The 144,179-nt window shown below is 37.2% G+C and overlaps 1 long non-coding RNA gene and 1 pseudogene across 1 annotated transcript; both read left to right on the top strand.

Annotated features, from left to right (window-relative positions):
• Positions 1 to 44,725: 44,725 nt before the first annotated feature.
• On the top strand, positions 44,726 to 45,479 carry LOC145715502 (small ribosomal subunit protein eS24 pseudogene; annotated as a pseudogene).
• Positions 45,480 to 80,124: 34,645 nt separating this feature from the next.
• LOC132681197 (uncharacterized) lies at positions 80,125 to 119,738 on the top strand. The gene is made up of 3 exons (XR_009610939.2): positions 80,125 to 80,249; positions 103,461 to 103,781; positions 119,123 to 119,738. It is a non-coding gene; the product is annotated as an uncharacterized LOC132681197 (long non-coding RNA).
• Positions 119,739 to 144,179: the final 24,441 nt, after the last annotated feature.

Below are 144,179 nucleotides of genomic sequence, written 5' to 3'. Positions count from 1 at the left end.
CTTTAAACTTTTTTTTTTTTTTAAGGAGATCTCTATACTCAATGTGGGGCTCAAACTCACAACCCTGAGATCAAAAGTCACCTGCTCTACAGACTTAGACAGCCAGGCACCCCACAAGTTTATAAATCTTAAATAAAGATAGGTTCACAAATGTAAAATAATTCAGAAAAAATAATATATTATTTTTATTAATTGTTTGGAATTTCTCTTTTTTTTTTTTTTTTTTTTTAATTTTTTTTTTAACGTTTATTTTTGAGACAGAGAGAGACAGAGTATGAACAGGGGAGGGGCAGAGAGAGAGAGGGAGACACAGAATCTGAAACAGGCTCCAGGCTCTGAGCTGTCGGCACAGAGCCCGACACGGGGCTCGAACCCACGGACCATGAGATCATGACCTGAGCCGAAGTCGGACGCTTAACCGACCAAGCCACCCAGGCGCCCCAAGAATTTCTCTTTTTTTAAATGTTTATTTATTTGCTTTTGAGACAGAGAGAGAAAGAGAGAGCATGCACAAGTGGAGGAGGGGCAGAGAGAGAGGGAGGCACAGAAGCCAAAGCAGGCTCCAGGCTCTGAGCTAGCAGCACAGAGCCTGACACCGAGTCAGGCTGAACCCATGAACCCTGAGATCATGACGTGAGTGGAAGCTGGATGCTTAACCAACTGAACCACCCAGGTGCCCCATTTGCCTGGAATTTCTATAGTACTTTTTACTCTTCATTTACTTTCTTTAAAATTTTGCATTTCTTTTTTTATTATTATTATTTTGATTTTGAGCGAGAGATAGAGAGCAAGCGGGGGAAGGGCCGAGAGGGAGACAGAATCCCAAACAGGCTTCAAACTGTAAGTGCAGAGCCAGATGCAAAGCTCTGTCTAACCCATGAACCTTGAGACCATGACCTGAGCCAAAATCAAGAGTCGGATGCTTAATCGACCGAGCCACCCAAGCATCCCTATAATTTTCAATTTCTGATTATTGGAAGACTAATCTACAAACTGTCTTCTAGCTGTGTATATATCAACCTTATTCATCTTCCACCACCTCATGCTATCTATATAACCTCTAGCGCTAGGTAGATGAGACACTCACATCACAACTCCAGGCTCCACAGTTTTCCTGGATGAGTCAGCACAGTGAGAAGAAGAATTCCTAAGGCTTTTCCTACATGAGGGAGTGTTGGTAAGAAAAGTTAACTTCACAAATTGACTATGAACCACCCAAATATATTCCCCTAAATACAAATTAAATGATTTCCTCAATTCAATTGCCCCCTCACCAGTTCCCAAAAGTACCCATGACTATCCAATTCCCCCTGTCTTGAGAAGTATAACAGAGAATACAGAGAGAAAATAAAGTGGTCAAATGATTACTTAAATAATTTTAAAATGTTCTACTCTTCTATATTTTTTTATTTAATTTTTTTTAATGTTTATTTATTTTTGAGACAGAGAGAGATAGAGCATGAACGGGGAAAGGTCAGAGAGAGAGGGAGACACAGAATCTGAAACAGGCTCCAGGTTCTGAGCTGTCAGCACAGCACCTCACGCGGGGCTCAAACCCACGAACTGCGAGATCGTGACCTGAGCTGAAGTCGGACGCTTAGCCGACTGAGCCACCCAGGCGCCCCTCCACTATTTTATATTTTAAGGAAGTCTCTTAAAAATTATATATATATATATATATATATATATATATATATATATATATATAAATACATACATATATACTTATGCATGCAGAGGATATCAACATAAAAACTAAAAAGAAATTAAAAACTGGCTGCCTCTGGGGAAAGGAAATGGAGACTAGAGGATGGCAAGTGAAGGAGAAGATTTTCCCTTTCATTGTCTACATTCTTGTAACTGTTAACGCTTGTATTATTATTTTGTTTGTTTTCTTTACTCTGTATATTTATGACTTATTCAACTTATGAGCAAAGAAACAATAATAAAGCTACCTTTTAAAATACAAAAGGAAAATGTAAACTATTAAACCATGTAGAGAACTCTTCGTATCCCTTTTGCTGTTGTTTATATACTAGAAACGATAGTGCTATGATCCGAATTTTTTGTTTCCTCTCCAAATTCATACGTTCAAACCCTAACCTCCAAAGATAATGGCATTAGGAGATGGGGTTTTGGGGAGGTGCTTAGGTCACATGGAGTCCTTATGAATGAAATTAGTGTTCTTATAAAAAATCCCACAGCAATCCCTTGCCCCTTCTACCTTGTGAGGGCACAGGAAGAAGGAACGGGCTCTGAATCAGGAAGGTACCTTCATCAGAATGCAACCATCCTGGTGCCTTGATCTTGGACTCCCCAAGCCCCTGGAACTGTAAGGAATTTCTGTTTATGTTACTCATTCTGTGGTACTTTGTTATAGCAGCCCGAATGAACTAAGAAAGTTAACTTTCTTACTTTGTTAAAGGCTCAAATGTCTAATGTTTTCTCTGTTAAAATTATATTGCACTGCTTTTAAAATAGCTACATTTTACTTATTTGAGAAGTGCTCCCTTCTGCTACCTTTCCTAAAAGAGTTTATATATGGCAGGTGTTATTTCTTCTTTAAATGTTTAATAGGATTCACCAATGAAATTATCTAAGCCTAGAGCTTTCTTTATGGGAAGGTTTTTCACAAAAAAATTCAGTTTCTTCAGTTGAAGGGCTATTCAGATTTTCTTTTTCATTTTTTTTGTCTTTAGAGTAAGTTATATTTTATTATTAAAAAAATTGTAATGTTTATTTTTGAGAGAGAGAAAGAGCAAGCAGGGGAAGGGCAGAGAGAGATGCAGACACAGAATCCAAAGCAGGCTCTTGAGCTGTGAGCACAGAACCTAACATGGGGCTCAAACCCATGAACCTTGAGATCATGACCTGAGCCAAAGTAGGATGCTTAGCTGACTGAGCCACCCAGGCATCCCTTTAAAGAAAGTAATATTTAAAAAAATTTGTCTCTGTCATTTAAATTGTTATGTTTATTGGCATAAAGATATTTACATATTTCTTTAGTATCCATTTACTGTCTTTAAAATCTGTAGTGAGGAAGATGGCGGCGTAGGAGGACGCGGGGCTCACAGCGCGTCCTGCCGATCACTTAGATTCCACCTACACCTGCCTAAAGAACCCAGAAAACCGCCAGAGGATTAGCAGAAGGGAGTCTCCGGAGTCAAGCGCAGACTAGAGGCCCACGGAAGAGGGTAGGAAGGGCGGCGAGGCGGTGCGCGCTCCACGGACTGGCGGGAGGGAGCCGGGGCGGAGGGGCGGCTCGCCGGCCAAGCAGAGCCCCCGAGTCTGGCTGGCAAAAGCGGAGGGGCCGGACAGACTGTGTTCCGACAGCAAGCGCGACTTAGCGTCTGGGAGGTCAGAAGTTAACAGCTCTGCTCGGAAAGCGGGAAGGCTGGAGGACAAAGGGAGGGAGAGCTGCCGAGCCCCCTGACGGCAGAGCTCAGCTTGGCGGGGAACAAAGGCGCCAGCGCCATCTCCCCCGCCCATCCCCCAGCCAAAATCCCAAAGGGAACCAGTTCCTGCCAGGGAACTTGCTCGCGCAGCGCAAACACCCAACTCTGTGCTTCTGCGGAGCCAAACCTCCGGCAGCGGATCTGACTCCCTCCCGCTGCCACAGGGCTCCTCCTGAAGTGGATCACCTAAGGAGAAGCGAGCTAAGCCTGCCCCTCCAGCCCCCGTGCACCTTGCCTACCCACCCCAGCTAATACGCCAGATCCCCAGCAACACAAGCCTGGCAGTGTGCAAGTAGCCCAGACGGGACACGCCACCCCACAGTGAATCCCGCCCCTAGGAGAGGGGAAGAGAAGGCACACACCAGTCTGACTGTGGCCCCAGCAGTGGGCTGGGGGCAGACATCGGGTCGGACTGCGGCCCCGCCCACTAACTCCAGTTATACACCACAGCACAGGGGAAGTGCACTGCAGGTCCTCACCACGCCAGGGACTCTCCAAAATGACCAAACGGAAGAATTCCCCTCAGAAGAATCTCCAGGAAATAACAACAGCTAATGAACTGATCAAAAAGGATTTAAATAATATAACAGAAAGTGAATTTAGAATAATAGTCATAAAATTAATCGCTGGGCTTGAAAACAGTATACAGGACAGCAGAGAATCTCTTGCCACAAAGATCGAGGGACTAAGGAACAGTCACGAGGAGTTGAAAAACGCTTTAAACGAATTGCAAAACAAAATGGAATCCACGATGGCTCGGCTTGAAGAGGCAGAGGAGAGAATAGGTGAACTAGAAGATAAAGTTATGGAGAAAGAGGAAGCTGAAAGAAAGAGAGATAAAAAAATCCAGGAGTATGAGGGGAAAATTAGAGAACCAAGTGATACACTAAAAAAAAATAATACACGCATAATTGGTATCCCAGAGGAGGAAGAGAGAGGGAAGGGTGCTGAAGGGGTACTTGAACAAATTATAGCTGAGAACTTCCCTGAACTGGGGAAGGAAAAAGGCATTGAAATCCAAGAGGCACAGAGAACTCCCTTCAGACGTAACTTGAATCGATCTTCTGCACGACATATCATAGTGAAACTGGCAAAATACAAGGATAAAGAGAAAATTCTGAAAGCAGCAAGGGATAAACGTGCCCTCACATATAAAGGGAGACCTATAAGACTCGTGACTGATCTCTCCTTTGAAACTTGGCAGGCCATAAAGGCTTGGCACGATATCTACAGTGTGCTAAACAGAAAAAATATGCAGCCGAGAATCCTTTATCCAGCAAGTCTGTCATTTAGAATAGAAGGAGAGATAAAGGTCTTCCCAAACAAACAAAAACTGAAGGAATTTGTCACCACGAAACCAGCCCTACAAGAGATCCTAAGGGGGATCCTGTGAGACAAAGTACCAGAGACATCACTACAAGCATAAAACATACAGACATCACAATGACTCTAAACCCATATCTTTCTATAATAACACTGAATGTAAATGGATTAAATGCGCCAACCAAAAGACATAGGGTATCAGAATGGATAAAAAAACAAGACCCATCTATTTGCTGTCTACAAGAGACTCATTTTAGATCTGAGGACACCTTTAGATTGAGAGTGAGGGGATGGAGAACTATTTACCATGCTCCTGGAAGCCAAAAGAAAGCTGGAGTAGCCATACTTATATCAGACAAACTAGACTTTAAATTAAAGTCTGTAACAAGAGATGAAGAAGGGCATTATATAATAATCACAGGGTCTATCCACCAGGAAGAGCTAACTATTATAAATGTCTATGCGCCAAATACCCGAGCCCCCAGATATATAAAACAATTACTCATAAACATAAGCAACCTCATTGATAAGAATGTGGTCATTGCAGGGGACTTTAACACCCCACTTACAGAAATGGATAGATCATCTAGACACACAGTCAATAAAGAAACAAGGGCCCTGAATGATACATTGGATCAGATGGACTTGACAGATATATTTAGAACTCTGCATCCCAAAGCAACAGAATATACTTTCTTCTCGAGTGCACATGGAACATTCTCCAAGATAGATCATATACTGGGTCACAAAACAGCCCTTCATAAGTTTGCAAGAATTGAAATTATACCATGCATACTTTCAGACCACAATGCTATGAAGCTTGAAATCAACCACAGGAAAAAGTCTGGAAAACCTCCAAAAGCATGGAGGTTAAAGAACACCCTACTAACGAATGAGTGGGTCAACCAGGCAATTAGAGAAGAAATTAAAACATATATGGAAACAAACGAAAATGAAAATACAACAATCCAAACGCTCTGGGATGCAGCGAAGGCAGTCCTGAGAGGAAAATACATTGCAATCCAGGCCTATCTCAAGAAACAAGAAAAATCCCAAATACAAAATCTAACAGCACACCTAAAGGAAATAGAAGCAGAACAGCAAAGGCAGCCTAAACCCAGCAGAAGAAGAGAAATAATAAAGATCAGAGCAGAAATAAACAATATAGAATCTAAAAAAACTGTAGAGCAGATCAACGAAACCAAGAGTTGGTTTTTTGAAAAAATAAACAAAATTGACAAACCTCTAGCCAGGCTTCTCAAAAAGAAAAGGGAGATGACCCAAATAGATAAAATCATGAATGAAAATGGAATGATTACAACCAATCCCTCAGAGATACAAACAATTATCAGGGAATAATATGAAAAATTATATGCCAGCAAATTGGACAACCTGGAAGAAATGGGCAAATTTCTAAACACCCACACTCTTCCAAAACTCAGTCAGGAGGAAATAGAAAGCTTGAACAGACCCATAACCAGCGAAGAAATTGAATCGGTTATCAAAAATCTCCCAACAAATAAGAGTCCAGGACCAGATGGCTTCCCAGGGGAGTTCTACCAGACATTTAAAGCAGAGATAATACCTATCCTTCTCAAGCTATTCCAAGAAATAGAAAGGGAAGGAAAACTTCCAGACTCATTCTATGAAGCCAGTATTACTTTGATTCCTAAACCAGACAGAGACCCAGTAAAAAAAGAGAACTACAGGCCAATATCCCTGATGAATATGGATGCAAAAATTCTTAATAAGATACTAGCAAATCGAATTCAACAGCATATAAAAAGAATTATTCACCATGATCAAGTGGGATTCATTCCTGGGATGCAGGGCTGGTTCAACATTCGCAAATCGATCAACGTGATACATCACATTAACAAAAAAAAAGAGAAGAACCATATGATCCTGTCAATCGATGCAGAAAAGGCCTTTGACAAAATCCAGCACCCTTTCTTAATAAAAACCCTTGAGAAAGTCGGGATAGAAGGAACATACTTAAAGATCATAAAGGCCATTTATGAAAAGCCCACAGCTAACATCATCCTCAACGGGGAAAAACTGAGAGCTTTTTCCCTGAGATCAGGAACACGACAGGGATGCCCACTGTCACCGCTGCTGTTTAATATAGTGCTGGAAGTTCTAGCATCAGCAATCAGACAACAAAAGGAAATCAAAGGCATCAAAATTGGCAAAGATGAAGTCAAGCTTTCGCTTTTTGCAGATGACATGATATTATACATGGAAAATCCGATAGACTCCACCAAAAGTCTGCTAGAACTGATACATGAATTCAGCAAAGTTGCAGGATACAAAATCAATGTGCAGAAATCAGTTGCATTCTTATACACTAACAATGAAGCAACAGAAAGACAAATGAAGAAACTGATCCCATTCACAATTGCACCAAGAAGCATAAAATACCTAGGAATAAATCTAACCAAAGATGTAAAAGATCTGTATGCTGAAAACTATAGAAAGCTTATGCAGGTAATTGAAGAAGATATAAAGAAATGGAAAGACATTCCCTGCTCATGGACTGGAAGAATAAATATTGTCAAAATGTCAATACTACCCAAAGCTATCTACACATTCAATGCAATCCCAATCAAAATTGCACCAGCATTCTTCTCGAAACTAGAACAAGCAATCCTAAAATTCATATGGAACCACAAAAGGGCCCGAATAGCCAAAGTAATTTTGAAGAAGAAGACCAAAGCAGGAGGCATCACAATCCCAGACTTTAGCCTCTACTACAAAGCTGTCATCATCAAGACAGCATGGTATTGGCATAAAAACAGACACATAGACCAATGGAATAGAATAGAAACCCCAGAACTAGACCCACAAACGTATGGCCAACTCATCTTTGACAAAGCAGGAAAGAACATCCAATGGAAAAAAGACAGTCTCTTTAACAAATGGTGCTGGGAGAACTGGACAGCAACATGCAGAAGGTTGAAACTAGACCACTTTCTCACACCATTCACAAAAATAAACTCAAAATGGATAAAGGACCTGAATGTGAGACAGGAAACCATCAAAACTTTAGAGGAGAAAGCAGGAAAAGACCTCTCTGACCTCAGCCGTAGCAATCTCTTACTCGGCACATCCCCAAAGGCAAGGGAATTAAAAGCAAAAGTGAATTACTGGGACCTTATGAAGATAAAAAGCTTCTGCACAGCAAAGGAAACAACCAACAAAACTAAAAGGCAACCAACGGAATGGGAAAAGATATTTGCAAATGACACATCGGACAAAGGGCTAGTATCCAAAATCTATAAAGAGCTCATCAAACTCCACACCCGAAAAACAAATAACCCAGTGAAGAAATGGGCAGAAAACATGAATAGACACTTCTCTAAAGAAGACATCCGGATGGCCAACAGGCACATGAAAAGATGTTCAACGTCGCTCCTTATCAGGGAAATACAAATCAAAACCACACTCAGATACCACCTCACGCCAGTCAGAGTGGCCAAAATGAAGAAATCAGGAGACTATAGATGCTGGAGAGGATGTGGAGAAACAGGAACCCTCTTGCACTGTTGGTGGGAATGCAAATTGGTGCAGCCGCTCTGGAAAGCAGTGTGGAGGTTCCTCAGAAAATTAAAAATAGACCTACCCTATGACCCAGCAATAGCACTGCTAGGAATTTATCCAAGGGATACAGGAGTACTGATGCATAGGGGCACCTGTACCCCAATGTTTATAGCGGCACTCTCAACAATAGCCAAATTATGGAAAGAGCCTAAATGTCCATCAACTGATGAATGGATAAAGAAATTGTGGTTTATATACACAATGGAATACTACGTGGCAATGAGAAAAAATGAAATATGGCCTTTTGTAGCAACATGGATGGAACTGGAGAGTGTGATGCTAAGTGAAATAAGCCATACAGAGAAAGACAGATACCATATGGTTTCACTCTTATGTGGATCCTGAGAAACATAACAGAAACCCATGGGGGAGGGGAAGGAAAAAAAAAAAAAAAAGAGGTTAAAGTGGGAGAGAGCCAAAGCATTAGAGACTGTTAAAAACTGAGAACAAACTGAGGGTTGATGGGGGGTGGGAGGGAGGGCAGGGTGGGTGATGGGTATTGAGGAGGGCACCTTTTGGGATGAGCACTGGGTGTTGTATGGAAACCAATTTGACAGTAAATTTCATATATTAAAAAATAAAATAAAAAAAACAAAAAAAAATAAATAAAATAAAATCTGTAGTGATACACCCTTTATTCTTGACACTGAAAACTTGTGTTTTCTCTTTATTTTCTCTTGATCATTCAGCTAGCTGTTTATCACTTTTGTTAATCCTTTCAAAGAGTTTTTTTTGGTTTTTTGTTTGCTGCTTTTTAGCTGGAGTTTTTAACCAATTTATACTTAATATAACTATTATCTGGTGGTATTTAATTTTATGACTTTATTACTTGTTTTCTATTTGTTTTTTTTTCCATCAGTTTTTTTTTTTTTTTTCCTCTGTGTCTACTTACTCAAAATTTTTAGCCTAATTGAATATTAGTTATTTAAGGCAGTAAGACAGCAGGTTTCTATCTAGTTTTTAGTTACCAAGTATGACACCAGCTGGCCAAAAATACCACAAAAATAGGAAGCTTACTTAGTGTCATTAACTCTATCAATTAATTTTTTCCTGTCCCTTCCAGTTTTTATTGCTTTTGGTCATATTCCCATGTCTTCAGATAATTGTTGTTCATATTTTCTCCATATGTATTTTTGTTATCTGTGGAACAGTTGGGATAAATAGGAGCTCTTCTCCCTTTGCCAAGGATGGAACCTAATTTTTAAAAATAATTTATTTATTTTTTAATTTGCATCCAAATTAGTTAGCATGTAGTGCAACAATGATTTCAGGAGTAGATGCCTTATGTCCCTTACCCATTTAGCCCATCCACCATCCCACAACCCCTCCAGTAACCCTCTGTTTGTTCTCCATATTTAAGAGTCTCTTATGTTTTGTCCTTGTCCCTGTTTTTATATTATTTTTGCTTCCCTTCCCTTATGTTCATCTCTTCTGTGTCTTAAAGTCCTCATATGAGTGAAGTCATAGGATATTTGTCTTTCTCTGACTGACTAATTTTGCTTAGCATAATACCCTCTAGTTCCATCCACATGGTTGCAAATGACAAGATTTCATTCTTTTTGATTGCTGAGTAATACTCCATTGTGTGTGTGTGTGTGTGTGTGTGTGTGTGTGTGTGTACACAACATCTTCTTTATCCATTCATCCGTCAGTGGACATTTGGGCTCTTTCCATACTTTGGCTATTGTTGATGGTGCTACTACGAGTATGGGGGTGCATGTGCCTCTTCGAAACAGCATACCTGTATCCCTTGGAAAAATATGTAGTAGTACTATTGCTGGGTCATGGGGTAGTTCTATTTTTAATTTTTTGAGGAACCTCCACACTGTTTTCCAGAGTGGCTGCACAAGCCTGCATTCCCACCAGCAGTGCCAAAGAGATCCTGTTTCTCCACATCCTTGCCAACATCTGTTGTTGCCTGAGTTGTTAATGTTAGCTACTCTGACCAGTGTGAGGTGATATCTTGTTGTGGTTTTGATTTGTATTTCCCGGATGATGAGTGATAGTGAGCATTTTTTCATGTGTCGGTTGGCCATCTGGATGTCTTCTTTGGAATGGAAGTGTCGATTCATGTCTTTTGCCCGTTTCTTCACTAGATGATTTGTTTTTTGGGTGTTGAGTTTGGCAAGTTCTTTATAGATTTTGGATACTAACCCTTTATCTGATATGTCGTTTACAAGTATCTTCTCCCATTCCATGGGTTGCCTTTTAGTTTTGCTGATTGTTTCCTTCACCGTGCAGAAGTTTTTATTTTGATGAGGTCCCAATAGTTCATTTTGGCTTTTGTTTCCCTTGCCTCCAGAGACGTGTTGAGTAAGAAGTTGCTATGGCCAAGGTCAAAGAGGGTTTGCCTGCTTTCTCCTTGAGGATTTGGATGGCTTCCTGTCTTACGTTTAAGTCTTTCATCCATTTTGAGTTTATTTTTGTGTATGGTGTAAGAAAGTGATCCACGTTCATTCTTCTGCATGTCACCATCCAGTTTTCCCAGCACCACTTGCTGACGAGACTGTCCATTGGATAGTCTTTGGATATCCCATTGGATATTCTTTCCTGCTTTGTCAAAAATTCGTGGGCCATACATTTGTGGGTCCATTTCTGTGTTCTCTATTCTGTTCCATTGATCTGAGTGTCTGTTTTGGTGCCAGTACCATGCTGTCTTGATGATTACAGTTCTGTAATACCGCTTGAAGTCCGGGATTGTGATGCTTCCTGCTTTGGTTTTCTTTTTCAAGGTTGCTTTTGCTATTCGGGGTCTTTTCTGGTTCCATACAAATTTTAGGATTGTTTGTTCTAACTCTGTGAAGAATGCTGGTATTATTTTGATAGGTATTGCATTGAATATGTAGATTGCTTTGGGTAGTATTGACATGTTAACAATATTTGTTCTTCCTATCCAGGAGCATGGAATATTTTTCCATTTTTTTGTGTCTTCTTCAATTTCTTTCCTAAGCTTTCTACAGTTTTCAGTGTATAAGTTTTTCACCTCTTTGGTTAGATTTATTCCTAAGTATGTTATGGTTTTGGTGCAGTTGTAAATGGGATAGATTCCTTGATTTCCCTTTCTGTTGCTTCATTATTGGTGTATAGGAATGCAACCGATTTCTGTGCATTGATTTATATCCTGTGACTTTGCTGACTTCGGGGATCAGTTCTAGCCACTTTTTGGTGGAATTTTTTGGGTTTTCCATATAGAGTATCATATCATCTGCAAAGAGTGAAAGTGTGATCTTCTCCTGGCCGATTTGGATGCCTTTTATTTCTTTGTGTTGTATGATTGCTGAGGCTAAGACTTCCAATTCTATGTTGAATAACAGTGGCGAGAGTGGACATCCCTGTCTTGTGGAACCTAATTTTTAAAGCTCTTATCACCTCTGTTACAATCCCCTTCACTTATACAGTGTGATGAATCTCACTATGTTTCTTTAAAGGATCACTGTTAGCCCTGAAATCTAACTATTGGAGGAATCACAAAAAGAAGTTTGCTCAATGATTTTTGTGTGTGTGTGAAGTATTTAGAATGTTGGTAAGAAAATGAATAAGCACTATCTCAAGTGTTTACCTTTGAATAGTGGAATTATAAGGTGATTTTTTTCTCTTTCATGCTTTTTAGAACTTTCCAAATTTCTATAATTGACCTACTCTATAATTGGGATGAAGGTTATTAATTCTTTTTGATTAAGGGAGTAAGATGACACTAACATCTGCTGATCACCTACCATGAGTTGTGTAGTGAACTAGGCACTGTTCCATTTTAAACTTTTATCATTTTTTTAAAACCATAAGAAAATATCTTTTAAATTAACTGTTAAGGTGCAGTTTAGAGGAATATTTATTTTCCATGCTAATGATGTGCTTTGGTGTTTTTCTCATTAGGAGTCTTTCTGTGTCCTCCTCATGTTAAGATTAGTAGATGAATTCTAGAAACACATCAATATCTGGGATGTAGTAAGAGTTGAGAAATACCAATGTTCCTTCATTATACCCACGCATTAAATTTGACCTCTGGCACTCTTAGAAAGAGACAATTTCCCTCATTGTTTTCCTGATATTCTTGAGGTACCTAAATTGTGTAGGGTCTTATCCTTTCTTCTAAGGAGCAATGCCATCTTTTATCTAGCCCCGCTTAATTCACCAGTTTTAATTTTCAATTTTCACTTTTTCAGAATGCTTACGAAGAGTATATTCTATAGTAGAGAAAGGCTGAGCAAAGTATAATCTACTACATGCACAGAATTGGAGGCCATGCAAACTCTTCAGCCCTCAGTTCCTAAGGACCATAAGCAGCTTTTGTGTTCTCACCCTAGGGCTTACCCTCAGTGCTTTCTAGATAAAACTGCCTTGGCTTCCCTCTCCTAATCAGGGATGAGGTGATTGGATTGAGTCATGTTTCACGTGAAGTATTTGGGCCCCTTATCTGAACCAGTCATTACCTCTTGAGGCAGATGTAACTGGGACTGCTGTAATGATCTGACAAAAGACCTATTCCTTCAACATTACCAGTCATTAACTCTCCAAGACAAGATGTGACATGCCACAGCCCTCAGACAGTTCATCCAGTAGGAGTTCCTTCTTGACAAATATAATCCCTTTTCACCTTTGTTCATGACAATTTTATTTCTTTCACAGTGTCAAACTACCAATTTTTCCAAGTCAGCACTCCCTACTTGGACCAGGGACTTTTTTTTCACTTAAAAGGGAGGTCCTACTATCTTTTCACTTTTGATTGTATCTTACTTTAATTGGTCTTTCTTAGAATAGCAATTTTGAGCATATCTATATCTATATGTATATATATATGTATATATATATATATATATATATATAGAGAGAGAGAGAGAGAGAGAGAGAGAGAGCAGCACAGCTGGACTCTAATACCTATAAATGTTTTCTTTCCCATTACTTTTGCTGCAAACTGTACAGTTTGAGGTAAAAAAAAAAAGCCTTTTTTAATCATAGACACTACTTCGTGTTCAGTATGTACAATACATATTTATTCCACAGATGTGATATCACAATGAATCCGGGGTTAGGGGTATTTTCCTGAAAGCAAAAGAAAAGCAGAATACTTGGTATCTAGTCTTCAGTTCTTAACTTTACTTAAGTAACTTTGCCCATGCAGGAAATTCTAAAATAAATTGTCTTGTAAAAAATGGGATCACTGGTTCAAAATACCTCTATCCTTTTCTCTTCAGTGGTTAAACCTACACAAAACTATGAAACTGATGCCACAATTGAGAAGAATTTCTGTTGGGAGACTGTAATTTCCCAGGGAGAGTCTCATTAGCTAGAAGTCGATACAACTATCTGCAACACAGCGCAAAGTTCTGAACATAAGTGAAATGGGACATGGCTCTTTATTTGACTTAAAAGGTAACTAGGCAAATAATACAGATGTACACAGGAAGACTATACTGATAAACTGAAGAAAGATAGATGGCACAGAACTTAATGGCCTCCTAGCAGCAGTCTGGTGTGATAATCTGAAGAATGGTCAAGGAACAGCATTCCAAGTCAAGTTCAGGAACTGGCTGAATGGAATCAGGGAAAGTGGACTATGTCAGATCTAAAAGTGTAGGTTATGGAGTCTTGCACTGGGCTCAGATTCTCTCCAGATAAGCCTTCTCTAAGGTATAGAATATCAAAGTTCAGTGAGACAGTATTTAGCAAGGGTTAGTTTAAGATGAAACAGAAAGAGAAGAAAAACTCTGAAATACAGGAAAGAGTAATAATTTCAATATCTGATTTAAGAAAGAACTCTTGTTCCCTCTTTTTTTTTTTTTTTTTTTTTAAATTTTTTTTTTTTTTAACGTTTATTTATTTTTGAGACAGAGTGAGACAGAGCATGAACGGGGGAGGGGCAGAGAGAGAGGGAGACACAGAATCAGAAGCAGGCTCCAGGCTCTGAGCCATCAGCCCAGAGCCCGACGCGGGGCTCGAACTCACGGACCGTGAGATCGTGACCTGGGCCGAAGTCGGACGTCTAACTGACTGAGCCACCCAGGCGCCCCTCTTGTTCCCTCTTGAAGACAGACAGTCACACTGAGTCTAACAGTAAGATCATCTGCACAGTAGGAGTGCTGAATGGATAAGCTACCTGCAGAACTGAAAGATACCAGGTGCTGAGGTGTGAGGGGTGGGGATGAGGGTCCTCAGAGTGTTGAGGCTAGGAGGAGAAAGACAATCTCCTGCAGGGCAGAGAGAATAAGAAACAATGGACAAAGGGGAGTAAACTCATCAATAATGTTTAAAAATGATCTTTAGGTAACATTCAGCCTTTCAGTTATAGAGCACACCCACATTTTGAGGCTGCAATTACTTTTCTTCTCTTAGAAGTGTAGTTAGATGGGCTCTACTTCTCTGATATATATAATTTTAAAAAATAATAGTCTGGATTATAAACTAGAAAGCTAGTTATTACCATGCAACAGTTTTATGCAATGGGGTATAATTGCTCACTAACTGTTCTATGTTCTCTCATTTTTTGTTTATCTCTTAATTAGATTTTCAGTAACTCAAGGGCTGGATAAATATCACTCACTACTTAAAAGCTTAAACTCTGGAGGTTGATAGAGCTGGTGAGATTCCTATTCTTTCTTATCTGTGTGTCCTTGAGCAAATTATTAACCTCCCTAAGCTTCAGTTTATTCGCATGTAAAATGGGAATAATAAGAAACCTGCCTCATGGAGTTGTATTAAGGAATAAAGTAAATGAAATAACATAAATAAAATATTTCCATTTTGTGACAAATAACACAGCAGTTAAGTGTGCTAATGTTGAAATAAAACATGTCTACTGTCTTTTCTTCTATCATATACCTTTAGGACTGTTGTGGAAGACATGCTGTTAGAATGTATTCTATTTGTCTGTTATCACATTATGTGAAAAGTTCAGGACTGATATTCACTAAATTTGAGGTTATGTTTGGGATACTATGACAGAAACTAAAGATTTGAAAACTCAATAATCCCCCAGGGCAGCTGAAACTAAGGCACAATAAGGAGCCCATGTGACTACTCATCTGGGAGAGGCATGCCACAGGCAACAAGATGCAATAGAGGCAGTAAATAGACAATGGATTCTAAGGGGCAGAGACTCCAAGTGGCAGCTGATTTACAATCACATAGGCAACTCTAAGTATATACCCCAGGGAAAGCAGCAACAGCAAATTTTAGCTGTATGTATATGTATGTATCTATATCCATCAATTCTATACATACACACACACACACACACATATGTATGTATGTGTGTACATATATATATATATATATATATATATATATATAAAATCTCAACATCTTCACATAAAAATGTGAGCATGGGAAAGGCAAGTTACTATGTTAAACAAATGAAAATATTTTCATAACCTGAAATTAATCGCAAATACAAAGCTAACAACTGCATTGGATTACAATTTGTAAAGAAACTACTGGACCCAGCCACTGAACTTCCTCACCATCCTCAATGCTTCCCAAACCTCTGCACCTTCCTCCCTTCTGCCACTTCCTCCAATCCAATCTTAATAAGCAATGTAAAAGCGATGGCAGTTTTTAACTGTGATTAGTATAGCTAATTCATAGAATGAACTGAAAAGAGCCATTTAAGAAAAAAGAAAAGCATATACTACATCTGAAGACATGTAACACTCTATCTATAATGTAGTTTCTAATGTCTGTATATGTATTTATATACAACATATACAAATATAGATGTAATATACATAAATATAGTTACTAGGCAATCACACAAAGTATTTAAGGTAAGTTATATGCATTATTCAAATCTGTCATATATCATATTTCTATTTAATGCATCCAAATGCCCTAATGATTAATGAATGGAAGCAAACTGACAAGCTGCAAACAATGTGTAGAAAATTGGTCACTAAGACTATATTAGGAATCTTCCAGGAATAGAAGTAAACAGAAAACAATTAAGTCTAATTGTTTCTCCATAGCTGTAGTCCATGTTAAATTAAAATGTACCACATAGTTTTTAAACTATTGATTTCAAATTTCTTGGTTTTAAATATGAAGAATTCCTCCTCTAAAGTATTCCTAAAATAAAAAGAATACTTAATAAATAACCGTGATAGAGCTTTGTGTTTTATTACTTTATTTGTGCCATAAATGAAGGATTTCAATCTTTCATTTGGCATCTTTCAGAAGTACTGAATTTACACACACACAAAAAGTTATCATATTTTTCTTTTCTTATGTCATTTCAGAAAGTAAGCAAACTGGTGGTTTTATTAAGCATTTATTAACCTTATAACCATGACTCAGACTATTAAATATATTGCTCGTGTGTACTAAAAAATATTTTTCGAAACGAGGAGGAAATAGGCTCTTGAAAGACAGAGGAAACACAGAATTAAGAAAAATGCATGTTCACTTGCCATAAAGTTTAAGCAGCAGTCTCCATAGAGAGAGAAGAAAAATAAAATATTTTTCTTCCTTAGAGTTTTTAAAAAATTAGTTACTTTGGGCTAACAATGAGAAGCAGAACAGAAAACAGCAGAAATTTGGTTGCTTGATATTGTTGCTATGAGACTGAATTCAACCCAGCATGTGTGGGACCTCACTCTGGCCCCTCAGCTCTACTGTATTTCAAGGCACATGGAGGTGTGCAGTGGGAGAGAGTTCCAATGCCCTGTGATTGAGGACTACAAATGCCAGCATACTGAGATTGCCCATAATTTGGTAAGCAGTAAAGAACAGCTGGAGATTAAGAGGTAAGGGGGAGAGGAAGGTTAGATTTAAAAACATAAATACTTCGGGCGCCTGGGTAGCTCAGTCAGTTAAGCATCTGAGTTCGGCTTAGGTCATGATCTCACCATTTGTGGGTTCAAGCCCCGTGTTGGGCTCAGCACTGGCAATGTGGAGCCTGCTTAGGATTTTCACTCTCTTCTTTCTCTCTGCACCTCCCCCACTCATGCTTTCTCTCTCTCAAAATAAATAAATAAACTTAAAAAAAAGGAACATAAATTCTTAAGGAAAGAACTCAATAATTTACCTAATGTAGAGATCTGATAACTAAAATAATTGAAATGAAGATTTCAAAAGATAGTGTCTAACTCAGGCAAAGACTGTTAATCATATAATGTTTAAGTGGACTTCAAAAATGGGATCTTAACGGATATGTCAGATTCTCTAAGTGCAAGTAAAATCTTATGTAGAGGTGAGTGGGGATGGTGGTAAATCTGATGAGTGGTTTTCAAACATTTTTAATAGTGAGCACTTAAATTTGAAAATAAAAATGAAGCAACAATACACAACACTTCATTAAGACCAATGAAAACAAAGCTGGTTGATGTGGGGACGGGCATGGAGATAATGACACTCAGTACATCTCAGCATGGTCTGGACACTTCTCTGCACAACTTTAAGGCACTACCCAATAAGTAAAGAGGACCTGATTACTTCCCCAGGTCCTCTACATTCCTTTATCAATGATACAACAGCCTGGCCTTTATAATAAGATGCATCCTTAGATTTTTGCCAATCTCCAAATTAATACCACTAAAGTATATAATTATCCCCTCCTTCCCCAATAGGGCATAATTTTATCAGAGTAACCACACATACAATACATAGGAAACTACAGAAAGTCCTAAAATGATAGGCTGGGTAATTCTCAGGCTCACTTGTTACCTACATGACTTGTTTCTGTATATCAACCTTGCATAATGATGTAACTTCAGGTAGAACCTTTTACATAGCCTTTTATATAATCCCATTTTTTTGATTTACTGTTGAATTTAGTATTTCACTCCAAGTGTGCATAAGCATAACAGAAACTAAATACAACCCACAATCTCATTCTCAACATTAGAAATTATTATAGAAACATAGCGAATTATTTTGTGTGGTTTCTGTTTCAATTCTATTATATACTCTTAAGTCATGATGACATTCTTGAATTGATGAAGTATCAGAATTGAAGAAATTAAGGCTGTCCATGATAAAAACACACACAATCAGATAAACAAACATAAAGACTTTCTCTAAGGAATTCAAAATGCTTCACAAATGATTCTTTATCATTCATGTTAATGAAAGGCAGATGATCTTCATTTTAGTTAATGGCTTTAATTTTCCACCCTGCCAAATTTTTTACTGACCCCACTGCTAAATAATTTAAGCCTAAAATCCTCTTTCTCCCTCTGCATCATCCTTTAAGGGAGAGCTAATGAATAATAAAAACACAAAATTGGACAACAGATCTAGAAAGTACAAAAAAAGAAATTCTGAATGGTTCATAACTTGTATAATAAATAGGTGGCTACCCTATTTAATCTTGTAATTCTCTTGTGAGCTAGAATGGGAAGATGCAATTTGCTAATAAGGAAACAGGCAAAGAGAATATATTCACTATGCTAATTCCAAATGATTTATCCAATGTCACCCTGAGCTAAGGTTCAGCATAGAAGTGAGTGATTATTAAGACAATCTAAACAGGACATTGGATTACTAAAGAAGCACATGGATCTCCTTCTCAGAAAATATAAAAATAGGATTGGTACTCATGTTGGCTTTGTACAGAAATAATTTTGTCAAGAGATACAATTATTTTTTTAAAAGGAACAATTATTAACTCTGGAGAAGATAACTTCTTTTCAAATAACATTAGGTATTTCAATTCAAATTAAAAATTTTTATTGTTTTTCCAATTAGATTTAGGGCACTAGGTTGTGCTGGATAGGTGTAGAAGGGCAGCAACACACACATTTTACCTTCAAGGGACTTTAAATCTAGGAAAGAGTATAAAATGTGTCACAAAAGTTATAAAATGCTCACAGCACTGTTAGTGCTACAAGACAGGTGCAAAAAGGAGGAAGTGATTACATGTAGCTTGAAACTTGATAAAAGGGAGGGTAGTACATTGGGGTACAGATAAAACTAGCCTGGGCATAAATTGGTAACTATTGAAGCTTCATCATGGATACATGAAGGTTCATTACATTATTTTGTCCTTTTTTTTGTCCATTTAATTTTTTCATAATAAAAAGTGCTTCTTAAAAAGGGCTTCATGAATAAAGTGGCATTTAAGACAGACCTTGACCAAAGAGCACTATTTTGACAAACCAAGAATTGACGGTAGAAACAGCAAGATCCAGACATATAGTTGGAAAGCCTGGGACTATTTAGATTCACAACTATACTACTTAGTTAGAACATAAAGTAGGGAAATGTGATAAAACTAAAAACTTTTTATTATTTTTTATTTTTTTATTATTATTGTGTTAATGACTATGAATATTAAATTGTGACAATTAAAATTATTACAGCTGTTAATAGCCATTGGTGACTTTAGCATGATTTTTTTTTTGAGAGGGAGGTGTGCAAGTGTGAGGGGCAGAGAGAGAGAAGAGAGAGAGGATCCCAAGAGGGGCAGAGAAAGGAAGAGAGGGAGATTGAGAAGCATGGCTCACCTGAAGTGAGGCTCAAGTTCGCCTGATGCAGGATTCGAACTAGTAAACTGTAAGATCATGACCTGATCTGAAGCTAGATGCTTAATGACCAGGAGCCCAACTTTAGCATGATCTTATTAAATCTTTGATTATGAGAGAAAGAGAAAGACTGGAATGAAGCAGATCTGAGTCCAAATTCCAGTTAGAAAGACATTACAAAGTTCAAAAGAGGCAATCCAGAAAAGAGCAGCAATAGTAGATATGGAATAGAAAGACCAGGGAACAGGGAGAATACTAGGACAACTGCTTGAACTATGAAGAGAAAGAGAGAGGATAGAGAAGGTCAAAGATTTTGTTTCCAGTTTGGGTGCACAGAAGCAGGGGTGGCAAGGGAGGAGCCAAGATGGCAGAACAGCATGGAAGTATTTTTTTGTGACTTGCATCCATGATATACAGCCACATTAACACTAAACCGTCCTGCACATCTAAAAAACGGATTTGAGGATTAACACAACAATCTGCACGATCTGAACCACAGAACTCAGCAGGTACGTGGCATAGAGGGGTGAACCAGGGGAGAGAGAAACTGCGGAGAGCAGAGAACTGTTTTTGCTTGTGGAGAGAGGATGGAGACTGGGGGAGAGTACAGGAAAAGCACCCCCCGGAAAAACAGCTGGAGAGAAAGTGGAAAAGTGGAAAGAGTTGCAGGGACTGAACTAAAAAGGGAGAAAGGAGAAAGGAGAAAGTTTAAATTACATTAAGACTCTATAAACAGGGGGAGTGTGGAGTCTGAAACTCCACAGCTCAATACCTGGTGGTGCTCTGGTGGGAAGGACGAATCCCCAGGAGCAGAGTGAGGTGCAGGTATCCTCAGGCCACCTGCGGAGAGGTGGTTCCCCGGCTGGAAGGACATTTGGTAGAGGCTGTGTGGCAACCTGGTCCCAGAAGACCCCAGAGAACAACCATATTCACTGGTGCTAGAACAAGGTCATTAAGGGTGATGCCTGGTGCCAGATGTGTGTTGTGATTTTCCATAATCCCTGAAACACTACTGCTATACGATCGTGTGAACTTTTTCTGGGGCAGGCTGGCACCCAGCCAGTCTCCACGCATCGGCAGCAGCATGGTCCCATGAACATTCCTAGATGCTGGCACCTGGCCATTGCTCAGTGAGACCCTCCCCAGAGGGTCTAAGCAGGCCAAAGCCATAGTCCCTCAGAAGTGAGGGGTCGGGAAAGACAGATTTACCTGAGATAAAACTCAGGAGGGAGGTGCTGCCTGGCAACCTGACGGCTTGGTCACAGACAGTATAAAAGCCGGGAGTGGACAGAAGCTGGAGACAAAGTACAGGTGTGTGACTGCTGACTGAGGAGAACAGAATTCCAATACTAGAGATTGGGTAGCTGGGTGATGCCATTTTAACTCCTGCCATTATTGTGCATACACACCTACAAGTGCCACAACAATCCACCCCAGTAAGCTAAGCAGTGCCATCTAGGAGAGAATGGAGCCGTTACACTAAGCCCTTCCCAAATGGGCCAATCTCACTCTTCAGGAACACCACAAATCTCTCCGCCTACTTAATTTGTGGACTATAAAGTGCTTCAGAGTTTGACTTCTGGGGGAAGATGATGTAATTTCAATCATTTCAATCATTTCAATCGTTTTGCTGGTCTGTCTATTCAATTTTCTTTTCTTTTTTCTTTTTTGTTTCTTTTCTTTTTCTTGAATCCAAAAGAGAAAATATTTATTTTTATTTTCAATTTTTATTAAAAATATTTTTCTTTAATATTTTTGTACTATGTTCTTTACTTTTGTGTAAATTTTCCAAATTCTATTTTACTTCCATCATTTCATTTTATTCTATTTCATTGCATTCATTTTTTCAAATTTTTAAATGTTTTCCTTTTTTTTCCCTTTTTTTCCCTAATCTATTAAGCTCCTTTCAACAACCAGACCAAAATACACCTAGGATCTAGCATCATTTATTTGATTTGTGTGTGTATGTGTGTGTTATTTCTAATATTTTAATTTTAATATTTTTAACCTTACTAATTCCTTTTCTTCCTTCAAAATGATGAAATGAAGGCATTCACCCCAAAAGAAAGAGCAGGAAGAAACAGCCAGGGACTTAATCAACACAGATACAAGCAAGATGTGTGAACCAGAATTTAGAATCACAATAATAAGAATACTAGCTGGGGTCTAAAATATATTAGAATCCTTTTCTGCAGAGATAAAAGAAGTAAAAGCTAGTCAGGATGAAATAAAAAATGCTATAACTGAACTGCAATCTTGAGTGGATGCCATGGTGGCAAGAATGAATGAGGCAGGGCAGTGAATCAGCAATATAGAGAACAAACTTATGGAGAATAATGAAGCAGAAAGAAAGAGGGAGACTAAGGCAAAAGAGCACGATTTAAGAATTAGAGAAATCAGTGACTCAATAAAAAGGAACATCAGAATCACAGGGGGACCCAGAAGATGAAGAGAGAGAAAAAGGAGTAGAAGGGTTATGTGAGCAAATCATAGCGGAAAACTTTCCTAACCTGGGAAAGACACAGACAGCAAAATCCAAGAAGCACAGAGAACTCCCCTAAGATTCAACAAAAACCAACCATCAACAAGGCATATCATAGTCAAATTCACAAAATACTCAGGCAAAGAGAGAATCACGAAAAGCAACAAGGGTAAAAAAGTTCTTAACCTAGAAGACAAGACAGATGAGGTTTGCAGCAGACCTATCCACAGAAACTTGGCAGGCCAGAAAGGAGTGGCAAGATATATTCAATGTGCTGAATCAGAAAAATATGCAGCCAAGAATTCTTTGTCCAAGAAGGCTGTCATTCAAAACAGAAGAAGAGTTTAAAAGTTTCCCTGACAGGGGTACCTGGGTAGCTCAGTCAGTTGGACGTCTGACTTCAGCTCAGGTCATGATCACATAGTCTGTGAGTTCGAGCCCCACGTCGGGCTCTGTGGTGACAGCTCAGAGCCTGGAGCCTGCTTCAGATTCTGTGTCTCCCTCTCTCTCTGCCCCTCCCCTGCTCATGCTCTGTCTCTCTCTGTCTCAAAAATAAATAAAAACATTAAAAAAAATTTTTTTAAATGTTTCCCAGGCAAACAAAAATTAAAGGAGTTCATGACCACTAAACCAGCTGTGCAAGAAATATTAAGGGGAAATCTCTGAGGGGGAGAAAAGACGAATGAAAGAAAGAAAGAAAGAAAGAAAGAAGAAAGAAAGAAGAAAGAATAAATAAATAAATAAATAAATACAAAAGTAACAAAGACTAGAAAGGACCAGAGAATACCACCAGACATTCCAACTCTGCAAGAAACATAATGGCAATAAATTCATACCTTTTATTTTATTTTATTTTATTTTTTTAATGTTTATTTATTTTTGAGACAGAGAGAGACAGAGAATGAACAGTGGAGGGTCAGAGAGAGAGGGAGACACAGAATCTGAAGCAGGCTCCAGGCTCTGAGCTGTTAGCACAGAGCCCGATGCAGGGCTCGAACTCATGGACCGTGAGATCATGACCTGAGCCGAAGTCAGGCGCTTAACCAACTGAGCCACACAGGCGCCCTTAAATTCATTCCTTTTAGTTCTCACTCAAACATCAATGGACTGAATGCTCCAATCAAAAGACACAGAATAACAGAATGGATAAGAAAACAAAATCCATCTATGTGCTGTTTACAAGAGACTCACTTTAGACCTAAAGACACCATCAGTTTGAAAGTAGGGACAGAGAACCATCTATCATGCTAATGGTCACCAAAAGAAAGCCGGAGTAGCCATACTTATATCAGACAATCTAGACTTCAAAATAACGACAATATCAAGAAATGAAGAAGGGCATTATATCATAATTAAGGGCTTTATCCACGAAGAAGACCTAACAATTGTAAACATTTATGCTTCAAATATGGGTAAACCCAAATATATAAATCAATTAATCACAAACAAAAAGATACTCAGTGATAATAATACCATAATAGTAGGGGACTTCAACACCCCACTTACAACAATGGACAGATCATCTAATCAGAAAATCAACAAGGAAACAATGGCTTTGAATGACACACTGGACCGGATGGACTTAACAGATATATTCAGAACATTTCATCCTAACACAGCAGAATATATATTCTTTTCTAGTGCACATGGAACATTCTCCAGAATAGATCACATACTAGGACACAAATCAGCTCTCAACAAGTACAAAAAGATCGAGACCATACTGTGCATATTTTCAGACCACAACGCTATGAAACTTGAAATCAACCACAAGAAAAAATGTGGAAAGATAACAAATACTTTGAGACTAAAGATTCATCCTATTAAAGAATGAATGGGCTAACCAAGAAGTTAAAGAGGAAATTAAAAAGTACACGGAAGCCAATGAAAATGATAACAAAACAGCTCAAAACCTCTGGGACACAGCAAAGGTGGTCATAAGAGGGAAGTATATAGCAATTCAGGCCTTCCTAAAGAAGGAAGAAGGGTCTCAGATACACAACTGAACCTTACACCTTAAAGAGCTGGAAAAACAATCGCAAGTGAAATCCCAAACCAGCAGAAGATAGGAAATAATAAACATAAGAGCAGAAATCAATGCTATCGAAACCAAAAAAACAGTAGAACAGATCAATGAAATCAGAAGCTGGTTCTTTGAAAGAATTAACAAAATTGATGAAGCACTAGCCAGTTTGATCAAAAAGAAAAAAGGAAACGACCCAAATAAATAAAATCAGGAATGAAAGAGGAGAGATCACAACCAACAAAGCAGAAATAAAGCCAATAACAAGAGAATATTATGAGCAATTATATGCCAATAAAATGGGCAATCTGGAAGAAACAGACAAATTCCTAGAAACATATAAACTACCATAACTGAAACAGGAAGAAACAGAAGATTTGAACAGACCCATAAGCAGTAAAGAAATCTAATTAGTAATCAAAAACCTTCCAAAAAATAAGAGTCCAGGGCCAGATGGCTTTCAGGGGAATTCTACCAAACATTTAAGGAAGAGTTAACACCTATTTCTAACACCTATTTATTGATACTCTTCCAAAAAATAGAAATGGAAGGAAAACTTCCAAACTCTTTCTATGAAGCCAGCATTACCTTCATTCCAAAACCAGAAAAAGACCCCGCTAAAAAGGAGAACTATAGACCAATTTCCCTGATGAACATGGATACAAAAATCCTCAACAAGATATCAGCCAACCGGATCCAACAATATATTAAAAATATCATTCACTACAACCAAGTGGATTTTATACCTGGGATGCAGGGTGGTTCAAAATCTGCAAAACAATCAATGTGATTCATCACATCAATAAAAGAAAGGACAAGAACCACATGATCCTCTCAATAGATGCAGAAAAAGCATTTGATAAAATGGAGCATTTTTTCTTGATAAAAACCCTCAAGAAAGTAGGGATAGAAGGATCATACCTCGAGATCATAAAAGCCATATATGAAAGACCCAACGTTAACAACATTTTCAATGGGGAAAAGTGAGAGCTTTTCCCCTAAGGTCAGGAACAAGGCAGGGATGTTCACACTCGCCACTGTTATTCAACATAGAATTGGAAGTCTTAGCCTCAGCAATCATACAACACAAAGAAATAAAAGGCATCCAAATCGGCCAGGAGAAGATCACACTTTCACTCTTTGCAGATGATATGATACTCTATATGGAAAACCCAAAAAATTCCACCAAAAAATGGCTAGAACTGATCCCCGAAGTCAGCAAAGTCACAGGATATAAATCAATGCACAGAAATCGGTTGCATTCCTATACACCAATAATGAAGCAACAGAAAGGGAAATCAAGGAATCTATCCCATTTACAACTGCACCAAAACCATAACATACTTAGGAATAAATCTAACCAAAGAGGTGAAAAACTTATACACTGAAAACTGTAGAAAGCTTAGGAAAGAAATTGAAGAAGACACAAAAAAATGGAAAAATATTCCATGCTCCTGGATAGGAAGAACAAATATTGTTAACATGTCAATACTACCCAAAGCAATCTACATATTCAATGCAATACCTATCAAAATAATACCAGCATTCTTCACAGAGTTAGAACAAACAATCCTAAAATTTGTATGGAACCAGAAAAGACCCCGAATAGCAAAAGCAACCTTGAAAAAGAAAACCAAAGCAGGAAGCATCACAATCCCGGACTTCAAGCGGTATTACAGAACTGTAATCATCAAGACAGCATGGTGCTGGCACCAAAACAGACACTCAGATCAATGGAACAGAATAGAGAACACAGAAATGGACCCACAAATGTATGGCCCACGAATTTTTGACAAAGCAGGAAAGAATATCCAATGGGATATCCAAAGACTATCCAATGGACAGTCTCGTCAGCAAGTGGTGCTGGGAAAACTGGATGGTGACATGCAGAAGAATGAACGTGGATCACTTTCTTACACCATACACAAAAATAAACTCAAAATGGATGAAAGACTTAAACGTAAGACAGGAAGCCATCCAAATCCTCAAGGAGAAAGCAGGCAAACCCTCTTTGACCTTGGCCATAGCAACTTCTTACTCAACACGTCTCTGGAGGCAAGGGAAACAAAAGCCAAAATGAACTATTGGGACCTCATCAAAATAAAAACTTCTGCACGGTGAAGGAAACAATCAGCAAAACTAAAAGGCAACCCATGGAATGGGAGAAGATACTTGTAAACGACATATCAGATAAAGGGTTAGTATCCAAAATCTATAAAGAACTTGCCAAACTCAACACCCAAAAAACAAATCATCTAGTGAAGAAACGGGCAAAAGACATGAATCGACACTTCCATTCCAAAGAAGACATCCAGATGGCCAACCGACACATGAAAAAATGCTCACTATCACTCATCATCCGGGAAATACAAATCAAAACCACAACAAGATATCACCTCACACTGGTCAGAGTAGCTAACATTAACAACTCAGGCAACAACAGATGTTGGCAAGGATGTGGAGAAACAGGATCTCTTTGGCACTGCTGGTGGGAATGCAGGCTTGTGCAGCCACTCTGGAAAACAGTGTGGAGGTTCCTCAAAAAATTAAAAATAGAACTACCCCATGACCCAGCAATAGTACTACTACATATTTTTCCAAGGGATACAGGTATGCTGTTTCGAAGAGGCACATGCACCCCCATATTCGTAGTAGCACTATCAACAATAGCCAAAGTATGGAAAGAGCCCAAATGCCCACTGACGGATGAATGGATAAAGAAGATGTTGTGTATACACACACACACACACACACACACACACACACACACAATGGAGTATTACTCAGCAATCAAAAAGAATGAAATCTTGTCATTTGCAACTATGTGGATGGAACTAGAGGGTATTATGCTAAGCAAAATTAGTCAGTCAGAGAAAGACAAATATCCCATGACTTCACTCATATGAGGACTTTAAGACACAGAAGAGATGAACATAAGGGAAGGGAAGCAAAAATAATGTAAAAACAGGGACAGGGACAAAACATAAGAGACTCTGAAATATGGAGAACAAACAGAGGGTTACTGGAGGGGTTGTGGGATGGTGGATGGGCTAAATGGGTAAGGGACATAAGGCATCTACTCCTGAAATCATTGTTGCACTACATGCTAACTAATTTGGATGTAAATTAAAAAAATAAAATTAAAAAAAAAGAAAAGAAAAACAGTGAAAGAAGAGAACGTGCATAGCAATACTATTGATAACATCTTGTATTCACCCAAGATTGGCTAACAATAACCAACACCAAATTTAAGTTGTTTAAAACAATAAAAGTTTATTTCTTACTCCTGCAAAAGCACAACATGGATTCCTATTAGCCAGCTCTTCTATCAGCAGCAGTGCAGGAATTCAGATTCCTCCAATTTCTTAAATTCTATCCTGTTCAATGAAAGGATGGAGAAAGCAGATGGAAAATCATGGCAAGGAGGTTTTAGGGGTCAGTCCCAGAAGTGATGTGTGACTACTGCCCGCATATCAGTAGCCAAAATTCAGTCATCCAGCTGCATCAAAATGTAAAGTCCAACTAGTCAGAATCTGTCATTCCTTATGTTTGTATCACACAGTTTTAGAGGGCTTTCTTGTACTTCACTATATAGTGCAGTCTCATGCAAGACAATAAAGTACAGTGGTTAAAAGTATGAGCTCTAGAGTTAATACCACTTGATTTGTTTCTTGGCTTCACTATTTGAAGTACAGGCTGAATTAATTCAACTCTCTGTACCTCTGCTGTAAAATGGTGATAATAACAAAAGCCAACCCATAGGATTGTTACTTAGATTAAATGAGTTTAAATGTAAACTGTTTAAATAGTGCCTGGCATGTGCCTGGCATGTAGTAAGTACTCAGTGAGGATTATCCATTATTATCATATTAGAACAATCATATTAGGACCGTAGCAATTTAGTGACAGTGTGGGCATTAAATAACGTGAAATATAGACAGGCAGCAGCAGAGGCCAGAGGGGAAAACGCCATCGATTTGTCCATTAAGCTATACGAATAATTGCAGAAAATTCCGCTTTGTTACAGTTATTTAGCACCAACCAAATAAGAGGTGAAAAGGGCAGGATTCCCAAATCACAGCAATTTTCAGCTTAGATGTTTAGAACTACAAAATAAATGACCTCTGTGCAAATCAGATGGCATTATAGTCAAGTAAAATCCTAGAAGATTCACATGGGGTCTTATTCCAAAGGTCTCATATTGAGAAAGAATACTTATCAATTTGAGATTCACTTTCCATCCTTCCTTCTCTCTGGACAAAATCTTTTAGTAGGTTATAGTAGAGGACCTGAGTGAGTTTATTTCACCTCAGCAACTGTACTTTATTTATGTACAGTGTAAGCATGAAGATTGCCCAAGGGTATTTACTTTGGAAGGTTCACTTCTCCATCTTTTGTTGCTCTATCCCCACTCCAGTCAAATCATCTTTCCATTTTATCACTTTTGTGGTTTCTTAGTAAATGCCCAAATATCCTTTTAATAAAAAATCCTTTTAAAATTAAACTTTTTGCTTTGACATAATTGTAGATTGGCATGTAGTTATAAGTAATAATATAGAGCACACTTTACCCAGGATATCCCCCAGTAGTAACATGGTACTGTTAAAATTTAGTATGATATTGGGGTGCCTGGGTGGCTCAGTCGGTTAAACGTCCAACTTCAGCTCAGGTCACGATCTCACGGTTCGTGGGTTCAAGCCCCGTGCTGGGCTCTGTGCTGATAGCTTGGAGTCTGGAGCCTGCCTCTGATTCTGTGTCTCCCTCTCTCTCTGCTCCTCCCTTGCTCACACTCTGTCCCTCTCTGTCTCTCAAAAATAAATAAATGTAAAAAAATTTTTTTTAATATATAGTACAGTATATTACAGCATCACCACCAGAATTTTGACATTGATATAGTCAAGATACAGAACATTTCCATCACCACAAAGCTCCCTCTTTTGCCCTTTTACAAGTGCCTTTATCCACACTCATTCCCCTGCTCCTAGAGTCCTAGTAATGACTAATCTGATTTCTATTTTTAGAATTTTTTCATTTCAAGAATATTATGTAAATAAGATCATATAATATGTAAGCTTTTGTCATTGGCCTTTTCTCACTCAGCGTAATTCTCTGGTGATATCTCCCCAGGATATTGTGTCTATCAATAGTTTGTTCCTTTAAAAATTTTTTTTTAATGTTTATTTATTTTTGAGAGAGAGAGAGAAAGACAGAGCATGAGTGGGAGGGAGACACAGAATCCAAAGCAGGGTCCAGGCTCTGAGCTGTCAGCACAGAGCCTGATACGGGGTTTGAACTCATGAACTGTGAGACCATGACCCGAGCTGAAGTCAGACGCTCAACCAACTGAGCCACCCAGGTGCCCCTAGTTTGTTCCTTTTTATTGCTGAGTAGTAGTCCATGATATGGGTATCCAGTTTGTTTTATCATAAACCTGCTGAAGGACACCTGGGTTGCTTCCAGTTTTAAAAAATCAAGAAAATTGGATACAAACAATACATCTCAACCAGCCCTCCAACCTAATATTTAAGACAATGGATCCAACAACAACCAAATAGGCAATGCAGGGAAGACTGAACTAGACAGATTTTTCTTAAAGCCTAACTGTATAGAAAAAAAACACAAATATGAAACCTGTGAAAATATTCTTCAGTGTCAAATTGAACTATTTATTTTTTATGAGAATGAATACCACAGTTTCAAAGAACATTTACCATAAGAAACTTCAGAAAGTTTTTCTGTATATTCCCCCAAATCCAGGAAAATTTAGATTCTATGAATCAGGAAGTAAAAGATGAGGTAAAAGACTTGGATAAAAGAGGGTTGGCTAAAAACCAGATATACTCAATTATACAAAGAAAGATCAGAAAGAAAAAAAACAAAAAAAAATGCATCTGCAGAACTGAAAACACTACCATATGTAATAAATTGAAGATACAGAAAAATATTTTGGCAATGAGGATACTACATTTAGGTAACTCTATTATAATCTAAAAAAGGAACAAAAGGAAATTTTGAAAAAGAAGATCATAGAAATAGAATGCAGAGAACAGAGAGCCCACAAATAAAAGTTAAGTGATACTTTAGACTGAACAGAACAAAGTTTCTGGTCTGAAGAAAGATGGGTCTATAGTGATGGAAGAGGCTCATCTTGTAGGTGGCAAATTAATGAAAAGACATCACTATGAAGAGAGTCTCCTATTTAAATACACCCCCATGACTTTAGGGAATTACAAGTGAAAGAAAAGATCCTCAAAGCATTAGAAAAAAAAAAAAACAGAGTTTCTATCTTAGAATAAGAATTGAGCTTGTCTTAGACAACTTATAACAAACAAAAGTATCTCATAATAAACAGAAGAAAATAGAGCAACATCTACAGTTTTGAGGGGAAAAAAGATTGAGACTCAAGAATTTCAACCAAAAACAAATGTGTCATTTATGTGTAAAGGCAGCAGAAATAAGTCTCAGGTATAGAAGGTTTTAGAACACATACCACTTATGTATTCTTAAATACACTGTAAACACCTATTTTATGTAAATGAGAAACAAAGCAAATAGAAAACTCATTAATGGATTAGTTGTAAACATTGGAGACAATGAAATGTATAATTAAATTAAGAAAAATATTTTTTGAATGATTTCAAAATGAGGCAAAGATCACTTTAAAAAGACCATAGAAAAACATTTAACATTTAATAATAATCTGGATGTTGGGTGCATAGGGTGCTAATTTCTTTGTATTACATATTTTGTTTTATTTTATTTGATACATTAATCATTAAAGAAACATGGATTTATTTATGTAATATGATGGTAATCTTTAATAGAATGATAAAAACAGGTATTACCACATCACTAGAATAAGTAGTTAAATTTCAGTTTTCTTACAACAAAACTAGAAATCTATAGAATTATCCAGGAAGCATAAAAATAAAAATGACAGGGGCGCCTGGGTGGTTCAGTCGGTTAAGTGTCCGACTTCAGCTCAGGTCATGATCTCACGGTTCATGAGTTCGAGCCCCGCGTCGGGCTCTGGGCTGACAGCTCAGAGCCTGGAGCCTGCTTCACATTCTGTGTCTCCCTCTCTCTCTCTGCACCTTCCCTGCTCATGCTGTGTCTCTCTCTGTCTCAAAAGTAAGTAAACATTAAACATAAATAAATAAATAAATAAATAAATAAATAAATAAAAAATAAAAAAATAAAAATGACACATGTTAATATGTGCTAAGTTGTCAGCTATGACAATAACTATCAACAGGTTAAAATTTTCAATTAAAATACATAAATATTCTCAGACTAAGTCAAAATACGAAATCAATTATGTGTTCTTTACAAAGAGACACACTGCCAAACAAAGTAAGAATATTTTAAATTAAAATAAACTATTTCAAGCAAAGTAAAAATAAAAGAGGACAAAAGGGAAAAAGCACATATTATATTGTTAATGCTAATGCTGGTCAGAGTAGAACCCAAGGCAAGGAAAGAGCACTAAGCAGGACAAAGATGATGATTTTTTTTTTAATTTTGTAAAGGTAATTTTATAACATAAATGATTACGTATATAATGTCTCACCAAAAATGTACAGAACAAAAGTATAAAAGTAACAGTAACAATTATACTAGTATTTGAAATATTAAGTTGGCAAAACATCAAAAAGTTTACATGGTATCTGAACAGCATAATTTTTAAGGCCTAATTGTTAGATAAACCAACCTTGGATTGCGAGTAATTTATTCTGCGAGTGTTCTGCAAGACAAGCAAACATTTCTAATTTTAGCTTCATAAATGAGTAATGTCTTGCAATACAAATAGTACATGACGCCAAATGTCACATGCTCACAACTAAGCCAAATGTTTCTTGAAATTTGTTTTTATATAGAAATGCTTTGGATTATAAGCATGTTTCTGCAAGCTCGCAAACCAAGGTTTTACTATATATCTCTTTAACTTAGTACCCCATGAATAGAAGCTAAATCCCAGAACTTTGTAAAAAATGATCATATATTAGACCACAGAGAAAACACTGATAATTTTTTAAAAAGTGAAAATTAAATAGACCTTATTCTTTTATTATAAAGCAATAAAGTGTAAAATTAATAACAAGTTTAAACAAATACTCAAATACTTGAATATATAAAATGCTATGATTACTGGATTAAAAGAATATAAAAATATAATTATGAAACACTTAAAAATACATATATGTATATTATATATTTTATATATATAACTACATATAATATAAACATACATATAAATATGCTGTTCTTTAAGTTTTTCTATGGCTTGAAGATTTTCATAATAAAGTTTAGAAAACTACTTACATTGAGAGAATGACCTAAGTTTGAGTACTCTCTCATTCTGCTCTCTTTGCTTAGAATATGTAAACTTTGGCATTTGTCATGATGAGAACTACTTTCATGGTGGATAGTACCTGGAGAAATTGTGTGTTTTGAGATAGTTTGGAAGATCTTTCCTGTTAGAACCTTGGAGATTTATTTTTAACTAATTTATGCTCACAAGGTATACAAACCTCGAGAGCATGTGGCCATTCGAACCACTTATATACTTTGATACAGTGAGTTATTCATGTGGTTATTTGAAGTCTGGTGGTATAATCCTCTTGTATGAGAGTGTGAGTTAAAAGTCAACATTAAAAAGGCTCATGCAGTTAATTAAGGTTGTATACGATTTGTCACTCAGCACATCATTGCAGACTACCGTGTCATGGAGGAGAGGGATTAAGCAGGAAGAAAAATGCCAGAGCTCTTTTAGATAGAAATTAAATTGTAAACCTTTAGGACTATCCTACTTGGAAGAACATATATCCTTTGGTGGGAATTCAGGATTTAAATGTTATATTCAAAAGATCAGAACAACTTGACTTTTTTATTTTTAGATGTGAGAATAAATGATAAAACTACAGCAGAATTTTAAGAGCGCTCTCTCAATTCAAAATGGCACATTGTTACCACTAGTGATTTAGGTAAATAAATATTTTTCAGGAGGACTTCCAGTCTCATATCTGTTCCTTGAGTTGGTCGGTGTTAAAATCCAGCTCCCAAATATTTTATAACTTTTTCCTTCTTCTCAAATTTATTTTTTAAGTTTATTTATTTATTTTGAGACACAGAGACAGAGACAGACAGAGAGCACAAGCAGGGGAGGAGCAGAGAGAAGGAGAGACAGAAGGCCAAGCAGTCTCCATGCTATCGGTGCAGAAGCCTGATGTGGGGCTCGAACTCATGAACCATGAGACCATGACCTGAGCCGAGATCAAGAGTGAGACACTTAACTGACTGTGCCACCCAGGCACCCCCTTTTATTCAAATTTCTTTAGCAGTTACCACTTCATTTCCTTTTTTCACCTTGCTTTTCTTTTCCTTCTTATGTCAACCAAACAACTTCATTATATAATTAACATTTTTAAGTGGTAGTAAGAGAGTTCAAGAATATCTTTTGAGAATTGAGAAATATGGCCATCTTAAATCTTGTAACCAAAAATCAGTTTTCAAAGACTATATGATTTTAAAAATTTAGTTTACAAGGCTCATTCAGGATTTATTAGGCTTTTACTAATAACACCAAGAAAATGAAAATTAATCATGGACATGTTAAATTTCCCACTTTAAAGTTTTTTTGCTCTGTGCCATTTATCTAATTTCTAAATAAATGTCTAAATTCAATGGTTGAGAACACAGACCCAATGAACCATATCCTTAGAAGTGTTTTCCCTCTAGTTAAGTTCAATAAGCTGTTAAAGTACTACTGCTTCTAGGAATTAACATTTTTTATCCTAACAATTAAAGTAACTTGAGAATAGGATGGTTAACTATATGTGTGTCTACCAAGTTCCTCTCCCAAAATAGAAAAGAAAGAAACTTGTTTGTTAATTCTATCTCAATAATAATTTTTTGAAAATTAAAAAAAAAACCTTTATTAAATGCCTTTTATCAATCTTCACAGATTGGAAAAAGAGAAAAGTGTACTTAGGAAAAGCTGACATTTTTTCCACTATTTGTTTTATGTTTATTAATTTTAATTTTATTATTTTTTAAAATATAATTTATTGTCAAGTTGGCTAGCATACAGTCTATACACTGTGCTCTTGGCTTTGGGGGTAGACTCCTGTGATTCATCGCTTCCATACAACACCCAGTGTTCATCCCAACAAGTGCCCTCCTCAATGCCCATCACCCATTTTCCCCTGCCCTCCCCCCTGCCAACAACCCTCAGTTTGTTCTCAGTTTTTAAGACACTCTTAAAGTCTGCCTCCCTCCCTCTCTGTTTGTAACTATTTTTTCCCCTTCTCTTCCCCTATGGACTTCTGTTAAGTTTCTCAAGTTCCACATATGAGTGAAAACATATGATATCACTTATGATATGTTTCACTTATGACTTATTTCACTTAGCCTAATACCCTCCAATTCCACCCATGTTGCTGCAAATGGCAGGATTTCATTCTTTCTCATTGCAAAGTAGTATTCCATTGTATATATAAACCATATCTTCTTTATCCATTCATCAGATAGACATTCAGGCTTTTTCCATAATTTGGCTATTGTTGAAAGTGCTGCTATAAACATTGGGGTACAAGTGTCCCTATGAATCAACACTCCTGTATCTTCTGGATAAATTCCTAGTAGTGCTATTGTTGGGTCGTAGGGTAGTTCTATTTTTCATTTTTTGAGGAATCTCCATACTGTTTTCCAGAGCAGCTGCACCAGTTTGCATTCTCACCAACAGTGCAAGAGTTTTCCTGTTTCTCCACTTCCTCGCCAGCATCTGTTGTTGCCTGAGTTGTTAATGTTAGCCACTCTGACCAGTGTGAGGTGGTATCTCATGGTGGTTTTGATTTGTATTTCCTGATGATGAGTGATGTTGAGCATCTTTTCATGTGTCTGCTGGCCATCTGGATGTCTTTGGAAAAGTGTCTATTCATGTCTTCTGCTCATTTCTTCACTAGATTATTTGGTTTTGGGTGTTGAGTTTGGTAAGTTCTTTATAGATTTTGGATACTAACCCTTTATCCGATTTGCCATTTGCAAATATCTTTTCCCATTCCATTGATTGCCTTTTAGTTTTGCTGATTGTTTCCTTTACAGTGCAGAACTTTTTGTCCTGGTGAGGTCCCAATAGTTCATTTTTGCTTTTAATTCCCTTGCCTTTGGAAACATGTTGAAGGAGAACTTGCTGTGGCTGAAGTCAAAGAGGTTGTTGCCTGTTTTCTCCTCTAGGGTGTTGATGGTTTCTTGTCACACATTTAGGTCTTTCATCCATTTTGAGTTTATTTTTGTATATGGTGTAAGAAAGTGGTCCAGTTTCATTCTTCTGCATGTTGCTGTCCAGTTCTCCCAGCACCATTTGCTAAAGAGACTGTCTTTTTCCCATTGGATAATATTTCTTGCTTTGACAAAGATTAACTGGCTATACATCTGTGGGTCCAACTCTATGTTCTCTATTCTATTCCATTGGTCTATGTGTCTGTTTTTGTGCCAGTACCATACTGTGTTGATGATTACAGCTTTGTAGTAGAGGCTAAAGTCTGCGATTGTGATGTCTCCTGCTTTGGTTTTCTTTTTCAACATTATTTTGGCTAGTTGGGATCTTTTGTGGTTCTATACAAATTTAAGGATTGTTTGTTTTAGCTTCGAGAAGAATGTCAGTGCAATTTTAATTGGCATTGCATTGAATGTGTAGATTGCTTTTGGTAGTATTGACATTTTAACAATATTTATTCTTCCAATCCATGAGCATGGAATGTTTTTCCATTTCTTTGTGTCTTCTTCAATTTCTTTCATAAGTTTTCTGTAGTTTTCAGCAAACAGATCTTTTACATCTTTGGTTAGGTTTGTTCCTAGCTATTTTATGTTCTTGGTGCAATTGCAATGGGATCAATTTCTTTATTTCTCTTTCTGTTGCTTCATTATTGGTGTATAGACATTCAACCAATTCCTGTACATTGATTTTGTATCCTGCGACTTTGCTGAATTCATGTATCAGTTATAGCAGCTTTTTAGTGGAGTCTTTCGGGTTTTCCATGTGAAGTACCATGTAATCTGCGAAAAGGGGAAGTTTGATTTCTTCTTTGCCAATTTGGATGCTTTTATTTCCTTTTGTTGTCTGATTGCTGAGACTATGACTTCCAACACAATGTTAAACAATAGTGGTGAGACCATGTTCCTGATATCAGGGGGAAGGCTCTCAGTTTTTCCCCAATGAGGATGATATTAGCTACGGGCTTTTAATATATGGCTTTTATGATGTTAAAGTATGTTCCTTCTATCCCGACTTCCTTGAGGGCTTTTATTAAGAAAGGATGCTGTGTTTTGTCAAATGTTTTTTCTGCATCTATTGACAGGATCATATGGTTCTTATCCTTTCTTTTATTAATGTGATGTATCACATTGATTGATTTGCGAATACTGAACCAGCCCTGCAGCCCAGGAATGAATCCCACTTGATCATGGTGAATAATTCTTTTTATATGCTGTTGAATTCAATTTGTTAGTATCTTGTTGAGAATTTTTGCATCCATGTTCATCAGGGATATTGGCCTGTAATTCTCCTTCTTTGTGGGGTCTCTTTCTGGTTTGGGAATTAAGGTAATGCCAGAAATAAACAATATAGAATCCAAAAAAAAAAAAAAAAAAAAAAAAAAACCAGTAGAACAGATCAATGAAACTAACAGGTGGTTTTTTGAAAAAAAAAATCAACAAAATTGATAAACCCTTAGCCAGACTTCTAAGAAAGAAAAGAGAGAGGACCCAAATAGATAAAATCACAAATAAAATTGGACATATCACAACCAACCCCTGAGAAATACAAACAATTATCAGAGAATACTATAAAAAATTATATGCCAACAAACTGGACAACCTGGAAGAAATGGACAAATTCTTAGACACCCACACACTACCAACTCAAATGGGAAGGAATAGAAAATTTGAACCGACCTAAAACTAGTGAAGAAATTGAATCAGTTATCAAAAATCTCCCAACAAATAAGAGTCCTGGGCCAGATGGCTTCCCAGGGGAATTCTAGAGACATTTAAAGCAGAGTTAATACCCATCCTTCTCAAGCTGTTCCAAAAAATAGAAATGGAAGGAAAGCTTCTGGATTCATTGTATATCTATTTATTTTTATTTTATTTTTAAGTGTTTTTTTTAAAGTTTATTCATTTTTCAGAGAAAGAGAGAGACAGAGCGTGAGCATGAGAGGGGAAGAGAGAGAGGGAGACACAGAATCCGAAGCAGGCTCCAGGCTCTGAGCTGTCAGCACAGAGCCTGAAGCAGGGTTCAAACTCACAGACCGTGAGATCATGTCCTGAGCTCAAGTGGGATGCTCAACCGACTGAGCCACCCAGGCACCCCTATATCTATTTACTTTTAAATGTTTATTTATTTTTGAGAGAGAGAGAAAGAGCATAAGCAGGGGAGGGGCAAAGAGAAAGGTGGACAGAAGATCTGAAGCAGAATCTGAACTGATAGGCTGACAGCAGCAAGCTTGATGGAAAGCCTGAACTCACACACCATGAGATCATAACCTGAGCCAAAGTCAGACACTCAACCAAATGAGCCACTCAGGTGACCCTGGAAAAGCTGATATTACTTTACTGCTCAAATAATTTATTTATCTTTGTATTGTAGGATTTAAAAAGATAAAATACTGCAAAAAATAAAATCAAATCAAAATATTTGCTACAACCTCATAACAGTTAAACACATCCTCTTCCCCTCCTCCATCATCTCCCTTTTACTTTTACAGTGTATCCTCTAAAAAGCCACTATGGTTTTTTTTTTTTAAGTTTAATTATTTGAGAGAGAGACAGAATAAGCGCACACACACACACACACACACACACACACACACACACAAGCAATAGGGGGAGGGGCAGAAGGAGGGAGGGAAAGAGAGAATCCCAAGCAGGCTCCACACTGCCAGCACAAAGCCTTATGTGAGCCTCCAACTCACAATCCATGAGATCATGACTTGAGCTAAAATCAAGAGTCAGACGCTTAACCGACTGAGCCACCCAGGTGCCCCTAAAAAGTCATTATGTTTTATGTATTGATAGTAGAATACCTTAGGATGAATGTTTTGATTTCAGCATCAGGAAAAAAAAAAAGAGGTAAAAATTGAAGAAAGAATTTTGTTAATAAAACACATTCCCTAAAATTTTATTCCAGTCTTAATTAGATTTAACACAATTTTACAAAGGATTCATACCTCACAAAAATATGTTTACATATGTTTGAGGTGAAAGTGGTAAAGTTGTAAACGTAAGAACAATAGAGGGCATTCTGTCTGAAAGACTATCTCACATTAGCACATTTGATTAAGGCTAAAATGTCTGTTATATTTTGATCAGAGGAAACCTTTCCTTACAATTACCAAGAACTACGACCATTATACATAAAAACTTCGTTATACCAGTCTCTCTATTTCATTGCCTTAGTCACTAAATTAAGGTTGTTAAAAAAAAAAACTCCATTCATTTCCTTCAAACACCTCTTTCTTAAGTTAACGAAGAATTATCTATGCTATGCTGTCTCTAACTCAGGGATTAAGAGCTACTTAGCTTTTGCTAACTGTATTTTATTCCTGTGTACTTTTCACTGATTACTAAATTTTATATGTAACCCAAATCTTTACCTTATATCCTTAGGAAAGTGAGGAAAAAAGAGTCCAGGGAGTGCTTCATAAAATAGATGAAATAGACTCATACCAAGACATATCACTGTAAAATTTTAGTACCCTGGAAATGGTGTTCTATACAGAAAAAATTAGGCCACATAATAAGAATCAAAAATCAAAACAGTTGCACACTTCTCACAGAAGAGAGGAAATTCAAGGCCAATTGGGGTTCACCTTCAAAATTGTGAAGAAAAATTACTTCCAAGCTAAAATTCTAAACCAAGAAAATTTTCATCAAGATTTGGGGTAGGATAAATAAATTTCAGCCAGGCACATTCTAAGAAATGTATTTTCCATGTTCCCTTTGCTCAGGAAGCTATTGAAGTTTGAGTTCTACCAAAATGAGGGAGTAAACCAAGAAAGAACTGCCAAACCGAAACAGTATTTCCAGCCCAACAGAGCGATGAAGTTAATAACCATGATGCTCAGAAAGGGAGATCTCAGGATGAAAAATACAGGTAGGGAGGATGACCCAACCATACTGGAATATGGCAGAGGCTTTGTAAGAAACTCCATTGGGAAGATGAAAGTGATGGAATATCTGATAGATTTGAGCATTTTGAGAGATTTAGATAACTTGTGAAAAGTTTGCATGGAATCATTGATAAATAAATGGAAAATTAAGCAAATAAGAAAAGGCAATTATTAGTTCTAACTAACAAAAAAGAGTTAAGCAGTAAAGGAAGAGTAATCATGATTTCCCTTCCTGGCTCAGGTGGGAATAATGTTTGAGTTATATTTGTGGGGTTTTCAAAAAAATTTTTTAAGTTTATTCATTTTGAGTGTGACAGAGACAGGGTGAGCAGGGGAGGGGCAGAGAGAGAGGGAAAGAGAGAGAATCCCAAACAGGCTCTGCACTGTCAGCACAGAACCCAACATTGGGCTGTGCTCACAAAACCATGAGATCATGACCTGAGTTGAAATCAAGCGTCAGACACTTAACAGATTGAGCCACCTAGGCACCCCTTATATTTGTATAGCAATTCAAGCTTTTAGTTATTGTTTCTGTGGTGTCTCAGTTTTCTATTACTTTGCTTCCAACGTATTTGTATCTTTGTGAAGTGTGTTTCTTTATATGGCACATGGTTATTTTTTGAACCATTGTGCCAATCTTTGTCTTTTGATCAGAAAATTTAATACATGTACACTTAATGTAATTACTGATAAGGTAGGATTTATGTCTACCACTTTGATATTTGTTTTTTATGTCTTCTTTGTTACTTTATTCCTCCACTACTCCCTTTAATTTGTATCTTTAAATAGATTTTTTTAGGGGGCGCCTGGGTGGCTCAGTCGGTTAAGCGTCCGACTTTGGCTCAGGTCATGATCTCATGGTCCATGGGTTCGAGCCCTGCGTCGGCTCTGTGCTGACAGCTCAGAGCCTGGAGCCTGTTTCAGATTCTGTGTGTCTCCCTCTTTCTCTGACCCTCCCCTGTTCATGCTCTCTCTTTCTCTGTCTCAAAAATAAATAAATGTTAAAAAAAATTTTTTTTTAAATAGATTTTTTTAGTATACCATTTTAATTCACTTGTCATTTATTTTATTTTATTTTGAGTTGTTTTATTAGTGGTTGCCCTTAGGATTCCAATAAACAACTTAATCTAATTTGGATTAACATCAATTTAAGTTTTTATTAAGTTTTTTAAATTAAGTTTTTAATTTTAATTCCAGTATAGTTAATAAATAGTGTTCTATTAGTTTCAAGTGTACAATATAGTGATTCAACAATTCTAAACATTAGTCAGTGCTCATCATGATAAGTGCATTTTTAATCCCCATCATCTATTTCACCCACCCTCCATCCACCTTCCCTCTGGTAACCATCAATTTGTTCCCTATAGTTAAGAATATGTTTCTTGGTTTGTCTCTCCCTTTTTTTCTTTGCTCATATGTTTTGTTTCTAAAATTCCACATATGAGTGAAATCATAGATTTGTCTTCCTTTGATTTATTTCACAGTATTATATCATCTAGATCCACCCATGTTATTGCAAATGGCAACATCACATTCTTTATGGCTGAATAATATTTCATATGTATATGAATACACACACACACACACACACACACACACACATCTTCTTTATCCATTGCTCTTTTTTTGGACACTTGAGCTGCTTCCATAGTTTAGCTATTGTAAATAATGCTGCAATGAACATAGGGGTGTATATACCCTTTTAAATTAACGTTTTTGTATTTTTTGGTAGTAGTGTGATCACTGGATCATAGGGTAGTTCTATATTTAACTCCATACTGTTTTCCACAGTGGCTGCAACAGTTTTTATTCCCACCAACAGTGCACCAGGGTTCCTTTTTCTCCACATCCTCACCAACATTTGTTGTTACATGTGTCTTTTATTTTTGCCATCTTGATAGGTGTGAGGTGATATCTCATTGTGGTTTTCATTTGCACTTCCCTGATGAGTGATATTGAGCATCTTTTCATGTGTCTGTTGGCTATCTGGACGTCTTCTTTGGAAAAACGTCTGTTCGTGTCCTCTGCCCATTTTAATATTGGGTTATTTGTTTTTTCGGTGTTGAGCTGTAGAAGTTCTTTATAAATTTTGAATACTAACCCTTTATCAGATATGTCAGTTGCAAATATCTTCTCCTGTTTAGTAGGCTGTCTTTTAGTTTTGTTGATTATTTCCTTCACTGGCAGAAGCTTTTTATTTTGATGTAGTCCCAACAGTTTATTTTTGCTTTTATTTCCCTTGCTTCAGGAGACATATCTAGAAAAATGTTGCTATGGCCAATGTCAGAGAAACTACTGCCTATGCTCTCTTCTAGGATATTTTTGGTTTCACATCTCATATTTAGATCTTTAATCCAGTTTGAGTTCATTTTTGTGTATGGTGAAAGAAAATGGTCCAGTTTCATTTTTTTGCTTGTAGCTGTCCAGCGTTCCAATATCATTTTTTGAAGACATTATCTATTTCTCATGATATATTCATTCCTCCTTTAATTGACCATATAATTTCAGGTTTATTTCTGGGTTTTTATTCTATCCCGTTGCTCTGTGTGTCTATTTTTATAGCAGTACCATACTGTTTTGATTACTACAGCTTTGTAATATAATTTGAAGTCTGGAATTGTAATACCTCCAGTTTTATTTCTCTTTTTCAATATGGCTTTGGCTATTTGGGGTCTTTCATTGTTCCATACAAATTTTAGGATTGTTCTACTTCTGTGGAAAATGCTGTTGGCATTTTGATAGGGATTGCATTAAATCTGTAGATTGCTTTGGGTAGTATAGACATTTTAACAATATTTGTTCTTCCACACCATGAGCATGGAATGTCTTTCCATTTCTTTACATCATCTTGAATACCAATTTAATTTCAATAGTACACAAAAACTTTGCACCTTGTTGATGTACAGCTTTGCACCTTCTTAGACGTACAGCTCTGTTCCTTCTTCCCTTCTTTGTGCTTTTATTGTTATATAAATTACATTTTTATACATTTATTGCTTTTAGTAGTTGTCTTTTAAGTCAGAAAAAAGGACTACAAACAAAAATATATTTGTTTTTTTCATATTTATTTATGTAGTTATCTTTATAAGTCTTTGTTTCTTTGTGTGAACTTGAGTTACTGTCTAGTGTCCTTTCATTTCAGCCTTGAATACTCTTTTTATTATTTCTTGTAGTTTAGTCCTTGTATTCACAGATACTTCTAGTTTTTTTCTGGTAATGTCAGTTGTGTCTTCATTTTTGAAGGATAGTATTGCTATATATAAAATTCTTAAATGACAGTCTTTTTTATTCAGCACTTTAAATATGTAATCCTTCTGGCTTCCATAATTTCCTGTGAGAAATCAGATATCTTACTGAAGATCCCTTGAAATGATGAGTTTTTTCCTTGAATTCAAGATTCTCATTTTGTCTCTTTGACAATTTGACTACGTTATATCTATGTGTGCATCAATTTGAGTTTATCCTACTTGGAGTCTGTTGAGCTTCTTAGATGTATAGACTATTGTTTTTCAAATTGAAGATGTGTCTGGTCATTACTTCTTCACATCTACCCTCTGCTTCTTTATCTTCCTCCTCTTCTTCTGAAACATATGTTAGATGCCTGATGGTGTCTCATGGGTCTCTTAGGCTCTATTAATTTAGACATGATTTCCCTTAGTTCTTTAAACATATTTATAGTAGGTGATTATTTTTTTAAATTTTGTCATGTTTATTTATTTTTGAGAGACAGAGAGAGACAGCGCGTGCGTGGGGGAGGGGCACCCAGAGAAGGAGACACAGAATCGAAGCAGGTTCCAAGCTCTAAACTGTCAGCACAGAGCCTGATGCAGGACTCAAACTCACAGACTGCAAGATCATGACCTGAGCTAAAGTCAGACGTTTAACCAACTGAGCCACCTGGGTGTCCCTATAATAGGTGATTTAAAGTTCTTCTCTAGTAGTTCAGCATCTAGGCTTTTTCAAGGACAGTTTCTATTAACTATTTTTCTCCCTATGTATAAGGCCATGTTTTCTGTGGGTTTTTTGAATGCCTCATAATTTTAATTGAAATGTGGACATTTAAAAATATATAATGTGGCAATTCTGGAAGTCAGATACCTACCCCCTCCAGGGCTTATTATGATTGCTAAGTTTTGTTTTGTTTTGTTGCTCTTTTTTGTTGTTTTTAATGACTTCTGTGTACTAATTCTGTGAAGTCTATATAACTTGTTCTGTTTTTACTACTTATATCTTTCCTTGGTTATCTTTGTAGTCAGCTAATGTTTGGACACAGATTTCCTTGAGTGCCTGAACTAATAAGTCTTCTATCTTTTGTTTATGGTTTCTATATGTATATTGGGACTCTGACAGTTTACCATCCTGCCTTCGCCTTCACTTCTTGATTGCACAGGCCCTCTTGGTTACACAGAGGTGAGAAAGAAGGGTTTTCTCACTTTTGTTTTGTTTTTTTTTTTTCTGGACATGTCTATAATCCTGCACAGGCATGGCCCTCTAGATTCCCAGAAATATGTTGGTGCTTTTCAAATTCCCCTATTAACATCTCATTTCCCAGATATTCTTTTAAAGTCTTTTGGCCATCATCTTGTTTGCCTCAACTGGTATTCCTGCCTCAAGTAGCTTCAAAGTTAAACAATTTACTGTGATGGTTTTTGATAGGCACCCTGAGAATAGGGCTGTGATTGCTTGAACAAGCTCAAAGTCTAGTCAAATAATGACAAGTCCTATGAGTAAGGATTTTTCTAGCAAATTCCAGATTTGTCAAATAGTGACAATTTTGGGGGAATGGAACATTTTAAGGAGCTTCAAACCTGGTCAGCCCCCTTCAGTGTCTGCTAGGCTGCTGGTTTTCAAGGATACTGTGGAGCTGTCAAGATAAGGATGGGAATAGGGCAAGTTAAAATACACTGTTCTAACCAAGTTTCAGCAGTTTTTCTCGAATAAAAACTCCTTGGATTCTTTCAAATTAACTTTCAAAGTTCTAAAAAAGTTGATTTTGATAATTTTTGCCTATGCTCTCACTACTCTTAGAGAGGAGTGAATTTTCAGAGGTCCTTAACTCTGCCATTCTGGAGGTCTCACTCCCCCAATAGTATTTAAATGATAAGGTAAACATTGTTGTTTTAACCAAAATTACATTGTATTGGCAGAATGGGGGTTGGGAAATAAAGGTTTGAAGGGTGCTTTCATGTGATATAAGCCGGGGTAGAGAGAAAATTAAATCTTCATCTTTTTCAGTGGGAATTTAAGAGAAAATGCCCAAACTAAAAATCAGAAGTTGGCATTTCAACAGTATCATTTAGAGACAATGCAAGGAAACACTAAATTAATCAGCTTAAGTCCTTTTCTCCCTGGCTGCTTGAAGCTTGGCTGCCATCATGAATGACATGGTAACTATTCAGACCAGGAAGTTCACAACCAACTGACTACTTCAGCAGAAACTACTTCAGCCATTGATATTCTTCATCCTGGAAAGTCAACAGTACCTAAGATAGAAATTTGGGAAAAACCAGTCAAAATTTACAAGACCATATGAGATGTTATCTTTGTATCTGGATTCAGAACCCATGTTGGTGATGGCAAGACAACTGGTTTTGGCATGATTTATATGGTTCCTTGGTAAAAAAACAAAACAAACAACCAAAAAAAAAACCCCACAGACTTGCAAGGACTATATAAGAAGAAAAAGATCTCAAGAAAACAGCAAAAGGAATGCAAGAACAGAATGAAGAAAATCAGGGGAACTGCAAAAGCCAATGCTGGTGCTGGCAAAAAGTGAGTTAGAGACTGGGCAACAGAGGAGTAAAAGATTCTGCAGTGACTTTCTCTGTGGCGACTGTGAAGGTTTTTTTATGAGGGGATTTATAAACCAAGAATTTTAGAGTAAACAAAAAGGGACACCTGGGTGGTTCAGTCAACTGAGCATCTGACTTCAGCTCAGGTCATGATCTTGGCGTTCATGAGTTTGAGCCCCACTGCTATCTAGCAGTTGTCAGCACAGAGCCTCCTTCAGATCCTCTGTCATCCTCTCTCTCTGCCCCTCCCCTGCTTGTGGTCTCTTCTCTCTCAAAAATAAACACTTATGAATGAATGAATGAATGAATGAATGAACGAACGAACGAACGAATGAATAAATAAAATAATCAGCTTGGAAAGGTAAAAGAGGTTGCATTTTGTGAGAAGCAACAGAGAGGCTAGGATGCAGGCATGAGATAGATCACCAGCAATCTGCTTGATGCTACTGCTGATGCTTCAGTTAGATCACCTGATGTCATATGTATCATTACAGGCCACAGAGAAAAGGTTTTGATGATGATGGGGAAGTGCCTGGTGAGCTCCATGACAAGAATCATGTCATTGTGGCATTCTGCCTAATCCACTTCTGAGGACTGGTTCAGTGTTCACTCCTGGTTCCTTGTGTTGCACAAAGAAGTAACCCCCAAAGTTCCTTGCCTCATGCCTTAAAAGAGCCTTTTATCTCCTTCCCCTGGGCTCATCTCTGGTGCCAATGAAGTGCAAGAATCCACTGGATCTACCCAGTACCCATGTGCCCTCAGAAGCTTATTGCTTCGTAGGTCTTGCAAAGTGCAGCTTGCTAGTAGGCAAGTGCCATTAGCATAGAACCACTCACGGGCTGACTGTGTGCTCTGTGGCTTAAACTTTGGATGTTACCACTGCATTCCTAGATTCTGGCTTCCCCAGTAGCTGCTTGGACAGACTAGATGGCACAATCTGAAAATGCTGAGGAGTTGATATTTAGTGAAGTAAACTTGACCATTCTTTGACAAGAACTGTAAGATAACTTCTTCATTATTCCTATGACTTCTCTGAAGACAATCCCATAAGGCCAAGCAATCTGCTGCACTTACCACAAAGCCAAGACCCGCTAGGTAATGAACACCCTGCTAATCATTCCTCATGTTTCACTCCTTTACTTTATTTTTTCCTACTAGATTCCTAGGATTGCATTACAAAAAAATATATAGAATATAAGTTTTTCCCTTGAACCCTGTTATCTAGGGATCCCAAACAAGGAGACTGTGGTTTTTCTTAACATGTCTATAAAACTATTATTCTTTGTACAGTGGGGACATATATAACGTTGATTAAAAGAGAATCTTAATATTAAAGAAAAAAAATGGGAGAGGAAAAAAGATACTAGACAGTGTGCTGCATCTAAATGAGAAAGTAACCCAGAAAGAAGATAATTGATTCAAAACACATGGAATTGATCAGAAGAGCAGTCCTAGAAAGGTAACTGAGGCATGGCTCTAGAGTAGAGCAAGAAAATGGAGGTCTACAGGAGGGAGGTCAGGAAAATGACTTTTAAAACTGTGTACATTTATTACTTTCATTGTGTTTAAGCTAATTAAAATAGGTGGATCGTTTCCAGATGTTTGCTGAACTATATGGTATAATTCTAGAATTGGGCAGCGGCATGCAAAAGTACAAGACAAGTGGCCAACAGAGAGCCATAGTGAGCATGGCAGGGCCTTCTAAGGAGAAGCAGAGCAGCATGCAGTGCGTCAGTATGAGTTGGAGCAAAACCATCATCAGGTTCAGAATTAACTATAGATCAGAGGTTCATGGACAGACTGGAAATTGATGGGTAGTGTCTCAGGGCTCAGACAGTGAAACTTGACATAGACTAAGTTGCCACAAAGAGCTGAGATGGACCAGACAGGTTCCCCGGCAAATGTTTTGAGTACCAGAAAGTCAGGGATCTAATTAAGATTAAAAATGGATCAGGAATTTAGGCAAGGAATCAAATAACAGGAACACAACACTCTTGACAAAAACAAGCAAACAAAACAAAATTTGGCATTCTAAAGACATTGTGACTCAGGTCAGGGACTATTTCTGAATATAGGAACCAGCCGCCTTTATTATCTACCTTGAAGCTTTCAGCTGGAGTCCTTGAGGGTAGGTTAGATCTCTTGACTGGAGTGGGGAATGAGGAAGCAGCATTTCTGGTATAATATAAATCATATCTTAGTGATGTATGTCATAAACTTTCAATAAAATGGCACAGTTAACATTTTATGTGTTTGATAAATTGAAGCTGGTATTCCTTCCATCTCCAGAAGTGTATAAGTCACTATTTTGAGCCAGAAGGAATAAAAAAACCCATTTTCTTTTGGGATATTTTTCTAGAACTGATGGCCTCTACAACAATAATCAAAATTGCTTTCCCACATAGTTTTATAAGGGACACAGTGGAGGGTGGCAAACCTTTATCTAATCTAAATCACCCCTTCTGGATGTGAATGTTATTCGTATGCAGAAGTAGAAGAATAATCTCCATTGTGACCTCTCTTCTCTTGTCCCAATTCATTCATCCATGGAAATGATGGTCAGAAATGGATTCTTAGATCAGTTGTCCATCTTCACAGGGAAGTTTAAGTAATTAAGAACTTAAGACTTAAGTACACCTCTAAAACATTCTAAAACTCTACAAGGGACCAGGGCTATAAGGTAAACAGGGCATAGTGACTGCCCTCAGGAAGCTCACATTCTAGTGAAGAATGGAGGCAAGAATACAACCCTGTTCCTCACTGTGATGAGTGCTCTAATTAGGATAAGGACATAATGTTTTAGAATCCCTGTGGGGAGTGTCTAACCTAATCTTAGGGATAGGAAAGCTTTTTGGAGTAGATTTTATTCAAAAGGGTTATTGCAATCAGGGGAAGGTGACTGTTGCAATAGGGAGAATATGTAGACTATAAGATCTTAAAGTTCATGCAGTATTTTTTTTCTTTTTATAGGGATGGGGGAAAAAGCTAGAAGGAATCAGGTATGGGATAGTGGGATGAGTTAAGTATCACCAGACAATTATCAGGGAAGGTCTTTTCTTACAATCAGCTGATCATGTGGAGAAGTTGTTAAGGAGGGTTGTTTTGCCCCAAAGCCCAAGGGTGAGGCAAAGTTCAGGCATATAGCAGAAGAAGAGAAGCCTGACTAAAGTTTGTCAAGTGAAGCATTTTGTACAGATTGGCCAGTGGGGACACACAGTTCAGCTAGTCATTTAAGAAGCAAAGATCAAGAAGAGGAGGGTCTGTCTCTAGCCTTGTCATAGGTAAACAAGGAAGGCGTCTAAGAAGGAGAAGACTGGCTCTTTGCAGTAAGCCTTTTCCTGGAGCACAAAAGAATTGGAGTTGGGGGATTTATTGTATCTTTTTCTAGGAGTAGAAGGCTCAGGTAAAGTTCAATATTATCAATGCCTGAACTGATACTATTAAGCATCAGGGGACATTTGAGATGGGGGAGCCGCCTTGAGTCAGGATAAACATGGCATATTAGAGGCATATGACAAATCTGTGCAGTTGACCTTGGAAGTAGGAAATTGAAGTCTACTGCAGTAATTCAGAAAGAAAGGTTCACTTGAATTAAGGAGTGGTAGTCAAGTGCCCAGATAAATGTTGGCCTATGAGATGGAGTAAGCTGTTGTAAAGGGAAATCTAGGCAATGTTAGCTAAAAAACAACCAAAGATTTACTAAGGAAGACTGCACCTCAGTTGAGAAAGCAGCCAAAGGAGTAATCAGATCAAGAGGGTGGACGCTCCGTTCGATCTGAAATAAGATATCAGATCTTTATATCCAGAAGGCCAAGAGGCAGAACTACATAAAACAAATCTATTTTCTGGGCAATGATTTTTTTCGATATGATTCCTAAAGCACAGGCAACAAAATAAAAAAAAAAAATTGACAAATGGTTAAAAGCCTCTGCACAGCAAAAGAAACAGTCAACAAAGTGAAAAGGCATCGCACTGAATGGGGAAAAATACTTGCAATCCATACATCTGATAAGGTGTTAAAGTCCAAAATATATAAGGAATGCATACAATTCAAGAACAACAACAACAACAAAAACCCCTAGTAATCCATTTAAAAAGTGAGCAAAAAAGTGAATAGACATTCTCAAATGAAGACACACAAATGGTCAACAGGTATATGGAAGATTGTTCATCATCAGGGAAATGCAAATCAAAACCACAATGAGACATCGCCTCACACCCACTAAAATGGGTACTATCAAAAAGACAAAAGAACAAATGTTGGCAAGGATGTGAAGAAAAAAGAACCCTATTCACTGTTGGTAGGAATGAGAATTGGTACTCATCTTGTAGAAAACAGTATGAAGGTTCCTCAAAAAAATTAAAAATAGAACTACCATACAATGAAGCAATCCCATTTCTAGGTATATATCCAAAGGAAATACAATCAGTAGCCAGAAGAGATATTATCTGCACTCTCATGTTCATTGTAGTATTATTCACATTAGCTGTGATACAGAAATAAACTAAACAGCTACCTACAGATGAATGGATAAAGAAAATGTGACATATACATACTATGGAATATTATTCAGCCTTAAAAAAAGAAAGAAATCCAGTCATTTGTGACAACATGAATGAACCTGGAGGGTACTGTGATAGATGAAAGAAACACAGAAAGACAAACACTGTATGATGTCACATGTATGTAGAATCTAAACAAGTTGAACGTTCAGAAACAGACAGTAGAATGGTGGTTGTGAAGGGTAGGGGAAATGGGGAGATGTTAGCCAAAGGGTTCAAAGTTTCAGTTATGCAGGATGAATAAGTTCTGAAGATCTAGCTTATACCATAATGACTATAGTTTAACAATGATCATATTGTCACTTGAATTTTGCTAAGATCTTAAATGTTCTCACCACACACACAAAAATAACTACGTGAAGTGATGAATATGTTAATTAGCTTGCTTGTGCTAACCATTTCACAATGTATACATACACTAAAACATCATGTTGTACACTGTAAATATACTTAGTTTTATTTGTCAGTTATACTTTGATAAAACCGGAAGATAAGTTTTTTTTAAATGTTGTAGACCTACTTTAAGGTAATTAGATGACTATGAACCCACTGTAATTTGTCATCCTTCACCACCATGTTCACATTCTCAGTATCAACAGCTTTGAATTAAGCAATGCAGTCACTGTTAGTCACATTTGAAGACTTAGTTAAGCTAATATAACCAGTACTAATCCAGAGCCTTAAGTACATCACTCATGCTAGAGGCCAAAATGATACTGTAACTAAGAAATGAAACTCCATCTTACTGGAAGTTCCACAAAATCAGGACCACATTTCTTCCAAATAACAAATAAAATGAATTATTTGCCAAAATCTGTTTAACACAGTCATTGTCAACAAATATTAATATTAAGCCTGTAGAGTTTCGTGAGATATAGGGTTTTTGGTATTTGTTTGTTTCCTTATTTATTTCCTTTTTGTAGTGATGAAATTAATTGGGAAACTCTCTCTTAACATTGGATAGATTTTGCAAATGCTAGAGTCTCTAATATTAATCTTTTTAATAGACCTTTTCTCTTCCATTCATCCATCCAGCAGTTAGTAACTATGATATGCCAGGAAATGTGCTAGGTCCCAGGAATATAAAAATGAACAAAACAAGGCTCTACACTTAAGGATTTCATATTAATGAAAAGGACAATCATCCATATAGTTACAATACATTATATATGTATCATGTACTAATTTACAAACTATGATGTGAGCTCATACATTCCCTAAAATCTCATTCAGCCCCAGGCTTGTTTTGTATGGCTGGGGAGTTAAAAATGTTCTTTACTTAAGGATAGAGAACAAACTGAGGGGTTGATGGAGGGAGGCGGGTGGCAGCTGGGCTAGATGGGTAATGGGTATTAAGGAGGGCACTTGTGATGGGCACTGGGTGTTGTATGTAAGTGATTAATCACTGAATTCTACTCCTAAAACCAATATTGCATTGTATTTTAACTAAATAGAATTTAGATAAAAATTTAAAAAGAAAAAAAAGTTCTTTACATTTTTAAGGGTTTCTTTAAAAAATAAATAAATAACGACAAAGAATATGAAACAGATACTTCATGTGCCCACAAAAGCTAAAATATTTAGATGTTACAGAAAAGTCTGCTGACCTGTGCTCTAGACCAGTGATTCTTAAATGAAGATTTTCCTCAAAATTATATGTGAACTTTATTAGTTGTTGTTAAATACACATGGTGGATGGGATCCTGGCATTGGTATTTTTACTACAATCGGGTGATTCTCATGGGTTGAGCTTTGCTCCATACACTTTGCCTAAGACAGTTTTCAGAACATTGACATGGGTTTATAGAGACTCTTAGTGAGGACTTTTTAAAAATAACACAGTTTACCCAAAGTATATACCCAAAGAATATTCCTTTTACTTTATTTTGCATGATTTAGTGGAATAGCCCCTCCCTCTTATATAGTAACATTTTAAATTAATATATAACATTTAAATTAATACTCTTCTTTGAAAGGCAGAAAACACATTCACATCTGTTATATAATTTGATCTTAATAATAATATGGCTTAGAATTACTACTTTACAGATTAAAAAACTAAGGTTTAGAGAAGTCAAGTGCTCAAGGTCATATAGGGCTTCTGATTCCTACTTCATTGTTCTTTCTCAACACTGTCTCCTACTTACTTTTTCTGATTCCCCATTGAAATAGACTACACAGTCTATTCTTACTACCCAGTAGCAAAATTTCATTACATTCCATAAATCTGTTAGCTAAAGCACGTAATTCCTGTTTAACTTGAGAGCCCGTATGTCTTAAGGCAGACTTGTGTTACAATAATTCCTCTAATTTGCAAGCACTTTTTCACATATATTATGTACTTGAAATAAACTAGAAGCTAACTCCTACTCGGGTATAAATGGAGAAAAAAAGTATCTCTCTAGAGCATTATTCAACACAAAGCTCATGAAATAATTTGCAGAGGCACAAGGTTCATCCTGCCTAAGCAAATTAAACAATTTTGTTAACCCTGATGTCTTTTGTTAGAAGTAAAATTTATGATAACTGTATTGGCTCTGCACTACATAGCACCCAGAAGTCTTTGCTCTCAGCTAGAGCTATTTTTACCCTAGGATATTGATATTCTTCTACTTAAAAAATATTCCAACTAAAAATAAATATAAATGCCACATTCTTCGAATATGCAAAGCTAAAACAATGGAAAAATAATCAAAGAATTATTTACAAATATTTGGATGTATTCTTCATTCTTTCCATGAGTCTTTATTTTGGACCAATCATTATATTCAGAAAATATCGGAAGAGAGATAATTCAAACACATCCCTTATTAGATTGTGTATTTGTCAGTCTCATTGATAATTATTGATGTTAGAAATGAAAGAGTAATGCATTTTAACCCCATATTGGCATAACTTGGGAGGATATTCAATACTGCTCTATAGGAAGTATGATATCTATCTTGCTGTCCAAGGTGGGAAAGGGGGGGGGGTAGTTAGGAATAAATTTAGAAATTCATGCCAAAGCAGACAGTGGAAAATAGAATTCTATAACATCCACTGTGTGCAGAACACAAAGGCCAGTGATCAGAGGATTCTGAACACACTTTTTAAAAATAGGCTTTAGGGGCACCTGGGTGGCTCAGTCAGTTGGGTGTCCCACTTCAGCTCAGGTCATGATCTCGTGGTTCATGGGTTTGAGCCCTACGTCAGGCTCTGTGCTGACAGCCCAGAGCCCGGAGCCTGCTTGGGATTCTGTGTCTCCCTTTCTTTCTGCCCCTCCCCCGGCTTGTTCTCTCTCTCTCAAAAATAAATAAACATTAAAAAAATAGATTTAATTTTTAGAGCAGTTTTATATTTACAGAAAAATTGTAAAAGTATACTCCTCCCCTCCTTTCACTGTTTCCCCTATTATTAACACCTTGCAAAGGTGCGGTACATCTGTTACAACAGTTAAAACCCATACAGATACATTACTGAATGCAGTTTCTGGAGACAACAAGTTCAAGTATGTAAAAAAGAAAAGCTATTTGGGGCTAGTAAGTAATTAATAATAGGCATTTTGAAAATAATATTGGAAGAAGTAAAGTATTATAAAGAGTTTACTTATTCAAATGAAAGGGAATGAGATAGGGTTTTCTGGGTGCTTCTAAGAAAGAAGTTTCTTCACTTTTCTGTGGTAGCTTCCAAAAGCTAGCCTCTCTTTCTACAGTCATTTTGCCACCACAAAAGAAACTTTAAAAAAATTTTTTTTTAATGTTTATTTATTTTTGAGAGAGAGAGAGTGAGAGAGAGAGAGAGAGCAGGGAGGTGCAGAGAGCGAGACAGAGACCTAGAACCCAAAGCCAGCTCCAGGTTCTGAGCTGTCAGCACAGAGCCTGACACAGGGCTCAGACACACATACCATGAGATCATGACCTGAGCCAAAGTCTGATGCTTAACCGACTGAGCCACCCAGTCACCCCAAAAAAGAAACTATCTTTAGGATGAAGATGACAATGTAGAAGGCAGAGAAGAGAGAACAAAATAAAACAGACTTCGTTTTGATATCCTGGAGTCACTGAATCAAACCAGTACTAAAACCCACAATTACTCTACAATCAGGTGAGCCAATAAATCCTCTTTACTATTGAAGTTAGTTTCAGTTGAATTTTCATTACTTGCAATAGGAAGAATTATAAATGATATTGTATTAAATTATATTTAAGATAACCGCAGGATTGTGCTGTTTTTCTTCAGTGTTCCCATCAGACACTGTTATGGATGGATATGCAGACCAGGTGGGTGTTTACCTGACTGCTACGACCAAGATTCTGCAAACTGGTGGCAAACTAGGTAAACTGCAACTCATGTGCCAAAATTTCTTCCCTAATGGTTTTCATTTCTGCCTGGGAGTAGCTGTACTTACACAGGGTTGTTAGCTGAGCTGGGAAAGATCACCATGCCTGAAGGAACATTAGGAATGTGACCAAGGGCCCAAGATGCAAGGATATTTTGAACACTCTTTACCCCCACTTAACCTCACAAAATATATGAAAGAAGAGTGCTCATTGCCTAAATAATTTGGTACAAAAAGCTGAGGTGAACACATACAATGTGATACTTTTTTTGTAGAGTTAAAAACAAAATAAAAACATGGTTTTAACTAGTATTTACAAAGGCATTGAACATACAAAGGAAAGTAAAGGAATTATGACACAGGCGGTAGAAGGAGGGCTATTCCAGTTGGGAGATGGGTTGGTAGAGACCCACAAGGTGAATCACAAGTTTTCTGAATGGTCCTAACTCTGGTGTTGAGGAGGTCTTCGCAAGAGGCTTATTACTTTATTGAAAATACAACACAAAACAAAGCATGAATTAAACGATAAAACTTTGAAAAACTACAGGGTAAATTTGTATAAAATATGTCAATATTTTTTGTTTCCCTTCTAGACTTAGAAACGTCAGAAAGCTCAATAACAAAGGCCTAAGTCGGAGACCTACTTCCAAAGAACTTTTCAAATGACTTGTCATTTTGTGGTGTAACTCTGCTTTCTTTACCTACAGTTAAGGACCTTTGGTCTGCCTCTTTGCTTAAGGGTGAATGGGACAAGTAATGGTTAATAAAGTTAGGTTGGTTGAATCAAATCTACTCCTTTCTTTCCTGCTCTCTTGTCTCTCAGGGTGCCTAGGAATATATTTTGAATGATACTTCATATTGCTCAGGCTTCCATAGCAAAATACCATAGACTGGGTGGTTTAAACAACAGAAATATATTTTCTCACAGTTTTGGAGGCTGGGAAGCCCAAGAATACTGTGCCAGCATGTTTGGTTTCTGGTGAGGACCTTATTTCTGCCTTGCAGACAACCACCTTCTTGATGTGTCCTCACATGGAGGAGAGTGAGAGCTCTCTGGTGTCTTTTCCTCTTATTAGGACACCTGTCCCATTGGATCAGGGCCTGCACTCTGACTTCATCTAACCTTAATCACTTCCATAACAGCCCTATCTACAAATGCAGTCACATTTGGGGTTAGGGTTTTAAGTTGTAAATGTGGGTGGGACATAAACACTTAATATGTAACAGTGACCAATTCCCTGAAATCCTTTTTTTCCCCTTGGGAAAACTACTTATCTGGTTATCTTAGTCCTTTAAGTTACAAGTATAAATAGCTTCTTCATATTTTCATATACAAAGTCAGAGAACATTTTGAGAACAGCAGATTATCAGAATGAAGAATATGCTTGGGTCTCTCTGCCAATCTGGCCACCCTGGAGGTGACGCATAGATGTTGGTGTTGGTGGTCAGATGCTCTGCCCGTAGGTACAGACAGGGTCTATGAGGCAAAGACTCAAATAGAAACAGAATCTACAAAAAAACTGTAACCACAAACCAAACTCCACTTATCCACACATCTGCATGTGAGGATAGTAATCAATGTCAATAATATTTTCTTTTAATGTAACAGATAACTATATATGTACATTTGTACATACATACAAAGACATACACTTAGTCTGTTTCAGAAATCATTAATTTTCTCTTCAACTAATCACTCTTTCTCTGGCACCAAAATACAAAAACCCCTTTTATGTGGTACTAAGGCCCAAACAGGTTTTCCAAAACCCGATTTTTAGAGTTGTACTAAAATCTCATGTCCTAATATTCATAAAGTAACTTTCTGCATTTTAGGCAAGCAAATGGCAGGCTTGGGCCTTATCTTTTGATACCCAAGTATGAAAATTACTCTCTCCGTTTCATTTGTGAAATAGCTACTGTTCCTCTAAAGCTAACTTTTAATTTACTTATCAATGGTGAAGCCATTTTTCTATTCTGAATTAAGAATAAAGTTGTTGAACAAAAAAGGTGGATTCTTGCTGAGAAACGTAGGATGTACAGGAAAAACCTGCAGTGTGTTATGACTTTGTTTAACAACTAAACACTAACACAGTTTCAACAATAACTCTCATTAGAGGACTTTGCTTCTTTTGAAATACATATGAGAGGTTTGGATACTTTTCTCTTCATATATAGCATTTGGGTTGGTTATTTTATTTAAAAAAATATTTACAGTTCAGGTACATTCAACTCCTTTAAAACCAGTATTTGAGAATGACAATAAAAATTTAATTAAGTTAAATGTAGACTATTTCCTCACTTGTGGCCTGCATCTATCAAAGTCTTAGCATGAATGTGAGAACTTAAGATTGAGAGAACTGTTCTAGATATGTAATGGAGAAACTTGAAAGTCCTTTTCTGTACGTCTAGTTAGTAGATGTGAACAATAGACTCATACCTGCAGCGCATGAATGGGGAAAGCGGCTTGTGCAGGGTGCAGGAACAGTATCACCGAAGGTCTTATGGGTCAGAAATGGAATTTTAAAATTACTCCACTGCTTCACAAGGAACCTGTATAAAGAATAAAGTCAGTACAATGTGCTCTGAGGCTAGGGAGCGAGTTAACCACCTGGTGGCAACTGCCTTCAAAAGCGGTCAGAAGTGTTCTCGCTCTCTAATGTATTCCAAGGTTGGGGCATGGCATCCCCACCCACTGATCCTCAATTCTGATGAAAATACAAGCAAAGGACTTTGCTGACCCTGAAACCGGCTTCTTTGGGTGGCCCCTGAGGTTAAAGTGGAAGGTTAAAGAAGCTCTAAGGCTAGACACCCATAAATAATGACTTGGGCCTCACAACTCAGCATTTTTGCAAACTGCGGCAGGCTGTCTTTGGTTTCTTAAGCCAGCGACAACTTTAGGCACCCTTAGTTTATGGAAATTGTCATAACCTCACCTCTAACTGACAATTGAGAATGGTTGAAATGGAATAGCATGATTATTTTTAAGGAGGTCAACTCTCTGTTTAACTCTGGGGGATCTCTTTTGTTCCTAACTCATAAATTAGTAGTTATGTGTTAACACAAAAAGTGATTTAGAAAGGTCCTCCTTCACTAATAGGATTTGCTCAAATGCTTTACTTATGCCACACTGTAACAGTTAGTGCTTCAGTGGGGGTTAAGTAGGAATATTTGAAATTTTTCAGTGATTAACAAATCAAAGCCATTAAAGATTTTGGTTGTTTTTTGTGTATTTCTTGCTTTCAGGATTAGTATTAAATGGAAGGAATAAGATCCCTTTTAACTTGGAGGCAAGACTGAATTGATCTGATATGGATTGACTAAGGAAAAGATTTTTAGATACATCTCAATATACTGAAAATAAGATTAAGAAGAGGAATTTAAATTTCTTAAAAGGATGAAAAAATTTATATTTGCCTGGTAGTCATTATAAAATTATCCTCAGAGCAAAAATTTCAGGAAATAAACTATTTCATAAGAGTAACCATTAGTTACTAGTAAAATGAATAGCATAATCTAGTTTCTGGCAAAAGAGGCTACGGCAGTTGGTATTTTCATGGGAAACTACTCATTTCTGGATTACAATTGAGTTTGGAGAGACCTTTGAAAAAGCAAAGTGCTTTCAACCATGCCTCGGTGTGTTATTTTGATTAAAAAAATAGCCCCTCAGGTAAAATTTAAATATACTTTCCAAAAAGTCATGTTATATGTTTTCTAGCAAATTCAAATAATTGCTCAGAAGTACACTCATCAGTATTAGCAATTATTAGTAATAATGGTGATTAAATATATTTATATGAACAATGAGCACAATTATTTCCCTTTAAAATTTACTTTGTAATCAAGCAAGCATACTCTCCACCTGATAAACTGTGCACTGGTGAGTGAACATTTTTTCATTTAATATCCTTATTCGCATTTTTCTTGATGCTTATTTGTATATTTCTATTGATATAATAGTTTGCAAGAAAAAGAGCTCATGTCTGTGCCTGAAGGTGGAATCTTATGAATATGCAAATAATGTTTTGATGTGATGAAGTTTTTCTTTGGAATGGAATTGTGCCTCTTAAGTGATATTGAATATTAGCCATAGCTTAGGAAGGACATAAACCATGTGAAGACTTGAGGTTTTAAAGAAAAAAATATTTGAGAAATAGTTATAAAATTTCTAGTTATACAATGCTGCATTGTTGAAGCTGGTCTTACTTTTGGTTAATGCTTTGTTGTAAAAAAAAATAACTCCATTTAATTTTTATCATAGAGAGGGTTAGTGAACCAGTAATATGCAAAGATGTATGGATTATCTACCCTGTATGTTATAGTGCACTTCTTAAAATGCAAATTTGGGAGCACATCTATTAATAGTTTTAATTTAACTGGTATAGAGGCACCTGGGTGGCTCAGGTCATGATCTTGCAGTTTGTGAGTTTGAGTCCTGCATCAGGCCCTGCACTGACAGTGAGGAGCCTGCTTGGGATTCTCTCTCTCTGCCTCTCCCCTACTTGTGTGCGCTCTCTCTCAAAATAAATCAATAAACTTTTAAAAATATTTTTTTTTAAATTAAAAAAAATTAAAAATTTAAAAAACTTAACTGGTATAACATAACCAGATGGTTTTTAAATGGCTTCTTTGGTGAAATCTGCAGAATAAACTAGTTTTTCATGGTATGTTGTGCTGTAAAAATATTCTACTGATGTTTAATTTCAACCCTAGACAAAAATTATGCAAACAAACCTATGGAAGTATTAGGTTGGGGACATAGCAAGATAGTAGCATTGGCTTTTGAAATTATATCAGTGTCTAAAGAGGCTGACTGTGTGTTTTCTATTCAGGGTTAGACTGGCCTTCAGCTCCAAACACCAAACCAATCGTTCTCAAACTTTGGCCAGTAGTATCAAAACATTATCCAAAACACCTAGAGATCTTGATAAAAATACAAAAACTTAAGCCCTATTTTAATTTAATAAGCACACATTATTGTGCTCTTTTTTGCCTGCCTGAGATTCTGATATACACCAAATTTTGGGAACCACTACACTAAAATAAACTTTAAAGAAAATATTAGGATAGTAAAAGGAAGCCTATGATAGTAAAAGGAGGTCAACCAGTTCTAAAATATTTGAAGTTTGACTATAGCTAAATAACATGATATTTTTAAGGGAAAGAAAAGTATAGGACTTTTATGAGGGAACGAATGAAGTTGTCTCTGTCTCTCACTTTAAGACTCTGAAGGGGTGCCTGGGAGGCTCAGTCGGGTTAAGCATCTGGACTTTGGCTCAGATCATGATCTCCCAGTTCGTGGGTTTGAGCCCCATTCTGGGCTGTGTGCTGACAGCTCAGAGCCTGGAGCCAGCTTCAGATTTGGTGTCTCCCTCTTTCTCTGTCTCTCCTCTGCTTGTACTCTGTCTCTCTCTACCTCAAAAATAAATAAACATTAAAAAATTACAATAAAGAATTTGGAAATAAGATTGCCCTCTGAGGGGCGCCGGGGGGACTCAATCTGTTAAGTATCTGACCCTTGATTTCAGCTGGGGTCATGATTTCATGGTTCATGGGTTAGAGCCCCACATTGGGCTATAGGCTGACAGCTCACCTGGAGCCTGCTTCAGATTCTGTGTCTCCCTCTCTCTCTGCCCCTCCCCTGCTCATGCTCTCTCTCTCTCTCAAAAATAAATAGGCATTAAAAAAATTAAAATGAAATAAAATAAAGAATTTAGAAATAAGACTGCCCTCTGAGGGATGCCCGGGGGACCCAGTCTGTTAAGTATATGATCCTTGATTTCATCTGGGGGCATGACCTCCTGGTTCGTGGGTTGGAGCCCCACACTGGGTTCTGCACTAACAATGTCGAGCCTGCTTGGGATTCTCTCTCTCTCCCTGTCCCTGCTCCTTCCCCATTCCCACCGTGTTTGTCTCTCTCTCTCTCAAAGAAAATAAACTTCAATAAAAAAAAGATTTCTCTCTGAGATTTAAACTAACACAAATTTACAATTAAAGAAGGAGATCAGGCTACCATAAGTAATCCAAGATACTATGTCAAAAGGTGAGACAGAAATGTGGAACATTCTGAAAACACGGATCAGTATAAATTCAAACATGACTGTAATTAAAAAACATGAAATTCTGTCAATAATATTTCACTCCTTCTAAGGAAAGGCTAGGTTAAAAAGAAGAATGGACTAAAGAAGATATTCAGATGTCACACACATAAGAAGATGCTCAACAACATTTGTCACTATTGAAATGCAAATTAAATAGCAATGAAATACTACTAAACACCGATTAGGATGGCTAAGATCCAAAACACTGACAATATCAATTGCTGGTGAAGATGTGGAACAGGAATTCACAACACAAAATGGCAGAGCCACTTTGGAAATCAGTTTGGCAGTTTAGTACAAAGCTAAACATAGTCTCGCCAGTTTATTACAAAGCTAAACATAGTCTCGCCATACAATTCAGTAAACCATTCTTCTTACTCAACTGATTTGATGTTCATACAAATATCTGTATGTGAATGTTTATTCATAATCACAAAGAAGTTGAAGCCACAAGATGTCCTTCAATAGTTAATGGATAAAGAAACTGATGTACATCCATAAAATGAAATACTATTCAACAATAAAGAGAAACAAACTGTCAAGCCATGCAAAGACAAAGATGAATCTTAAATGCATATTGTTAAGTGAAAGAATTCATTCTGAAAAGGCAACCTGTATGATTCCATTTACATAACTTTCTGGAAAGGGCTAAACTATACAAATAGTGAAAAGCTCAGTGGTTGCCAGCAGTTTGAGAGGAGAGAAGGTTGATTAAGAGAAGCACAAGGGAATTTTAAGGTAGTGAAACTCTTCTGTATGCTATTGGAATAGTAGTTATGTGATACCATGCATGTGGTGAAACCCACAGAACTTTATAGCACAAAGAATGAACCTTAATATACGCAAATTTTAAAATACCATTCAGGAAGTTAAAGGATCCCACCATGGGATGCAGACCACGACATAATCTAATTGCACTACAAATGTATGAAACATTACCACTAAAGGCAGTTGGGGAATAAGTTGCAGACCTAAGGAACTTTGGAACTGAGTTTGTAAAACCAAAGGCAAAAACAACTATGCATAAGCACTGTATTCTAGTTGATCAAGTTGTTTTCTATGGTGGTATGGGTTAAAATTATGAAAACACTATACCAGTATACTGGATTGAAAAATTAAGTAATGGATGATGGATGGTGGGAGCCAGGTTTCTCATCGTTGCAGTGAGAAATAGCGGATTACCAAGGGGAAAAGGCTAGAATGACCCATATTATAATAGATAAGGGTTGGCAAGTTCAATATGAACAATGTTCAGTTTAATATATAGATGGTTACATATAGAGATATTTATAGATATGTACATATACCCAGGTTAGTATACACACATATATTTCCTTGTTCTGTTAGTTAAGAGAATCTAGAAGCAAGGACACTGCAGCAGAAATGAGTATATGTAGAAACTAGATCTTGGTTTTTAATACCACTCCAATAAAAGGAAGCAAGTCTCCTTGCAGAAATACTGTTCTAGAACTGGGGCAGGAAATATAGAATGAACCTGGAGCATCTTATAGTCCCAAAAAGCAAGGAAGTTCTGAAAAAAGAAAAGTAGAACTAAAAAAAACATAATAAGCATATGTCAAGGAACACAAAATCTAAATGAAAAATGGCCAAACTGGAAAAATTTGAGCAACGAAATAAAGATAATAATATTGGATTATAACTGACAGTATAAAATAAATAGCCATGAGTCCATCTAGATATAGATATATAATTATATATGATGAAATATTTGAAAAACAAAAAAATAAATAATAAGTAGGAGGAAGTAGCTAAGTCTCCTGTGCAGAATTCCAAATAATTTATGTAGATACTCACCCTTTAAGGAGAGAGAGCTTAGCACCCCACACTATAAGTGTGGGCTATAGTGACTTCCTTACAGAGTGAAGCATGGAAAGGGGGGGAAAGAGTAACTTTAGAGTACAGAAACCTGACAAACATCCCTTTAGCCAGATGATCAACGTCAGCATCAATAGGAATTATACTGACATTACATATCCTTGATAGGATGTGATGAGAATGACACTTCCCCTCTGTTGTCTTTTCCCTCAAAACCATAATCCCAGTCTAATTATGAGAAAAATATCAGACAAATTCCAATTAACAGACATTCTACAAAACAGCTGACCAGTACTCTACAAAATTGTCAATGTTATCAAAACCAAGGAAACCCTAAAAAACTGTCACAGCCAACAAAAACCTAAGGAGACACGATAAATAAATGCAGTGTGGTATCCTGGAACAGAAAAAGGATGTTGGATCAAAACTAATGAAATCTTAATAAAGTATGGGCTTTTGTTAATAATATGGTATCAATATTTATTCATTAATTACATGAAATGTACCTATTATAAAATGTTAGTAATTAAGAAAATTATGTGTGGGGTATTTGGGGATTCTCTATACTACCTTCATAACTCTTTTTGTAAACCTAAAACCGTTCCAAAATTAAAAAGTTCATATATTTAAAAACAACATGGACTCTGGAAGAAAAAATAAAATAGCAATAATCAGATCCTATTCACATCACCTTTTATTAAAGGTTTGGGGAACCCAAGGACAGGGCAGATAACCTCATACTGAATTTTCCCATTCCACTCTGCCCTTCTAACTAGTCATCTTCTCTTTCTCCCCTACTTCATTCTCTGCTGTCTCTCCAGCCACAAGTTCTTGTTCATTTCTAAGGCAGAGCCATTCATTTGTGTGGTTGTATCCTTGCTGCCTGCTAATCTTTGACCTCAGGATCTCACTTCCATCTTAAAAAAGACACTACATTGACCAAGGCAACTCTACTGCCCCAGAAGCTTCTTTACCTTTTCTCTGCTGCCTACAAATCCTACTCCAACCAGCCCACTATGTAAGGATATTCTTTCTTCTGATTATCTTTAACACATTAATTTACACTTTTATTTTACATTAATTATATTTCTGTCATGTTTTTTTTGAGATTATAGCTTACTTCCATTTCTTGGATAACAGTGCATTGAGTCATTTGTTTTCTGTTTATTCCTTTATAAAAATTTACTTCTAAGTAGTCTATCTTTCATTTTGCAATAGTTTACTAATTAGAAGAACTGTATTAACTAAAACTAAAACAAACATATTTCCATTTTGCATATTTCAAGTAGGAAGCTCTAGCTTAGGAGGGGTTCTTTAATATATACACTCTCCCAGAAACTAGGTCCCTTATTCCAGGCAGAAAGTCAGTTTCTTCATTGGTGTAGACTAGGCTATAGTAACAAAAAGACTCTGAAATTTTCTTGAATATACTCAAATTTGCTGAATCACAGTATTTCTTTTTTATATAACAGACCAGGGCAGTTGCTCAGAATGGCAGGAATGGCTCTACTACATGCATTTATGAAGGATTCTAGGCTACTTCCACCTTCTGGATCCACTTTCCCCTAATGCCTCCTCATCCTCTACATCCAGATGGTAGAAAGGAAAAGTACATGGTGCAGCATGGGCCCAACCTGGGAGTGATACATATTTCTTTTTCTCAAGTTCCATTGGCTAACCTATCTGCATGATGGGGTAGGAAATGTAGTCTTTCCTTTTGCCCCGGAGGAACGAATAATGGAAATCCAGTAGTCTCCTCTCCATCTGGGTAGAAAAGTTTGTTTTATTTAGCAAAGTTTGTTCAGTAGAGACCAGAGCTGGATGGTCACAAGGGCCACATAGTTGAGAATGTGCTTGAAATCAGCAGGGCAGTAGAGGTTCTCTGTTGGTGAGTTCCATCACGCATTTGAGAGAAAGGCTGGAAGACTTTGATACCACATTTGCCATGTCATTCCTCATTGAAGAAAAGAAGAAATGTCTCGGATTCATCAATGCAGCGATATCAGAGCTGACGAGGCAGCAATTGTTTCACTTCCCTTATAGATAGAAGTCCATTCAAAAACATAGCTTTACTTCCAGTTGTATCTCTTCCAATGAGAGAAGGTAATAAATCACAGTTATGTAAGGTGCTCTGCTACTTTCAGTGGGCGGCTCAATCCTACTTGGATTTTGAAGGGAGGAGGAGCACCTACCATATGTAAACAATATTACATCATTTGGCTTTTATTTTCTCTTAAAATCACTTATGTAGGTTTCTTTTTTTTTTTTCTTTTTTTTTTTTTTTTTTTTTAGATAGAGGGAAAGTGTGAGCAAGTGAGTTCAACTGGCGTGGGGCAGAGGGAAGGAGAAAGAAAGTGAAAGAGAAAGAGAGAGAGAGAGAGAGAGAGAGAGAGAGAAAGAATCTTGAGTAGGCTCCACACTCAGCACACAGCTCCATCTCATGACTGTGAGATCATGACCTGAGCTGAAACCAAAAATTGGAGGCTTAACCGAATGAGCATCCCAGGTGACCCTGCTTCTGTAGGTTTCTAATGTATATCTCTGTGTGCTTCATGAAGAATATCCTTAACTTCTTTATGGGGGCCCCTTCCTAAAAATGTAGCTTCATATTATGCTTCAAAGACAAAATACTTTTAGAATCCTTTTCCCTTTTAAAGTCCCCTTTGCAGCTAATTCATAAACCATCAAAAATATCAGTGGTATTAGTTTATTTTTAAACCTTAATTTTTACCCAAAATAGCTTTAGTTGGCTTGACCAGTCAAATCTAATGTGATTTCAAATGATTCCTGGTTCTTTCAAAATATTAAATCCATGAATTGACACCTTTGAAGTTATTTAAAGAAGTTTGCCACAGGCTTTGAAATTCTAAAAACAGTTCCAAAAATATTTCAAGTAGTACAACAACTTTGGACTGTCTCACTTCTTAAGGGGAAAGCTCTGAATGGAAACGTTGACTTGATGCGAAGTTCTGGTAAACTTGATTTTAAAACAACAAAATGAACATTACTTTAGAGTGAACTTACATAAAGAAGTAAATAGTCAACTTATCTAGTGTGAAAAGTAAAGCAGTTATACAGATAATTGCTTTATCTAATCACGGCTATTTATGCTTATTTATTTTATATTTTTCATTGGAGTCCTATATGAACAGTTTAAAATATAAAATAGATTTATCAGCCTTATTATAGAGAAATAGTAGTCTCCTGCCTTCTCTCTTCCTGTTCTATTTCCTCTTTCCCAGAAGTACTTCCAACATTTTTGGTTGATGTTTTGCTATTTACCTCCATGTCTCCAAAAAGCATGCTGCATAGCCTCGTCTTGTTTTCAGTTTGGGGTATTACCTATAGATCTAGTGCAACAGAAGTAGAAGTTCTAGTTCACTACTTTCCTCATGCTCCTATAACACATGCACAACTTTCACTTCCTTATTCTCCATATATATTTCTAGCTCAATTTTGTGCTGACATTATTATTACTATGGAAATATTATTCATAGCTGTGCTATGTAGTAAATCAGGATTCCTTTCCCTTTCCTGTACAACTTTTGAATTAGTCATTTTGTGCTGTTTTCCTAGTTTTCTCTGACTTATTTATCACTGATTCAAGTCCAAACTCTATGTCAATTGCCTAAATTTCTCTCAAGTACGTTAAGATGCTAGAAATATTCTACCAATTTTATTCTGCATTCTCAATTTCATCTTACAAAAGAAATCTTTCTTCAAGTCTTCTGAATTTTCCCATTCTGGTTGTGGTTTTCTCAATCCTGCATTATGGTTGTTTGGGATCTTCTTCTACCATAATTTTTGGTTTTTCTTTGCCTTACTCTGCTAATTCTTCTATATTCTCCCTCTTAATTTTTTCTTCTTTCCAATGGAGCAAATCCTCAGGCATTCTTCTGAGAAAAGGCACACAGGAAATAATTGAGATCTTACATGTCTGAAAATACCTTTATTCTGTCCTAAATTGATAGTTTTCTAAGTATAGAATTAAAGTGTAGAAATCATTTTCCTTCATAATCTTGAAGACATTGCTCTATTGCCTTCAAGATTTAAGTAGTGATATTTAGAAATTAGATGCCTTCTTCCTCTCTGATCTTTAGTTTGTGACATGCCCCTTCTGGAAGCTTATCAGACCTCTCTGTGGTCCACAGTTTTCTGACAGTCTGGTGTGGATTTATCTTCATTTTCCTGGCATTCATTCAATTATTTAAATCTAGAAAATTAAGTGTTTTAAGTATGAATAATTGTCTTGTGTTATACCTCTAGTGATTCCCTCTCCTCCTGTGGTATGTAGAATTCTACACTTGCCCCCCAGGATCTCCACTCAATAGTATACATGCCTTTATATCTCCTTGAGTATAGATAGAACCTTTAATTTACTTCTAGCCAAAAGAGTATGGCAAAGGAGATGAAATTTCACCCCCCCCCCCATGATTATGCAATGTTATATAGCAAAGCAAAGTGATTTGGCAAATGTAATGTAGATCCCTAATCAGCTGACTTTAAATTAATCAAAAGATTATGCTAGGTGAGACTGACTTGGCAGGTGAGCCTTTTAAAGGAGAGTCTAGAGGTAAAAGTCTCTTTTATGCTGGCCTTGAAAAAGCACACTGCCAGGGGTTCCAATGCTATAATGAAATGAATTCTGACAAAGAACATATGAGCCTCTGAAGAGAACCCAGCCGTCACCTATCATTTGTTACAGCCTTGTGTGGCCATGAGCAGAACACCTAGTTAACAGTACCTGGTCTCCTAATCCATGAAAACTGTGGGATAATAAATGTATGTTGTGTTAAGGTGCTATGTTCATGGTAATTTGTTATGCAGCAATAGAAGTCTAATATAAATCCCCCTTCCCGCACCCCTATTTGTTTCTTTCTGTTCTCAATATTATCTGGATTTAGGGTTTCCTGGGCTAGTCTTTTTTTTTTTCCCATCTGTTCTTCTGTTTTACTTTATGGGAAATTTCTTCAGAAATTTTTATCTTCTAATTCTTCTGATCTGTTTTTTCATCTGCTATTATACGTGTGTGTGTGTGTGTGTGTGTGTGTGTGTGTGTGTGTGTATTTAACTCCAATAGCTTATTTTGTTCTCTGAATGTTTTAATTTTGTTATAGTATCCTATTCTTGTTTCATGATTGCAATATCTTTTTTTTTAACACTTTTAAGGATATTAATGATGTGATTTAAGTTTTTTTGTCTGTTTGTTTGTTTTTGGAGTTTGATTCTCCAGGTAGGGCATGTATTTCCTCTAAGATGCTTTCATCTGTTTGCTTTATTTTGGTCTCTTTACCTTTCAAGTTAAAGATTTCTCTCAGATCATAAAGATAACAGGCATCTGTGTGTCAAGAGGTGTTGGGGTAGAAGTGGGAAAGTAACTTCCCAACAGTTTTACTTGAGGGTGATCTGGCTTGGCTTTTTACTTGAAGAGCCTAGAATGTCAGTATCTTTAAACCTTTTCTTCTGAGCTTATCAGACTGTGTAGGGAAAGATCTCCCAATCTCCTAGTTGAAGTTAAAAGTCTGTCAACTACTATTTTGGAAGGTAAAGAGAGTTAGGGTTTTCAGCATTTAGCATGCATATTTCTACTTATTTCCCCCACTTTCACTATCCTGTCCTTACCTTCAACCCCCACCTAGCCAAGAGCCTATGTCTCACCCTCCTCAGAGACTAGATCTCTAGTCCTCTGCCAGGGTTGGGATGGGGGGGTTGGTCTGGGGAGGAGAGGAGGCAGTGCTTTCTTGGATGCTGGGAATTGGGGACATAGTTAATGGATCTGACTGCTTTTTAACTTTGAGTGTATCCTCCTATTTTACCCACCTCTCTTCAAGCCCCATTTCCAGAGACATCTAGTATTGCCAGTCTCTACTGTAAAATTAAGTTAGTTGACAGTTTTTCTCTTTGCCAGCTTTGGATCTGTATTCTCAGGTCCATTAAGTTCTCTTTACCGCTCATCCACTTGCTTTCTAGCCTCTAGGTTGTTTCCTTATTTGCTTGCTTGTTCTTTGTTGTTGTTGTTCTGTTCTTCTGTTCTCCCTGTCCTTATTCGTTTGTGCTTCCGAGAAGTTTCTTAGTGCCATTTCTAGGTTTTGGGACGAAAATAAGAGTAGATGTATATATTCAACTTGTCATGTTTACTAGTAAGTCTGTTTACATTTTCCTGGGAAAATTTTATGGTTTGGTGGGGAGAAGATATTCCAGATAATTGCTCTACTGAAAAACAAACACACCAAAGACCCACGTGCTTAGTCTTTTGTGGGATCTAAGAAAGTACATTTCTTTTCTCCCTCAAAGCTTTGATTCAGGTCGGTAAATTGATTAAACAATTTTAGAGAATGGTTCTTTCCTCTGGGGAGATAAAGAACATTTATTTGTCAATAAATATATGGGCTCTGAAAAAAGTAAATGCCTTTTCATTGATAATTAATTTTTCATGCTCACATAAAACCAGCAACTTCACTCACCAAGAGATTATTTTGGAATACTGCTGCTTGAAGCTGAAGTTTCTCTCTGTTAAGCACTGGCTTTATTCCATTGTTGACAGCCCAGTCCATCAAACCAGAAGAGCTTCTGAGAAAGTGATGAAGAACCGGCATTGCCTTTATTTTGCTTTTAGTATTTGTTCACACAGCAACTACCCAAAACAAAATTGAAGCCAATTTGTAGTTGTAAAAGAATATTCATAAATTAAAGAACTATCTCCCTAAAAATGTAGTCATACGTATTTGACAAGTATAAGGTTGAGAACATCACCAAAAAGAGGATCACGTTTGACATTTAAAAATCTTTTGTCTCTAGGGGCATTTTAACATCTGTTGGATTCTCTCAACATTCCTAACCTTGGCAGAAATGGCACTGCAATATTTGTTTTTATTTTAAGAACTCTTATGAAATTCACTTCCCTGAGCAAGGTGTCCCAATAGTGTACCCGAGGGATTTTTTTCTCTAAGTCATAAATCTCCTGTGTCTCTGAGGAACGTGACCTCCTCAGATAAGCCTTTCCTGCTCACCCTATCCCAAACAGTCTCTTGTCTGCAGCCTATAACTCTCTCTTTCGTTTTCTTTATAACACCGATTGGTATCTGAAATTACACTACTTATTATCTGCCTACATTTAACTGTGTAAATACCCCAACTAGAGGTAAACTCCACTAAGACAGGGGGCTTGTTTGTTTTGTTCTCTGCTGGACCCCCACCTCTGTACAGAAGCCTTTGTACTTTCTTCTTCGGCTCCAGCTTTCCCCCTAGCTTTTCACATTACTTGCTTCTTCACATTCTTCCTGCCCCAGTGCAAATATCACCTTCTCAGAGAGACCTCCCTGACCACTCTGTCTAAAGTTGATCTCTCCTAATTACTGTCTGTTTTCATCAGGGCCTTCGGTTGCAAGCAATCAAAGGTGACTTCAGTTGGTTGAGCAGAAAAGGAGTTTAATAAAATGATATTTTGTGGCTTACTGAATTGTTGAAAGGGCTGGAGAGCTAGGCTTGAGTTAAGCTTCCAGACTGGCATCCAAAATTATGTTGCAGAACGGATTTGATAAAGGAGTAATTCCAGCCACTAAGGACAAGTGGACTCTTATGCCATGTATTACCTTGTAGCCCCAGCTACTATTACAAGAAAGAAGGAGAGGGAAGGAGAGAAATTACCTGAATTATCCTTTTTTGCATCACTAGCATCTGATTCAAATGCTCACATGGGTGTATCTAATTGTGGAACTCAAGTCATGACTATGCTCTAGTCCAGACCCAAAGGGGTACATTATAAACTATAAACTGTAGGGGGAGCTAATCTTTACCTAACACTAAACCTCAAACTGCGGAGCATTCATAAAGCTTTGAAAAGTTTTCAGATGTGTCCATCATAGTTTCATACCCAGCCTGCTTTATCTGGCAAAACTCTATCAATAGCTCATAAGATAACTGGAAGGCAAGAATGCTTTACCCAGATTCATTTCTACACCTGCCCAGTGCATCATGCTGGTTTTTCTGACCTGAAAACCTGGGCCCCATATTTTCCACCTCTCCTGAACATCTGAGCCCATATCACTGGCAGTCAGATATAGATCATAGAAAAATCCTTACAAATTTGGGGATCCAGAAACTGATGGGAATCCTGAGATGGGTAATCACCCTACAAACAAACGTGAAGTGCACCCATTTCAACCAAATCATGGTATTGTGACCGCTCAGACAAGTGAAATCTCACATTTAGTATCATCCTCAGTGAAACCCTCTGGATATACCCATGTGTGTGCAAGCATGTGTAGGCAGACTGAGATCCACACAGTAACCATGACATTTCTTCCCAGAAAGTCAATTTTACTAATAGCAAGTCAATTCAAGCACTGTTTTCTTGTAAAAGAAACATGGGCCTATTATGGGGACGCATATAACAATTTCTCAAATTTTCAAAGAAAACAACCACAATATTTTAAAGACACTTCAGACTTGCTGGTTTGGGTTACCTTTAACAGTTGCCCTATTCTCTTCCACAACTCGTGTAATTCTATTGATGAAGTTCTGCTACCCCAAACTTCCTCCTGTACCACCAGTTAGGGGGTCCTTTGATGGAAAATGACAAGAAAACTGCTCTGAACCCACTTCAAATACCAATTATCTGGCTTTGAATATAGTTTGCACAACTATGTACAATAGTCTTCCTTTTTATCTTTTAGGGGCTAGAACTATCACCATGAAAGATCATTTGAAGGTGATATTTGGCAGATATCACTCAAGGCTGGTAACATCCAGAATTCTCTACTAAAGTTTATATGGCCACAAATTCCTGGGTCAAGAAATTGCTACCAAAATAACTTAGGCAAAAAAGGAGATGAAGCTTTCCTTGGTCACTCTCCTACCTACTTTTCTCTACATATCCAGAACAAGGTAACCACAAACTTTCTACTCTGGTGTCACATTCTGGTATGCCCTCACAAAATTCTCCATGCTCTAAAATTACCTCTCACCTTTAATTGTTCCTCCTTGGTATATTACCCTGAATCCTCACCATAAACAATAAAAATCAGCTATTACTAACTAATATCCACCTAGAACAAAGAATCAAGAAAATTAATTATTCATCCAAAGTAATTCATACCAAAATAAGACTGGCTGATAAGTTGCTTATGTTTTGAAAGTAGAATAGTTATCCAAATTAGCTCATTCAGTAGGGTGGGTATTAGGTCTGTTTTGTTGACTCTCACGACTCTAACAAACACAGTGCCTGACAAGAAATGAGTACTAAATACTAAATATTGGTTGATTGGGAGAATACTTGGCGGGGGGGTGGGGGTGGGGGTGCCTGGGTGGCTCAGTCAGCTGAGCATTTGATTTGATTTCAGCTCAGGTCATGATCTCACAGTTTGTGAGACTGAGCCCTGCATCAGGTTCTGCACTGACAGTGTGCAGAGCCTGCTTGGGATTCTCTCTCCTCTCTCTGCCCCTCTACAGTCTCAAAATAAATAAATAAACATAAAAAAAAAAGAATATTTGGGGATGGCAGCTTTGAGTAAGGAAAACATTTTAGTGCCCCTGTTTTTCTTCAAATGCCTACATCCCTACTTAATTTTGACAGGCAGAAAAATAAGACCAGTGTTTTGGGTTTTTTTTTGCTTTGCTACTTGTAGCTAAAAATTTGCTTGCACATCAGCACATCATCTATATTATTGTATAATAACAAATACATGGTAGGGTTGTTTGTAAAGTTTGGGTGGGGGGGGCGCAGGCTTAACTTAGAATTTCTCCTTCCTACAAAAGATGTTTAAAAAATTTCCTCCTAGAGCTTTTGGGCACATACCCTAATAAAAGAGTAAGCCGATGAGCAGGGAATTCCAATGCGATCCTCTATAGCACTTAGCATTGACAGAATTGAATGTAGGAGACAATGTGTAGCATGCAGAGTTGGAATAAAAGTCCAAGGGTCTGATTCAGACTCAGCCAGCTGTGTGATCCCATGCAAGTCATTTAACTGCTTACATGGGTTATTTTCTCCCACTACATCCAAAATTTTTTTTTTTTTTTTTTAGTTTTATTTTTGAGAGGCAGACAGAGACAGAGAGCATGTAGGGGAGGGGCAGAGAGAGAGGGAGACAGAGAATCGGAAGCAGGCTCCAGGCTCTGAGCTGTCAGCACAGAGCCAGATGTGGGGCCTGAACTCACGAATTGTGAAATCATGACCTGAGCCCAGGTCGGATGCTCGACCAATTGAGCCACCCAGGCGCCCCTCACTATTTCCATATCTTACCCCAAACCTGCTAACCTGTGAAGCTTAAAATTTTTAATTAAAGTTGCAAAGTAGTCCCTCTTGTCAACAGGGATTTGATCCAAGACCCCCAGCAGATTCCTGAAAGCATGAATAGTACCGGACCCTACAGATACTATGTTTCTTCCTATACATACATACCTATGACAAAATTTAATTTATAAATTAGACACAGTAAGAGATTAAGAGCAATAACTAAAAATAAAATCGAACAATTATAACGACGTACTCTAGTAGAAGTGATTTGAAGGTGGTCTCTTTCTCTCTCCCTTTCTCGGAATACCTTCTTGTACTTACTCATCCTCCTTGTGATGATGTGAGATGATAGAATGCTGACAGATGAGATGACGTGAGGTGAGTGACATAGGCACTGCGACCGTAAAGTTAGGCTGTTTTTGACCTTCCACTTATTTGTCACAAGGAGGATCATCCGCTTCCAGCCTACTTGTGGTTCACTACGGGTAAGTGAAACCACAGAAAGTGAAACTGTGGGTAAGGGGAGACAACTTCACAAATCTGTTTTCAGGGAAAATAAAAATGTCAACAATGACACCAATTATAGAGGTTATAAGTGTGTTACATTTCCAGAAGGAGATTTAAGATGCAATATATAAAATATCAGTTATGTAGCTGCAATGAACAATACAAGAATGTAATCCTACTATATTTTTAAGTGAGTTCATCCATGCAACTAGTAAAAGCTAAACACAGACTATAACATGGCCTCATGCTTAAGGGGAAATGCATAATAATGCCCATTGGGGAAATAGAACAATGGAGATGTAACTCTAAGAGGGATCCTGCTTACCAGGCTTTTCCTGTCCACCTTCTGCCTTTTGTCATCCTCTTCTTCTGGGGGTACACTTATACTGGCAAGGAGTACAAAAAGCCATTACAAAAAGAAACTGGTAAAGTGATAAAGTATTGACCCAGTGGGCAAGAAAATGAATTATATAACTATAGAATGGTGTGTGGGAAAATATGTACAGACAAGAGATGAATAAAAGGAGGCACTGTACATGTTATTAACTTGGACAGGAATAAAAGAAAAGGATCTTATCATCTCACTTTTTCTCTGCCTTATTTTTCTGGATAGATGTGACAGCACGGAATTCCTCAGTGACTTTCCCTTCTTTGTTTTACATCTTTTGGTTCATCTTTCTTCCCTTCCTCTCACAGTTTTCAAGCCCCAATCTTAAACTTAAAAAGAGAGAGAGAGAGAGAGAGAGAGAGAGAGAGAGAGAGAGAGAAAGAAAAGAAAAAGGAAGAAAAACCCTGGGCCTGGAGCTTGCTTACTTCGGAGGAGTCTCAGTTTCTCTGCCCTGTGATTCTGCATCTGTAAAGTGGGAATAATAAAGCTTGTCCCAGCCACGAAACAGGAACATGTGATTAAGAAGTAGAAGGACATTAGCAAAAATCAACCTCTCAAGCGTCATCATTGCTGATATTTCTCCTCTGACATCAGTTCTTATGCAGGAGAAGCCTTGGTGGTTCGGCACCTTTGAGGCCCGTGCCTTTTCTTCCCACAGCCACCACCACCCTTTACTCACTCCATAAACACTGTTTTACTTGCCTATGCTGGCGTCCCATTTTATTCTTTCTGTTTCTCTCACATTTTTAGTTGAAAGGAATTAATAGCTCATCAATATCTATAATCCATTTATCTATGATTTTTAAAAACACATAAAATCTTAATCCTGTGCCAGATTAAAATGCCAATTCTAATTCTTCCTTAAATTGGAACCATGGGACATTTTCTTTAAAAACCTATTAATCATATTTATCAATAAGAAAGCTTACTTTTAATATTCTTTTATATCCACTACCGTTAATGATATCTTTTTTGCTCTCTCTGACCCTTTTTTGAAACTGCCCTTTAAAAAGTCCCCACGGTATTCACAGAAATAAGGTAAGGAGGACAAATCCCAAAACCCCTAAAAATTTATGTAGGGAACAATTTTTTCTGACAATGTCCACACCAAGTGAATACCAGAAAACCTTGTTCCCTTTCATACCTACACCCTGAAGAAGAAAATAAAAAGTTCGATTCCCACATTATTCAAGACTATAAATTTTCTTGTGGGATTTGGAATTTTGTAACACCTGCTGCAACACAGTCCACACTTTTCCTTGTTTAAATCTTTATAATTACTGTTTTTAAGAAAGTAAACAAAGCAAATGGTAACATTGGACTGTAGTTCTCTAATGCAAAATTATAGATCTCAGAGGGTCTTTTAAATATGCCTTACCTAGTTGCTGTTTATTTAATTTTTATACAAAATTTTTAAGTTTATTTATTTATTTTGAGAAATAGAGAGAGAGAAAGAGAAAGACTGCACACTAATGGGGGAGGAGCAGAGAGAGAGGGAGAGAGAAAATCCCAAGCAAGCTCTGTACTGACAGCGGAGACTGGATCCCACGAACCAGTGAGATCATGACCCGATCCGAAATCAAGACTTGGACGCACAATCCACTGAGCCACCCAGGCATCCCTCTAGTTGCTTTTCTTATCAAACATACCTAAATGTTTGTAGCATATGAATATTTTACAGCAAACCTATCAGAATGTCTGAGTACAGAGTTAAGTCAATAGTTTGCAAACATCCCTTTGTTTCTTTATATGCATTTAGCTACTGATATATCTTTTGCAATGAATGAAGCAGACCTGAGCACATACAATAAAGGAAAGCAAAAATTACCAGGTTTGGACTTCACTTCACGGCCAGAAAGATTCTGTTGAGTCTGCCAGCAGGAGATCTTGCGTATTAATACTCTACCTGGAAGAGCTGACATGTTGAAAATGAGATTAACACCTTCCTGTTTTACATTAACTAAGGCTAAAGTGTCATTTGCCTTATCAGGAGAAAAAATTCAACACTGAAATGATAGGGTTGCCAGCAAAGTATGGTTTTAAGCAAATGTTAAAATACTAAGTGGGATTTTGTGGTGGTGGTGGTGGTGAGTCTTGGAAGATAAATGCCTCATTCAAATAAAAGCCAAAATAATCAGGATGACTCCAGGACTAACTACAAACAGATGTAGCACAGGAACTCCTTTTCAGGCCAGCACTAATTGACATTTGGCTCACGGTAAACAACTTGTCAGAGCACTTAAAAAAATAAATAAATAAATGAATGCCGGATGTCAACGAGTACTGATGCCTCGGTATTTGTTGCCAATTCCAAACCAGCCTAGAAGGAGAAGAGCTAATATAAATGATTTATTTGTTCAGATATAAGATAGCACTTTTTAATTCCCTCACTTCACAATCCATCTAGTTATGTATTTACTAAAGATGAGCACTTAGATGAAAAAATATTAAAAATTCTAATGTGAGGAAGTCTCAGAATCATTGTCAAATACAAGTGGAAATGGGGTGGGAGAAGTGGGCCAGGAGTGGCTTCATTTCCCCACCTCCAGAAGTACCCCCGACAGGAATGGGTGGGCTTCTGTCGGGCTGGGAAGGCTTGGCGGTCATCCACTGTTCATCATCCTCAGGTGATAGCTCCCTTCTACTGTGCCAGACACTCTTCTAGGAGCGGCAAGAGTCCAGAAAGGAGGACATCTTTGTCCTCCAAGCCCCATAGCCTAATTTTGCAGACAGGCACTAACACTAGCTGGAGTATAACGTGAACTCGGATCGGAGCAGAGGCAGAAGACCTGAAATGGGAAGTGGCGAGAGGGACGGAGAAGAAATCTCCTGGGAGGATCTGGGACTATTTCCTGGAGGAGATATGGTGTGAGCTGGATCCTGCAGGAGGAAGAGGATTTTAACAGGGGGCAAGAGAAACTGGTGGAGAGGCCTTTCTAGGTAGAATGGGCCAATTCATTATATTTTGGCAGCATGATCACAAAGAGCATTATGGTTAAACAGACACCTAAAATACATCAATGGAAAATATGTTATTGCAGAAAACGCTGTCAGCAATCCACTTAAAAAGAAAAAAAAAAAACTACCTATACATGTGTACTGAATATACAAATGGTAACAGAAAGGGGAAAAAATGAGACTTTATTCCGCCCGCTAAATGTCTATTATTCACATCCTAAGAATAAAATATACCAGTAGCTATTGTTTCTATTCATTTCGGAGCTTCTAATTGCAGCTATCTTAGGGGGTCTCAAGGAGAAGGGGGGGGGAGGAATGAAAATGCATGAGATTTTCAGGAATGCCAACAATGTGAAGTTGGAATCCCGATCCAACTACTTTTATTCATTGTTCCAAAGGTGACACTGGTCCTTGTGTTCAAAGGCAGCTGGAGTTTTAAGGTAGCACAAAGGAAGGCAACTTAATGTCTCCTTCAGGAGAAGCTGCAGAGGGCTGTGCTGGTGGGGACAATGATAGTAGCAAAAACAGCAGTAAGAGAAAAAGGAGTGGGGAACGAGTCCTGCTAACTGGGAATGAGGTAGGAAGGAGGAAGAGGCGGAGGTAACCTGCACAGGTGCTTGAAGCGGATTTGTAAGTGACACAGACCCAGGGACAACAGAAGCAGTGAGGCAGGGTGCGGGAACAGATCTGGGGAGCTCCCAGGGATAATGGAGAGCACACGTTGCATCATCAGGATCACTGAGACCCGAATCCTCTGGGGAAGTCATGTCTTTTTTGTACTAAATGTTTTGAAGCTGAGCTTGGGGGTGGAGTGAAAGAGGAGGGGAAAATCACGGGGAAAAATTAAACAGTCTGAAAGGAGTGTAAGATTATGAAGATAAATGTTTACCTCTCTGCTGCATTGTATCTCTTGAAATAAAACTGTTTTTGAATAGTGCTGCATCCGCACGGCAAGAATGTGGGCATTGTGAACAAATTGACTGTCTCAGATGATTTGACACATTTTGATTTCTGCTTAGGAAAATATCTGTTAATCCTATTAGAAAGAGAAGGAGAGGGTCCTGAGTAGGAATGTGAGAGATCAAATCACTTACCATCTTGCTCACACTCTCCCAGTGCCAAGGTCTTAAAGTCTCAGCATTTCCACAGACCTGGCGCCTCATCCCTGCCCCGCTTGGCATTGCATCAAAACCCCGTCTCCGCTGCCCCATCCTCGCCATGGCACTAAAATCAAGACAAGATTGGATGGCTGCCTTGTCCCTGGCAAACGAAAGCAGAAAAGACCTTGTTTTCTGCCTTCTTTTCATGCAATTTTCCTTCTTTTCCTCCATCCTCCCTTCTATTCTCCTTTGTTTCTTTTCCCTCCCTCCTTCCCTCCCTTTCTTCTTTACAGGGTTTGCTGTTTGCTAATATCCAACTCCAGACCATTCTTTGTATTTGGCAAAGAAAGCAGTTTTATTGTTTGGTAACTCCAGGGGGGATATGGTGTCTATGATGTTGTCTAGGCCAAGCCTCCCCCAGGAGGGTTAACTACCTCTAGCTTACTCTCCAAGGGAGGAAGGATGGCAACCATACACTTGAGGTACCAGCCATCCTATTTTGCCAGAAAGTGGATCTGTTCACTGGCGCCCAGGACCACTACACCTCACAATGGTGTATCTCAGTGTTGTAATGCAACTTACTGGGACCGGTTATCTGGAATCTGAATCTATACAGTACAAATTAGGAATAAGGGAAACAGAAGACATTTTCCCCCAACTACTTCCTAAAAAAGGTTCTTTTTGGAGCAACACCCAAGTCTGATCAAAGGATCTGTTCATCTGTCTCAAGAGCCAACGCTGGAGCCCAGCATGTAGCTAAAAATATGCACTCACCGTCCCAGAAAATTGTATTCATTAGACTCTACCTACAGGTCCTCACCCAGAATCTGCTCTGTGCCAAAGCAGCGTGCTGCTGTTAATCCTCCTTTATAGATTAGGCAGTAAAATAAAGAGGGTGGGGCTGAAATGCAGGGGAAGTCTGCACACGTGTTTGGAAAGGAAGAAAAGGAAAAGCACAGGGATTTCTTGTTCTCTCCTTCATGTTCTGAGTTGCCAGGGTTGTCCAGACACCACTGAGAGATGCAGGGCTTTTTCACATTTACAGTATTTTCACTTCTGCAGGGTTAGCGCTACATGAAAAATGGGAATTTAGAGACAGATCAAACAAATGTTTTTCAAACTGTGGCACATTATTATTTTTGGACCCCCCCCCCCCCCGCCTTCTTTGTATGCCAGGGAGGAAATAATAATTGCAGCTGACATTACTGAGCACTTACTATGTGCCAAGCACTGTGGCAAGCATGTTATGCAGTTCCTTCTTCTAAGACACCTGGAAGGTAGGTCCTTCTGTCACCATCACTTTGCAGAGGATGACATTAAGGCTGTGGAAAGGTGACATAACTTGATCAAGTATGTGGCAAAGCTGGGATTTGAACCCGAAGCTTCTAAAAGTCTTGCTCTTGACATCCATGCCTTAATGCGATCTCTAAAAACTTCCTGTAAAAATATGTTTTACGGCTTTCATTTAAGATTTCAGTGACTGCACCTTAATAACAATTATGTTATTATCTTCCTCTTTATGATCTTCTGCCATCAAACGGTAGGGTTCTCTGAAGGCAGGGACTGTATCTCCCTCACCTCTGCAACCCTTAAAACAAAGTATCTCGGACAGAATAGGAGCTAGAGAATCATTTGTTGAAATGCACTTTAGATTACCTCTGTATCTAAATAAAGCCCATCTAAACAAGTCCATTTCCCAAACACTGGGGTTTTCCTCTTCTTTGTAGCCATCCTCTTCTTGTTTTGTTTTCAAAAGGTTGATTTTGAACTGGAGGGACATTGCAGTTGTCTTGTCACTTAGCGTGATTTGAAAGTGAGAGTCTGTGTAGTGCTTTAGCCTGCCCTCAGCAATCAGGCCTCACACTCACAAGGCTCTGATTGTAGGAGTTGCCTTATTTGCATTGATGAGGATGAGCCAGCTGCTAGAGCATACAGAACTGCACCTGACACAATCACCGAGTTCAGGATTAGCGCGGGGAATCAGGAATCCACTGCGCTGCATGGCAATCTCAGACCTACATTAGAGTCACTCATGCAAAATGACCCAAATTTGCAATGAGCACAATTAGCAATCCAAAGATGCATGTTAATTTGGGGGCCGATATTTTCCTACATTTGCCTAAATTAAAAATAATAAATATACTCTTTCCTAGTTGAGTCTGGGCATGAAAATAATTCAGGGGATTGTGAGTTTGTAAAAAATGTGTAAACCCCGGAAAATGTGGATTTCTTTGGGTAACTAGCCACCCCCCCACCCCACCCCACACACACCCAAGGTATTAAGTTTGGCATCAAATATGGTAAGATCTTTGTGGTGTCATGCTCCTTTTTGAATCAATAGAAAACAGCTATTTATAAGGATAAAAATCCTAAAAATAGCAATAGCTGTAATACGTGGAAAAGGAAAGTCGAAGCTCTAAAAAGGGGATTTGATATTTTATATTATGTATTAATATTTCTGAGGCTATGTTTGGGTCACACATAAGCACAGATATACTCAGTGATTTCAGGATTTTCTAAAAGTGCAAGAGATTATGTTGAATTTTTATTAAACAGAGTCTATAAATCAAATGGAACATTCTCAAACCCTGAACTGTGTTTCCATATGCCTGTAGTCTATAGGTATTGAAATGCTCACCTATACTTTAGGAAAAAAAAAAAAAAACACAACATTTTGCAAAAATTGAATAAATGATCATTCGAAGCAAAAGCATGCAGTTCAAAAGCTAAACCTCCCATTGGAGAACAGAAAATTTAATGAGCTTTTAATGGAATGCAATGCTCAGAGTAGTAAATTATTTGTTAGTTGACGATGCAATCAGCATGCTGATTAAGGTTGCTTGGTTTTTTACTAAACATTAACTGAATGAAAACGGGTAGTCCTTGTTCTGCTTGGGGGGCTTTAAGGAAGCAAATGGACTTTCAGAACAGAGATTGTCAATAAAGGTGAGTGCACTCCAGGTGTCATTTGAATATGATGATAAAATACTTCTGATAAATATTTAAAAGCATTTTAAATCCACAATGTTCGCCTAGTGTATTGTGGACTCTGTTTAAAGAAACAGTGGGCCTTAGCAGGCCTAACAACAATCCCTCTATCTCTCTCTAGAAAGAAATATCTAGATCTGCTTTCTTTTATTGCAAAAGAGAAAAAAAAAGGGGGGGGGGGTGGTATGCTTTGAAAATATAAGCCAGCATGGACTCTGAGACCAAGAACTGTTTGGAATGTGAACCTAAAAAAAAGACAAAAAGGACAAAAATCAAAACAAAGGAAAATATCCTGACAGCAAATAAAGGAAGAGACATCTGTTTCTCTGGATAGATGAAGATAAAATTTTAATTAAGCAGTTTCGATATTCTGATGTTTTCAAATAATTGCTATTAGAATACATATATATTTTTAAATTTATAAATGACGGCATTCTGAGGGCAAGAAGTATTGTGAAATCGGAGTTATATCCTGTCTAATTTAGGAGGTGTGAAGGAGGGAATAAAAGAAAAAGAACAAAAATTGAAAATAAATTATGTGATGCTTCTTTTTGTTTTAAGATGGTTAATACAGAATTTACAAGGTCTATCATTTAGCATATATTAATCTATATACATTAACTTTAAATATTGTTTCTGAGAGAGATTTTGTTACTAAATCTGTTTAAATTGCTAGATTTCTTTTCCCCCTCAAAAGAAGGGTGGGTTTTTTTGTTTGTTTTTCTCTCTACCAATTGCAGAATGATGGGTTTGTAGGTTAATTTTCTTTGAACAGCTACAAAGTTCTTTTTCTATAAATCCTAATTAGTTTCATCATTGGTGATTCTCTGGCAATGATCAGGTACCCTTAATATCCGATAAATAACTACCTCTCACTTTTAACTATTCCTGTTTATGACCCAAGAGGTTAAAAGCCTTTGACTGGCATTTGACTTCTGACCTCATATAAATGTTATCTTATCAGTTCCTGCTTGTTAACTTGTATTGAGTGCTTGTCCCTGATGGCTTTTAGATAAAGGGTTGTGGGCTTTTTTCTTTTTTTTTCCTTTTTAATATATTTCCTATAGGAACTAAACCATTTGCTTTGTTCTATGCCTAGTGCACTTCAGTCTAGAGAGTAACCTGCTATAAATCTGTTATAAAGCCCCAAATATACTTTTATTTATTCTCGACATGATTTTAGTTTAGCTTTATGGGTGGGATTTTATCACTGAGAATATATATTTATTATAATTAATAGCAGTAATTACCAGTGATCTTAATCCTTTAACATGTTAGTCAGGAAGCTGGTTAGCTTGCTATTCTCTCTTTTAAAAAAATGCAAAAGTAAAAAAAAAAAAAAAACAATTTTAGCGTTGCATTTTGTACCAGCATGAGATGAGTTAGAGAGATAATTTATGGAAATCTTGTCTCCCCAGACTTTAGAAGTCTGCCTAATGAGAGAGTCATCAGAAAGATATATCTTTTTTAAAAAATCGAATCCAGACCATGAACAGGGTATTTTCGAACCTTTGGGGAGGAAGGAGGTGGCCTGGCGCCCTCCTTTGCCCTCTGTCCTAAGAATTAAGAAGGATTTCAGCCCTTTATTCCATTTGCAGCTGTGTGTGTTGTTCATACATTCAAGTGTGTATGTGTGTGAGTCTAGCCACTGTGTACAAATCTAAATACATTTGAATGTTTGCATTTTAATCTCTCCATACCTCGATGGCATCGTGAGAGTATTCTAGGCAGATACTGGTGCCTCCGAGGCTGCCTCATTTGCAAATGACCTACAATGTGATTTCTAAACAAAATATTACATTAATTTCTATGTGGAAAATAGGCAGAAAGGAGGGGGAAGAAGGAAGAGGCAGCCATCTTGGAGTCATTTTGCCTTTTAGCCTCCTTTCTCCTCCCAAGGCTCGAGAGTTAGAATATTACCTTTATTTTTAATTGGCCTTGAACGTAATGCAAGGAAGCACATACAAGAGACCTTTGTATTCGTGTTTGGGGTAGAAAAAAGTTGTAACCTCTTTGGACTTTAAATAATAACTGTGACTATAGACAAACTACACCTATTATTCTCAATCCTTCTAAATAAATATACATATAAATGAAGCATATGCCACAGCTTGTAAGAGACCTGTACAAAACCTATTAAGGGAAACAAATGTCTATTTGGACCATTCATTTACTACTATCTAAAGAATTAATATGTCAGTAAAGTTATCTGCCCTTCCTCCTCCCCCATTCTTTCTTTTCTCTCCAAACACACTCTCACATGCACATACACAAACGCACGCATTCAGATACCCCCAATCTGGAGAAATGGCGACCTTGGAAAGTTGTTTTTTGTTTTTTGTTTTTTTTTTAAATAGGGATTCCTTTTGTCTCAGGTCTTAAGTATTTAAGAAAGTAAAAAAAAAAAGAAAAAAGACCAGCTTTTTATTTTTTATTTTAATTTTCTGTGTGTGGAGAGCTGCTCTGGGTCTGTAATGTCCTAACACTGCTTTCATCATGCTCATATTCTGGCAACACACAGGTTTAACACAATTTGTCCTAACTTTTCATTTCAACCATTGCTTTTCTCAAAGTGGTCAGAGTTTAAAGACTGCAAAAGCAAAGGGAAAAGAAATACCACGGCAGGGGGAAAAACAAACCAACCCCCAAACTGGTGCTGGTATTCACAGCATTGACACATTCTCAAATGTTTTCTCTGTAGTTATAACACAAAAGCGCTTTCTTCCCTGTTTTGATGTGTTAAAGACGGAAAGAGAGAGGACACTTGGAAGAGGTAAAATAAGTATTCGGAAGCACAGAGAAGGTGTTTCTTTTCTGAATATCCAGCATGTGTCAATAACATGTAGATGCTTATAGTTTCATATTAATTAAAAATTTTTAAACGGAGAGGGGATGAAAAGTTAAATTTAAGCAAGTTGTGTCAGATCCACTGAACTTTGAGCTATTGCCTTTCTGTGTGTAATTAATTAGAAGTGCATCCGAAGCCAATCATTCTGCTATCTCTGAAATAAGGATATCCAGGATCCTAAGTCCCTCTGAAAAGGGTGTGAGGGGATCAGTAACAAATTAGTATCTAATTCTGGTATTTGGCAGAAGAAACCACAAACTTTATTTTTACTCCTTCAATGTCAGTAATCTGAACTAATTTTTCTAGCCAATATTATTTGCAGATTGTTTTACTGAGTGAAACAAATACGGATTTGAAAGACAAATAATGACCTGATTACTAAACACTCTCTCCTATTCTGATGGCCAGATTCTCTGAGTTGAATCCCAGAGTCCTTTCCTATTGTATTTTGTGTCCTGGCTTTTTTAAAAATAAGATTTAAACATGTAAGCTAGGTCATTTCAAAATTGGTATAAGTTATACTACTGCTTTTTTATATTTAATTATCAATATATAGTGATAAGTCTTGGTATATCCAAAGCAAAAAAAAAAAAAAAAAAAAAAAAGTGTTTACTTACACCAGTTTCTATACCAATCAAAATGAACTCCCCCAAACACTTTTGGTGTAGTATTTTAAATCGTAGTTAGAGGAAGAAGATGAAGGGGAATCAGGCTTTTGGTTTTTCTGTAGAGCTGCATCATCAAGATTTATGAAGTTACCTAAGGGTGTATTAAAATATATTGCTTTTGTACATTTATAAGTTTATAAACTTACCTTAGGAATATATTAAGAAATACAGCCCATTTGTTTTTTTTCCCCCCAATTCCCTGACAAAAATCAAACCTGCTCTGTCTGGAAAAAAAAAAACCCCAGAGACTTCTGTGATATCATGGACTTTTTTGTATTTCAGCAAAGAAGTAGAGCACATAGAGTCAGAAATATCAACGTTTTTAGGACCTAAATTATTACTGTTAAGGCAAGACCTTCCTTTGGCAAGATCGATGGAGACGGATTTCTAATTTCCTTGGTTTCTGTCCTCTCTTTCATGTGTTTTCTTTATTTGTATAAATTAGCTTTGTCCTTTCTTAGTAGAATGTTTAATTTGGGCACATGCTTTCCCAGATAGATTCTCATTCCCACTGCCTCCAACTTGTGTTGGTTTTGGAATGGGAAGTGGTTTTCCTCATTTAAAAAGCTTTGTAATTCAGACTCAGAGGACCAGGACCTCTTTCTATCCATCTGGACATGCTCAATGGGTCACACCCAAGATCAGAAGCCATGTTCCTATCTTCCTTATGGGAAAATGATAAAATAATATCCACAAGCATCTGATACCAGGGGCACAGCCTGGACACACACACCTTGCCCTCTTCCCCTTGGCCTTGCATGCCCTGAAGAATGAATACATCCATCTCCAAAGCTGATGCTTCGAAGTGACCAGTCAGATGCTCGCAGGTCAGCTGGCTGTCCTCTTGGACAGAGGGTCCATAAATCAGAGAGATGTTGGTGTGGTTGAAAGAGGAAGGTAGTCTAGCCTGAGGGAAGCCACGTAAATCTCTCCCAGAGCATTGTTCCTGGTAGGGAGTGGGGGTGAGAGTTGGGGTAGCTCCTGGGGCCTCGAGCTGTTATTAATGCCCTGGCCCTCCTGCAGTGGGTGCTAACTTGTTGTGCATGAGAGCTGCCGCCACCCTTCCCAAACATCGGACCGCTTGGAAAAGTCAAGCACTGCTGAGCCCTGATTTTCATTTAATAGTCAAAACCAAGATGCATTTGGGCTATGATGATAGGACAGCTCCCTTGAAAAGATTATTTGAACTACAAAGGCATTCATTTAGGGCTAGTGATGTTGCAAAAGGGCCTGCTAGAAATTAGCAGCCTGTCCCGGTATTTGGAGAGCAAGAGTGACAACTTATTGGAAGTTCTCAAGGAATCATTTATATTTCACACTCCACTAGGCAGCTGATTTGAGATTGTCTGTTAGCATAACAAAGGCTCTGAGCCTGTGAACTTCAGAAACCTTTCGACCTCTTAGCTGCTGGCATGAATAGCCCCCAGTCCTGCCTATAGAGATCTCCCAAAGCTCCCCTGTTCGTGGCTAAATTGTTAATCAGGGTAATTTAATATAGTTTTCAATATGCCTCATCTCTTATTGGGAAAGGTATTCACAGCTTCCCTACCCCTGAAAAAAAGTTCTTTTATTCAAGTGTGAGAGGGGCAGCTGCAGACAGACCCCCATCCCTTGCTGCTCCCCCCACTGCTCTGAAGCAGCGGCGATGTTCGGAGCAGCAGCCCTAGCGAAGGGCCAGAAAAAGAAACTCGAACGATGATGCCTTTGCACGCACTCCAACCTGAACCTGAGATTCCAGCCTATTTACGCTAGGAACCGACAAAACAAAAACCCAAGGCTCAGCCATAACTGACATCTCAGAGCCAACACACACGCGCACACACACGCACACGCACACGCCACACCCCCTTCCCCTCCCTCCCTTCACCATGCTTCCCCTCCCTCCTCATCTCCCAGCTAAGCTTCTCTTCTGGCTCTCGACAAAATGCACCAGACCCCAAGGCCTGCTAATTTTCATTGCTCTCACTCTTGGAGGCAGCCCACACCCTCCTGCACGCTCCTTCATAGTCACCCTCAGCCCGGAGCCCGCATCCTTTCCCTGTGTCACATACACTTGCTCTCACCGGCTCCCTCGCACACTATCAATTCACATGCACATTAGTTAGCTGAAAAGAGCCAGAGCACAAATATATTCATTTTAATCCAGTTAAGACCTAAGAGGTCTCATAGGATATTATTCAATAGTTTGAGAATCAAGTATAAAACTCAGATTTTGCCACACTGTTTCATCTCAGAGAGGCCTACAGCCTGCCTTTCTTTCACTTTCCGCCTGTACATAATGTAAAAAAATAAAATAAAGTGATTAAAAAACAATCACAAGCAAACCACCCTGTTCTAGGCAATCACTGTTCAAATATCATTATTTTGTCTTTTTTAAACGACCTGTTTCTCATACCCATGTACAAAGTCGGAAGAAAAATGTCATACAATGAAGGAAAAAAATATGAAGTCGCTACCTTTAAAAATTAAAAATGAGAAGACACAATCTCTTAATCTTATTTTTCCACGTGAGAATTTTAAGACTTCTATAATCTTTCATCATTCATTTTTACATGAGAATTTTAAGACCTCTGTAAAATGTATCTGAATATTTCCTGATTGCTTTGGTGGTGATTTTCTGTGCAATTGTGCTCTGTCTTTGTGCGGGTTGAGGCCCTGTGTCTTGCTTCTTCCTGGAACAGCCATTTCTCGTTAGCCCAGTCTTGGTTGGTGTACCACTCTCTCAGCCTCCTAAAGTTGGATAAAGCCAGGATCTAGTGCCTGAAGTATTTCCTTTGAATTTGCTCTAGTTAGAGTGGTCCCTGATGAGGGTGCGGACTTTGTTAACTCACTTGAGATCCTAGTCTACCTAGCATCTCAAAACTGCTGAGATGGGAGACAAATTCTTTCTATAGGATCAGAGAAAGGATTACTAACCTCCAAACAGGAAGTACAAATATACACCCATAATTAATAAAACAAAACAGCCCAGCCTCTTTCTCAAGATAATTTTTCTTGGAATTAAAAAAAAAATTAAAAAAATACATTTCCTGGTCAATTTTAATATCTAAACAATGCCCAGAGGTGACACTTTGGAACAGAAAATAAAGTAAGTGTATTTGGTTATTGTTTCATATGGCAATCCCAAAATCTGCATTTTTCTTGAAAATAAATCTGACCACCTAAATTTCAATGGTGTGGAAGTTTTTAGATTATAAGCATTTTCATCAATAATGTATGCATTATTCATTTTAATGATAGGATGTTTAGCTTATTTTACTCTGTAAGTAGTGCTTTTCATTTTCGTGATGTCTTAAACCAGAATATTTAGAAAATATTAATTGTAATTACCACAAGTCACTGAATCAATATTTCTGGTTTCTCCTTTAAAAAGCCAAAAAAATTGAAGCATTCATATATAAATTAACAGAAATTTAACTTTCAAAAGATGGCTAGAGACCAAAAAATATTATGGCTTTTAAACCCAAGAAAGAAAAAATACACAATTTACATTTTTTCAGTGCTTTTGCTTAACATTTTTTCATTAGCCTTTCCTTCATTAGAATTTATGATCCATGTCCATCATTACACTTTCACATCTCTGATTTCTGTTAAATTTTCTAACAAAGGTTAATAAATATAAAGGAGTAAAAAGGTCTATTTACTTTCATCTGAAGTGCTCAATATTTCAAGGTTATTTGTATTTGCATGTAAATTTTTCCATGTTCTAATTTAAATTATCAAAATCTGAGTGGAATTAATTCTGTTTGGACTTAGGAAGTAACAGGGATTTTTTTTTTAAGAAAGTGAACAATGTGATTTTGCTAAATTATAACATTTTCTTGGTGTTGGGCCATCTAACACTCTCTCTAGCATGGCACAATTTGGGCTTCACATTTATGGAAGGAAAAGGGTTGGGGGGAGAAGGATATATATTTGGAATGGTGTTTGACAGGGGGAATGAACGCAGACACCAGAACAATTATATTACAATCCCATTGGGAATGCCAGCACCAAATTTAGCCAGACTGATGGGGTACTGTCTAGACGGTCCCTTTTGTGTATCAGCTGTTTTTTCCCTGCTTTATTGCACTGCCTGAATGTGTGAGTTGAAAATGCATATGGATCCCCAACATAACCATTCCTGCAACTATACATTGCTATTAAACTTCCTCTCATTTGGCTGAGAATCAAGGATTGTGTATTCCTACTGTATTTCCTTTACAATATTTTGTAATTAAAATGCAGCTTCCAGAACTAGTGGTTTAACAAAGCTTCTAAGACAAAGTAGAAGGTGCCTAGGCTGTTTTATTATATGACAAAATAAATGTACTAGGTAAACATTTCTATCTCCTCAAACATGTCCACCTCTTTTCTACACAAGTTAAAGAAAGCCAGGAAGAAAAGAAATAAAACAATGAGAAGAAAAAGGCATAGCACATGTAAATTACCACCTTTCCTTTTGAAAAGGGCAAGGATAGAAAGAAAGAATATTTATTAAATGTTTACAGTGTAATTAATTGCAGTGTGTGTGGTTTTCCTTTTTTTTTCTTTTTTTTTTTCTTTTCTTTCTCTCTACTTGGTAAACCAAATAGAGTTCAGTAATCAGGGTTCTTGTGAGGGCTTAGAAATAGATTCTCAAACTCTTTTAAATACATGTTTACAAGATTACTTTAGTGTTATTGGGCAGATAGGAAATCCCAGAGACCTTTCACATCTGGGCAACTGTCAGGATTTTGTTTTGTTCGTCAAGATAGTGCAGGAAGGCTACTTCTTACTTATATGTGATTACAGTCTCCACACAAAACATTCATTGTTCAAAGGAGCAAGAAGGCACCCCTAAATAGGATACATTCCATGGGTGATAGGTACTAAGGTTGGATGCCTTTGCTAACAACCAAGAATTTGAAATGAGCACAAATTAATTATTCCAATGAGAAAGTGAGAAATAGAAAAACACATAATGCTCATCAAAGTAGGTATCAGATCTACCTCTGTCTACGAAAGGTTAATCAGCAACTTTTGTCTACAGCTGCCAAGAATTGAAAGGTATAAGAAGTTGGAATTCCACAAAATACGTCAGTATAAATAAAAATCAGGGCACAAATGAACCCACTGTTTAGAGAAGAGAACCCCATGTTTCATAGCGCAGATAACTTTTATTAATATGCACACACAAGCAGGAATTCTATATTCCATTTGCTGTAATTTTTTTCCCTTAACAAAAAGAGAAATGGTAAAAGTTTTTGCCCTTATTAAGGAAAACAAAACCAAAGGTAAAGTTGGTGATAGAAAAAAAAAAAATTAATAGATACATTCTGATTTCTTGAGCTCAATTTTGTCAGTGACTAAATGATGGAATTTGGATTTAAAAAATTTTCCATACCTTACCCCTGGAATTCAATAACCACCACCTACTAAGGACAATGAAGATTTTATCCATCTTTTGAGGACTGTGCGTTGAAGACGGCTAGAGGAAAGAGAAAGTAAATTTTATTCCCAATTTTAATGAACAGGAAAAGGCTAGAAATCACCTACTTTTTGCTTTGAAACATCAGATCACAAATCAACCATCATAAAATATGATGATGGACACAGGATTGGGGAAACTTCCTGGTTGGCAGAGGTTATGAGTCTTGACCAACTGACATTGAACATGGAGACCTTAGGTTGCACTTGTAGGTATCGATGCTAACAAACTCTAAGGCCTAAGTTTGGTATGATTGAGAAAAAGAAAATACAACCAAAGGCAGTGACAGAGAGCAAAAGAAACCAAGGCTGGGAAATAAGCAAGCAAGAGAAAAATGAGGTGGGCTGGGGGAGAGCGGTGGTTGGGGGTGACGTGCAGGGTGAGTGAGAAAGAAAGAGCAAAGAATGAATATTCTAAGCATTGTTTTAATCTAAAACAGAGATGCTTCCAGGAGAATGCATTTCAATGGAGCTGAGCCAAAAATAATTATAGAGATTTTCTTGTTTTGTTTTGTGAATGAAGAGCATCTCTTTTCTCTGGAGATGCGAGAGAGAAAGGACCAGAGCCAAGAGATTGAAGTGATGCCCCTCTGCCCCTTTGCTTCCACACAGCACAGTAGCAGACCTTTCTTTCTTCCCTTTTCCAAAAGCTATTGGCACTGGATTGTGCTAGGAAGAGAGGGAAGTGGCAGCAGGCCCTCAGACCTAGCTGGGTTTTCTATTCTAACAATAGCTTGTTTACTCTGATAAGGCTGAAGTATTGAAATTGGAAGCGAGATTGGGGTGGGGGGGCAGAGATACATATTTTAGGTTCTAGAAATAAAACTGAGCTATTTACAACTAAGAATATTCCCCTGTTTGAGATACTTGAAACTTCCCTTGGGGTTTGTTTTACCAATTACATTTGTTTCCTTGTTTTTCATCATCAATAGCAAGCTACTACAGGAAATAAAGTATTCTCTCAATTTTCCTCCATTTTTTTCTGTGATGTAAAAATCTTTATCTTGGAGCCTTTTTTACAGGGGAAAAATTGTCATTTGTTAAAATAGCTTGGGCTGTGACTGAATTTTTTGTGAAAGCAACATACTATACTCTTCATGAAAACTGGAAGAAAAAATTTTAGACTAATATGAAACATACAGGATTGGGGGGAGAAACCCACCAACATTAACAGACTTTTGGGAGGATGGAAGTAATTATAACTCAGAACTAATACCTAAAGACTGTTCATTTTCTTAAGTCAAATTGATTTGCGTACAAATCACACTATTAAGTACTGTCTGAACCTGAATACTCTCTCCAAATCTCTTATTTTAGCTGTTGTGCAATGCTAATGTTCCTGTTGTCATTTTTATCATTCATAGATGTTAATTCTACAAGTAGGTTTAAGGTACCACTTTTATCTTTGTATTACCTGAATTTTTAAAAAGCAATTTCAGAAACCTAAGAACCAGTTCCTTTCCTCCACATCATATTTCACAGCTTGTAAAAACTGACATTCATTCTTCATAAATATTTGACCTGTTAAATTTAACAATTTTGGCATCCAGTAGAATAGCATAGCGAGCTTAACGGGTTAACACCATATAGGTAGACTTAATGGGTTAACATCAAAATGACCTTGATGTGAATTTAAAACAAGAAAAACTATTTGTGTTGCATTAGTAGTCAAGATTATCTATTGGCTTAAGTATAAACATCTTAGATAGTAGCAAAAATGGATATAATTTTCTTTAAAACTTTTACATGTTAAAATTGTTCTGGTTTTTCTGTCAAAAAACTATCGAAATGTATAGGAGATGGCAGTAAAGTTGTATAATTCTATTATGTTGTTAAGGGTTTTTTTTTTATTTCTTAAAGATGGAAAATATCTTCATGTACATGGGACTTTATTTAGGGATTTTCAAAACATGTTTTAAATGTCACTGTGAATATATTGTGTAAATCTATGAATATGAGTTTTATAAATCCACATTTAATTTAATTAATCATATTGATTCACTTGACATTTTTCTTCTCCTAAATCTCCCTTTCCTTTTTTTCCCCCAATCTCTCTATTAAAAGCAATTCATTCACAGTGGTAGACTAATTTTTGAAGCAGATTTTACAAAATAAAACCGACGATGGTTTTGGAAGAACTTTTAAAAGCATTCAACTTAAATTTGTTAGAAGTGGTTAAAATGATTATTTAAGAATTCAAAGTACTTAATCACACTAATCTTAACATTATATTTAAAACCCAATACCCCAAATGAGCAGATCTACTTTTTTAAAAGAGCACTTGTTAATATTAAATAATCAGAAAAATCATTAACATGCTTTAAAGCAAAACAAGCGATAAGATTAGCAACAAATGTTTATTTTGCCAAGTTTTAAAAGAACACTTTACCCCTTTTAAAACAAAATAACTTGTAAAAGAGCAAAATATTTAGTGATATTTAGGATCTATTAAAAACCCCAATATACACAATTTGAGAATATATATTTGATTTTACTGCATCGTTGAAATTGTCGATGGAAAATATTAGTCTAGCAAAACATTTAGAATATGGTGTATAATAATTTATTATTAAGGGCAAAGTGATATACCACACCAACATATGCATTTACTATCAAGCTCTAGAACTAATTAGGAAATGAAGAGATAACGACAGATTTACAATTGATAGGTGTCCCAAAGATGTTAGTAATAATAAGTAAGCTAAAATGAATACAGAGCCCTAGGTACATGCATCAAGGTTTCTACATTTTCTAAGAGTATATAGATACATGTGTACAGATATGCTAAATGCAGATGTATTTGTCATTTAATTGCACTGGTCATCATATTATAAAATGGATTTTTAAAGGTCCTATCTTGACCAGTTCTTTCTTAGCCCCAAATTACTAAACCAGTTTCAAAGCTTTGCTCAGAAAAGTTATATTTCACTTAAAACCAACCACAGATATTGCCCCAAAGGAAGTCTTGTTTGCTTGTTCTTTTCATTTTGTAGTGGTATGTATGGAGTCCAACAAGCAACTGTGGGGGGCGGGGAGGGGGAGGAAGCAGCAAGAAGCAATCAAAAGGATTAGGATGGAAACTTCCTCAAGCTTCACGGGCTTGTTTGCTGGCCACAGATGCCATTATGGTGTATAGATAAGATATGTTTAATATGAAGACTTTAAAAAGAGCCTTCACACTCCTGAAAATTCAGAGGCAAAGCCGAGCCTCTTTCTTTAGCCCATATACTTCACTACATTGGCCCAGGAAGTCTGGCTAAAGATAGTTTCATCCAGCTCACATGCTTGGGTTTTGTCACTTCATGTCATAACCTCCACATTACTTAAATGTAGTTTTAAAATGTGTTAAACGGAAATGCTGATATAAGCCTAAATGTAGCTGCACTTGCTGTTTCTGCTCTAAGTTCATTCATGGTAGTGGATTTAGTTAAAGGGCCCAGAACGGCCATGCTTAACATTAGGGAAACAAAATCCTCTTGGCTTCAATGGGGGCTAGGTATATGTCAGAGCAGTGGGGACTCACCGTAGATATTTGAGATAAGTACCTTCTGTAGAAACGTACACATTTCGTTGATGTCCCATATAATGTGAAGAAAAATATGCTGCATTACAAATAAAGCCCCATTAGCTTTTTTTTTTTTTTGATACTAAATGCTTTTGTATATATCTTGGACACAGAGAATATGCAATAACATTTATGATAGTAATAGCTGACTCCAAATAAGAATGGCTAGTGATCCTAGGTGTCTATTGAATCATAATCAAGGACTACCTGGTAAGCATTAAATGACAATAAAGGGTATTCTTACTAAAATATTAGATGAATTGATAATAAAGAAAATGGTCATTTTGACAGAAAAGCCAACAGAAAATAGCAGTAATTATGTGTGCCTTGTACACGAGCACACTGCATTACATGCAGTATGCAATGTGCTATTATAAAAAAAAAAAAAAGCATGGTACCTCTTCTGGATGATACAGCTGCATTAGGAAGTTTTATAGAATGGCTTATTTTCCAGAATACAACATTTAGCTTTTCCACATGCTCTTTTGGTAGAATTTCTCCTCCCAGTTAAAAACTGGTTTTCATCACACAACTGCATAATTATTTTCTGCAACTAGCGATAATTACTTGTTTTGTGTATCTCTACTAGAGTGATTCAGTGTTTGCTGTTCTACCTCATAAAATGCATCTGTATTAGAGGCACGTGAAAAGGAGTATTGACCTTATATAATATATTGCTATATTGGTAGGGGCACACAGCGCTAATTCTTTGTAAGAGGCACAAAAGTCTATATTGCTTTGAGTTTTCCTTTTTGAATGCTATGTGAGTTTTCTGACTAAAGCATAAAACTGGAGGTAACTGAAGACAAGAAACCTCACAACATGGAAATTACTCAGTACACAAAGAAATTCCCTCTCAGATAAATGTACAATGGGTGACTGAATAAAAAAGGCCGTTGGAGGGATTTGTTGATAGTGGCATCACAGAAAACTCTGGAATCAGTGTTTGTGAGATTTGTCACACCAAAAAATCAAGAACAGATTCCAAATCATTCAAGAATATCTCATCATTTTATGTCACTCACAAAGCCCTCCACAAATAAAAATGAAAATTAAGCAGAGCCCCTCCTGCCAGTCTTTTTATCTTACAACAGCCTTTCTCTTTCTCTCTTTTCCTTCCAACTCTTATTTGTCTGAGGTTCTCCTTTCTTTCAAGTTTTCTTTAATCCTTGCTTTCCCCATGTCCCTGTTTAGTCTTATTCACCAGTGATGCCAACAAAAATAAACAGTCTGTTTAAAACAAGTGAGTCAATGCCAAAAAAGACATGATTGGTGTGTAGCTTATTTGTTATTTTTATTTTTTAGTGAAACTACACCTGTGGCATTGTCTTACTTAATTTTTTCTTATCATTTAAAAAACACAACACAAAGAAAATAGCAGAGAATTGAAGGGCTATTTAATGTCTTTGGATTTATTTATAAATATATGTAATGTTAAATGCAGCGAAATCCTTGTGAGACTACTTTCGTGCTTACTGATCCCAGGGTGCAGAAAGAATTAGCTTATCCAGGAAAACTCAAAGTCATAATTAGTCTTGTGAATTATAATAATCGGGTCTCATCCTACATTTCTTTCTCATGTGGTACTCCCAGTGGGAGTTCTGCATGAAAAAGGACTACAGGATTGGGCATTAATAATGGTATACCTGCGAAATATGAGCATTTTCCTACAGTGCCAATCAATGAAATTAGAAATCTGCCCCGTCTCAGTCCTATGCCCTTCAACCAATTAGAAGATTAACACCAACAGATTTTTCAAATTTCAAAAGGAAATTTTACTCTTAGTTTTAAAAATACCTCTTAAAATTATAAAATAAAACAGAAGTTTTTCCCCCTAATGAAATATATCTTTCACTCCTGACTTACAGGTATAAGGCTGTAATTAATATTTTTATTTTTTTATTTTTATTTATTGTTTTAAATTTTTTCTTAACGTTTATTTATCTTTGAGAGAGAGAGAGAGAGAGAGAGAAAGTGGGGAGAGGCAGACAGAGAGGGAGACACCGAATCCGAAGCAGGCTCCAGGCTCAGAGCTGGCAACACAGAGCCCGACACGGGGCTAGAACTCATGAATCCCAAGATCATGACCCGAGCTGAAGTCATACACCCAACTGACTGAGCCACCCAGGTGCCCCTAATCTTTATTTTTAAAAAGTTACCAACGCTTACGTTTTGGATAATTTCCTCAAACAGATAGAAACAAAAGAGCAAGTAAGGGAAGAATCCATGAAACTCAGGAGAAAGCTTTAAGTAACTTGAAGTCTCTCAGATCAGCTGTTTTTCCTAAACTGTTTCCTCAGGGTTGACTGACAGAGATGACCGATGGTTTTAGTACACAGACCTAGCCTAAATTCAAGAAAAAAAGGGTAATAGTTTACCAATCCTGAGGTGTTGATATTTTGTCACAGAAATACTTCGTATATGATTTACATTAGGATGAACCAGGCTTAGAAAAGTAGGCAGAACTCAATCACAACTGTACATGCATCTAAAGTCTAACCTGCATGGCTCTACCTTCAACAGGTGAATGAATAAACACCATAGTATATTAAAACAATGGAATACTACACAGCAATAAAAAAATGAATCACTGACACATTTTGCAATATGGAAGGATTGCAACCTAAATATGCTGAGAGAAGCTAGAAAAAAAAGAGTACAAATTATTTATATAATAGTCTAGGAAATTCAAATTAATATATAGTGACAGAAAGCTGACTGGTAGTTGTCTGAAGGAGTGATCAAGAGGTGGGAATTAGAAAGAGGTATAAGGAAACTTTCAGGAGTGATGGATGTATTCATTGTCTTGACTATGGTGATGGTTTCACAGTTGTATACAAATGGAAAAACTTAAAGAATTATACAGTTAAGGGGTGCCTGGGCATCTCAGTTAAGTGTCTGATTCTTGATTTCAGTTCCAGTCATGATCTCACGGTTGATGGGTTTGAGCCCTGCATCAGGCTCTGCACTGACTGTGTGGAGCCTGCTTGGGATTTTCTCTTGTCTCCCTCTTTCTCTCTTCCCCTCCTGTGCATGCGCTCTCTCTCTCTCTCTCTCTCAAAATAAATAAATAAACTTTATGAAATAATTACACAGTTAAAAAAAGAAGTTTGTTATATGTTCATTTTACCTCAATAAAGCTGTTAAAAGTAAATGAACTGATTAGAATGGATATAGCAACCAATCACCAATCAGAATGGATACACCAATCAGAATTTGAACAATAGGTTTCAGGATTATCCAGGTAATTGGGACCATTTAGTTGACCATGAAGTATGTAGAGATTGGGATGGCCCTCTTCATCCCCTCCCTGACGTTTATGACCCCTGGAAAACCATTTTCCACCTTCTCTTGCTAAAGCCAATACAATTAGGAATAACGTGAGCATCACCACTTTTACATTCTACCTCGAACAGTGCCACAAACCATGTGACTTAGGACAGGTGACAAAACTAATGTCAAAATATTACTCGACAATTGTTTGCAGTAGAGGTAAACTGCAATATATTTTCTTCTAGAGTAAATGGGATCCATCTAGAAAGTATTTCAGTTTTATAATTGTCTATTTTGCCATAGCATCTCTATAAAGATTTTATCCTCCCTTTTTTTGCTATCATGCACATGATAAAAATGGAGTGGGAAGGCAAAATTGGGGATACCGTTATCAAAACAACATAAATGACCCAAAGATATCTGTCTCAGGTAGATAGCCTATGTGACATGATCAATTTCAACTCAATTCAGCAAAAATTTATTAAAATACACTGTAAGGTACAAAATCACCATATTCCAAAATCATTCTATCCTGGAATGGAGGACAACTGACTGAATGCCTTGTGTAGAATAAAGGATTAAGATAACTCCAGGTTATTATTTTTAACTGTTCTATTTTATTTATAGTGAATGTTGTGTTTATTTACTTACAACTGAATTTTTAGATGCATAACTTGAGTTTGACGAGAGCCCATCTCAGGGACAGAGAAAAAAATAGTCCTCCATAGTTTTTAAGACTCTCAGTGACTAAACTGAAAGAAAAACATATGGGGGGAAAAACTGGAAGCAAATTGAATACTTGTGCAAAAGTGACATTTTACTAAAAGAACATGCTTAAAACTGGGTTTCTTGAACATATGTCAATGAAATTGAAAATGAAATGTAGTCAGTGAGTAGAATGTATTTCTGAATGCAGAAGAACACGTGTGTTACATTACCTAAAATGGAAACGTTTTTTCATCTTGTCCCACTATGATTTTTTTATCCTAATTTTAGAGATACGATATTAAAAATATGTTAAAACAATTCTGTTTAGGGATTTAGGTACATTTTAGTTTTTAAAAATCTCCATCATTTTGCCAAGGTCAATCCTCACATCTCATAGATTTCCAAATTAAAATTTACAAAATGAAAAATGTGCCACTGATCTTGGATTTAAACTCATAACTTATGTTAGTATGTAGCTAATTCTTGCATTTTAAACCTGTGTACAACAGCTATGGTTAAATATTTTTCTGATGTTTTTTCAAAATAGAAAAAAATAAGAGAAGTTCTACTTTGTACTTTGTTCATTTCTCCTGGTTTTCTTTTTCATGTCTTCTTTCCTCTGTTCTTCCTTCTTTTTCTGTCACTTCATTACTTAGCTTCTGATTTTTTCAGCTATTGTTAATGTGGGTCAGTGACCAAGACTTTGTCTTAACCTTGAAGATGCAATTGCTTTAGGCAAGTCCTCACGCTATTTCTCCACTGTGCTTAGACGTTAAAAGAGCTCTTCAGATACAGTGTCTGTGAGACTGTTTTCTTTTGTTACCATTCAGCACTGGATTTTAATTTAACCAGGACCAGTTTGGTGATAAAAGAATTCAAAGGGTTTTGAATAAAAAAATAATACAAAGAAAACAGTAAAATAAAATAAATAAAAAACAAACAAAAGGTTTTTAAGAGGTCCCACCACTGCCATCTCCCTACCTAATTTCTGATGTTCCATATAATCTAGTCAGATGAATATACCTTCTTCCCTTCATACTTTTTGGTAAGAATCAAAAAAAGCTGTCTGGAAGTGGATACATACAGGGGAAACCCTGTACTTAGATTCCTGGAACTGGGGACTCTTGCTAGAATAAACCAAAGAACCTTTGGTATAGAGACAACTAAAAGAGCAGATTTCTTTGCTCTGTGGAATAATCTCTTGGTGTTCAGTGATGACTGCTTGTGGTTGAGATGCTCAGTCAACTTCTATTTCTCCTGCACTCCTTACCTGAAGGGAGAGTTAAAGTGGCCATGGTATTTTATGGCCACATTCCAGATATCTAGGTTTTTCATCTGTATACATTGGCAAAAATCCACCCTACTCATCTCATTGTATTTTCCTTAGGGCCCAATGTGGTACTGTATGTGAAATCACTTTGCAAACTATAAAAACATGATAAAAATGTGAGTATTGTTTACTGAAAACAATAGAACACTAGAAACTGATGTGGTATATATATAGCATTATCAGCCAGGTACATATCAATCAATTCAGGACCTTCATTTTTTAGGTCCTGACACAAACACCTTGTTTGTGCAGACAGACTTTTTTTTTAGTTCACAGAAAATCAGATCATTAGGTAGGGCTAACAAGCCGCTCCTTGTGATGTTTTCCCATGTAATCTGGAGGAAGTATTGAGAGAGTCTGTCAGCACTGAACCATTTGGACATGTGAAATCTTATCAGAAAAAAAATCTTGTCTTAGAGATATGTGAAAAATGTCCATGGACAAGCGATTTAGGTGATATTGCTAATAAACCCTATCCTCTATTACCACATACCCATTCTCCAGCAAACTTACAGACCCTCCTTTTCTCTCATTGATCCACTAACATAAAGTCTTTTTCTAATTCACTATTATAAGTAATTACAATTAGAATGGATTTATTAATTAATGTCTATTATAATCATCATTAATTAATCTTAACTATACAGTATTTCATATAATCTGTTCCATAACTCTTCATCTTTAGAAAGAGAATTCAGAGTTGCCTCTGAGACAGTGGAACTCACGAAATCAGTTAGGGACTATAGACAGAACAAAGCAATAAAACTATTTAGCACTTCAGAATGAAGAGCCAAACAGGAATTGCAAATCCCCATGTTTATTTTGCCTGCAACAGGTTAAATCACTTAAAATTGGAAAAATCAATGCAATATTCAAATTCTACTTTGTACAGTGTTTTTACTCATCAACTATCCAAGGAATATGATAATCTCAAAGTTTTACTCAGAGATCTATAATATTTAGACAACAAAAATTTTATTTACTTTCACTCAAATTTCTGTAAAAAATAAAATCAAAAGAAAGTAGTTTTTTAACTCAGAGCCTGACACTTATTTGCAAGAAATTGATGTTGATCGGAAAACAAAATACTGTTTTAATCTATGTCTGAGGAAAGTTAGGAGAGCCTTTTAGAATATCCAACTTCCATGTATTTACTTTAAAATGGCAACCTTTGCTAACTACCTTATTTACCTGCAATGAATTATTTTTACAAGTGTTTACTGTCCTTTCCAAAGACTAACATATCATGTCAACACTTTTTCTAATATAATGTCAAGCGGCAAGAATTATACAGAATACTGTTTCAAAGTAAGCAAACTTATACTGTGGGGATGACTGATGTAACCTAAGCAGATATTATAAGCAGAGACAGATACAGGCAAAGTTTTTGCCTTAACAGATCCTAAAATGAAGTTGGATTAGAGGAGATACAGAAGACATAAAATTACACCTGTAATTTACCTTTTCCCCAAATAACTAGCTCTGTTATTACCTTCTACTGATAATTGATTTATGTATGGCTCAATCCAATAATTTCCTACTTTTATATATAGTGGAGGGTAGTGGCTTCCTAACTTCTATATACACATATAGGGCTTGAGACCACGTATCTCAAGAACGTTGCTGCACGACATCTTTTAATATGTCATTGTTTAAGAACCAGCAAGTATGCACCTAGTCTGCTAAAAATGGCCTGGATAAGAAATGGGATATTCTGCAGAATCCTACATATCTCTCCACTGCTGCTTCCCGGGTTCTGTCTGTAGGTTACCTTGGTTGGTTTAAAAAGTCACTGATCTTTGGTTCTTGGTTTTACTTCAGTCCTTGGCATTTCCTGTATGACTCGCGGTAATCAAATTTAGGAGCCTGCCATAACCCACCTGCAACTGATCCCACATGTTCTTTAGTGGTATTCTCACTGGCTCCTCCCCACAGTCTTGCTGCACCAGTCCCATAATATGCATGGTCTGACAGCTATGTCCGGTGTTTTCTTTTATCTATGCTAGCATACGTATTTGGTCAATTCAGAAAAATAAGCAGTTTATTTTAATATTTAGTTGACCATCTGGGTGGCCAATTAGGAAATAACTGCATAAAACAGTCAAAAGACTGTAAGATTCAGAACTAAGACGATAGCAGGAGGGTGGAAATATCATGGGCTTAAGAGCTACTGAAGAGAGAGAATCAATAGGATTTGATGACTGATTGGTTGAAAGAGATAAAGGAGAGGGAAAAGCCATGGATCATACCTTATTTCTGGCTCTAGAAATGGAGGTAATCATGAAGCCATTTATTAAAATGGGAGACACAGGAGGAAAAGCAGATTTTGGGTGAAGGAGATGTGATGAATTCAGTTTTGCATAATTGAATCATAGGCTTGTCTGTAAGACATCTAAGTTGTGATACTGATGTTCAGTGTATAGTTAAATACAGGGTCTACAGATCAGGCAAGAAATCTAGCTTTGGGATGTGCATTTGAGAATACGTTATTTAAAAAAGCTAAATGGTCTAAGGTATTTTAAATAAAGTGAAGAAGTAACATACAATAAGGTTTACTACAAAAGGCTGTTGATGAATATGGCTAGTAGAGTTTTAGTAAAATGATAGAACAGAAGCCAGATTCCGATGAAGGAGGAGTAAATGGAAAACAAGGGAATGGAATCCTTCATGCTTACAATGAGAACAGCTACTTTTTCTTTTTTTTTTAAATCTCAGGATTAGAGCCAAAATTAGTTATATATTTTCTAAAAAATTTAAAATGAAGTCTTTTACCTTTCTTTTGTATCTATTCTTTATTCTCTCAGGTATCTGTGCTGAGGTACTTTATTTTCAAGAGACAATGTATATGAAATGTTTAGCACAAAGCCAACATAGTAAATGCTCAAGTAATATAACTGCAGGTATTCCTACATATGTGATTCTAATACACTTCTGAAAACATGTGGGAAAGCAAAATTTTTTGTTGCAAGAGCAAATATTTCATTATTTTAAATAGGAAAAATAATAATGCATTCTTAGTATAAGCGAAAGCCCCAACCAGTTCCCCTAAACATCATTTACACACTCTTACACATCCATATAATAATCTACTAAGGATTTATGCATTATAAAAATACATAGTTCTTGATTATTTAACATTTAATGAACACACTAGTGATTATGTTGGTGTGGATGAAAGACGTTATGAGATTACAGATTACATTTTGCTTCTACACAGCAATGAATATGCGTTCTAACGTAAATAAGCAAGAAGATATGTAAAAAATACATATTAGATGCAAGTAACAACAAAAATATAAAGAAGACATTTTGGCTTTAAATGGTTACTCTCAGAATAAGATTCAGTGATGAGGGAGACCTTTTCGCTTAATAATGCATAACATCGTTGAACAAGGCCAATGTTTAGCACTACGTTATTCTGAGAATATCAGAGATATCAACACATTGTTTTCTGCATCCTCCTGTGCAACTCTCTGAAAGTTACATGGAGATTCATGGTAAGAATTTTCGATTCAAACACTAAATTTGGGGTAAATGTTTTTAAAAGTTGCTCTTACAACTTTTAGTATCATGTAGACCTGTGATGTGGGTGTGCTCTTGTTATGGACATGTGCAAAGCAGAGCAGGAGTTCTCAGCTGGGAGAGATTGTGCCTCCCAGGGGATACTTGGTAATGTCTGGGGGACATTTTTGGTTGTCATTAAACAGAGGTCAGGGATACAGCTACACATCCTACAATGTACAGAACAGATCCTCATCACAAAGAATAACCCAGCCCAGAATGTCATAGTGCTGAGGTGGAGAAACCCTGAAGGAGAGAGAAAAGAATGGAATCAAACCAATATTTCAGAGGGAACCTCAACTGGAATAAGGAACAGATTGAATATTGCAAAATCAGAAGTTGGAATGAGTTGATGTTATTAGCTTGGGGAACCATGAGGCGGATCTTTTCATCAACGGCACTAATAAATCTAAGAAAAGGAGCTACTTGGGGAAGGGACTGTGAGAAAAAATATTTAGTTTTTACAATGTTATACACTTCAGGTATGGGTGAAACATTCAAATGCATGAAATAATTTTAATTCGTGCAGGAGTTTTCGTCTAAATTTTCTAGTCAATTATTTTTTTTAAATAAAGCATTTAAATACTCTTCAGGTTTTAAGTCTGAACTCTAACTCAGTCCCATATATCATACCTTTTTCACATGTAAGCTCAGCCTTCAAGAAACTGCAGAAGAATGAGATTACTACCCCATTTAATGGATGAGAGAGATGAGGCTTAGAAAGGTTAAGCAACAAAGGTGATACAGCTACTAAATCATCATATTAAGATTTAAACCAATGTCCTCCAAGTCCCGAGCTGTTTCTAAAATAATTTTGTTTTAGTACTCAGTTGTGCTCCAATTATTTCAGACAATCCCCTGCAACCACATCTTTACTGACCTTTATAAGTAACTTCCCCCAGCTACACACACACACACACACACACACACACACACACTCATGCACACACACTTTTAAATACATTTTTTTTTTTGTTCTTATAAAAGTAATATATGTCAGTGCAGAATTTTGGAAAATATAAAGAGTAAAGTCAAATGGATAAAAATCATCATTACTTCCACCACTTAGAAATATCTACTAATAAATAAATTTTAGGTAATGATTTGAGTTTGTATTGTTTTTCTTTTTCTCCGTTGACGGTTTTGCTGATATCCAGTGCTATTGCTAAAATTAATCACAAGGAATTAGAAAGAGGAGATAAAGGGAAAGATGGCACACAAGCCAGAGAATTCGCTCTCAAATTCATAAAGAAGAAACTTGGGTGAGGTGGAGGTAGAGAGGAAATATCTAGAGTCTCTCTTCGCCCAAGGAGTACTAGGCACTTAATAAGTCTTAGTTCATCTGTCATCTCTATGCTCCGCTAATGACAAGATTAAATTGAAGCTGCACATTCCAGAGTGCTTATCATTTCCAGACTCGGTACTAAGAGCTTTACTCACATTATCTCATTTTATCCCTGCAGCAACTTCAAGTAGGATATTATTATTTCCAACTTAGAGAAGAAACTTAGGCTTCAAGAGATTTTAAAAACTTGCCAAGTTCCACATCCAGTAATTGGGGAAGCAAGGATTCTATGGCAAATTTGTCTGGTCATAGAGGCAGTGTTCTTACTCTTTGCCTATGCTGCCTCCTCCCACTGCGGAAAGCCAGGTGTGGACAAATACATAATTCAGGAAAGTGAGAAGAGAGCACAGAATACTATCTCATGGTTTCTAGTTTCAGACTTCCTTTCCCCCCCCACCCCCCTCCCTCTCTCTCTCTTGATAGAAGTAGGCTGACATATGGCCTCGGGAGTATGGTTCCAGGATTCAGTCACTAGGTGTTTTAGATTTGATTCCATTGGAAAAATACAGTGTGATAAGTAACGTGTGTGAGAAGATTAGTATGTGCCCGACACAAGAGTTTGCTAAATGAATGATCAGAAGAAAGGAGCTCCACCAAACAGAAGACCCTTTCTCAGGAGTAACTCTAATAACAAGTTGAGTCAGACTCCTACCAAAGTTTACCACTTATTGACTTCGAATAGTTGCATTTCAACAGAGAGATGCTGGCTGACTGAAAGGACTATCACATGCTTCTTTTCTTGAGGTGAGACTACTGCTCATGGAAAAGAGATGAATATCAGAGTTAAAAACTGTGGGATTAAAAATGAGCACATTTGGGTTTGAATTTAAAATAAATAAGCACAATTCCCTTGTTTTTGACAAATATTTGGAAAATGTAGTCTTTGGCTTTTAGTTTTAGGCTGTAGGATGGAGCTGTTGTAGAAAAGACTAAATGAGTAATATTCTGGCTGCATTTTCTCAGCCAGCTCTCCAGGTTGGGAATATTCTGTATCTGTGGAAACATGCTCTTCCTGTAAGGCTCAATGTAGATCATTGGTTTTACATGAAGGCCTCTATTAATCTAGTCATTCACAGACATTTTTATGCATAATTGTTGGGTAATAGTCTGTGTTTATTTTTATGATAAATGTTTCAAAGCTACTGTTCTCTGGGGTTCTCACATAAAGGAAAATATTTATCTCATTGGAATTTTAACCACACTACAATTAAAATGAAATGCAATCGATAAAATATTAATGCAGGTATGTTTGAAGATCAACTACTTAATGATTAGGCCCCTATCTATCATTCCCTAGCTTTCTGAAGGTCAATATATAGCAGAGTCAATGAGTTAACCAGCAAATCAGAAATACAATATCTGTCTAATTGTGGGTCTATTATTAATTTCTTAATGAAGTGTGTGACTTGTTGATGAGAGTTTATGCTGCCTATTCTTTTTAAAATCTCATGCCACGCTGGGTTGTTACTTCAAAGTCTCAGATAATTGAACATTATTTTTAACACTAGATATCACTGTAACACTATAGGAAATAGAATCATAGGATGTGAAGGGAAGAAATGGCTACATAGGTCTCTTCTCACCCTGTCTTTTGGAGAAAGTGACACTGAACATCACTAAAGACAATAGAGTTTCTCAGTATCACATGGTTAGTGGTGAAGCTGACCCAGAACCCAGGTCTCCTGATTCCCAGGCCACTGCTCTTCAAGACTCCAAGCCACTGAATTTCAAGATTCCAACCCAGGGTCTGGTTCTGCAGATGCTGTGGGTAATTTGCCGTGCAAATTATGAGCCTGGCCTTTTATTTCCTGTACTGTTTTCTAAGCAAAGTGAAGTAGGAATTAAGTAGGTAGGTAGAAAGGAGCAGCAGTTGCACTAACTGGAAATTTTCTCTCATGGTGGCAGGAGCCAGGTGCATTTTTGAGGCTACTTATGGTGAGGGTGAGCCCCCACCTTCTACTTGGAAGTGAGTATCTGAAATGACTAGCACCAACTTTAATCTTATAAAAACTACCATTTCTAGGTCTCAGGCAGAAGGAAGAACTCCTTGGAGTTCCTGCCAGGTACAAGGGATTACTGAAAAATAATGATATCTCAATTGCCATTATGGTGTTTTATGTTGGTAATAGAAGTCAAAAAATAACAATGAATTTCCCCACTAATTTTCCATGGCTACTTTCTATATGAGTCAACTTTAATAATTCATTTTACTTTGTGCTGGATAACAAAACGGTTCTAAGCTTTGGTCATTTGTGTGACGCTAGCAGCACTCCACAAAGGAGGAAAGAAAGTTCTTGAACTGAGGTTTTACTCTAAGTGTACAAAATTATAGCAAAAAAACAAACACAAACAAAACTCTAAACAGAAACAGCTATTCATTTCAGTTTTCACTGGTTTTCGTAAAGGGCGAGTGTGAGCAGGGGAGGGGCAGGGAGAGAGGGAGAGAAAAGAATCCCAAGCAGGCTCCACACCCAGTATTGGAGCCCAACTCTGGGCTAGATCCCTTGACCCTGGGACCATGACCTCAGCTAAAATCAAAAGTCAGATGCTTAACCGACTGAGACACCCAGGCACCCCTCATTTCAGTTTTTAAAACATTTACTTGCATCATGTAAATGGTCACTGGGCAGTCAGAACAAGGTAAAGAAAATGAAGTTTGGCAATATTGTCAAAACGGCATCAATTCCCTTATCAAAATAGAGTACCTTTGTTAAACTGATCCCAGAATTTGACTTTCAGCACTGCTCAAAAAAGTTTCAACTGATTTAATGACATTTTTCAATTTGATGGTTAGATAAGGGGCAACAGCCAAATCAGACGGGCCATTCCTGGTTTGCAGTATAATCAAGTGTGATAGCAGGGCACCTGGGTGGCTCAGTCCGTTAAGAGTCTGACTTCTGCTCAGGTCATGATCTCACAGTTTGTGAGTTCCAGCCCTGCATCGGGCTCTGTGCTGACAGCTCAGAGCCTGGAGCCCGCTTTGGAGTCTGTGTCTCCCTCTTTCTCTGCCCTTCACCCACTCACGCTCTCTCTCTCCTTCAAAAATAGATTAAACATTAAAAAAAGAAAAAAAGCTATAGCTGGCAGAGGTCTTGGACAACACTCAACTCTGTGTTTCCCAGGTTGAGGGATATATATGGACCACTGGTGTATACAAGATAATTTTAGGAGGCATATCGATACCAAAGAACACAATAAGAAAGTTTGCATTATTTCAGGTTTTTTGAGACTTCTAATTATATCAGGAAGAAAGTCTCAGACTGGGGCAAAGAACTCTCTACCACTTTTCTCTGGCTTTTTAAGAAACAGAAAGCAAGCCTCAGGCTCAGTCTTCAGCAGACAACCCTGTGGAGCTAGAATTTAATAACACTGTATGGTTTCCATTAAATAAATTTTGTCCATTTACTTATGGTGGGGACACAAAACTTTCTTTTAAGATACATTTAGTTAAGTTAAAATTTTTAAGTTAATTCAGGACAAAAATTAAGTAAACATTAGTTCAGAGAAGACAGCAATGCAAATATTACATAAAGGCTATAGTCATTGAAACAGTAAAAGTCACAAAGGTGCTGGGGAGCTGGAGACTGACTCACTGGATAGGTGGGAAACTCAAAGCCTTGAGAGGGCAGAAAATCCCAGTCAGGACAGTCTGTAGTCCACAGGCCATTTGCCAAGTAAATGTCACTTCTCTTTTTGAATCATTTCCAAAAAATTACTAATTTGAATCATTTTGCTTAAAATGGCTTTTCGGGGGCACCTGGGTGGCTCAATCAGTTAAGCATCTGACTTCAGCTCAGGTCAAGATCTCGCGGTTCATGAGTTTGAACCCCATATTGGGTTCTGTGCTGACAGCTTGGAGCCTGCTTCAGATTCTGTGTCTCCCTGTCTCTCTCTGCCCCTCCCCTACTCACACTCTGCGTCTCTCCCTCTCTCAAAAATAAATAAACATTAAAAAAATAAAATAAAATAAAATAAAATGGCCTTTCGGGGCACCTGGCTGACCCAGTTGGTTCAGCATCCAACTTTGGCTCAGGTCATGGTCTTGTGGTTCATGAGTTCAAGCCCTGTGTTGGGCTCTGCTAACAGATCAGGGCCTGGAGCCTGGTTCAGACTCTGTGTCTCCCTCTCTCTCTCTCTCTGCCCCTCCTCCACTCATGTTCTGTCTCTCTCTGTCTCTCAAAAATGAATAAATGTTAAAAAAATTTTTTTTAAATAAATAAAATAAAATGTCCTTTCCCCTATCGCTTTGTGAATACTACACATTAACTTTGAGCTTGAAAAACAATGAATGACAGGAGTGACTTGATAAGATTATTTCAGAGGAACTGTAAATATCAGGAAAATTAAACTATATTTGTGAGACATGGGCTAGCTGAGAACCAAAGTGGAGAAAAAAATTCCCCAGTATAAAACTTTTTAAGATTAAATTAAAAGCTAAACTTGTGTTTTTTCTCTTTTGAGGCTAGCGTCTGAGTAAATCAAAATATGTTTTGTTTTAAATTTACAAGTCGTAAATACTTGTAAACCTAATGACTAATTTCCTAAACAATATGTATCTTTTCACATGTATAGGGTCTCGTTGAAATACAAACCTAAATGCTACTAGAAAGAGGTTTGAATTCAGGGAAATTATGGGTCTTAAAGATCTTAAAAATATTATAGTGAAACTTGCAGTTTGAGATAAGAAATCTACATGTCTTTGTGAAATCCAGAGATTCTTGACAAAGTATTTCTGTGAGGTCTGAGGGGGATAGAGGAGCAAGTTCCTTCTACTGATGGAGACTCATGGCCTCTTAAGGTACTGGCCACTCCAGCTGAGTAGACATTCTGGAGCACAAGGAACAGAATTTCAGAATGACAGAGCGGTCACCGAACTACTGACTTATAAAAAAATAAATAAATAAAAGCTTTCCTCTTGTCCTCTTGTCCATGTATTATCTGTGAACTGAAGCCAGTCTCCCAGTGGGAAAGCGGGGGAAGAGAGGAGGTGGGTAGCAGAGTCAAGCTGGTGAATTAATCATTTAGGTGTTAAAATCTATGCTGTATATGGAAAGAGGTGAAACAGAGTAAGGCATTTAATATATTTAAGAATTCCAGTCAGATGAGAATGAATTCCTTAACTTTGCTCTGCCTCAGTTTCCTTTATTCAGATGTTGGGACTAATAGGCATCTGTGTTATATATTGGTTGTCTAAAGAAGTAACTAACATCTAGTAATGAAATAAAGTCCAAGGGCTGAAATGGGAAACAATTACACTGATTCTCTCTCTTAATGTCTAAATAACATTCAGGTTGTTTAATGAGGTAAAAATAAATTCACCACCTTTTCTAAGTTACTAATACTCTCCCAAATTGAGGATTCCCATTTTCAGACCCACTTCTGGCTCTAACGTGTTCATTCTTGATTCTGAGAGCCCAGCCAAATAGCCTTTAGAGAGGCTTCAGTCTCTGAAGAATTCCAAGGGACCCCCCCTCCACCATTCCACGCACAGCACAATACATGTGGAAGGGAGGCTGCTCAGCATAACTCCCCAGAGAAGGAAGAAGCTGCTGCACCCTATTTGATTGTCTTCTAAGAATTCCTGAGCAGATTCGTTTCTGATGCAGTGTATCTGAGCACAGCGAAAAGGATCGCCATTTGAAATTGGGGATCACTTGCAAACCATTCTCACAAAGGCCTGGAACCCATCTCTACAACCCCTTGGCTCACTCATGAGACTGCTGTGCATGACATGGTCTCAGGAGCATTCTGTCCTGATGCCAGGAGCATCATGTCATGCACCCTGCGCCATTCAGGATTCATCTCAGGTACCCAGTCGTTATAACTTCTCTCTCACAATCCTCCCTGAAACAGGGGTAGGAGAGTAGACTAGAAGCCACACTACATGTGAAGATTCCACAATGCCTCTTTAGCAATTCATGTCAGAGTGAGTCCGTTTAGTTTATGCGACTGCAGATGGTTTTTATGACTTTGCTCTTACTTATAGGTTTCAGTTGTTTTATACTTCCTGAAAAACCTCTCCATTCCATCAGTGAGGAATCAGACACAAAGAGCTATTTACTTACCAAAACCAAGTCATCCCATAGCTGTGTGGAATCTACTCCCAACATTCAGCCTCCCATTCGAAGTATAATTCCCAGTAGGGTTCTCTCTCTTAGCTTTCCCCTTTCTAGGTGAGTTCAGAAAGGGTTGTTATCTCAGGTCTGCCTGTCCTCATCATTTATCAAGGATGTTACAGTGGTCCCATTTACAAATGAGGGCACTGAGTCTCAAGGAGACTAAAAGACATACTCTAGCTGATGGAGAAGACAGCTTAGTTAGATGTATAAGGTATTGATCCTTTTCAGTAAAAAAAAAAAAAATCACTTATCTTTGCTTGCAGGGTTTCTGACCCAGGGGTCTCCAATCTTTGTCAAGCCTCCTTAACTGGCCTACTTCTTGGTTTCTCTACTCAACAAATATGGGTCACATGATTCAGCTGAATTGAAGTCACCTGGCAGACTGTTTCCTGCCGTCATCAATAGCACACATACCTTTGCCCTTTAACCAATCACAGAATTTTCTTATTCTTTATTATCTTTTAAGTACTTAAAGAGAGCTTTAAATAATTCTTCAAAGGAAGCCACTATCATTTGCAGCTTTAATAATTCATTTATAAAAAATTAAAAATTTGTAGTGAGACATTATAAATTGAAAACATTATTTGATCCTTTGGTTTCATCATATTTGCTTGAGGAAATGACCAGGAGCTTAAAGTCTATTCTAACATTGACAAGCTCAGATATATAACCACCATGGAAAGAGTGAAGATCTTGGAATTGTTGGCATTTGGTTTTGTGAAGACAGATGCTTTCACCTTGTATATGTTTTTCTCTTCTTTATTAGTAGTATAAGAAGCTAATTATAATAAAATAGCCCAGTACCATGAAAATTAAATTAGCCTGAATAATAACTGTTTGATGTTTGCCGACTTTGAAAGAACAAAGATGTGACCTCTCCAAGTAAAACCCAAGGAGAAATTTTCCTTTCTTCCATCCCTCCTTAAAGAGTAGTTTCTTTAATAATAATAAAAAAAATAACAAATTTTAAGGTCACTTCCTTTTTCAGGGCTTAATTCTACATTCCATTCCAGGAAGAAGGAATTGAAATCTCTGAGAGGTGGTTGCAGTCATTAATTATTTACACTTACCATAATGTTTGCTTAGTATCTACTAAGTACTAATCAGACACTCTCTTCAATATTATATAGACATGAACATGAATTAGACACAGGCCTTAGAGTTTGCCCAAGAAAATATGTAAGAAAAATCAATCACAAGCACATGTTGACAAATGTGCTTGTGACAAATGACAAAACTGGGAAACATTTCCCAGAGGTGATCGCATTGGATATAGTCCCAGAAGATTTGAGTTGCTATCCCAGAGGAGCCAGGAAGAACATTCCAGAAAGAGGGAACAATTATTCAGAAGTGTAGAAATAGGAAAGTTGGAGATTGTAAGTTCGGGAGGTAAATAACTCGGACTTAAAATTTAAAGTCAAAGTACATCAGAAAGGTTTTCTCTCCTCCAGTCCATTCAGGAGCCTAACTGGCTAAGATAGTGATAACACTTTAATCCAATACATCACTTAAATTGCTTTGATGAGTGGACTTAAATAGTCTTTTCACAGTATGCCTCTTCCACAATCTCTGGTGGGCCAGAAAGGTGCCAAAAGAGAAGTGAGCTGACATTAGGGGGCCTGCATGGTGACAGACTGGTCACTTTCTCCAAAACACAGGTGCTCATGAAAAAGCATGTTGTAAGATGTTGAGCACTGTAGAATAGATGCTATTATAAAACCACATGGAATTGGTTAGCGAAACCTAAGGTTAGTGGGTCTAAATCTTGGGACGAAGAGGTTTTTAAACTCATATAGAATTATATACGTAAGGTGGGAAGGCGATATGAAAGTGGGGGCCAGTGTTTCTTCAAATGATTATGTGGGGTAGTGAGCTTGTCACAGAAGGACTCTATATCAGGAGCCATCTTGGCATGTCATGAAGTGGTTGTACATTTTTGAAAAGCATTAGGATTATGTTTTTTACTTTCTATACGATAGTAATTTTATATTTAGGTAATCGAGTATAACTATACACCAAATCATCTACTTTAGGTGTCTCCAGGCATTCATTCAAATTGATTCTATGGAGCACACTCTTAGGTGCTAGGGATACAAAGAAGGAAGAAAAAAGGCCACAATTCCTGCCCTTCAGGCTACTACTGTGAGATTGAGAATATGTTACTGTGCCAAAAGGCAGTCTGAAGACTATGAACCATGCTTCCTTTGGGAGGTACTACAGCAATGGGAATGGTTAATGCTCAAAATTAAGAGAAATCATTCCGATGTAAATTGCACCCCATATAGTCATTTGAAACCTATCTCTTTTAGAAGGTGTCAACTTTTTTCTCTTTGGATTCAGGATCAGTAAAACAACAATTTAGGAAATCTCAGGAGGCTACAAAAATGGGTGTCCCAAGAACATGAGTCGAAAAATACTTGAATCCTTACACCACTCGGATAAAACTAAAGAATCCACACCCTACTGCTCCTACCCCAGCCGTACCCATCAAAGTAATTCATCAGAATTAGTGCTCTTTTTGATGAGGCAATAATGAACTGACATCTAATTTTAGTATATATCATAAGTAGATTATTAGCTCATGCCAGCACAAAGAGTGTTGCCATTGCCACTGATATTTGATTAACCTTACAAAGACCATCCACAGGCTATGTGTAGGATTTTCATGGAACTCGAGGAGTTCTTGCATCACATTTTGAGAAACACTACTTCATTATACTTTATGCTGGTGTCGTCTTGGATACTGTTATGTCTAGGATACACAGATGGACAGTTCATGCTTCTAGAAAGGTAAGAGATGGAAACTTTACATGTGCAACTTTCAGGAAAACTTCAGAAAACCATCAGGTTAATACATTCACACTTTACTTACTAGATTGCTTGGAAGTGATTTTTGGTCAGAATAGGTTTTGGGGGGGATTTTTTTGAAAGTATAGGAAGTTGCTTTTTTTTTTCATCTGTGATATTTAGCATTCTAGCCATATATGCACACTTTTATCAGAGATGCTTAATCATTTTTTGGTTTACTTTTCAAGAAGCCTGAAATGAGTTCGGGTTTTCTATGACTTTGGTAAATAAATATGTAGTAGAGGGAAAGTCCAACTCATTTTAAATTTGCATTTTTTCTCCACAGAGAGCATATTTACCAGTCTCTATTCTCCAATTTTTGTCATCACTGCAATAGTCTCTGGCTGGGCACATAAATAAACCACACACACACACTCTCCTATGCACATCCTTTGCTACTGTGACATAAAGTTTTGGAGTTTGTCGTTCTGATGGCCACTGGTTGAAATTCCCATTTCAAAAAATTATGAAACAAATTGAAAAATCCTTAGATTTTACTTCATTCATGCACCCAGCAAGAGAGAGAAACTTAATTCGAAAAAAAGGTGGTGACGGAGACTAGATTTCCTATCCAGCAGGGAGCTTTACAGCATGAATAAGATGCCAAGAAATGAACCAATAGGGTACTGTGTGTGATCATTTTAAAAGGGGAAAACTATTCTACAGGACTCATGAGCGATTACTTCAAATGTTTGTGTAAATATGGTTTAGTTCATCATCACCTTTTCCAATTATGTACATGTTCAGCTCTAAAGTACAGCCGCCTCTTCCTTGTTTAAAATGCCACCAACAGAACTAGCATTTTCATTAATACAATGTTTACAATGCCCACAAATGATGGTAGGAATATAGGAGTCTTTTGTTATTTGTAAACTAAACACATCTCAAAGAGGTGCCCCATTAGCTTTAGCTTGGCTTTTTGAACTCAGCCATTTAAAAAATTATAATTTTTAGGTTCTTCCTGAAATTTTCAGATTTCTCTAATAATTATTATCATCACGTAAGTAAAACAATATATTTTATTCCTATATTTTATGCAATATAATTGCATACCAAAAGAGACTAGAAATTAAATCATAGTTTAATAAAAACAATTTGATTTTTCAGGTCAGTTATGGACCCACTAATACCTGGAAGTTACCTATAAGTTTGTTTGTAGTGAAATTTTATTCTTAGAGGACTGTCAAATATTTTAACTGCATTAAAGAGTTAAGCAAGGCATCTTTGTGTAGTGGTTAAGAGCAAGGACTTGGAGAAGATGGCTTGGTTTCACTAACTACCTGCATGACTTTGGGAACCTGCCAGACTTCTCTGTGCTGTTTCTTCATTTGTAAAATGGGGATAATAATAGATCCTATCTCAGAGGTTTGTTGTGAAGGCTAAATTAATAGATATATGTTAGAAGAGTGAAACAGAAGTGTTTGCTTTTGCTAATATGGTATATCACAATAGTAAATAGCGGTTCAAGAAGGAATAAAAGGAGAACTATGTAATGTAGAGCACAAATAGAAAGAAGCCTTTGCAAACACTAGGTTTAGAAGGATGCCTTTACATCTTTGGCCCACTCCAGGAGCCAGAATGTTATCTATAAATATAATTGAGTCTTCCTGATTCAGGTATCTTTCCTTAATAATATCTGAAGACAATGTTTTTATTTATTTTTTATTTTTTTTAATTTAATTTTATTTTTTTTAAATATGAAATTTATTGTCAAATTGGAAGACAGTGTTTTTAACACTTAAGGGGCATCAAAAACTTGGGGCACCTCAGTGGCTCAGTGGTTGAGCGTCTGACTCTAGATTTCCGCTCAGGTCATGATCTCACAGCTCATGGGTTCCAGACCCACACTGAGCCCTACGTCAGGCTCTGCAGAAACAGTATGGGGCCTGCTTGGAATTCTCTCACTCTTCCTCCCTCTCTGCCCCTCCCCTGCTAGCATGCACACTCTCTCTCCTTCTTAAAATAAATACATAACCTTAAAAAGAAAGAATAACTGAGTGCTGAGTGCCTTTGGCTTTGATTGTCACCTGTATTGTCCAGGGTCCTCTAGTCTTCAAGGTTGATATGTTTGGCATTTAAGTCTTTTTCATTCCCATGTTTAGCTATTGGCTCATTTGGGCTTTCTTTCTGTTCATTTTAATTTAGTCCCAGCTTGAATTATCATCTTTCTTCTTGGTTAGCTACTGCTTGCTGCTCTATCTGCTGCTCACCCTAGTTCCACCTTTTCCAAACTCAGAAAGATTTTTTAAAGGAATGTATGCTATCCCACCTCACCTGATTGCTTATATCCAGCTGTCCTGCTTCAAAAAGCACAAGAGACACACCATGTGTCACTGGAGTGAATGATGGTTACTGCCGTGCAAGTTCTCAGTGGTAACAATCCTAGTTGATTCCTCACCAGCATCTCTAAATCAAAATAGGAAACAATGGTTTTATGGTACAATATACTAGTTTAAACACATTGGTCTGCTCTTACTGCTTAAAGTCATAGATTAGAAGAGGAGAGAACCATATATCTTTGGATCTGAACTGGAGCCCAAAACAGAAGTTCCAGCATCTGTTAAATATCCCAGAGCTATTCTAGTCCTTAAAGTGATTCCTCACTGCTCATTTGAAAACAGATGTTAAGAAGGAAAAGGACATACTGAAAACCAAGCACGAACTAAGGACCTTCAGAAAATCGCTTTGGGGCGCCTGGGTGGCGCAGTCGGTTAAGCGTCCGACTTCAGCCAGGTCACGATCTCACGGTCCGTGAGTTCGAGCCCCGCATCAGGCTCTGGGCTGATGGCTCAGAGCCTGGAGCCTGTTTCAGATTCTGTGTCTCCCTCTCTCTCTGCCCCTCCCCCGTTCATGCTCTGTCTCTCTCTGTCCCAAAAATAAATAAACGTTGAAAAAAAAAATGTTTAAAAGAAAATCGCTTTAATACTTGCTCAGTGGGAAGACTTGTTCTGTTGAATCCATACTTTATCAGAATGCCTTCTCAGAAGACATTAAAAAAAAAAAAAGCCTTGTCAGCAGAAAGCATTTAGATCTAGTAAAGGCCCTTTGGAAGAGCCAAAGATGGTGTTTACTCCATGTTGCCATATCTTCTTTTGTCCTTTTTTCACTGAAATTCAGGCAAAGTAGCATGGCAGGCAGAATGTGGTGGTATACTGGAAAGGTGATGGTGATGGACTGGACTAGACTAGGTGATGAAGTCAGAATTTAAGTCCAAGATCTGTTACTTGGAAAAGCCATTGCTCTCTCTAAATGTCAACATCTATTCAGGTAAGGAGGCAATAACATCTGTCTCACAGAATGTTGTGAAGATTAAATGAGACTTTTTTATATTATTAATAGCACTATTGGGCATTATTGATTTTTTATTATTTTTATTATTTTTTAAATTTTTTTTCAATATATGAAGTTTATTGTCAAATTGGTTTCCATACAACACCCAGTGCTCATCCCAAAAGGTGCCCTCCTCAATACCCATCACCCACCCTCCCCTCCCTCCCACCCCCCATCAACCCTCAGTTTGTTCTCAGTTTTTAAGAGTCTCTTATGCTTTGGCTCTCTTCCACTCTAACCTCTTTTTTTTTCCTTCCCCTCCCCCATGGGTTTCTGTTAAGTTTCTCAGGATCCACATAAGAGTGAAAACATATGGTATCTGTCTTTCTCTGTATGGCTTATTTCACTTAGCATCACACTCTCCAGTTCCATCCATGTTGCTACAAAGGGCCATATTTCATTCTTTCTCATTGCCACATAGTACTCCATTGTGTATATAAACCACAATTTCTTTATCCATTCATCAGTTGATGGACATTTAGGCTCTTTCCATAATTTGGCTATTGTTGAGAGTGCTGCTATAAACATTGGGGTTGTGGAGGTTCCTCAAAAAATTAAAAATAGACCTACCCTATTATTGGTTTTTATTAGCAATTAATAATTTTGACATTATAGATCTGAATAATTAAGGTCTCCAAACATTGTTTTCCACCAAACTGGATGTCTGATTTCCTTTACTTTTTTCTTTTTTCTAGAAATTCATAGTCTGCATGTCTTCTGGGATGCAGTAGGTAGAGTGTGAAGAGCTCCAACATTGGAATATGAGAGATCTGAAGTCAAACTGTGATGAAGGCACTCTGCATTCATTTATTAGTGCCAATCAAGTCTTTGATGGCTGGCTTTCCTTTCATAATATGGGGCTAATGACACCCATTTTGCATAGTTGTGAAGATGATTAGTGATGATGTATAAAGGAGCCTAGCATAGGGAATAGTTCACAGTAAACAACCATTATACTATATTTTTTGTTTTTTCATGACTTCCTATTATTATGGACAATATGGGTTTACCTTTGTTCAGAATTACTTTACAAGTCTTCAAGTATTGTGCTCAATGGGTAGTAAATGCTGACAAGATTACACCTTGAAAAAGAGGAGGCTTTAGACTTGATAAATCATTAAATGGTCATATGGGGGCCTCAAAAGTTATTTTGGGGCGCCTGGGTGGCGCAGTCGGTTAAGCGTCCGACTTCAGCCAGGTCATGATCTCGCGGTCCGTGAGTTCGAGCCCCGCGTCAGGATCTGGGCTGATGGCTCGGAGCCTGGAGCCTGTTTCAGATTCTGTGTCTCCCTCTCTCTCTGCCCCTCCCCCGTTCATTCTCTGTCTCTCTCTGTCCCAAAAATAAAATAAAAAACGTTGGAAAAAAAAAAAATTTAAAAAGTTATTTTCTCTTTAAATACCTTAACTGGACATTCTTTAGAAACTCAAGTTCTTGAAGAATTAAACATTAATAAGACATGGTTACTGCCTTCAGGAAGCTTATATCCCTCTTGGAGGCATTTTTTTCACTAATATCTATGTCCAACCAAATGTCATCTTTGTATAGGGACTAGACTGTGAAGAAAAATAATGCTTTCAGAGATTAGACAGAAGTCTTTGAAGTCATCTTTCTGTCAAAGGGGATGGGTAATGGGGAGCTGGGTGGGGGGCAGAATTAAAATCTGTTAACTGTATTCTATGAGTCAGGCACAGCACCACACAAGTTATATTCATTGTTTTAGTTAATCCCAAAAACAATCTTATGAGAAGGGCTGTAAAATGTTGACTTTATATATGAAAACAACTGGTAATCTCACAGAGGTGAAACAACCTTATCTCTGGTCATACACCCAATGAGTGTTGGAAATGGGATTCCAATCATTAACAGGGGGAGGGGGTGCGAAAGTGGGTTTTGTTCAATTTCACAGAATTTTTTTTTTAATCTGAGTGTCTCACCTTTTCCAAAAATGTCTTCTTTTCTCCCCTTGATTTTCTCCTTTCCTTTTCTGTTGGGCCCAACAATGAATTCAATTCTAGACTTTGGCACCCTCTGATCAGGGCTATAGCTATTCTTTCTGTGCACATAGCCCAGAGGGCTTGTCTTATTTTTTAACCTACACACATACAGCAAAAAGAACTGATAGCTATTTCAGATGTGCTTGTGTTTGGTATTTAAATAAAAGGAAATTCACCCAGCATTAATTTAATTGTAGAAATACAGAACAGAATATACCTCAATTAAGATATACAGCTCAATCATTTATACTTTTATTTAACAAATATTAGTGACTATTTTCCCCAGTAAGTCACAAAACTTTATAAAGCAGTTTTAGGTGATCAGTATAGTCAGCCACAAGGACCAAATTCACATGACTTACCAGAAGGATTGTTTTTTCTTTTATGTATCAACCAATCTGAAGATGGATAATCCAGGATAGGTAAAGAAGAAGGGTGGAGGGGTGAAAGGACCAGGAGTCTGTTTTTCTTGCTCTGTGTGTGTGCATTTGTGTGTGTGGTGTATATATGTTGTATAGAATACTTAACATGGGGTTTACCCTCTTAGCTAGAGACCTACCATACCACTGAGTTTGTCTCTTTTAAAAAAACATTCTGCAAAACCTAGCTAGCAACTTCACCATACATCTTAGCCAGAATCTATCACATGGTCACTCCTAGGAGCAGGAAGACCTGTGTTGTGGTTCAGAATGTAAAAATTAGAAGAAAAAATATTATCAGAAAGACATAAAAAGGTCTTTGTAGAATGTGAGGAATTTTAGCCTCCATAATAGAGAAAAGCAAGGTGGAAAAGGGCTACAAATAGCTTGAAAGAAGCTATCAGCTCATCTACAATGTCAGACACAGGAAGCTACTGGTCTTCCCTGAGCCATGTTTGATGCCACAAAGGACATTCTGGTTCTACTATTTACTGTGAAACTGCGTTCGAGTTTCTTGACTTCTGTCGAGCTTAGCTTCCCTGTTTATAAAACACAAATAACTAAAGTGTTTACTTTAAAGTATTCTTGTGACTATTTTATACAACAGTGAATTTTTTTAAATTTCATTTCAGAATTTAACTGCACAGATATATAGGATTTTTTTAACCAAATATCACATTATATCGTCTGTGAACTTTTGTATTCTTTTTACTTAACATGACAATTACAGACATTACCTCATATCATGATTTTAATGGCTACATAGTATTCTGATTATGAATTTGACATATTTCTAATTCCCAAACTATTGCCCCTGTGGAATGTTTCCATTTGTTTACTATTGTAAATAATGCTATAGTGAATATTTCTTAGATATAAATCTTTTTTTATTTGTCTTATTTTTTTGACATATTTTTTATTTTTTTATTGAAAAAATTTTTTTAAATTTACATTCTAGTTAGCATATAGTGCAACAATGATTTCAGGGGTAGATTCCTTAATGCCCTTTATCCATTTAGCCCATCCCCCCCTTCCACAATCCCTACTGTTTGTTCTCCATAACCCTCTGTTTGTTCTCCATATTTAAGAGTCTCTTATGTTTTGTCCCCCTCCATGTTTTTATGTTATTTTTGCTTCCCTTCCTTTATGTTCATCTGTTTCATAAAACAGTGAATGTTAAGGGCTTAGTATTATACCTGGCACACAGTAAACTTCAATAAATACGTGCAACTATAAAGATAATCATTGGTATTATTGAGTATAATACTTCTCCTTCACTAGAGAAGTGCATTATCTGCATATTGCCATTGGTTTTCTGCCTTTTTTCTTTCTTTCTTTCTTTCTTTCTTTTTTTTTTTTTTTTTTGTAGTATTAGGAATACCCAGCCTGAGCTTTGGATGTGTCCTCTGAGGAAGTACCCATGACAAAGACCACACTGGACACCAACTCTGATATCAGGGAAAGGTTCCACAACAGTTGAGTGTGAACATGGGATCACTGAGCTCCTTGGCGCAGAGCTGCTAATGTCCCCTCTTGAGCTGACGGAGGCTGGTGCTGCCTTGAAGCATGCCATGCCAATTCACAGCAAGGTCTTTATTGTTGAAACTCTTGCATAATGACATCTTTATTCATGTGAAAATACAGGATGAATTTCAACTATATGATATTGTTTATGTTCATCAGAAATGTTATTTGTCTTTACAAAGTCTGGTTTCAATGAACCGGCTATGTAATGGATATTAAATAAACATGGAATTTTACACATTCATAATATTTGGTTTCTTGTTGTGATTTTGATGAACTACACTTTCAAGCACTGTCAGTTCATCCTTATTTACAAACGAAACATTTGCTTGTAGCAGAGTGATATAGTGACTTGCTTTATTTTAAGATAAGTCAACTTTTCTATTCAATGTTTAATGTGAAACTGACTCAAAAATGTTCTTTTAGGCCACATTTACATTTCTCGCTGTATAACATGTATTATACTATTTTAACTTAATGCTGTGAGCTATATAAACCAAAGACATTCTAATTCTGTTTTTAATGTATTTTTTCCAAGATAAATAATTTATAATGTACTAATAAAACTAAGGAGCTCATATTAAAAGGCTTATATTATATGACCTACTGAAATTGATCTATGGAAATTGACTCTCTTTAAAGTAATTTTATGAAATTATTTTGTATAAAATTGACTTTCTTATATGAATTCTTGACAACAAATATAAAACAAAAAGAATTGAAATTTCTCTCTCCATCCTTCCACACACTAAAGAGAAGTAATGAAATACCTTCTAACTTCATGATTTGGGGATTTCTTAGAAAAAGAAAGCAGATGAATAGTAAACATTTTAGTTACACATATCAGCTTCTGGTTGCTTCTTTAGAATAAAACTCCTTTCCAAAGTATACCTAGTCTTTTCACATCTTTAAAGTGATCAAGTTTTATTTGTGGATTTATTTGTAAAATGTTTTCATTTTGCCATCTAGGGGAAGAAATGTCTTTTTTTTTAACCTGAAAATAAATAACCCTAAGCCCACGTTCCTTCATCCTGATAACCTCTGCTCATAACAGGCACCCTAGAAGCACTCATATGTATCACGTGAGGGAAGGACAGTTCTGAAAGGACAAATGAATATTCCAAACATCAAGGTTCCGTTTACCTTGAAAGTGCTTATTTAAAATGGGTACTCATGGCATACCATGCACAACTAACGTCATCATGTAGGCATGTATTTGACTCTGCCTTTATAGGGAGGCACCAGAAAGATACTGGAGAAGGGAAAGCTGACTAGCTTTTAGACAGGGTTTCTAATAACAAGGTGATAGTGTCTTCATGCCTATTGTCTGGTCTTTAGTTTCGAAGCTTGGAGTGGCGGGGAGGAGGGAACTGAAGAAACGGAAAAGTAGAAATGAAGAGATGGATGAAGTCTATAAGAATTTTCGTGACAGAATGCTGATTACTATAAGCATACTTCAGAGCATGTAGCCCCAGCTTGCCGAGGCCAGAGGGATTATTTAGAACTTTAAATTCCATAAAAAATGCTTTTCTATGCCATTTTGTGGATCGGGCTACTCTTGTGGGTGACTAACCTCACCCATTCCTAGGATTCTTTCCTTTTGACTAGTTCCATTTTTCAGGCATTGACCTTTCCCTGACCTCAGCCCGAAACTCTGGGTCACCTTGCTAGAGCCTTGGTGTGGCGCTGAATAGAGGGCTTACCAGATTGTTGGCACCGGATAAGTGGTACTGAGCACAATCGTCCTCTTTCATGAGCTAGAGGGAAGTTGCCTTTTCTAGGGTTCAGAGAGCTGAGCTGACTTATGCCTCCTTTTCATTCTGTTGCCCAGTAATTTTCCCTCTGGCCAGATCTGCAAACTGGTTGCCTCGCAGGAAGGTGACATGCACCACTGATGCAAAAAGGGGGGGAAAAAAAAAGACTACTGGCATCAGGACAACATTCAACAGTACTTCAAAAGTTTCATTTTATGGTAAAATAGGTCAATTATTTGCTCCAAATAATTAAAAAGTTTAATGGCTTAAACTTAATCTCAGATATCTTTATGTTCCTATGTTGTTATTTAATTACACTCCTCTTCTGAGTGGAATCATTATCTGAACACCTGCTTTGCCAGTTTTCCCAAATTATCCTAGAGAAGAACCTTATCGTCTTGAAAAGAAAAACAACATGTATTTCCCAAGTTTTTAAACACTAAAAAAAAAAAGTCTGATTATACCTCGGAGACTCTAAATAATCTCCACCATTGGCCTCTGTGTCACCACATAGTCATGGGTTCACCACATAGTCATGGGTCCACCAGCAGGCTGGTGACTTCTGATGTTCTAGACTGTTCTGCATCTTTTCTAGGAAAAAAACCAATGGTCTCAAAGCCGAGATTCAAGGGCTACAGTGAAGAGCAAATTCTTGCCTTATGTCACACAGTAAGGCAAGTGCAATGTACCAGCCTGTCTCTCTCAAATGAATCCTATGACAATATTGATAATTCCACAGGCTACCTCTCTATATTCCATATTTGCTCCCATTCTAAGAATGTAAGTGCTAAAAAAGGACCAAAAAATAAGGAAAAGAAACAGAAACAGAAAAAAAAAAAGAAGGATCTCAAAAGCAAATGGGAAACATCAAGCTAATCCCTTATCTTGCCATCCAACTTGTCAGTTCTTGGGAAAATAGGGCTTCAAATTATTTTTCAAATGAATAGACTCATGTCTTATATTTGGACATTTAGTCCTAAAGGGGGAAAATGTGGAAGTTTTTAATACCATTTTGCTATGCAAAATACTCATGAATATTTCCACCATATTAGGTAATTCACTCTCAAATATACTTGTGATTCCGAGTGGCTTGGCCTCAGTGCCGCAGAACGCAACCATCAGTCACTGTTGGCTCCGCACAGGACGCATTGTGCCCTGTGAGCTCTAAAGCAATCAAACGAGTCTGCAAATGTTCTTCAAAGAATACATGTAGAATGTTACTTCGTTAAACATCTCCTTGGCATTCATTCTATTTTCCACTTTGAATTGCTGCATTTAGTTTTGTAATGACCTTCTATAGCAAGGAGGTTTTATTAACTCTTTGATCTTCCAGCTTTGGGATGAAAACAAAGAAAATATAAATGAGCACTTTGTACACTGTCTTCTGGAGGAGAGCAAAAGAAAAAAGGAAATATGTTTTCATCAAACAGATTGGTCTGTGTGGAGACTTTCAGCCCTTCCTGTTCTTTTCTTCCTTTAAGCAAAATGCTTATCAATGTTGTACATGTGTTTGTTTTAATGTCGTCTGTATAACTAGGTCTTTGTTTCTCTTCTCTCTAGCTCCTGTAGCCGAGGTTAGGGTCAGATATCTCTTTGTGGATTTTCTTTTTTAAGGCACTCTCCATCCTTGGTTTCCTCTAACCCTACGTGCAATTCTTGGGAAATTTGCCATCCTATTTGTGGGACACTGGCAGCCCTGCTCTGTTTCCAACTGTTTCTTTGTGTGCATCCATGTGAGTGGAGAAGGGGAGGGGATCCCTGGTCAGGTAGTTGCCCAATATTGCAATGTGAAAAAGACTCTGCATCCAAATCCTAGGTCTGTACTTCATTGTGACTATGTCTATGTATTCTGGAGCATAATCCCAAAATTTAGTTATCTTGCTCCTGAAGTCCTAACCTCAATATTATTAATATATAGATAAGACACTGCCTTTCACATTGACTGTTTTTATTTTTTATTATCCTTCATTTTGCTTCCTCTTACATACTCATTTGATTCTACCTTTTGAGACTTTATTACAACTTTGGAAGCAAAACTTTAGGTACAATATTATAAAATACCAGTATTTTATGTTAAAAAGTAAATCCAAAGCATGAAAATGTTATCAGAACAAATCTTTTCCCAATATTATAATCAGCTACTTACTACATCATAAACACTTTCTTTAGCATCTTGAGATTTGAAACTCTTATTTGTTGTTAAATCTAAAATATCCTGAACTGAGAGACTGGAGACTTTCTGGATTTCTCAATTTAGACTCTAGAATAACAGGTGGTTTCATTGTATGCCGATAATGTTATCTGGTCCCCTTGTAGTGTCTTAGGTTCATTGGAAATGGAAACCCGTTGTTTACCTTGAAATGGATTCATTTCATTTTGGCTAAGTTTTTCTTTTACTTAACTCATTTAACACTTACCATTTGTTGTGGTGGTGATGTGTTAAAAGTGTTCACCTATGTAATTCACCAGCCTTACTTCAGAGATGAAAAAACAATGAGTAACAGTTTACATAGGTTCCCTGTCCAAGGAAAGGAGTCCCACCATTAGAACATCACTTTTTCATTCCTTTTCTTTCAAAGTTTTAATTTGCTTTTCTGGGTCAAAGAGTGGGAGGAAATGATCACCGACTGAAATGATCAATATTCAGCTTTTCATCCTTGGCATTTTCTCAATTGACAGTCCTGTCTCTTAAGAGAAGTTGCAACCAGCTTGGTAAACCCCTTTCTACATCCTCAATTGTTGCCTTTGGGTGGTTTTTTCCTTCTGAGAACATTCCTTCCTCATCTTAGCAATTCTATATCATTTCACATTTCTTTGTCTAGTCATACTTAAAAAAATTTTTTTAATGTTTATTTTTGAGAGAGACAGAGACAGAGAGAGTCAGTGGCAGAGACAGATGGAGACATAGAATCCAAAGCAGTCTCCAGGCTGTGAGTACAGAGCCCCATGTGGGGCTTGAACCCACCAGCCATGAGATCAGAACCTGAGCAGAAATCAAGAGTTAGATGCTCAACCCACTGAGCCACTCAGGCATCCCTGCCTAGTCATACTTTAAATTATAATTTCCCAGAGATGAAACCTTGTGTATATATTCTAGAATACAGTCTAAAAATATTTTCCAATAATATCAATAACTGTAAGTTGCTGAAAACCCTGAGACTGCTTCTGTTAGGACATTTGAAATTATAGATAAATAACTTACTTTGAAAGGGTACCAGTCTGGCAGTTGTGATCAGTCTAATAGTCTAATTTACATACACATTTGGAATATTTCTAAATATTTTATGGAAATACTTTTTAATTACAAAATAAATAAGAGAGCAATCGGAATTTACATACATGCAATGCTTTAATCTTACGTACAAAAAAAGATGACAGGCAGAAAGAATAACAGAATTATTAAATGAAAATTTGATAAACATATACATTGAAGAAATGCTAAAATTTGACATTTTGAAATACTAATCATTTTAAATGGTCCCAGAAAGACTGGAAAAGATTGATGGAAAAAAAATCAGGTTACTCACAAAATTCTTTTCTATTTTTACCTTTTGGTGGCCCATTAAAAAAAGGGGGAGTTTAAACACCATATAACATTTACTCAGTGGCTAATAGCATTTTAAACCTGTTTGATATTTTACACTTCTTTCAAAAAAATCTCAAAATATGTAATCATAGAATAATATTATGGAGGGTGTACATAGGGTGTACTATTAAACAGCTGAAGAGAAAATGCTTTATAGCAGACAATTATTTATTTAGATTTTTTCAGCCATGTTACTAGATCAAAGAGTAAATTTGTTTTTCTACTTTGCCAAATGATGGGAGAAAAAGAATGTAAGGATCAAGGGCTCTTGTGAAAAGTCTGATTGCCTTGGTGCTTTAGAGAAAAAATCCTAAGGAGCTCTTGGTTAAAAATGGTGAATTAATTACATGCACTCATCTCTTCTCCTCCTACAACCTCTGCCAAAATGATAGCAAAAGAAAAACAAAGGTATCTGCCTACAAGAAAAGGATAAAGAAAAAAAAAAACAGAGGACATGGGATTTCAACAACTATTTAGAAAAGAAGCAGGTAGAGAAGTATAGGCAGATCAGAGGGACAAAGCCAGGAGGTTGGGTCAAAAAGTCCTGAAGGGCTGAATATAGAAGCAAGGATGAAGTGCAGGGCTAAAAACCAGAGGGGGGGTAGAAAGTGTGACTATAGACAAGATGAACCCCCCCCCACCCCCGCCTACACAAACACATATATATACACACAATACACGCACACAACACACACACTACCCTGTAGGAAAGAGGGGATTATTCTCCAAAGAAAATGGACTATACTGGCCACTAGTTTTAAGGATCTCAGGCATAGCAGAGGCTGAGGCTAAAACACAGGACTAAAATAAATGAAAGTTTAGTACTAAATTGTAAAACCTCCATCCCCTTCTCTGGCTCTGCTTTCAAAATGTTGACAGCAAGGAACAGGTCTTTCTAGGTAGGAGACTTCAAGACACCTCTCTGAAAAAATTGAAAGGACCCCAAGGAAAGACTCATACAAATTGAAATCTGGGGTTCACCTAGGAAAATGCTGCCTTACTAGTCAATCTCCCTACAGTGAACCTTATCGTCAGCAAACTCTGACCGTGCTCTGAGCTTTCATTCAGCTTAAGTCTCATTCTTAAAATATGATTGGTAACTAAGAATTACCAGACACAGAAGAAAAGTCTTCAACATGACAGATGAGGACAAAAAAATCTAAACTCAGAGGGAAAGATAGTGACCCAAAGAATAGAGAAAAAATTCAAAATTATCTATAGTTCTATACCTTCAGATATATGAGAAAATAATGCAACCAAAAAACAAGAACAGAGTGTTATTTAAAAAGGAACAGGGGCACCTGGGTGCCTTAGTTGGTTAAGGGCCCAACTTTTGACTTCGGCTCAGGTTATGATCTCACAGTTCATAAGTTTGAGCCCCGAATCAGGCTCTGTAGTGACAGTGCAGAGCATGCTTAGGATTCTCTCTCCCAATCTTTCTGCCATTCCCCCTCATGCTTGCCGCCCCCTCTCTCTCAAAATAAATAAACTTAAAAAAAAAAACTTAAAAAAAAAGAATTAGCATCTATCTCAATATAATGAATATACAAAGAAAATACATTTCTCTTGCAATTGTATTCATGAGCTAATGGTAAATATCCTGTGTGGCCAGGGTTATGATTCTCTTGCAAATTTTGCAGTGGAAGAAAAAAGTCCACAACTTATGATGAAGGGACTTCAAAGAGATGAGAAATGGCCAAGCTCACTATGTGCCAAACTCAGTACGGTCCAGACTTCACACAATTTCCCATAAATTCAAGGACTCCAGATTGACCCAAGTCACTCATAGTACTGAGCATTCTAGGAACGGTAGCGAATTAATCAAAGAGACTATTACAGGGATTGGGTCAACTTCAGGGTCTTAGAACCACCCAGGATCATTAATGAGATACTAAAATTCTAAGGCTTCATACATTCATCCATTCACTCCTTGATTCTTCAAACATTTAGTTACTATCATTCTTTCCTCTTCTCTGTGCTCTAAAACATTTGTCTTTAATACAAAATAACAAATAAATTTAATTATCCTTTTATTACAATAAAGTTTATTGTAACCTTTTTTGATCCTTCTATATTCTCACCACTGCATTTTATTCCCAGCTTACCCACTCCCACCTTTGCCAAAAAAAAAGTCACATTGTAAGTCTGTCTCATACAGCACTGTCTATATAGTGGTTTATTATAGAACTGTATATTCATGTCAGTAATACTTGATATTAATTTGAATACATATGGTGGCATGTGTGCTGTTGGTCAAATATTCTTCCTGTGCACACAGCAGAATTATATTTCCTTTTCCTCTTTGAAGTTAGCTATGCCCAATGGAATTTGAGCAAAAGTGAGTATAAATTGCTATAGCTTTTTCTCTTTGCCATGGTGACTGGAAATGTTCCAAGAGCTTTTATCTTAGACTTAAGTGAGGATGATACAGACTAAACTTCCAAGTAAACCCATGGATAAGTAGAGTGAGCAAGAAATAATCTTTGTTTTATAAAATCTCTGAGATCTGAGGATTATTTACATTACAGCAAAATCCACGTTTCCTGATTGATACAAATATAATATAAATATATTCAGTTTTTTCCTCATAGCCAGTAAGCCAATATATATGATGGGTATCATTCTAAGCTTTCAGTTGGTGAGCATTCATATGCCATTTTGTGTTTTCCCTTAATGGTACTTCCCTCTGTTGTTGTTTAGTTACTCCATTAATTTAGTTCTGGTGAGTAATTTTGGCCCATACTGATGATCAAATGTTGCAAATGGTTGTTCTGGAGCTTTCACCTAAACTTCCTTCCTTTCTTCAAAGAAACAGAGGAAATAGAGGCTGAAGGCCAACAAGAAATTAGAAATTGGTGGAAGACATCTGACATTATAAAACCCAAGCAACATTGCAAGCTGGCAGATGTTACTAATAGTATAAAAAGTAGCTTCAAGAAACCATGGCCTTCATAACATGACATAATTAAGGTGTTCTGAAGAAAGAGAATATTAGTTTTCTCTTGCTGTGTAACAAATCTCCCCAAACTTAGCAGAAATTCAGAAGTGGTTTAGATGGTGGTTATGGCTCAAAGTTTTTCAAGTCTGAAGAGCTCTCTGGCATAACAGTCTCATCATAGGGCTTCTTGAGTGACCTCACATTGTAACAGCCAACTTTTCCCAGAGCAAGTGATACAAGAGAACAGGATAGAAGCTTTAATGTTGTTTCTACACTTAGAAGTTATACCCTGTCATTTTCACAATATCCGGTTTGCTACACAGCCAACTCCATTCAGTATGGGATGAATCAACAGAAGGGTGTCAATACCCAAAGACAAGGATCACTAGAGGCCATCGTGGGGGCTGGCTGCTACAGTGGAAGAACCATCGTTAAAGAGGAACACAGCAACTGCACTGCATCTTGGCAAAGGGATTCTGCTATGATGGACTTGTTTGTTTATTTAGTGTTCCCATTCTAGAAAAACAATCTATCCCATGCCATCTGCATTTACCCAATGGGATGTAATGAATAAACATGTTTCAATAATATGAAAAATGATTGATTGAGACTCCTCATGAGCTACTGGCTTAAAAAGATATTTTACCCCAATATTCCATAGTGTTTTCTCATCATTTGTGTAAAATTGTAAATAATTAAAAAGATTGAACTTTTGGTCTCTCAACTAAGTCTTTCTTTGTGAAAAATACTATTTTTCTATTATGTAAATATCAAGATATGTTAACCAAGTTAAATTATATTTTTTCTAATAGTAAAATCTGAAAAAATAAAGAATAATTATATCATATAGCATTTACTGCCAGCTGCAACTGTACTTTTGGAATAATTATTTCCTCAGATTATTCAGCAATGATTGATAATCACCATTTTGATTTCTCTTCTTTTCTCATGTCTTTAAAATTGGAAATATTATTTGAATTTCATTATAATGCCAAATTCATTATATACTTTAAGAATTCCTGTTTGAAGTTTTTATTATTGCATAAAAAGATGAATATAATGAAATATTTCATTTGCAAATTTTTAGTGAAGACATTACTTCCACCTTTTTTTGAAATTTTAAAATTTATGTTCATTGCTTTTTTTACATATAAAAAGCAGCAGAAAACATCTAGCATGATGGTGACAAGACCATGACCATCTAAATGGCACCGACATTCTTTTCTTCTCAAACAAAAATGTCCTCTGTTGACTTCCCTAGTTTACTGAGGGGTCTCATCTGAAAAGTTCTTTTCTAGTTTGGTTTGTTTGTAATCTGGAATGTATTTCCCATAGAAATAGTGTTAAGTATAGTAATGAAGTAAACAAATTAGTCCTCAGAAGCCCTCTTCACCAGAGAATTCCTCAATTTAGTATTCTCCACCTAGAGAATCTAATCCCCTTGTATGGAAAAGCCTAAAGACAGGGGGCTTATTGGAAGGATGTACTACAGCTTCTGTGGTTTAGAGGAAAAAATAGTGGTCATAAGCTTCTTTCATTTTCTTCCTGGTGACCTACACACGTCTATTTTTTTTCCCTACTATTATTTCCTTTGCTTCCACTCAGCGTTTATGTCCTTCCTTGGTTCACAACAGACACAGAACTTTCCTCTTAGATAACCACCATCACCACCACCACCACAACAAATAGTCAACACTTACTGAGTGCTACTACAAAGTAGATGCTGGTCCAAGCATCCTGTGTGTATTCTCACTTCATCTTCACGACAACTCAGGTGGAAGGCATTCTTATTATTCCCCTTTACAGCTGAGATAACTGAGGAATACAGAAGTTGAATAACCTGTTTAGAACCATGCAGTTAGGAGATGGGATAAGAATTTAAACGTAAGCAGTTTGTGGATTTCACCTCTTATTACCGTGAGAAGATAGAAAACATACACACACACACACACACACACAAGATTTTTTCTCTACTAAAACTGAAAACAAATGGAAATAAAACAATACTTAACTTATGATCTTAATTAAGCAGCAGTGGGAAAAGCAAGGTCTCAGAAATCAGTGATAACTTATACATGTCATCTCCATTTCAAGGGAAAAACCTGGCTTTTTGAAACCGAGGCAGTAGCTCTGAGTAGATAAGGAAAAAATAAGTACACTCTGACAGTGGGTTCTGGCCTGGGCATGGAAGGCACAGCAATTTGTTGGAGAGATCTGAAGGGAGCACACCTTCCTTCTCCCATTGTGGGACCATCTGGTCCTCACAAACCTTACCCTGAAGTAGCCTTCAAATATCACTGGAGAGGATGATATGGAGGCTTTTGGGTTCTGAATTTGCCAGATTGGGAGGGAGCCCAGTGTCAGGATGCACTTAGGTTGGCAGTATGAAGAGCAAAGAAGAGGTTAAGAAGAGAGAGAAACACCAGGGAATGCATTTTGCTTCTGTCCTTTCAAAAAATAAACAACATGTAGAAAGTGAAATTTGCAGGAATAATATTTTAATAGACTGTAACTCCAAAAATTCCTAAGTTCATTTAGTGGTAATGTATTATTTCACCTCTTTAATCCATTGCTGATATCTGGGAACAGAATCAAACATCACAGACACCTCTTGAGCAAGTCATGAGTGGCTGTGAGACTAAGCTGTTCTCAGTCCCAGAAATTAGAAATCCTTTTCCATTGTGCATTCTTATATCCTTGCCAGGAAAACAGATACTTTCCCAGCTAGAAGCTGAACAAGGTCACCTTGGCCCAGGTCATGAGAAACTAAAACAGTAACAGACACTTGTCTACAGGAAGATGACAATATTGTTATTAAAATTTTCTGACATTTTTTAAAAAAGACATAGTAACATGTGGAGATTTGATTAATATCTAACAAATATGAGATGGCAATTTAGTTTATTAGTGCCAGCTAAGTACTTTTGTTGTATTAATGTTTATTTATTTTTGAGAGACAAAGCATGAGCAGGGGAGGGGCAGAGGAAGAGGGAGAGGGAGACACAGAAATCGAAGCAGGCTCCAGGCTCTGAGCTGTCAGCACAGAGCCTGACGCGGGGCTCGAACTCACAGACCATGAAATCACGACCTGAGCCAAAGTCGGACGCTTAACCGACCAGCCACCCAGGTGCCCCATATTGTTTTTTAAAAAAGGAGAAATGAATGAGTAAATAAATAATCAGTCCAACAGTCAAGTAGTCATTTGACTTTCTCTAGCTAGATAGAAAAGGAGAAGTTGCGATTGGAAGTAAAATCCAGATGGCAGTTGTTGGGGCACAGATAGGGACTGGGCATGTTGTCATGGAAGGAGGTGTTGAGGTGGCCATTGCAGGGGAAGTAAGACATCTCTGATGAAGGTGAAAATTTTCATCAACTCAAACATTGTAGTGACAGTCTGGAATTTGGAGATTCATTGTTGATTCTGAAATGAACAGCTTTGGGACCTTGAGAAAATTAGTTTTCTTCTTTGGGTCTTGGTTTCTTCTATAAAATCAAGGAGTTGGGGGAAAAAAATCAACAACATTCCCTAAAGAGTATGCTTTGAAATAGCAGCTCTTTGGGATATAAATATACACAATAAAAAAAGCCTGAGGTTCAGTCAAATTTTGTAGTAGTTAGGGCTTCTTAAGTTGCAAGTGACAAAATACCTGACTCAAGGTGGATTGAAGGGGAAATGGGAGTTATCCTCTCAATAGTTGAAGAAGTTTAGGCACAGAGCTGGCCTTTGGCATAGCTGATTCTTTGGTTTGAGTAATATCATTAGGACTTGTGCCACAGGCTGAATAATGATCCCACAAAGATGCCCATGCCCTAATCACTGGAAATTATGACTAAGTGACCTTACATGGCAAAAGAGACTTTGCAGATGTGATTAAGGTTTGCAATGGGGAGATTATCCTGGGACCAATCTTACCACATAAGTCCCTAAAAGTGGCAGAGAAGAAAGGTGACATGGGAAACACTTAACCTGCTGTTGCTGGTTTTGAAGATGGAGAAAGGGGACCACAGCCAAAGACTGGGCCTCTACAAGTTGAAAACAGCCCTTGACTCAACAGTCATAAAGAAAATGAAGGCTAAACAGGGGAAGAGAAAGTACATTCTAGGGTCTCAGCTCAGGGCTCTTATCAGGCAACTTTAAACTCACAGAAAGAAGGATTTTCAGTGAGGGGAACAGATGAATTCGGGGAGACGGGCTGGAAGAACAAATAGAAAGATGACAAAAGGGGAAGGAATTGTGATGGAATATGGTTTGTGGCTTGTATTGCTAATGAAACCTAGCTTAGCTGTTTGTTCTGTTTATTCTTATTCTTGGAGTGCCCCACATGGTTTTCAAAGTTGTTTCATATTGCATTTGATTCTAAAAATGCCTTGAGAGATAGGTAATGCAGGTTTCTTATTCCTCTCCCACACATGAGGAAACTAATATGCAAAAAGCTCAATTCTAAGTGTTAGAGCCAGAGAATATGGAATGTGATGGGCCAAGGAGGGCTCCTACCTGTAAATTCAGGTGCCCATCCTAGCAATGTCACCTAGGAATGAGTTACATCCAACCACTGAGCCTCTGCTCGCCCAACTGCCAAATGGAGCACATGATATCTGCCTGCCTCATCATGAGGATGAACCAGGACAAAATGCACCAACACCTAGGATTACAGCAGAGGACAAACAACATACATACACTCCATTTACTCTCTTCTCCACCTACAACTCATGTTCAGATTATCCGACTCTACACTGATAATTCTAAACTACATGACTGCTAAGGTCATTCACACATTTATTCATTTTCATATCTATGTAAACTTTGGTTTAATGAGAATCTAAGAGAGTTACTCATTAGAAGTTAAGTTCCTTACTTTTTTTCATACAAAATCCCTCCAATTATGTCATTACACTTTTGGAATACTTCTTGTTAAAAATTACCAATATTGCTTCCAGTATATGTCCTAAGAGGGCTAATAGAGTTTTGTGGTTTTCAGGGAACAGAGAACAAAGAATGCATTGCTTTTGTGTTACACTACAGTACTATCAAGAACTAAGAATTGTTTCAGATTTTATAGCTAGTATTTTATTGTGCATCACATGCGATTCTACTTATGTGATTACAGCATAAAGATTGGGAACAGGCTTGGAAAAAAGATTCCTGTGCATATAATCTAAGAAATTATTATAATTTAAACATTTTTGCAAAATCAGGGATGCTTGGTGGCTCAGTCAGTTAAGCCTGGGACTCTTAATCTTAGTTCAGGTCATGATCTCGCAGTTCATGAGTTCAAACCCCGCATGGGGCTCTGTGCTGACAGCACAGAGCCTGTTTGGAATTATCTCTCTCCCTCTCTCTCCCTCTCTCTCTCTCTTTCTCTCTCTCTGTCCCTCCTCAGCTCTTTCTCAAGATAAATAAATATTTCTTTTTTTTGCAAAATCAATGAGTTTAATAACTTTACCATGACATATATATAAATTTATATACGTATACATATGTGCTGATCAGGTGTTTGAGTGTCTTATTAGAATACCAGAAATATTGCTTATGAAGATATATTTCTGGTAGCAAAATATATGATTTTTAAATTGATACTAGCACCATAACTCCAAATTGAGAGTAAACACAACAGAATATTTTTTAATATTTTTCATATTGTAGTGCTGCAGACATCATTATCCACTGGTCATGTTAATCTCAAAGTGCACAGTCTATTTGTATGATCTGTATAATGTGCACAAAGTGTTCAAAGATGTGATAATGTACAGCTTTGGGTATTTACTATCAGATCATCATAATGTGCATCTGCTTTAAAGAATCTTATCTGAAAACAATATGTACCTTTCTTACAATATTGTGTCACACAGTGTGCTGGAGTGGCTATAGAGAATTTTGTCTGCATTTCTGGGTCTATGTAAAAACTCACTTGAAGCTAACCAATAACAAAAAAAGAAAATTTGTAAACAGCTGGTTTATATAGATTTTTCAAAAGGCTTATGTTCTGATCCAGAAGATGTGTGGAATTTGTATTAGGTTTGGGGAAAGAAAAATGGAAGTTACTACAGCTGTGAGTCAAGAAATTAATTCTAGGGAAAAGAAATAATATTTCCTTTCTTAAAAGATAGCAACAAAATATGTTCTTGGTTTGGATGAGTTTCTTGATTTTATGTTACTGGCTATGAAAGATACCTGCCTGGAAGAGCAATATCATCTAATATGGAATTATTAACCTATTTCATAACTCTAATACGGGAACATCCTCCCCACTCATAATGTTTAGTTTATACAGTGACCTCAGTGGAACTCATCAAGGAAGTAAAGAAAGGTTTTACAGATTTGCAGAAATTCTTAGCGTGTGTTTGTTAGTTCATATAGTATAATGTTCATGAAAACTGCATAGTAAAGTGAAGCCTTGTTTTGGGGGGATAAGAAAAGCATAGCACATAATTTTGCATAAAATAAACTCATTAGAAAGAATCTTGTTTGTTAACAAATTTAGTTATTCCATATTAAAACCAGTTCACCAGTGTTGTCACTGTATTTCAGAAAATGTATTTACTTGGGTTTTATCTTTATTCCTTAAACCCACATTTGAATAGAGCTCTACTATATCATTACAATAAGCCACCATTTACAGATGTTGTAGGTAAGCATTCTCTATTCCTTTTCCTGGTCAAAACTTTCCAAAGGCTTCATTTTTACTAAACATTGCAATATATTTTAAAATATATGACTGGATACAAGAATAGCTTCAAAATATGGTTCCTATTAGTTCCCTCTGTTACTAGGAGATCATATGGATTTATAACTTTTTGCCAATTTAACTATAACTGAAAGCCCCAACTACAGTGTTTCCGTATTCAACAGACTGCTAATGAAGATTCTGTATAAACTTTACAGCTATCTCTGACAACAAAAACTTCCACAAAATGTGATTTTTCTAATATTATGATTATATGGTAGAACCATAACTCAGGAGTCTAAAAATATATATACACCAGTTTCTTTTAGTAAAACCAGACCTAATTTATTGTTTTTAATTTTTTTTAATGTTTTTTATTTTTGAGAGAGAGAGAGACAAAGCATGAGTGGGGGAGGGTCAGAGAGAGAGAGAGAGAGAGAGACCCACACAGAATCCAAAGCAGGCTCCAGGCTCTGAGCTGTCAACAAAGAGTCTGATGTGAGGCTCAAACCCACAAACTGTGAGACCATGACCTGAGTCGAAGTCAGATGTCTGACTGAGCCACCCAGGTGCCCAAAAACCAGACCTAATTTAATGATTACTTCAATATTATATCACTGTGCTGATCTGTTAAAAGACACTTTTCATAACTTCTATAATCCTTTATTCTAATGACTATTTCTATTCGTAAAAATAAATGATACTTCCTTATTCTTCCTTTACATGATATCGTTATTTGAAGAAAAAAAAAAAAAAGTAAGGATACCGAAGAATAAAAATTAATGTGCTAATATTATCAATAATAGCAAAAAATAAAAGTCTAGAACTCTAATTACTGGAGACTGGTTAACTAAGTAATATATATTCATAGAATAGCATGCAGCCATTTAAGGGATGTTGTAGAAGACTATTTATTGAAATGGGAAATTGGTTATAACATGACTGATAAGAAAAGTAAAAACAGAATATATGGTATAACCTAATGGTCATGACATACCAAGGTCTTTCATTTTTTAAAAAATGTTAATTTTTGAGACACAGAGAGAGAGTGCGCATGAGTGGGGGGGGGGCAAAGAGAGACGGGGACAGAAGGGACAGAGGATCTGAAGCGGGCTCTGCTGGACAGGAGAGCAAAGAGCCCCATGCTGGGCTCAAACTCACAAACCATGAGATCATGACCTGAGCACAAACCATGCCCCATGATATACCTGGATCTTTAAATTTTTTTCCCCAATGTTTATTTTGAGAGAGAGAGAGAGACAGAGCACGAGAAGGGGAGGGGCAGAGACAGAGGGAGACACAGAATCAGAAGCAGGCTCCAGGCTCTGAGCTGTCAGCACAGAGCCCAATGCGCGGCTCAGACTCACAAGCCATGAGATTATGACCTGAGCTGAAGGCAGATGCTTAACTGACTGAGCCACCCAGGCGCCCACGATACCTAGATCTTAACAGGGATCATATTCTGGTAGTCAGATTGGTGATGGTTTTTTGTTTTTAAAATGTTCATTTTTCCTTTGTGCCTTTCTATATTTTTGAAGTTAATCTGCCTTGGCTGTTTGTTATTTCTGAAATTAAAAGAAACCTATTAAGATATTCTCAATAAAGATGGGGGCATCTGAGTGGCTCAGTCTATTAAAGCTTCTGACTTGGGCTCAGGTCATGATCTCATGGTTCGTGAGTTTGAGCTCCCTATCAGGCTCTGCAATGACAGTGCAGAGTCTGCTTGGGATTCTCTCTCCCCGCTTCTCTCTGTGCCCCTCCCCACTTGGGTGCACACACACACTCTCTCTCTCAAAATAAATAAATAAACTAAAACAAAAAGATATTCTCAATAAATAGAAGATAAAATGAGTGCAGAGGCCATAGCCAGTATGCTTTGTCAGCCAGCATGATGCTGCATTCAAGCTCTTCTGTCCTCTTTTGCCACCAAGTTCCCCTGGTGACAAGTAAGAGCAAGGAAGACTGGTTAGGAGCCTATTCCTAAAATACTCTTAGGCTTGATTATGAACGCTCAAGATTGTAGAAGAAATACATTATCTGATGCTCATTATTTACTTTTTCCTCAAATCTTGGGCTTAAATATCCCCTTTTACTATTAGACATACACTAATCTGAACTGCTTTGTGACTATCAAGTGTATAATAGTGCTTTTACAGAACATATATAAAAGCCACTAAAAAGCTAGTACCTTCATTTTAAAGCCATGCTTTGTAAAGTATTTTACAAAGGCAAAAAGCATTTTTGACTTATTTTGCAAACTAAGAGGAAAAGATCGTTTCTGTTAACCTTTTATCTTTACTCGATATTAAATCATCTGGCACATTTGTCATTTACCCCGCGTTTGGCATTTTCTGCACGTTGTTAATGCTGATTCTATCTGGTCATCTGCCAAAGGGAAATCAGGTGTCAACAGTCGTTTCTGTGTTCCAGAGTTCCTAAAAGAAATAAAGATATATATTTTTGGTTAAAAAATATGAAAAAGTGACAAATTCTTGCAGCATATTTTAAATATATTTCTTTAATTTAAGGATGCTGAAGTTACAGTATAATTTTGTTAAGGATACAAGTTCTCCATAGTTATGCGGGCCCAAAGAATAAACATACGTCTGGAATTTAAGTCTACTTCCTTCAAATATCAGGATTTTTATTAAATTATTATAAGTAGAGTGTTGGAAAAAATTGTCCAAACTTGTTTTCTTTCCTAACAGGTGCTTCCAGAAGACAGTGGAAAGGTAATTCAAGTAAGAAAGACAATCACCTGATAGAGAATCTATCTCTTTAAACACTTCTAACTAAATTGGTTTGAATTATCCAATGATGGATGGGGGGATGTACTCTTCTTAGGAGACTATGACCCTAGGAGTCAAGAGCCATGCTACTTCTACCCTAAGCCAATAGTGTGACCTTGAGCAAAACCCACAACCTCCCTGGTTAAAGTTCCTTAGTCACCCTGTACACAATAATTCTGATCATGTTTGAGTACATGTTTAATGATAAAACTGAGAATTTATGCCTGTAATGATGAAAGACTGCACTAGATTATGTCAGGTGCATTCTAGTCTGAAATCCATTTGATTCCATATGTGTGTATATGTCATATAGATAATATTTATAAATTTTAAAACATAAAGTTATGCTAGAAATGAGAGCTTATATATCAAACTGCCCTACTTTTCTATTTGCAGCCAATTACCACCCCAATCTAATGTTTCACTGTATATAAATTCATTTATTCTCTCATTCATTTCAAATATGTGATGATATAGCTATAAAATCAACATTTGGTTATTTTGAATAACCCAAAATAGCAAATAATTTAAAAATCACTTCCACTTGACTTTGGAATCTATTGCATGCATTGTTTTTCCAGAAAATTTACCTCATAATTATGTTTTGTGAGAGCGAAATGAGTTTCTATTCCAAATTCACACATTGCATTCTGACTGCTGGGTGATGAGGAGAGGCGTCCCGGGGTTAACACTTGCCATGTTGCCATGGATAATTAGGGGCGACTGAGTGTGTCTTTAACTCTAAACTTGGTATCAACTCTTATGAGTCCAGGTCACCATCTTCTGTTTTATATTTTTTTGGACCTTTTCAGGCTCTCATATTTTTTTCCATTTTTTTTTTCAAATTTAGACACTGTGTATATTGCTTTTGGAGATTTTGTTTTCCATACTCCCTATGACTATTATTTTTTCTGTTTCTGTGGGTTACCTACCATGATCAAAGGTGACATTCTTTAAAAAACAAAACTCTTGGGATCCCTGGGTGCCTCAATCAGTTAAGTGTCTGACTCTTGATTTGGGCTCAGGTCATGATCTCACGGTTTGTGAGACTGAGTCCTGCATCAGGCTCTGTGCTGACAGTGTGGAGCCTGCTTGAGATTCTTTCTTTCTTTCTCTCTCTCTCTCTACTCCTTCCCCCCACCTATGCATTTTCTCTCTCTTAAAATAAACAAACACTTAAAGAAAGAAAAAGAAAAAAGAAAACTCGTCCTAATGCTTACTGCACTTATAAAACATTATTATTATACAAGTTAATTCCTAACCTTATCCTTAAACCTTTACTGTAATCAAAACTCATCTCAATTCAGGTCAAGCCAGGTAAAAAGTCTCTTAAGGGTTGCTCTTCTCACTTGGTGCATTTCCACCTCCCTGGTTATCCTTTGTCATCAGAAGTCTGAAGCTCACACTCCATTCACTCTATACATTTGCACCCTCGTCAGCCTCTCTTAACCGATCTCTACATTTTTTTTTTAAGAGTTCATCTCAACCTACAACCTCAAAAAGTTTGAGCTTTTGGATTACAATTCTTCAGGGATTCAGTTCCCACAGAGAGTACAATGTATTTTGACCACTGAAGTGCTATCACCTGGATTTATTAGGCCCTTCGCAGTTGACACATTATTAATTAATGACTGCACAAAAGCTCAGCCTGCTGTTACTTTTAGTATAGTGTTACTCATTGCTAAATTCTGAAATATACTTATAAAACTTCTGGGCTGCATTCATGTATTTATTCATTCAACAAATATGAACAAGTGGTAACTAGGGACCAACACTGTTCCAGCTGCTATGGATATTGTGGTTGAGGTAGCAGACCAAATGCCTGTTTTCATGGAGGATATTTTTTCCTTGAGAGAGTTGGACAATCCACTAAAAAACAAAGTATCACATTGTGATATGATCTATGAAAAAAAAAAACAATAGGGTAATGGATTAGGTAATGGATTCAGGTTAAGATTTAGATTAGGTGGTCATGGAAGACATCTGAGGAGGTCACATTTGAGCTGACCCACAATCATCACCCCATCAAAAAAACCCAACCAAATGTGAAGATCTGGAATATTAGAGGGGATTCAACTGCCTTAAGGAGGTGTGAGCTTGGTGTGTTCACAGGTTGGCCCATGACATTCAGAATGTCATGAGAGAGAAAAGTGGAATGAACTGAAGTTAGGGAGGCAGGCAAGGTCCCAATCGCATACAGCACTGCAGACTGCGGAAGGAGGTGGCAGTGGAAAGCCATGAGAGGGTCTTATTTACTGAATGTACACTCCAATTTAGATTTTCAAAAGATTATGTACTGAGTAGAGGATAGACTATAAAGCAGCAAATATGGAAGGAGAGAGATCAGTTTTAGGAGGCCTTTGCCTCCCAGAGAGATGATGGTGGTTGAGACCGAGGTGGTAGCTGTGGAGGAGCTGAAAGGGGACCCAGTCAGAATGTGTTTTGAAGGCAACACTAATAAGACTTCTGAAGAACTGTCTGCACAAAAGGAATTAAGAAGTGAGGAATGATTCCTAGGTTTTTTGTCTGGCTTTCTGGGTGGATGGGCAGTGGTACACTTTGCTACAAGGGAGAGGGCTATGGGAAAGGAAATTGTTGGAAGGGGCAGGGACAAAGCCTTAAGTGTTGGACACGCTAAGTTTGAGATGCCTATTAACTTCTAGTGGATCTGTCAAGCAGGCAGGTGGCCTTTGAGTCTGGAGGTTAGATGAGGTCAGGGCTAGATATATAAATATGGAAAGATATATGAGATCAAATAAAATCATACAGTCAACCCTTCAATTTTTAAATTGCACTCAATATGATCTCGTTTTCCATTTTTTGGGTGGGGAGGATATGGAAGGGAGTCTAATTATTTTGCTCTGAAAGTAGCAATATATGCAGAAAGCCATCCCCTTGAGGTAGCTCTTTTCCAAGCACATTTATTTTAAGGATGGAACATTCATCACAGCAACTTCATTTTGATGTGCTTAGATGATCAGGAGAAAAAGAACCTTCTCTTCACTCTCAGATTCTGACTTAAGAATCTCTGTAGGAAAAGCTGTTCACATAGTAGCTGCAAATATTATTGACATCACAGTATATCATCCAAGAACAAGGGTCAGAAATTCCACAAGTTAACTTATTCTTGTAAGATTTCCTGGCAGATGTTATAGACAGAAAAGTTCACTTAGAATTCTAATAAGTAGATAAATTCCAATAAGCAGATCTGCATGGTTTTCTATGGAAAACAATACAAGTTATTTCTTTAAAACTGCCTCTTTGCTTATTATCACTAGAGGAGTGATATCTGGGCCTAGCACTCAATAAATGTATGATAACATAAAAAATTGAATGACCACTGTCACTACTTGACATTTTTAGTGAAGTCTCCTAAGTATGATTGTACAGCACTTGGTATCCTACAAAATCATGCTAAAGACTGTCATTCCATATATTTTAAGTTCCACAAGAATTTCTGTGTGCATACTGTCCAAATTTTGTGTCTTAATGTTATACATTAAATGAAATACATCTTGCCCTATTAAAATTTTTTAGAAAGCATAAATGAAGTTTCATTCTTCAATGCACCATTGTTAAATATATCAGAATCACTTTGAAAAGTTTCACTGCCCCTTTTGTTATGACTGAAGATTGAGTTGGACAGATAAGTATCCAGTTCAATGAATTTACCCAATGGTGTATATGTGTGTTGTTATTTATTGAACTATGTTTTGTTTTAGCAAAGTATTAAGTCCTTCCTGAGGGGTCCACTGTAACCCCCACGGAGATAGGAAGTAATGAAAAGTATAACCATTGCAACCAAAGAAAACTGTCCTCGTTCTCTCTCCCAGCCACATCCTTTCCACTCTGTCTTATAAAGTGTCAAATAGCAAGCTTTGAAGTTATGGAGTCTTCTGTCAGTAGAACTGATTCAACCAATTCACTGCTCTCTCCTTTCTTCTAATGCATATAATATTAATTTGCATCAGGATCCTTTTTAGTCTAAAAAAATTCTAATGCCATAACAATCTCACTCATCAGTGTTTCAAATTCTAGGAAAAGCATTCTTGTTATTACCTGACATACGTGCAACATTTAGTGTCTGTTATTTAACTGCTGTTTATTTGCTCTTTGCATTTCAAATGAATTGTGACATTTTCTTTTCCATTGTCTTAGTAATAATATTCCAAATGCATTGTGGGGAAAATAGTCATCTCTATAAGACAACAGAAAAATTCCAATTCTTATTGTACCAATGGAAATTCAAAATGAGACTAACAGATATATTTGGGTAGATAATAAAAAATCATTAATTCATTCAATGCATGTATTAAGTCCCAATTATTTCCTAGTTATTGGGGATATAAAGATGAATATGATAACAGTCCCTGTTCCCAAGAGGCTTACGACAGAGTGGAGGGGCATGGACGTATAAAAGAGTAAGCACACCAAAGTATTTCATGAACTATGATGGTAATATATGTAGGGAGAGAGGACTTTTCAGTTGTGCCATAATAGTCTTCATAGGAAAAGTCTCTTCTTAAAAGCTTTGTGTTATCAAGGAAAACAAATCATCTTCAGCATAGGCCTTAACCTTTTGCCGAATAGTTTTATTTTTAAAAAAAGCTATCTTTAACAATGTTTTACCTTTATGATTCCAAAACAATCCTTCAAAAAGTATAAATTTAAACAATAGATTCTTTGGTTTACCAAGATGATCTCCTCAAACCATCTAGTCAGTAATTACAATAGCTAGTTTCAGAATGATTTAGACAGTCTAGACTTTGGCCAGGTGGTTTCACACTCTCTGAAGTTACAAAGTTTCTTGCCATTGTCTAGCCAGGTGATTCCCTCAGTAGAACTGAATTCAGTTCAACTATCATGTCAGGGCTGACTTGTAGCCATGGAAATATATGTCTATAAGTTTATGTTTGAAGACCCAGTGCAAATTCTACTGCTTTGGATTTCTATGTAGGCTTAAAGACAAGGTTTTGCTTGCAGATTTTTCCTCTGATTTTTCTTTTAGAGAAGAAACAATGTCACTAAACCATAAGGGGGGAATAAAGAGGACTTCTAACAAAAACGAAAGAGTCCAAGAAAGGCTGAAAGTTGATTCACCTATTTGAAAAAATACAAAATGAATCCTGGTTATTAATCTTGGAATTAACTGAGCTATTGGGTTTTCTTAGTTCAGAGTTTGAGGGTCCCCTTTCTCACTTTGCATTTAGCGCTTAACACAAAGATTTCTGCTTCCTACCAGTTCATTACAAATTGCTCTTGACAAGGAACCTTGCAGATAAGCCCAGTGGACCCTTTCCATCCTCCTTTTATTTGAGCTTTTGGCACTATGCTTGAAACATTGTTGCCCCTTGACTTACAGGACCAACCTCACCCAGGCCCACTATTTTCTCTCTCCTGACCTACTTCAACTGGTTCTCCTACCACCAGCTTTTTGTTTTCCTACAATGTATTCTCTGTATCCATGCAAATGCAGCCTTGATCATGTCACTTCCCTCATCCTTCTATTCTTAATTAGATCTATTATCAAACCTGGTTTATGGTGAGAAGAGAGTTAATACAACGAGTGTTTAACTGGCTCTGTGGAATCCTCAAATCATTCACTAGAAGGACATGGAGCTAACATCTCCTGATCTCATCCTAATTTCCGCCTTATATGATAGGGGTTGTATTAACACCTGCCCTTCCCAGGATTTTATGAAAAAATGAGGCAGTAACAATCCTAACAACTTCCATTTGCATAGTGCTTTACAATTTACAAGATGCTTTCATATATGTTTTATTGCAATAAAAATGCAAATACTTTGAAACACTGATACTACAAGATAAAAACACCTTTTTATTTTCCATATGATATTTCACATATGAAAGTCACTGAGAATCAAGGTGATAGGACAGGAGAGGAAACTAATGTTTCTGCCATCTGACCCTCAGAGTAAGCTCTTTCCAGCTGTCAGCAGACTGCCCTGGGTGTAACTAGAGGTCCTCCCGGAGAGCTACAGCCCCTCCCATCCATAGATGGGCTGGGTAATTTTAGCGTCTAGACTGCCTACACTGGCCCTTGAAAAGTCACATTTAGTCGAATCTTTAAAAAGCATCCTCTTTGTTCAGAAACTATTCCATCTGGAATATGATCTCTCTGTGACTTCGCACTACTTGTGGCAGTAATTTTATCTTTTTAGTAGAAAGCCTGCGATAATATTATGTCCTTGGAGGCAAGTGGGAAGGGAAAAAATTCCACATCACAGTAAGTGACTCAAAAAATACCAAAAATTAATATAACAAAACCTTTAGAAAAGCATAGAAATGTATATATAAAACTGTTCTTTTCCTTTTTTTTTTTTTAAAGGGTTTTACTTGTCTTTTATGGGAGATTTTGAAAAGACTGAAGCAAGAGTCTTTCAGCTTCTCTCTAAGCTCCTTCAAGCTGGCTGTATGGAGAAGACAGACTTTGTAGTCAGAAAACATGGGTCTGGAGTAGTTTAATCCTTCCCTTCCTCCACAAAGTTTGACCATAGCTACCAACTTTGTCTGAAAGCGCAGGCAAAGGAAAAAAAGAAGGGCACAGGAAGTCATGAAAAGTTCTTGAGGGCAGTCTGTATCCTGTCTGTGAAAAGAGATTCATGTCACCACCAAGAAAGATCAACAGGGCCTTTGCACTGGAAACAGAGGTTCTGAGAGTAGACTTGTTGAGTGTGGTAATGTCATGAGTCCAGGCTATACCAGCATCTACAAAACTGTCCTGGCATGGAGACAGAGGTGCAACCACTTCCATGAGGCTAACATTGCCAGTTTTAAGGTCATCAAGGGGGTAAGTAGAAGGTCCTTATGACCCGGGACTCACAGTCACAAAAAAGTCAAATTTAGACTTTTGACATTATTTTCAAATGAGGTCACACATGCAGCTGCAAAGCCATACTGACAGGATTGAAAGAGGTTCATTGTGTCCTTTTAAACTTGTGCCTTGCCACTGAGACATCAATGTTGACAGTCTAAATCAAAGTCCCCGCATTTTCCACCTGAGTTACTGTGAGAGCCACTGAAATTGTCTCCCTGCTTCCAGTCATGCATTCCTACCATTTATTCTCCAAAAAGCAGCCAGAATGATTTTTTTTTTTCAGAGTGATGTTTTTAATGCAAATATCATAACCCTGACTGCAACCTTCCACTGCCTTC

Source organism: Panthera onca, chromosome A1 (assembly GCF_046562875.1).
Source record: "Panthera onca isolate mPanOnc1 chromosome A1, mPanOnc1 haplotype 2, whole genome shotgun sequence".
NCBI lineage: Eukaryota > Metazoa > Chordata > Mammalia > Carnivora > Felidae > Panthera > Panthera onca.
The sequence above is the reverse complement of the archived record's forward strand: the minus strand, read 5'-3'. Positions and strand labels throughout refer to the sequence as shown.